This window comes from Talpa europaea, assembly GCF_964194135.1.
Source record: "Talpa europaea genome assembly, chromosome: 1".
In the NCBI taxonomy this organism is placed as follows: Eukaryota; Metazoa; Chordata; class Mammalia; order Eulipotyphla; family Talpidae; genus Talpa; species Talpa europaea.
Genome location: NC_140073.1, coordinates 80,089,326 through 80,217,754, shown reverse-complemented (window position 1 = coordinate 80,217,754; position 128,429 = coordinate 80,089,326). Strand labels below are relative to the sequence as shown.

The window sequence follows — 128,429 nt, the reverse complement described above, 5'->3', positions numbered from 1 at the left end:
AGTAACTGAAATCAGATTATAGATGACTGTTTTCCAGCTACTTTCCATGGTAATACAAAAGCAAAGAGAGTTTTATTTACAAGTTTATGTAAGAATTTATAACCAAGATATGGCACTTTGTGGTTGGCAGCCATGAAAATGAAAACTGATCCATAGTAAATACTTTCAGGAAATTACATGGACTCTAATAACTATTAGCCAAAGTCTTGTATGGTCTATTTAGAGTGGCATACACTATAAAATTGTGTATGCTACTTCAATTAAATTTTTCCTCCTCTCAAAACAAGAATAATTTCTTCAGCAGTACAACCATTTCATAATCTGCAGGATTAAGGAGGCACTATATCTGAAAATACCCTTCCTACAAACATTTAACCTAAAAATAGCTAACATATTGCACTTGCATTTTATTTTTTTCCAAAGAAGACCTTTTGATTAGTGTAATTACCAGACTGAAGCATAATGTTGATTACAGGCAGGAATGGAATACCATTCCTCAGGAAGAATTGGAGCTGATCTTCAACATGAGCTTTTTTTTTTTTTAAGATTTATTTATGTATGCATACAAGAACTGGGTTGTAAGCCAGAGGTGCCAGGGTGAGAGGATTCACCAGAGTGGGGAACAGAACAGGCAGACTGACAGAAATACACTGTTGAGGGGAGCAGCAGGTGAGGCAGGAGAGGTCTGCTGCGCCATATGTGGGTTAGCTCCCTGGTGGTGGATTGACCTCAGGCTACAGCAGTGATAGCACTGAGACATAACCCCTAGGCCACCAGAATTAACTAATAAGAATCATTCAGGGCCTCCCTGTTGGCACAGGGGTTAAAGTTTCTATCAGGCTATCACTAACCACTGAAGCTTGAGTTCGATTCCCAGCCAGGGAGCTAACCCAAATATAGCACAGCAGACTTCTTCTGTCTCACTCATTGCTCCCCTCAGCACTGTATTTCAGTGGATCTGCTTGTTCTGCTCCCCACCCTGTCTCTGAATCCTCTCACCCCCTGCACCTCTGACCTACACCCCAGTTCTTGTATGTATAAAATCATTAAAAATTAAAAAAAAAAGAAATAAGGGCAACTTAAAAAAAAAACAACAACAGAATCATTCGTACCTGTTTCCTTTTGCAGTTGTCACTGAAGAACAAGAAGCCAAAATGAAGTTCAGTTGTGTTGTGACTTCTGACAGGATCAAGAACTGTAAAAGGCATTTCTATGCACCTTCCCATTTTTGCAGGAAGATTATCTCTTCCTCTTTCCAGAGCTGAAACAGAAGTATAATGTTACATCCACATCCATGCAAAAGGATGATGAAGTTCATGTTGTGTGAAGGTACTACAAAGGTCAGCAAATTGGAAAGTGGTCCAGATTTACAGGAAGAAATATGTCATCTACACTGAACAAGTGCAGTAGGAAGAGACTAAGGGCAAAACAGTCAATATGGGTTTTTGCCCCAGCAAAGTGATTATCACTAGGCAGAAAGTGGGCAAAGACCACAAAAATCTCCTTGAATGTATAGCCAAATCTCTCCAAGTTAGCAAGGAAAAGGGCAAATATAAAGAAGAAACAACTGAGATTAATCTTATAAACAGCTTTCGTTGAAAGCTGCTAAAAAGAGGCCTCCCTGGTGATGCAAAGAGTTAAGTCTCAGCACTATGAAGCTATCAGCAGCACTGCAGCACTAGTTCAATCCCTGGCCAGAGAGCTACCCACATGGCGCAGCAGGCCTCTCCTGTCTTGCCCACTTTACCCCTCAGCGGTGTATTTCAGATAATCCACCTGTTCTGCTCTGGTGAATCCCATCTGCCTGCACCTCTGGCCTATACCCCAGCTCTTGTATGCATAAATAAATAAAATTTAAACAAAATAAAAACCTTTAAATAAAAAAACTGTTAAAAAGGTGTTTCTCCCCTGAATCTGCCTGCACTCACTTTAACGTGAGTACTTTCATCCACCATAAAGCTTCATTTCTAACTCAGCTCAAATAAAAAGACAAACTAAACTAGAAAAAATAAAAGGAGCTATCCATAGTCTTTTTCCTTCATTCATCAAATATTTATTGCTCATCTACTTCTTATTAAATGTGCCTGGCATTGATAAGGAGGTGAGGCAGTCCAACAGGGGCCCTACATTTGTGATGGCATAGTCTAAAGAGGAAGCCAGACACTGAATAAATGATTGTGTCACAAAGGGGAAATTCTGTGTTAATTCAGAGTGTGTCATAATGTGATCAAACATGGGTTAGAAAAGGCTTTGCTGAGGGAACATGTCAGGAGAATCCTGTGTTAAGGAGAAGATTATTCCAGACAAAAGAAACAGCAGTTTAAATAAACTTAAATATACTTGTGGGGCTGAAATATGGCCAATGTGTCAGTATCTCTAGTACATTGAAAGGGAAGTGTGGCACAAGTGAGGATGGAAAGATAGGATCGTGTTAAAGATTTTAGACATATCTCTCTATATATATTGTTAAGATTTATTTATTTATGCATACAAGAACTCGGTGTAGGCCAGAGGTGTGGGGGTGAGAGGATTCACCAGAGACAGAGTGGGGAATAGAATAGGCAGATTGACCAAAGTACACTGCTGAGGGGAGCAGCGGGGTTGCTCCCTGGCCCGCCGGGGGAACGAACTAGTGCTGTAGTGGCTGCCGACAGCTTCATAGTGCTGACTTAAACCCTTGCACCACCAGGGAGGCCCTAATATTTTTTACATTTTTAACATGTAACTACACTGCAATTTAAATGAATTGGGCTGGAAGTAGAATGAGTGAATGTGAAGAGGAGGTTAAGAGGCTATTGTTAATTCATAAGGGAGATGGAAATGTGAATAATTTTGATATTTTGGAAGCAGACTGGAAAGATTTTATTGATGGATTTGATAAGGAATCTGAGGAAAGATAAGGCAAGAAGAAATCTTGGGTTTCAGGCAGCTCTACTGTCTATCTATGATTTGCAGGTGCCTCTCTTTTTCTCCTTTTCCTAATAAGCCTATTCTTTTAAAAATATATAGAAAAATGAACTATTGCGTTTGTGTCTTGAGAAATTGGAGGGAAGATGATACTGAGATGGGGAATACTGAAGGAAGAGCTGTTTGTTGTGGAGGGGTACAGGAAGATGAAAGTTCAAAATTAGACACATTTGGAGTGTGGGAGAGACATTAAAGTGTTATTAAATAGGTAGAGATAAATTAAGTTTGGAGCTCAGAAGATAGTTTTTTTTTTTAAGATTTTTTAATTTATTTATACATATAAGAACTGGGGTACAGGCCAGAGGTATGGGGGGGGGGGTGAGAGGATTCACCAGAGACAGAACAGGGAGCAGAACAGGCAGACTGACTGAAATACACTGCTGAGGGGAGCATCGGGCAAGAGAGGAGAGGTCTGCTGCGCCATGTAGGTAGCTCCCTGGCAGGTTGGGGATTGAACTCATGCTGCAGAGGTTGTGGATAGCTTCATAGGGCTGTGCTTAACCTCTTGTGCCACCAGGGAGGCCCTCAGAAAACAGTTGTTACCTAGAGGTAGGGATTTGAGATTTCTCCACGTATAGACTGTGGAAGATGCTATCACAAAGTGTGCAAAGTGATATCTGGCAACAATTATGATTGAGGTCTTAAGACCGCCAACATTTACAGGCTTGAGTAGAATATATAAACTAGTAAAGGAGAATCAGGAATGGTGGTGGTGGGGGGAATGTCATGGAGTGTGTGTGGAGGAAAATGGAAGAATGGGAAGCTGAAATAGCCAAAGGTACAATTTTGTGAGAAACATCTATGTTGAATGCTGCTGCTGGGTAAATAAGAGCTTTAAATATCCAGTTTTTAGCAACAGAGCTGATTACTAGCTTATCATGAGTGGTTTAGTGGCAAGCCAGATGGCAATGAGTTGAAGAGTAAGGGGAGTTATGGGGAGTTGATCAACATGAAGAAGAGGATAAAAAACAAAACAAGACATTAGCTGGACAGGATTTGGGCTGGGAATGACTGAATTTTTAAAAATAGGAGAGATTTGTACACTATTTTGAGGAAAAGGAGCTAATCTGGGAGAGATTGAATACAAAGGAAAAAGGGAGGTCCCCTGAAGATGGAAGGGAATATGAGATATATGGCAAATCCTGGTAGCCCACCTAACAATTATTCTACATGCTACCCTCATCCCCCTAATTATTCCTTGCTGGCAGTTTCCCAACTGAGAGGGGAAACTGCTAGATACTTCATTTTTCAACTTTCCCTTGAACCAGAAGGACTTGTGGCCATGAGACTGGGTAAGGGACTTCTAGGATTAAGTTTTTCCTAATAAAGAGACACATGGAAGAAAGTATAACCCTTCTTTCCTGGATGTGCCTACATGCAGATAAAGCCTGGTACTGCTGCAGCTGTCTTGTGGCCATGAGGAATGACATTGCCAATACTCTGAGCATGGAAGAATGGAATATGGAAAGCACTTATGTCTATAATGACATCACAGAGCTCCTGCACCAACCCCGGGACTACTCAACCTCTATACTTCTTTTCCTGCGAGATAATAACTATCCTTATTGGTTAGACTACTGTAACTGAATATTGTTTCTTATAATCAACACCTTTCTAGACCAGCTGGGATTGGATCCAGAGCACAGACAGACAAAAGAAACACCCTTTCCATTTTAAGAGGAAGAAGAGAGGAAAAATAACTTTGGACATAGATGTTGATAAATTTCAGGCCAAAATGTCAAGGAAGTTTTCATTGGAAGTCTTCACTTTTCCCTATTAAGGAGTACTTATTTGCAAAGAATGAAGAGGGAAGTAGGGAAATTGGCATCTTAAGGTTGGGGGAAAGGTTTGAAGTAATATTGATAACTAGCAAAACATGGTGTGTCAGGCAAGTGCTGAGGACTAGTGAAATTGCTAGCTCTGAATTTGCTCGGTTGTGTTTTTTCAAGTGGTTATTCAATCCCTAGAGTACAGTCCCTAAGAAAGTGGCTTGGATATAGGAAAAACAGTGCATGCTAGACGGTGGAGAAAGAACAAAGGAATGAGGGAATTAAGGAGATTAGCAAGAGTGAGCAATGTGATGGAACATGGGGCTCTAAACTGAATGAGAGGTAAATATGGAAAGGAAACTAAAATACATACATACATACATACATACATACATACATACATGCATGCATGCATATATATATATGGGGGAGAGGCAATGGTCTGAAGAGCAAGGGGGAAGCTGACCAGCAATATGGCGTTATAAAATGCTAAATTTTCTGGGAGGGAAAAAAGGAACAATGGAAATTCCTGATTAAGATTCTTGACTTTTGAAGTCCAGTACTGTAAAATTCAATTAGAACATAGTCCTTTCTCAAATCAACATGCCCTTCTTTCTTTGGTCCTCTAGAGAGAAACATGAGTCTCCTCTTCTTACTCTGTAAGCAAGCAAAGGCTACAATCTTGATTCTTTGTGTTATCTTAAATACTTTTATTTCACTGTAGCAGATTGTGTGGTATCCCACCTAGAGCCCTGCTTCAGAGCCAGGGCACTTTCTCAGCTGCTGGGAGTATTAGTTACTGAAGTCTCAAAGCTGGGTCCTCTGACAGATGTACTCAGCTAAGGACATAAAGGCTTGGATGACTTACCTCATTATGGGTTCTGAAGGAACTCCCATTTCCAGCCAGCCCCCAGGATCATCCTCGGCCTCCATTAGAACTGCATCTCACCAATGTTGTCACTAATGTGGTTCACTCCCTAATAAACCCCCTGCAAACGGTTATCTCTCAGTCTGATTCCATGAACACAAATGAGAAGAATCTTAATCACCTGAGTCCTACAACTGCCTTCTTTGCAGTCCATCCCCCACAATGATGTCATATCCATCTTGCCCCAAATAATTTTTAGCATACAGGTTCTTGCTTAAAAATTTTGCTGGCTCTGGGCCTCCCCTGGTGGCGCAGAGGTTGAGCGCTGGGCTGAGAACCTGCCCACAGCCTCTGCAGTGCCGGTTTGATCCCCGGCCACTGGGTGAGAGTCCCACATGGTGCACAGACCTCTCCTGCCGCCCGCTACTCAGTCAGTCTGCCTGTTCTGTTCCCCACTCTGGCTCTGGTGAGTTCTCTCATCCTCCCGCGCTTCTGACTGTACCAAGTGCTTGTATAAATAAATAAATAAATCTTAAAAAAAATTTTTGCTGCCTCTGCAGGACCTCTCCTGTCTCACCTGCTGCTCCCCTCAGCAGTGTAAATCCACCTGTTCTGCTCTTTACTCTCTTTGGTGAATCCTCTTACATGTACCCCCCAGCACCTCTGCCCTACACCCCAGTTCTTCTATGCATAAATAAATATTTTTTTTTTTAGAGTCTAGAATAGTAGACTAGTTACTTGAGACTACTCTGATGTTCCTAGTCATGCTTAGAAAAGTCACATGCTCTATAAGTTGCCATAGTCCTCCCACTGATAAGCTTCACTCAATAGCAAGTTTATCATCCCTGCTTCACATCTGACTGACATCAGACAAGCATCAAATTGTAGAAACAATGCTGGCTATTTCACTAACCTGCTCAAGATCAGTTTCCCTCTAACAAACTAGAAGACAATTGGTCAGTTGAAACAGCACATCTAGATAGAAAGCAGGTTCTCATGGTCATTTTATCGTGTGACTATTTCATTTTCTCACCTCATTGACACTTCGTTGCTTCACTTGTAAATTTGGATAATAATAGAACCTACCTTTTAGTGTTCTTTTGATGATGAAATAGGGGCTTTTAAAAGTGCTTAGCAAGTGCTGGGCATATAGTAATTAACTGCTTTACAAACATTAGCTATTATTTCTACCTGTTTGCCAAAATCATGCTTAGGAAAAATATATATGTGCCTTTCAGTATTCAAAACATTGACTCAGATAGATCACTTATTCTTTTAATGACTGAATAAATATATTTACTTAGAAAGGTACCGGTAGGTACTGAGGATGTATTAGTAAATAAAAGCATAGTTGTTTTTCCTGTCCTGAAAATTACATGCTGATGGATAGAAAAACTAATTACTGACTAATTGGCCAATTACTCTTATAATTACAATTTTAATTAGTGCTTTGAAGAGAAAATACAGGAAATTATTAGTTATTACTGGCAGAAATGACTTAGTCTGGAAGGCTGAATTAGGGAGCTCGGGAGAATGAGTGGCTACATGAAGCAAGTAGTAGTTAAGGTGAGAAATGAAGTGTGTACAAATGAGCCAGAATTTGGATGGTAGGGTTGGAAGAATATATGTTTCAGGCAGAAAGTAAATTACAGATGGGGGGAAAAATCCTTAAAATTTTGTGACTTAGTACACTTTTGGGTACATACACAAACACCCCCCACCCCACACACAAACACAGTCACACCTATCAATGGAATAGCATTGAGAGTCTAGAAATAAAACCACACATATATAGGCAACTAGTTAATGACAAAAGAGGCAAAAGCATACAATGGAAAAAGTAAAGTTTCTTCAATAATTGTTGCTGGGAAAACTGGATATGTAAAATAATAAAACTAGACTGCTGATCTTACATATACTAAAATCAATATGGATTAAGGACTTGAATAGAGAACATGAAACTATAAAACACACTGAAAAATACATAGTTATAAAGATCTTTGGCACAGGCCAACATTAAGAGAATAAAAGGGCATATAAACAAATGGAACTATATCAAATTGTAAAGTTTCTGCACAGTGAAAGAAAACATTATTAAAACAAAAAGGGAGAATGGGAGAAGAATTTGCAAACCATATTACCAGACAAGGGGTTGACAGCCAAAATGTATAAACCACTCATAAAACAAACAACAAAAAAAACCCATACAACCCAGTTAAAAATGAGCTGAGGATCTAAACAGATATTTCACTAAAGAAGACATGAAAAAGACATGAAAAAAATGCCCTCCACCTCTTATCATTAGAGAAAACGCAAATCAAAACTTCAATGACATTTTACCTCACACAGGTTAGAAAGGCTATTATCAGAGCAGTGACACTCAATTTTGGGATTTTTTAAGAATTATCAGGAAAGAACTCTTCTCCTTCTTTGGGGGGGTTGCTAAAAGAAGAGAATGTAAGCTAAAGATTCGGTGGGGGTCAGCTTTACTCTGATGATACTGCAAAGGCCTTGGATGTAGTCATGCCTGAACTAGTCTTATCAAGTACAGTGAGCCAGTACATTTCCTTGGCTGCTTTAGCCCCTTTGAATTGTATTTTTGTAACTTAAAGCATTAAGTATAATGCCTAACATAAGTACTCAATAAAAGTCAGGTGTTATTTTTATCCCAGCAGATCTAAATAATCAGTTAGGCACTCACTGATGAAGCATGCATGGGGTTTGGATAGATGGAGTGGGAAGGGGCAAAGGAGAAACTGATGGCAAGTATACCAGTTGGAAAGCTACTTAAGTAATCAAGGTATGAATGCTACGGGGTTAAAGGAGAGGGGTGGCAGAATAGAAAGGAATGGGTTAAGAAGTTAAGCGATCATGGCAACACCCATTCATTTAATAAACATTTGCTGAATACCTTTTGTGCTTGGCATCACACTTAACACTTGAGGGACAGAAATGAATGTGACATTCTTGGTTGTTTACTTTATAGCCTCCTTTCTTTGCTAACAAATTTACTTACTGTTGGCCTTCTAATAGTGGCCTTGTCCTTCAAGGGAGCCTTCTGAGTCCCTCCTCACCTCAATGGAGTGAATCTTGATGGCTTTAACCTAGTGGAGTGCTGTCATTCCCCTAGCAAATAATCTCTTTAGGCAGAGACATGTGAAATAATTCTAGTCAAAGGTGAAGGGAAAGCTATTGGGAACTTCTAGGAAAACCATATTGCAGAGATGTTTCAGTTTCTGCTTCTGAATGCTGTCACCTGCAGGTGACATCTAGCATTATGGTAGCTATGAGAGGAACCAGCCCCATAGGACAAACCAACAAGCCCGAGAGATGTAACAAACCAGGGTCCTAGGTGGTACATTTTAATTGCTCTATTAACCAATCCTGGAAGCACCCTACCTTAGGGTTTTCTATTAAGTACAATAATAGATGCGATTATTTGTCATTTTATTTTCCTGTTTATTACAGTTAAAGGCATCCTCATCACCTGATTGATAAAGGGTACCATATGTTCTGTGTCCTTCTATAGATAAGTCACATATTTAATTTATAATTCAATGTCCTGGAATCAACAGTTATAGTGCCATGAAAGTTCCACACAAGGATATGTTGGGAGGCCAGAAGGTTGGTACAGTGGGTAGAATCATCCAGTTTAGGTCTTAAAGCCCTATAGACATGTTTGAAGCATAAAGGGATGAGCCTTCTTTTGCACAAAGACACTGAATAATAGGCATGAGAGTACATGGTATGGTTGAGAAGCAAGAAGGGTATACACCTTATGTTTGAAGAATGTAGCAGAATACACGGGTATGAAATTGAAAGGCAAGTTAGAGTCAACTTATGTGGGATTTGAGGTTGGTTCTATGAAAACAGGAACTATTAAAGGTTTGTTGCTGCACCTCCCCCTGCAGTGACCTTTAGGGCTAATGGCTTTCGTCAAGGTCCCTAGGTCTGGCTGGGCAAGGAACCAGTGTGCAGAGGAGTACAGCAAAGTTCCCTGAAAACATAGATAAGACAGATGTTTATCAAAAGATAAGACCACCAGGAACCACTACAAGAATGCTACTACAAAAAACCTTATCTTGTCTTTCTAGAACTACAAACTTTATTCCCTTATTGGCTTTCTAAACTTCCTTCTTTCTTCTATAAAGGTCATTGCTTGTTAATTAAAAAATCATATAAAATCCTTAACACAAGGCTGACTAAAATGAAACATTACTAAACCCTGTAATAATTAAAATATAGTTTAGGTAAAAAAGTAGTTAGTAAAAAATGCGATTATATAGTTTAAAAACAAAACTAATGGTCTATCTACTTAGGAATGAGGCTAGGTCCAGATGTAAATCACTGCCCTGTAACCCATGAGCAGGCTGATTTCCTTGATATTCATTGTTCCTATGCTTTTAGAAAACCTATATATACTGGTCACAAACGCAAAGAGAATTACACTCAGATTTACACTCTCTCTTGAAGTGTGTCTGTTTGTCATTTCTTTCGCCGACTCCCTGACCACCCTGCGCGTTTCTCTCAACCCTGAGACGGCTTCATTGTCTACTGCTGTGCTGGTCCGCGGCAGTTTGTAAGCAAGAAAGTCCAAACTCTACCTGACAAAAAAGTGATTAAGATTGTTTGGATAATAACATCAAGGACTTGAACTACAGATAATGGTGAGAAGATTCCAAGATCCAAAATCTTGGAACGCAAAATGGAGTCTTAGTAGATAGAAGATAGCAGTAGCACAAACAACAGGAGTCTACTACAGAATATCTGAGCAAGCTTATTTGCTCACACACTCTCAGGAGAGTAAGGCTGAAGTTTTAAATTTCTTGGGCTTGCACACAGACACAACCCAACGAAAACAAGGAATTCTGTGCAGTGCCTGCTTCCTTTCCTTGTGCCTTCCTGATCAAATTCTCCCAGATGTGAATGTGGCTGGTAGTGCCTCAGATCACAAGTCTGGATCGCCAGCATGCAGAGGGGGCAGCTTTTCTGAGCAAAAGAGGTTGGGAATCAAGTCACGGCTGCTATTTTAGGGTAGGACCTGTAATGTGGGAACTTCCCAAACACAGGAAGGGTGTTTAAAAGGTGTTTATGTTTCACAGCTGTCTACCACAAAGGGTTATGTTTTGGTGAGGGTGGGTGATAGGATGGTGTAGACCTTTGATGTGACATTGTAGGGGTCAAGCTATAAAATAAGTATTTATTGGCAAAGCTTGTTTTTTGTTTTCATGTGCGGTGATGCTACTGGTGTGGCAGAGCTGTTACGATTCTCAACTTTTTCTCAGGATATGAATGCAAGTCCCAGCTCTAGTAATATGCTTTTGAGTTACTTTTCAGAATATGGGGGTGGCTTATGCTTTGCCACTCAAAGTATGTTCTGAATACAACAGCACTTGGGAACTTGTTAGAAATGTGTAATTTTAAATCCTACCCCAAATCTACTGAATAAGGATCTTCATCTTTGAAAACCACTCCCTATCCTTGCCCCCTACACTAGCCATTAGGAGACTAAACTAAGTGTCAAGACAGTCAGAGCAGGGTATGTGAATTGTATTTCTCTATCCCAGCTTCCTCCCATCTGACATCACAAAGTAGAACTCCAGACTAGTAAAATGACCAGTGTGGAAGGCAGGATTCTCCTCACCCTCTATTAGACATAGAAGAGTCCACAAATACATGTTAAATAACTAATAGGTGGTTGGGAATACAGCCAGAAGGAGGATAAACAAGATCTCTAATCACATGGAATTTATATTTTATTAATAGAGACAGAAAATAAAAGATATGATAAGAGATGTGCAGAAAAATGAAATAAACTGCTGTAGAAGATAGTGACTGATTCGCTAATAAAAGCCTCTGCTGAAGTGGCAGTTATATGAATGATAAAGGAATGGTTAAGGCAAAGTTTATTCCAGGTAAAAAAGTAAGTGCCAAAGTCCTGGGGTGGCATAAGATCAGAGATATGGGCAGGACTGAATCAACTTCGGTTTGTAAGCCAAGATAAAAACCTAAAGTTTTGCTATTTTAATTGGAAACCACTGAAGGAGTCTGGCAAGGCAATCACATGAGTTGATTATCTTTTACATTATTCTACACAAGAACAAAAGTGGAATCTTGGAAAATGTTGAGGAAGGCCTTTCGGTAGTTAAAGTACAAGGTGGTAACTTGGACCAGAGTAGTGGTAATGGAGATAAAGAGGTGAGCTTCAGGATTTGGTTGGGAGTAGAGTCAATGGGACTTTTTATTATGTATTTGTGTTTGTGATAAATTGTTTCCAAAGATGGCTGCATACATATCTACCATCCTAAATGCCTTTTTGCCACTTCTCTGAAAAGGTGGAGTTTATTTCCTTTGCTGTGGGTAGACCCTATGACTGATCTATTTTAAACAGTAGAATGCAACAAAAGTGACATTCTGGGATTCCAAGACTAGATTTTAAGAGGCATCTAATTATTCAGGCATAAAAAAGGAAATCCTGCCATTTGCAACAACATGCATGAAACTCGAGGGTATTAATGTTAGGTGAAAATCAGAGAAAGACAAATACTGCATGGCAAAATTTAAATGTGGAATTAAAAAAAAACAACTCTGGGGCATCCCCGGTGGCGCAGCGGTTGAGCGCTGGGTTGCGAAGCTGCCCGTGGCCTCTGCGGCGCCGGTTCGATCCCCGGCTGCGCCCCAGCCACCGGAGGAGGGTCCCACATGGTGCGCAGACCTCTCCTGCCGCCCGCTGCTCCCCTCAGCAGTGTACTTCGGTCCTTCTGCCTGCTCTGCTCCCCGCTCTGGCTCTGGTGAATTCTCTCACCCTCCCGCGCTTCTGACTGTACCCAGTGCATGTATAAACAAAAACAAACAAACAAACAAATAAATAAAACATGCCTCTATAAAAAATAAATAAATAAATAAAATAAAACTAAACTTAAAAAAAAAAAAAAAAACCAAACCCAAAAACCAACTCTGAATTTAGAGTAGGTTGATGGTTGCCTGTGGGGGAGGGGGAGGGCAAGGAGAATGGGTAAAGGTAATCAGAGTATAAACTGTTAGTTATAAAATAGGTATGTTCTTTGGCTTAACTGTTGTACAGCATGGTGACTGTAACTCTAGGCTATGCTGCTGGAGACAGGTCAGTGAACAGAGCTGCCTTGGAGGAAGAAATACTTCAGAGTGTCATGTAGAGAACTGAGGCAACATAGCTGAGTCAGTCTCTGGACCCTGCACATCTGAGGCCCCAGACATGTAAGTGAGCCCCAGCTGAGAACACCTTGATGTCAGGTGGACAAGAGTCAAGCCATTTTCTTTGCACCACACCTAAAATCTTAATCTACAGGATTTTTTGTTAAATAGTAAATATAGATGAAAGATGAAACAGTGCTGGACATTTTGCAGGTGCTGAGGGACATTATGTAGCCAATGATTTATGTATTTCAATTCTTTTGCTTCCCCAGCCCCCTGCAAGTAATTAACTTTTATGTTTGTTTGTTTTTTTTTTCCTGATTCACAAGTTCCTGTTTTTTCCCTTACACTCCTGCAATATTCTTATGCTGGTGAAATTAAACTAAAATGAATCCAAGTATAGATACTAAAGAGAAAAATAATAAAGTGTATTATTGCATCTACCTGTTTGTTAGGCTGGTGAAGGTCTATGGGTTGTGTGTGTGAGAGCCTCTGGTTCTCTTTTAGCAGCAAGTCAAAGTCTTTCGGAATTCCAAGCAACCTGGGGGGCCAGCTTTGAATCATGCCAGCAAGTATAGAGCACTTTCAAGCTAATGCCACACTGGGTACTAGTATGTGGACCCTGTGCTCTCTGCCTTTTAAGACTATACATACCACATCTCATGATCCATCTGGCAGGCAATGGACTAGGATTGAGAAGTCTGGCTGCCTTCTCAAAGGCCCTGTAGCTGGCCTTTGTTGAAGTCTCACACTTGCCTTTTTTCTGTTGCTGACAACGTGGATAAGCCAAGTCTCAGCTGCTCTTGACATAGCTGCAAAGGTGCTGGCTGGACTCTTCCTAAGCCACTTTGGTATTATGGGTTCTACTCAGACCTGTTTCCACACTACTCACAGGCGAGGTCATTTCCTGGTGGGATCAGAAAAACATTTTCTTAGCTTGGAGTCAGTTCCCTACTTTGTTTTCAGCTTAGATGAAAAGCTAATTACTTTTATTTATTGTTGGCACCTTGGTGAATACTTTGTGCTCTACATGAAAAAAGATAGACATTAATACATTCATGCCCTTTGTAGTCCAAGGGCTTAAAAAATGTTAAGTCACAGTCTCAGCTTTCTAGTATATGAACAAGTAGAAACAGAAAGTTTTGAAGTGATTGCTATAATTCTCAAAGAAGGGACTGCTGGAGCTGCTAATATCACAATAGGAAAGAATAGTTCATTTTTTGGTGAAAGTATGGCCAGTGCTCTGGGAAAACCCTTAACAGGGAAGATTATTGTCAGGGATATGAGACATTTGAAGCTATCCTTAGAAAGGTTTAAAATCTGGCTCAAACCATATCTTAAATAACTCCAACATGTGCTTACTCCTCCCATTTTTTTTTTAAATAGGTAGAATCTAGAAGATAAAAAACCAACAGGGGGATATAGACTAGGGACTATGTGCATATTTTTGTAATGAGGGCTGTTCGGCAATTTCATTAGTATTTCTATGTGATTGTCAGGCAATGGGGTGATGGTGGCTAAGAGCAGACTTCACAATAGCTTGGCTCTGGTTTCTTACCTTTCCTCCAGGAAGTATTCAACTTCTATAGGTTAAATCAAGGATTTAAAGCAAACAGGTTTACCAGGATTCTTACTGCAGGAATTAAAGAAAACATTCAGAGAATTGAAATAAACCCTGGGACTGTTTTTTTTTTTTTTTTTGTCTCTATTCCCCTGTAAAAAATAATATTCAGTAGGTCTTGGATGTGATTTACAGTCCTCACTCTTTTCCCCCTCTGGGTGAGGCTTTTATTTTTTTTTAAAAAGATTTATTTATACAAGAACTGGGGTACAGGTCAGAGGCGCAGGTGGGGGGTGAGAGAATTCACCAGGGAGAGAGCGGGGAACACCACAGGCAGACAGATCAAAGACACTGCTGAGGGGACCAGTGGGTGAGGCAGGAGAGGTCTGCTGTGCCATGTGGGTTTCTCCCTGGCCAGCTGGGAATCGAACCCATGCTGCAGAGGCTGCGGACTGCTTTACCACATGGCGCTCAACCTGCTGTGCCCTGGGAAGGCCCCGGGGTGAGGCTTTTAAAGGTGACATTGTTCAGAGGCAGCTTCCACTTCTGCTCCCAGGATTCTAATATTCACAATCTCAATATACCAGTCAGTGGGGAAGTCTGCAATTCCCTGGGATCAAGAGGGACCTACCTTGCAAATGCTCTGGACTGAACATCTGTACCACAATCCAATAACACCTGTTGCTCTTCAGTTGCAAGTAAACTCCTAATCTGGACTAGAAGCAAACCAGGCTTCAAGGAAATTGCCGATGGCAGACACCATGCCCTGCCCCTTTGTGTTTCCCAACAGATTGACTCTGCTTGGCTATCAAATGGGTACATCAACACATTGGCTGAGAACACAAATTCTCCCTCTAACTAAATGCAGTGTAAATTTTTAGTTGTCTGACTGTATACTCAAAAATTATCTATAATTGATTGCATGAACTTTATGGAAGCACAAAAGATGACTCCTACCCACAGGCATGACCTCCACAGAGAAAGGGATGCTCTGTAGGACATTTATAAAATGAGTGGTTTGCTGTCTTACATCTTCTATAAGCCTGAAATGTAAATCTTTGAGAGGTTATTAAGTCCTCAATACTGCAAGTCACTTTAAAAGGTATTTTTAATTTACAAAAGACAAAGTAGTTTATATTTGTAAACATTTATTCTTTTGAACTGAAAAAGGCTTGCATCAGCACGCATTGTACAGCCTTGCAAATTACACAGAAAGTGAAAGAAAGGTTCCTTGTTCATATGGGCAATGAATCTTTGATGTCCAGTGATCCGCTGCAAACAATGAAAACAAATCTTAAACCATTTAAGAAGTTTCCAGCACTCATCAAATGCATTTCGCTAGGTGACAAAATATCCACAAGGAGGGGAATACAAATAAGTGGCATTTAGTTATTGGAGGGATACACACACACAAAGTGGAAGTATTTTCTTGCCTAGAATGATGACTATTCCCCTTTGAATCTACGTGGTTTGATTAAGAGGCGTTGAGAACATAATTTATTTTATACTTAATGTTCATAGTACTTGAATGAAAAAGGACAGGACCCTATGACGGAATTCTGTATATTCTGGAAATTATTTCTGTGTTTGGAGATACAGGGGAGGAGTAATCTTATATTTGTGAGCTCTCCTTAGTCACTCCCCATACCCTCAAAAAAACAGTACATGGTTTTGACTTGGTAATTCCACTCCTGCATTCTTTTCTCCCAAATTCTATGTTGGGTTACACTGTGCTGGCTACAAAAAAAGAAATACAGGTTGTAACTAGTTGTAATCATTTTGAAGAATAATTTGCTGTACAATAGAGCTTTGGATCTGATACAAGAATTCAGAAATACAAAACAAAATAACTATAAAAGTTAGGAGGCATTTGAACAGCATTTCCTCAGAAAAAGCTGCCAACTCTGTATCATTCCGATGTGGATTCCTACAGTCATGTGGGGTGAAATATGTATTTCCTCCCTCCCTTTGCTGGATCACTGGCCTGTCTTCAAAAGCTATAACGCCATGACCACACATCCTAGGAGTTTCTATCACATTAACAGAAGCTCCAGATACCAAGCCAATCAAAGATGGGAGAGGACAGGGGAATCAGAAAGATAAAGGATCCAAGATGGCTCTGCTACTGAGAACTTGCCCTTTCCAAAATGTGAAAGTCATAGTGCTTCTTGCTTGTTCTCAGCTTAAACTTGTTAACTGAGTTAATTTGTTTTTTCAATGCATTCTGTGCAGCTGAAATGGAGGGAAATGTGGCTAAGACGGTGTATGTGGAGGCCAAGTCACTGGGTTTAGAGCGGTCAGGGTTGACAGCGTTGTCCCCACTGCCACAGCAGAGGGGGTGACGACGCAGCTGGGGCTGGGACTGGGGGTCCCGAAGCCACCGGATCTTGGCGCCAATTTTAAAGAGTTCCCCAAAAAGCTTCTCGGCTTCCATGCGAGTTATTCCATCTGGTAGTTCAGTAATTTCCAAAACCTTCCCAACAACTAGAATGGAAAAGGTGTAGAATTAATAATCCCTGTTATCAAAAAAGGTGGAAAAAAAGACTGCAGACCCAAATATGACAGGAAATGAAGAGGATTTTCTGAAAACGTTTGATTAAAAAACTTATGATTGTTATGGCCATCTTTTAAATCATTCCTCTTTACCCCTTAAGAGAGGGGTGTAGAGTTAACGGTGTCAAACCTCACTAATAGCTGCACATACAAAATGCAGTATAATATGGTGGCTTCCCTAGATCAGGTGTGTGATCTTGGGCAGTTTTCCTAAACTTCTTATATATATATATATATATATATATATATATATATATATATAAAACACATGTAAATAGTATATAGTACTTGCCCAAACCACTCAAAGATTATAAAGTTCAAGTACATATATGAAAGCACTTTGTCACAGAAAAGTAATACAACTGTTCATTCAGACTCTTTCCATACTTTCTTTTCCAAAGAATACAGAGGCTGAGTTTTATTATGTTGGTTTCAACTCATACCCCCTTTTCCTTTTGATCACTTCACCCCTCCTAAATGTACCTGTACTTTACACCTAACTACACACTCAGATCTGAAATGAAATAGAATTAAGATATGAAAATCCTACATTATAAATGGCACAAATTTCTATGACTTTTTGTGGAACTCTAGGTAGAGTAAAACCTATTTCTGTGGTGTGGTATATTTTTAAAGGCTGTTGAACTGGCCAACAATTCACAATTGCAGAACCCTATCCAGTTGCTTCTCAAGGACACACCTGCTTCTCCTGCACCAAGGTCAGTGGATGCAGCTTTTTTAGCTTGTTTCCTTCCTCGGTTTCCATGTCTGTTGCCAGACTGACCCTGGAAAACCACAGATAAGAAATGAGGTTAATAATGCTGAAACTGTGTTTGTAATGTTTAAACACTTAACACCTAAAATATACTTGCACTTAGCAGAAAAACATAAAATCCCAGCCCTCTGAATTCTGCCTCTATGGCAATGCCATTTCTGTCTCTCACTATGACCCGTCACATGCTGACTGTCTTCATTAAGCAATGATGCCCAAATGCCTGAACTACCACCCATCTTTGTTTTTTAATTTATGCATACAAGAACTGGGGTCTAGGCCACAGGTGCAGGGGGTGAACGGAGTCATCAGAGACAGTGGGGGAGCAGAACAGGATGATTGACTGAAATACATTGCTGAGGGGAGAGGTAGGCGAGACAGGAGAGGTCTGCTGCACTATGTGGGTTAGCTCCCTGGCTGGGGATAGACCTCATGCTGCAGTGGCTAATGATAGCTGGATAATGCAGTGTCTTGAACCCCTACGCCACCAGGGAGGCCCTACCACCCAACTTTAGATAACACTAATGAGTTACTGCTCAGCTTCACTTCCTTGCTCAGCTCCGGATGGGGCTGGTGACAACATTGATAAATCAGTTGGTTAAGGCACATAGCTCTCCCTTGTGCTGCACCAGCAGGTGGACTCAGGGCCCTACACACTCAGCTGCATGAGTCTGATGTTCTGCAAACAAAGACTGGCAGGCTAGACAGCTGGTTTTCATACCTGTTGGGTTGGAATGTGTCCATGCAGAACAGCAGGAGGGTTGTACTGTAGTGGTTGGCCAAGTAGTGGATATCTGGCATCTCCTAAAAGTTAATAAAATCCATTTATACATTTTTCCCTACCGAGTTACAAAGTACTTGCCAGAAATTTCTAAAATGTACAGTTAACAGAAAAGTTGGGGAAACATTTGCAGAATAAAAACGTGTAGTTATTGACATTTAAAACTTTTTTTAAATTTCCCTATTACTTAAATAACTGGCCTTAAAGTCTGAAAAGACTAAAGACTTAGAACAGTGGTTATGAAGGAGGGTAAGTGATAGGAACTTAGATGGGATAGGATGGAGAGAACCTTCTCTGTATACTTAAACATTCCATATGAAATTCATCAAAATAACTGTTCATTTGAGATGCTAAAATCTACATTTTCTGTGATGATTAAAAATGAACACAACTTACATTTTAGGAGAAGGAAAAAACTCTGGACAAATACTAAGTTCTCTATCTCTCCCGATATAATATTAATTGCTATCAGTATATGGATGTACACAATTAGATATTCACACAATTTTAAACAGTTTTCAACAGTGTATATATTTAAATTCTGGTCTCTACATCTGCTCTTAAGCTCTACTTTAATTCTTTTCTTTCACTTTGTTTTTACTAGCATGTTTTCTCATTAAGTAGAAAATATGCTGGGTCTTGTTTTGACTCAAACATAGACATTTTAAAGGTTATACACAATATTTGTTAAAAAAAATATAAAAAATACTCTTTTAGAAACTTCTATAGCAAAAAAAAATAAATAATTTAACCCCAGTTTTCCTCTTTGGTAGAAGAGCAAACCACTCTTTTACTTCTTTTTTTTTACCTTTTTTTTTTCCCTACTCTTACACATTTAAAGACTGTTACTTAAAGTATACATATGGGAAAATCTAAAAAAAAATCATATAAATGTATATAAATGACTGCATAGCAGAACCTGAACAGCAAATAGTAAAGAAAGCCAGCAATACTATCAAGTACATAAAGATTCTAGAATCCTTTCAATCAATCCATATTCCACAAAATAGTATTTAAAAACCACCTTTTGTTCTTTATAGACAAACTCTAGATTAAGACTAAAACTGAAAAAAATAATCCTCTAAAAGAAACTGCTTTCCTATAACATTTTTTACCTGTAAATGCAAGCAAACAATCTAAAAAATTTAAATAGTTTTTATTCTGAGATGAGACTGCACATGTCAAGACACTTTTATTGACCCCAAAGCAATTTCTCAGAGAAATGCTAGAAATTATAATATGGTTAAGGATACTATTTTCTCATTTTTAGTCAGGTACTGTGGCATTACATTGATAATCAACACAGAGATGTGACTCTTAATAAGTTTATATTTATTATTTGAGTTTGCTTAGAATGGCATAGTTCTAAGTGCTATTCATGAGCAAGAATCCTCTTCCCAAATCACTGTGTGAGGATAGTTAAGATGAAGAGACTCCAATTATTTCCTAAAGTCATCAAAAGGAAGGGGTTTTATAAATGCTGATTGCAAAAACCTTGCCCTGGAGAGTAATGTTATGATTTGCTACTTTCTCATTTTATTTTAACCATGTGTTATATTCTCATTTTAACAGTAAATCCCCAAATCAGCACATTCTGTTTGAAGGAGGGTTATGATTAAGTGCTAAGAAAGCATTTAGGAAGCAAGCATCTTTTCCCAATAGCTTCATAATAGAAAGAAGATCACTCCATGGGGTTCTGCTGATGAACATTATGAAGGTGCTTGGGTAGCAAACCCTGGCAGCCCCAGCATATGGGTGCTTTTCTCAGGGACTAGTTCAAGGACAGATATGATACAGTGGTTTAGCACTGAGATGAGAGGTGCAATGCAAAGTCAAAGTGTAGGCCTATGGAGCAATATTTTTTCATATATGAAGATAAGATGGTTATCAGCAGGACTCAAAGGGTCTTCCTTATAGGCTTTGCAATGTGCTACTCTCAGAGCATTCTTATTAAGCCATGTATATCTCAATAGTACTATATTATCACATATTGTCTAATTTTCCTTTTTCCTTTTTTAAATGACAATTCTTTTTATTTTTTTGATTGTTGCGTAGAAGTGTGGTACAGGCCAGAGGGGGGCAGTGAGAGGATTCACCAGAGCACAACAGGTAGATTTACTGAAATACACTATTAAGGGAGTAGTGGGCAAGACAGGAGAGGTCTGCTGTGCCATATGTGGGTTAGCTCCCTAGCCAGGGATCAAACTCAGGCTGTAGCAGTGGTAGCTCTGAGACTTAACTCCTAGGCCACCAAGGAGGCCTGAGTGTTTAATTTTCTAATAACAAGCTTTAGTTTTCTAGATTATTGAAGTAATTAGCATTATAGAAAATCTGGACATACAAAATTAGAAAGGAGAAAATAAAAACCACTCTGGTAATTCTATCATTTCTAACATTTTGGTTTGTATGTTTTTAGTTTTTGTTCTACATATGGGACATTTACATATATGTTGTGCATATTTTACAAATCTTCTATAAATTTGAAGATATAATTAACATAAAATGTACATCTTTAGTGTTGGGTTTGATGAACTCTGACACCTATGAAAGTCCATGCAACAAACACAAAAAGATAATGAACAATTTACACCCCCTGAAAAGTTCCCTCAAGCTTCCTTCTACATCCCATCCCCACCCCTTATTTTTCACATCAGTGATTAGTTTGCCTCTGGTTAGATTTCCTATACTTAGAATCATATATATATTTTTCTATGTTTAATTTTTTGTGTGTGTGTCTTTGAGTTTCACCATGTTGTTAGTGTCAACAGTTAGCTTTGCTCAATTTATTGTTAGTGTTCCATTGCAAGGAACTACTATAATTCCCTTATATAATGTCCAGTTTGGGTTATTATAATAAAATAAGGTTGTTTTAAATGTTCTTGTATAAGTCTGTAAAGATACATTTTCATTTTTCCTGGGTAAATATTAAAGAGTTGTTGGGATGGATGGTAATAACTTGAGACAAAGTTATAAAATCTTTTTCCAAAGTGGTTTTTTTTTATTTTTTCCAAAGCGGTTTCAATCACTTTATACCTCCACACTAATGTGTGAGATATTTTACTTGCTTTGTATCCCTACCAGCACTGGCTGTTGTTAGTCTTTATAATACAAGGCATTCTAGTGGGAACAAAGTGATATTTCATTCAGGAATTTTTAATATTCCTTTCCCTACTGAGTAGACAGTGAGGCTTATTGGACATCTGTATATCTTATATTTTGAAATGTCTGTTAACTCATTTTGAAAACTCACTCACTATCATGTGAATACATGCCCTTGTAATGAGTTTAAAATATGAGTTTTACTTGCAGGCAAATTATAGATCTGAGGCATACAGCAGGGGAGGGGAAGGAGAGGAGTCACAATAAGGGAGGGAAGAGCACAACGGACTATGGTGACGGTTAACGGGTGATGTAGTGGTGGGAGATTTAAGGGGACTACATATGGGTGAAGAAATCAAATATTGTACAAAAATGAACAATGTAAGAAAATAAAATAGTTTAATAAGAAAAAAATTTGAATTTTAGATAGCTGGATTGTATTCCGCATATGAATATACCACTATCTAGTTAAGTCTTACTGATGGACATTTAGATTAGTTTTGAATTTTTTGCTACAGAATAAACTTTTCTGTGCATAAATCACTGTGTGGATTATCTTTAAGGTAAACTCCAGGAAATAAATGAATGGTTTTGTTTCATATTCTTTTATAATCATCTCCTTGTGTGTCTATCCTAACTAGATAAAGGATCAGTGAAGCTGAGAATTTTACCTTACTCATCTTTTGTACATCAGGGCAGAGTATGTCCTCAATACATGTTGGTTGAATAAATTTTTTGAATAACTCTTGATAGATATTACTCTAATATAAAACCCAGAAATTCAGGACCAATACAGAATACCACATATTACTACTTCAGAGGATTGGAGTCTAAGGGTTAGAAGAGATTATATGGTAATAACTGACTGCCTCAGTGAAGGAAAAAATGATAGTATCTTCTAAAAGACAGTAGCACCAAGGTAAATTACATAATGATGGAGAACAGATGTCTTAAAATTCTCTGAGAATGTGACTAGTTTCCCTCACACTTACCTTGCCCAGGGACAAAAGGCCTAGAAAATTGGGACATGATGGAAAGTGGTGGTCCAGAGGGACGTATAGTTTTCAGGGTGGAGAGCTGAGCTGGTGTTGGTGACTGTGCTGGTGAAATAATGGGACTACTGAGTTGAGGGCTGTGCTGTAATTACATCAAGAAAATGGGTCAGCATTTTAGTTAGATTTTTTATAATTTCCTTTGGGACAAAAATTTTTATTCTTTTTGATTACAAATAAGTACTTCTCACTATTGAAATATGTAGTTGTTATTAAAAAAACCTAAAAACAAAAAACCCCAAACAGTATAGCAATAATTTTCAACTCCCAAAGATACACATTGTTAACAGATTATTTCTATGCATATGTATCCATACATCTATCTTTTACAGAACTGTGAATAGACAATATATCCTACTTTTGACTCTTACTTTTGTACCTTGACAGTAATATTGTAGATAATTTTTCATGATAGAATATAAACATCTACACCTTCTTTTTTTCACATTTAACATTTCATTTTTAAAAAATTCATTCTTAAAACAGTTGAAAAAATTCAGTTTTCCCAAATATTAACATTTATTCACATTACTTGTATCTCTTTTCTGAACTATTTGAGAATGAGTTGTTCATTTTATCTGGAGATAGTGTCTATTGCCTAAAAATAAGGACATTACCTTATCTAAATAGCCATAGAATTAGAAAAATGTTAATAACAGATTAACATTATGTAACACATGGAGTTTATTCAAATTTTGCCAACTGCCCCACTATTAGCAATTTTCCTTTATAGCAAACAAAGGAAAAAAAAATTCTCCCCTCATCTATTCCCAATCCAGAATCAAGTGCTGCATTTAATTGTTATATCTCTTTAATCTTCCACATAACCTGTTTTCTAATTAGTCTTCCTAAATTTTCCCAATTATATACATTAAAAATATTTTAATATTTTCATCTGTTTAATTGCAAGTAAGTCATGAGCTACATTATAAGTGACCTTGGTCCTTTTAATTTTGCTATGATTCTGTCACTTGCATTAAACGTATGTTTTCTTTAGTTTATTCCTTTTTTTTTTAACGATTTATTTATTTGTGCATACAAGAACTGGGGTACAGGCCAGAGGCACAGTGGGTGAGTGGATTCACCAGAGACAGAGTGGGGGAAAGAATAGGCAGATTGACTGAAGTACACTGCTGAGGGGAGCAGTGGGCGAGTCAGGAGAGGTCTGCTGCGCCATGTGGGTAGCTTCCTGGCCAGGGATCGAACTCGTGCTGCAGTGACTGCGGATAGCTTCATAGGGTGTATCTTAACCCCTGCGCCACCAGAGAGGCCCTTCTTCTTTTTTTTTTTTGACAAGAGTGTATACTTCCTTCCTTCATCACACAGGAGTGAAATGTTTGGTAATGCTACAGTTGATCAATTGCTTCAAGTGTTGTCTATGTAATATATCCACTTAAAAGTTCCCCATAAACCCTATTCTAGTGTTTTTGGTATCTGTTGGTCATTATTACTTGATGCACAATTTTAATAGGACTCCAAAACGGCGCTTTTTAAAATTCTACCAATGCTTTTACATCTATTAATAGGAGTTGTTCAATGAAGAATGTTCCCTCATCAACTTTCTGGTTCCATTAAAATATAGTTCATATGGGAAAGGTAGGATATCTCCTTAATTTTTTTCTTTGCCCAACTTTACAGCTAAATTAAAAACATTTTGGATATGCAAATCTGGGGTATAATAGTAAATACTGAAAGAAATGATATGGATATAGAGAATGTTCAAACTTATTTACTCATTTATTTGAGAAGATTTCAAATTCAGTGTCAAGCCTCATCTACATCAATTGATGTGATGAAAATATTGCAAATTTGAAAATTATAATAAGCAAAAGAAGCATCTTACCTGAACAATATTTTCTACATTACTAAATTCCACACACTTCTGTCCTCTCTGGTGATCACAGTAATATTTGTTTTGTTTCCATTGTGGGGGCGAGTGAGCGCGAGATTGTGGATTGTTTGGTACATTTAGTTGCATCATCACCATTCCTCCACCAGGTGGCAGAGGTGGCATAGCTGAAAATCAGAATTAAGACAGGATGCTTTAGCAAAGAGGTGGTATCTTATTAAACAATAAGATAATCACAAAAATTTTAATATTAGATATGCAAGCCACATTTAAGCCTTTGTGCTTTTTGCTACAAAAGTGTGCTTAAAATTAGGTTTTATCTGTAAACCTAAACATCTTGCTCATCCTGAAAATACCAGATCTACAGTTACTCAGGAAAGCCAAATTACCTCCTACAAGACCTAAGGCAGTCTAAATAAGTTCTGAATGTTGAAATGAATTAACTTGAAAACAGAAACTAATCTAAATAAATGAAGAAAAACTTTGAAAAATTAACATCACACATAAATTTTGACAAAGAGAAAAAAGTCATTTTTTTGGGTGAATCAATCTGATATAGTAGAAAAATTTGTGACTGTGGCAATTAGAAAGCAATTTTAGTAGCTTGAAATGTCCTGTGACATTGGGAAATTTCATTTAACCTCTTTTGTTTCCTTATCTGAAAAAGGAGGCTAAAAAGACCTCTGTGGCAGACTTAAAGAGTCTTGCTGATCAAAAGTATATAAAAACATGGCACAGAGGGTGGCCATGAGGTGGCACAGAGGGTTGAGCAATGTGCTGTGGAGCTGTCCACAGCCTCTGCAGCGCAAGTTCGATTCCCGGCTGGCCAGGGAGAATCCCACATGGCACGGCAAACCTCTCCTGCCTTGCCCGCTGCTCCCCTCAGCAGTGTCTTCAGTCTGTCTGCCTGTTCTGTTCCCTGCTCACTCTGGTGAATCTTCTCACCATCCCATGCCTCTGGCCTGTACCCCAGCTCTTGTATAAAAGTAAATAAATCTTTAAAAAAAAGCATATAAAGTCATTTGCTAATTATACAATAAACTTTTTTTAATCTATTTTCTTATCTGATTTATTTCTCTTGTGTACTGCAGAACAAGTAGTATTAGGCATGTACTTTGCCACCCATTTCTGTATAAAGAAAGGTAGGACACTATGCTCTGCCTTCCAAAGCCACACTCATTCTGCGGCAACTAAGGAGAGGTTTTAGTTTTCTAGAAATAGAACTAACTTGATTGGCTAGTAAACTAGAGAAGGACAAGCATCTTTGGTATTTCAAAGTTCCTTTAGTCACAGCAGCCTATACTACTACTCATTTATTTGATAATCACTTATTGTTTGTTTCTCAGATATTACATGTCAAAAATCATTACAATATGGTGTTATGATAAAGAATTATATAAAAAAACTTTGGAAGTAGAGAAAAAAGCAACAAACTGTTTTAAGGACTGGGGAAGACTTTTTAAAAAGAGGTGATTTTTGAGTCTAACTGTAAAGATGAGCAGGATTTTGGCACACAGGATGGTGGGTAGGCATTAGGAAGCACAAGGACAAATCTCTGGCATGAAAAAGCATAGTGTACTCTGTAAACAAAGTTCTATGACTTGAACACAGAAGTATAAATAACAGAAACAAGAGGCTTGTTTGCTAGGTTAGATGAATTTGTTTCATTATAATAAATTTTGAAATTTCAGGATTTTTTTGTGTGATGGGGAAGAGGAAAGTTGGATATGGAGGAAATATGAAGTAAAACACTTAAAAAATTACTGCAATAAAATGTAAAAAGAAGTGACCAAAAGTAGCAGCAGTGGGGAGGGAAAGAAGCTATTAGATTTGTGAAAATGACAATGGTATGAACCTCAAAGGGAAACACAGAAAATTTGTAACTTTTTACTTTCTATATATTTTGGTTCCTATCCATTAGGTGAAATAAGGGATGTAGAAGAGGGACAAATAAGAAGGCTAATGTGTCCTTGATACATAACAGGGATATATAGTAGGCAAATGGCTACATGGTCTTGATTTAGCAAAAATTAAGATTTGGGAGGCGCTGGCAAAGAACAGTAGTTGAAGCCTAGAAGGTAGCTAGATAACCAAGGAAGAGCTTGAAGAATAATGAGAGAATGTTTAAGAAAGGATCCCAGAGAATATTCATATGTATAAGGCAGGAAAGGAAGGACAACCTGAGGAGGAGAAAGAGTAGTATGTTAGCAATAGCAGCAGAAAATGAAGAAACAAAGGTGAACATGCTAACGCCATGATTTTGTATAGCACCATAAGCATCCTAGCACACAACAAGCTTAAAACCTTCTTCTAAAAATGCCTCAGAAACTTATTTTTCATTACCTTTTTAAAATTATCTACCCATACCTGTACACTGGTGGCTTTGGAGCTGTTGGGAACTGCATGGTGAAGTAGTTCGAGGAAACTGTACTTGTTCTGGTCCTGGATGTTGCAAGTAACCTACTGATGAGCTATGGGGGAAAAAGTCAAAACAACATGAAAACATAGTACAATGAGATGGAATGATTATAAAGATTCTCTGAATATGTAAGTTCTACAAATTAATTGGAAGTTTTCAAATAGCAGTAAAAATCAAATCTAACTCTTTCCTCTATATTATAAATACTTTATTGCACAAAAATCACTTCATGTTTATGGCAGTAACACTTTGTTTTTTAAACCAGCCAAAAACAACTCCCAATTCCACTACTTCCCATTTTCCAATTTATTCTATTTATGAGTTCTGTGTTGTTTAAAACAGCTTTCTAGTATTATTTAATTTGCCTTCTGAAAGAATTACAACACAGTGGAAAAAACTATAGAGTTAGCTTTTATTTTTTTTTTAAAGAGTTATTTATTTATGCATACAAGAGCTGGGGTGTAGGCCAGAGGTGCAGGGGGCAAGAGGATTCCCCAGAGATAGAGCGGGGAGCAGGACAGGTGGACTGACTGAAATACACTGCTGAGGGGAGCAGGGTATGAGACAGGAGAGGTCTGCTGTACCATGTGGGTCAGCAACCTGGTAGGGGATCGAACTCAAGGCCCTAGAGTTATCTTTTAAATAGCACTCTTACTTTAAAATACAATTATTTATATAATACACTAGAAAGAAAGTTTTGTTGTCATATCAAAAGTTTCTCCTTTGAAAGGCAGGATAGAAATAGAAGGGGACTTTTAAAAGTAAAACACCACAGCTAATTCCTGAAGAAGTTCTTATTTTAAACTTGAACAGGAAAATAAAACACTAATGTCATGAACTCAATTAAGGTCATTCTCAACAAAAATCAATCTTCCCACATATACCAAGCGTTCTGTCATAATTTTGTAGGAGCTACCACTTCTCAGAGTATGATACAGTCAGTTAAATTGGTGCAAAATGCCACGACAGGATACATGAAGACTGACATATTACATGATGAGACAGACAAGTTTCTAATGGATTTTCTATAATGTTCATGTTATTCCTACAAGGTTACATAATTCACAGGTAGAAATTTTCAATTCCTCCTGTCACTTATTTTCTTATTCTTATTGTTTCAGAATCAAAGTCACAATGAAAAAAAATTAGATACATTATATATTATTATTTCTTAATAATAATATATTTATTTTTGCAAAGAGGAACAGGGTGTAGGAGATGGGTGCAGGGAAAGGGGGGTTGAGAGGATTCACCAGAGACAGAGTGGGGAGCAGAACAGGTAGATTTACTGAAATACACTGCTAAGAGGAGCAGTGGGCAAGACAGGAGAGGTCGCTGCACTATATGTGGGCTAGCTCCCTGGCTGGCGATTGAACTCAGGCCATAGCTGTGATAGCACTGAGACTTAACCCCTAAGTATACCACAAAGTATGAGTGGAAATTAATGCCTGGTAGTGAAATATACTCACTAGATATTGTTGTAAATTCATGTGGTTTTCATTGCTATCTATTTTAATCGCTTATGGCATTTAATACTTGACCCATGGATAAAGGATGTTGAACACAACTTGGGTTTGAGTTCAAATTCCACTTTTTACTTTATGAGTGTTAAAATATTATCTAGACTTTTCTCTACAACAAATGTGATTAATCCATGTCTTATGAAACATGGATATAATTCTAAGTACAAATAGTCAAATGCAAAAGTCTACCAATTTGTTAGTAACTACAGAGTCAAAATATGCCACTATTTTTAAAACATGAATACAATGAAAATGGGTCAGTTCCCATTGGGATTACAGATTAAGGGGAGTTTCTGTCAAAATGTTCCAAGGACTTAAAACAGTAATATTCATTGACTTATTAATTTACCTCTAAGAGCTCTATGCCAAGGAAGAAATATTGTTCATAAGATGGCTCAGTAAAGTGGAAAAAAAAAGGTATGACCTAAATGTTCTATAGTGTGCTAAATAAATTATAACAGTCATAAAATTGAATAATAGAACCATTAAAGTAATATTTACAAAGAAATTATTTTACATTGTGTAATTTTGAAACACCACTAAAATTCATCTTAAAAAAATTTTTTTTTAAGATTTATTTATTCATGCATACAAGAACCAAGTACAGGCCAGATGTGCGGAAGGGTGAGAGGATTCACCACAGACAGAGAGGGGAACAGAACAGGCAGACTGACTGAAATACACTGCTGAGGGGAGCAGCAGGTGAGTCAGGAGAGGTCTGCTGTGCCATGTGGATATATCCCCGGCCAGCTGGGATTGAATTCGCACTGCAGAGGATGCGGACAGCTTCATACAGCAGAAGATTACTATAACCAGATGACATGACTGAAGATTTCTGATGGTAGATTGAGACTGTCAGTTGAAATTAAACCTCTGATACATTTAAAATCTTAAGTTTTCAGTCCCTTTTCATAGGCTATTTATAGTTTTACACATATATAAAATTGTGTGTGTGTGTGTGTGTGTATAAAGTTATGAAATGTATGCATATGTGACTTTTGGGAAATTACCACAGGGTATACACATGTTTAATACCAAGAGAAATGTTCAGTTTTTCCCAGGGTTTTATTTACTGCACAGAGCTTTAATTTCTATTTTGCTGGAATTATTTTTAGACATTTACTTTTCCTCAAGTATTTTAAAATTAAAATTTCATCTCTTCAATAGGTTTAAAAATCAATCAATCTTTGTTAAATGTCCTGTGGTATATTTTTCCTTAAAAATACTTTTGTTTTTAAAGATTTGTTTTACAGCTTTCTCTTCACTTTAAATAAAATTTTTAGGAAAGACCAAGATTCTTTTCACAGCATTACTTAGCTAACTCAATAAATAATGAAAAATAAGCTACATAAAATGTATAATTTGGTATTTTGACATAGAGGTATACCACCAGCCCCCAAAGTTGCCCCATTCCTTTTGTAATCACGTCTACCTTGCCTCCCAATCATAGTTTCTCTGCCATTTCCCCTGAAATCACTACCATTCTACCCAGGGTTAATACTCATTTGCTTTGTCACTAGTATTAGGTTGCATTTTCTAGAATTTTATATAAATGGAATCATACAGTATACATATTTTTGTCTGGCTTTTCTTCACTCAGGATAATTTTAAGATTAATCCATGTCATTTTGTGTATCAATATTGCTTAGTGTACTGCCAAGGAATACGCCATTGATGAATATGAAGTCTGGTGTGATTTTTCATTGTCTATATGTAATGTGTCTTTTTTTCTCTAACTACATTTACAATGTTCTCTTTGTAACTTTCAGGTTTCTTTAGTTTGGAATTTGCTGAACTTTCTGGATGTACATCCAATTTTGAAAAATTTCAGTCATCAGTTTATTCAAGTATTTGTTTTCTTTTTCCCTCATTTTTTAAGATTTATTTATTTATGCATATAAGAGCGGGGGCACAGGCCAGGGTTGCAGGGGGTGAGAGGATTCACCAGAGACAAAGCGAGGAACAGAACAGGCAGACTGAAATACACTGCTGAGGGGAATAGCAGGCAAGCCAGGAGAGGTCTGCTGTGCCATGTGGGTTGCTCCCTGGCTGGCTGGGGATCGAACTCGTGCTGCAGAAGCTCCAGATTGCTGTGTGGATTGCTTCATAGTGCGGTGCTCAACCCCTTATGCCACCAGGGAGGCCCTTTACCCCTCATTTTTGAGGATGGCAATTACATGTATTAGGCCCCCTGAAGTGCACAAATGCTTTTCTCATTTTTTTTTCTTTCCCCCTCTTTAAAGTGGCATTGTTTCATAGTCAGTTTTAATGGATAGATTTTTCTTATTGTCTTACTCATTGCATATTTGGCTGTTTTTTTTAAGATTTATTTATTTATGAATACAAGAACTGGGGCACAGGCCAGAGATGCAGGGGGTAAGAGGATTCACCAGAGACAGAGCAGGGAACAGAACAGGCAGACTGACAAAATACACTGTTGAGGGGAGCAGCGGGGGAGACAGGAGAGGTCTGCTGCGCCATGTGGGTAGCTCTCTGGCTGGCCGGGGATCAAACTGGTGATGATGCAATGGCTGCAGGATAGCTTCATAGGTTGTGTCTTAACCCCTTGTGCCATCAGGGAGGCCCATATTTGGCATTTTTTTTAAAATAAGAAGTTTTTTTTTTTTTAAGATTTATTTATTTTATTTATACAATCACTGGGTACAGTCAGAAGCATGGGAGGGTGAGAGAATTCACCAGAGCCAGAGCAGGGAGCAGAAGAGACAGACTGACGAAGTACACTGCTGAAGGGAGCAGCGGGTGCGGCAGGAGATGTCTGGGCGCCATGTGGGACCCTTGCCAGCTGCCATGTGGGACCCTCGCCAGCCGGCCGGGGGTCAAACCAGCGTTACAGAGGCTACAGGCAGCTTTGCAGCCCAGTGCTCAACTGCTGCGCCACTGGGGAGCCCCCATATTTGGCAATTTTTTATTGGATGCCAGGAAGTGCAAATTTAACCTTTTGAGTATTGGATATTTGTATTTAAAAACAACATTTTTGAGTTCTGTCCTAGGCATCAGTTACCTGGAAAAAATTTAATCCCATTGGGTGTTGCTTTATTTATGGAGAACCAGAACAGCTTTAATTCAGGGCTAATTCCCTTGCCCCCCTAATGAGACAGTACACTTTCAATTCTTCTATTCAATGTCTCATACATTGATGAGGCTTTGGTGCTCTGGCTGACAGCAATACATTCCTGTCCTTATGTGAGCTCCAGGGATTGCCTTTCCTGTTCTCTGAGTGATCTTTTCCTGGTCTTGAGTAGTTTCTACATATACTGGTAACAATCAGCAACCAACTAAAACTCAAAAAGGTTCTTCAGTAGGGCCTCCCCGGTGGCGCAGTGGGTTGAGCACAGCACTGTGAAGCTGTCCGCAGCCTCTGCAGCGTGGGTTTGACTTCTGGCTGGCCAGGGAGATACCCACATGGTGCAGCATACCTCTCCTGCTTCGCCTGCTGCTCCCCTCAGCAGTGTTTTCTATCCCTCTGCCTGTTCTGGTCCCCACTCTGTCTCTGGTGAATCCTCTCACTCTCCTGCACCTCTGGCCTGTACCCCAATTCTTGTATAAATAAATCTTTTTTTTTTATAAAAAGGTTCCTCAGTAGCTCTCTAGAGCTTTGTCGTTATAGCTCTCTTTTCAATATTTTGCCCATTTTGGCTTCCTAATTTCATCTCTTTAATACACAGAGAGGCTCTCCTTGGGTTCACACCCCCTGACTTTGGCCGGGAAACCCTCTATGGCATCCAGTTGGAGCAATCACATGACTCACTTTGCTCTCTCAGGGTTTACTGTCCACCGTTGTCTAATGAAAACTGCTGTTTGATGTATTTTTTTTCTGATTTTTAAGTTAAGATAGGAAAATAAATCCAGTCCCTATTACTGTATCTTGGATGAAAACAGAAGTCAGGAGGATGTAGGTTTTTAAGTTTCTCTTCTCAACATGCTTCATATTGTCCCCAAGACAAAATAAAGATACAGAAATCAGCACAGTCCCAAGTCACAGAAGTTGTTCACAAAACAAAATACACAGGATATGCCAGAGGGGCACTTCTAACACAAACCTCTTCTACATTCTAAATTTGGCCTATCTCAGAGGATTGATTGTTGATCCGGGTTGCATATAGCCTGGAGAAAAATCCAATAAAATGGCAAGACTTTAACAATCTTGGGCTGTGAAGAAAATCACTGTGGAATTTCAGAAACAGTTTAGAAAAGCCTAAAATTTGAAAAAGAAAGCAGTAAAAATCTAACAAACAATATAAAAGTCAGCAGAAAAGATGAAGAGAATTACTTCTCTCTTTTTAAGCAATATATTTTGTTATCTAAATTACTCCTTCATGAAATTCTCTTGTATCTTACAAAAATTTTTTTTAAATTAAATAATCTTTACCTTTTACTATAAGACTTCATGAACTATATATAAAATTATTATTTCCTCCTTAGAGCATTTTAATTTATTATATTCCATCTATAAAGTTAAAAATGACCTCTTCTCGTAATATCCAATTTTTCCTCTTCTTTAGTAGTCTACATTTCCCCAGTAACATTTGACTGTTAAATCTTTAAAATCTCCTTTATATGTTGGTTTCCATATCCCTTTTGCACTTAGTAACCATCTAGTACAGGAGATGGCAAAATACGACCACTGGGCCAAATAAGCACACTGCCTGCCTTTGAATGACCTGAAATCTAAGAACAGTTTATTATATTTAAATACTTGTATAATCTGATGGGAGAGAACACTAACTTTGAACTCCAAATAAATGAAGTATTACCCTGCACTCAATGAATTCATTCTCATTAGCAGACATGCATTTAAAAAAAAACAAACAGGGGCTTCCCCGGTGGCGCAGCGGTTGAGCTCTGGGTTGCGAAGCTGCCCACAGCCTCTGCGGCGCCAGTTCGATCCCCAGCTGCTCCCCAGCCACCGGAGGAGGATCCCACATGGCGTGCAGACCGCTCCTGCCGCCCGCTGCTCCCCTCAGCAGTGTACTTCTGTCCTTCTGCCTGCTCTGCTCCCTGCTCTGGCTCTGGTGAATTCTCTCACCCTTCCGCGCTTCTGACTGTACCCAGTGCATGTATAAACAAACAAACAAACAAACAAACAAACAAATAAATAAAACATGCCTCTATTTAAAAAAAAAAACAAAAAAAACCAAACAAACAAAATAAAAAAAACAAAACACAAGAACTGTGCTCAGTTGATAAAAATATTTTGAATTTTTTCAATATTTTTGGAATTTTGTTTTCTTTCTTGTTGTATATATAGTTAACATAATATATTCACAATTTTATATCTTGGCCTATAAATCCTAAAATATTTCCTGTTTGGTCTGTTACAAAAGTGTTTGTTGACTCCAGATCTGGTAGAAGTATTTTGAAGCAGATGAATCCAAATTACAATCACACTAATCTCCAACCCTAAACAACTCTACTGTTGCTAGTGGGACATTTCCCATTAAGATATCTCAAATTTCTCTTTAATCCTCATTTATAGTATAACCCAATATTCACTTCTTAGTTGCAAGTGCCTCCCAGATTTATCCCTTTCCTAGTGATATCACTACAGTTGAGGATCTTGCCACTTCATTCTTTTTTTCTATAGAATTATTTATTTTTTGTGCATACAAGAGCTGAGGTGTAAGCCAGAGGTTCAGGGGGTGAGAGGATCCACTAGAGATAATGGGGAGCAGAACAGGCAGATCCATTGAAATACACTGCTGAGGGGAGCAGCAGAAGAGACAGGAGAGGTCTGCTGTACCATGTGGGTTAGCTCCCTGCCTGGGGATTGAACTTGAGCTGCAGTGGCTGCAGATAGCTTCATAGGGCTGCATCTGAGCCCCCTGCCACTTCTTTCTTATGACATTCTTCTGCCTGTGGTCTCTGACCAATCAAAACTTCTAATGACTACTTTGTTAAAATGTAAACTGGATTACATTAATCTCATACTTAATAAGCCTCAATTGCTTGTTACTAAGATTCTAATTTTTTGTAAAGATTTATTTATTTATGCACACAAGAGCTGGAGTAGAGGCCAGAGGGGGGTGTGTGTGTGTGTGTGTGTGTGTGTGATAGAGAGAGAGAGAGAGAGAGAGAGAGAGAGAGAGAGAGAGAGAGGATTCACCAGAGACAGAGAGAGCGAGAGCGAGAGCGAGAGACAGAGAGAGCGAGAGCGAGAGCGAGAGAATTTACCAGAGACAGAGCGGGGAACAGAACAGGCAGACTGATTGGAAATACACTGCTGAGGGGAGCAGTGGGCGAGTCAGGAGAGGTCTGCTGTGCCACATGGGTTGCTCTCTGGCCAGCCGGGGGATTGAACTCATGCTGCAGTGGCTATGGACAGCTTCATAGGTTGCGTCTTAACCCCTTGCGCCACCAGGGAAGCCCCATTATTAAGATTTTAAATTATAAATTTCTCAGCCAGATCACTTATTCAAACTGACTTTTCTCTATTCCAACCTAAAAAGAAAAATTCAGATACTCAGTAGAAATATATTCAGGCATAATGTTCAGTGCAGAAGTTGCAGAATAAAGCATTCATAAATAATTTCACACATGCAAAAAAAAAATTCAGTGACAAAAAAAATTCCTATTCTATCTCAAAAAACAAAAATACTAACTTTTCCTTCAGAACCACAAGGCTTTCACCTACTGCTATTTCAGTGTTAGAAAGACCCCCAAACTATAAGCAGTGATTATTTTGATGAAGAATAATTACTTTGCAGAAAGGGCAATGGTAAGGCAGACTTTTATTTTTAAAAAAGATTTATTTTTATTTATTTGTGCATACAAGAACTGGGGTGTAGGTCAGAGGTGCAGGGGGTGAGATATTCATCAGAGACAGAGTTGGGAGGAGAACAGGCAGATCTACTGAAATACACCACTGAGGGGAGCAGTGGGCAAGACAGGAGGGGTCCGCTGAGCCATGTGGGTTAGCTCCCTAGCTGGGGATCGAACTCATGTGCAGTGGCTGGTGATAGCTTGACAGCACTGAGACTTTAACCCCTGTGCCACCAGGGAGGCCCCCAAACTTTTAAAAATTTACTTCATGTGCTTTTATATAGTTTCATTTTTAAACTAGAATTTATGCAATTTAAAAGCAAAGAAAATACAATGTTTAAAACATGATTCCTAAAGAAGTTCACATATTATACGTGCTCTGAAAAATGACTTGACTGAAGCACACTAATATTTGAACAATTGCTGTCTGATGAGATTGTAGCTGATTTGCATTTTTACATTTTTATGTTTGGAAATACTTTATATTTTCAAACTTTCTACAATGACTATATATCATAGGTATAACTACAACACCATAACAAGCTAAAGAGAGGGAAGACTGTTTTGATAGATAAAATAGAGATGTAGGAGAAATATTTGGGTATTTTTCAACAACAGAAACTCACTGAGAGACTGAGGAATAGCCATATCTAAAATCAAATTGCTTGTGTATAAAGTGAAGAGCTTTTTGTATGAAGTATCACCTCTTTCCCATTCTTTTGTTAACACATCTCTTTTTATTTCCTGTATTCTTTAAAGGTAATTATCTAAACAATATTTTAGTCTAAAATATTACTATTATTCCTTGTTTCTCTTGACTTCACAAAAAAAGAAATAGCTATAGCACCATTCTCCTTTCCCACCAGAGATTGTTTCTGTCAATAAAACTTAATTTACTCATGAGTTCTGCTGATATATTACTACAAAAAACAGCAAACGGCTATTATATACAGAGAAGATAAAATGAATGTTTTGAAAAGACAATGCTTTACAACTAAAAGTTTTCTTAGATATTAACTTGCTTTTTAATATCAATAGAAGTGAGACTTGACCAAAAGATATGGTTCAGGGCCTCCCTGGTGGCGCAAGGGGTTATACACAGCACTATGAAGCTATGGGCAGCCACTGCAGCCTGAGTTTGATCCCCGGCCATGTCAGCTAACCCATATGGTACAGCAGACCTTTCCTGTCTACCCTGTTGCTCCCCTCAGCAGTGTAATTCAGTCATTCTGCCTGTTCTGCTACCTACTCTGTCTCTGGTGAATCCTCTCACCTTCTCTTCCTCCCCCACACTGACTTACCCTAACTCTTATATACATAAATAAAATAAATCTTAAAAAAAAAAAAAGAAATGGTTCAGATTAAGGCTTTAGTTCCAAAAAATATTTCAAAGGATGGCTGAGGCAGCCAAAGAACTGAAAATGAAAAACTAGAAATTTAGAAGAAATGGATCCAAGACAGGTTCCAGAAGTAGAACAAAGAGGACATTAGAGGAATATTAGGATACAAAAATGAGCAAAGATCAGACTGGGGAGGAAAAAGGGAAAAGACTTAAAAGTAGCTTTTCTTTTTCATTATTTTATAAAGATTCTGTGAAGCAGTTTTTAGACAGTCCTGAAAAGTAAAGGTTACGGTCTTCTCAAGTTTTGCTCGCTGCACGTTTAGCCCTTTGAGATTACACATCAAAGACAAAGGTATAGTCTCCTTTTGAGTTTCTCAAGATAAAAATGGAAAATGAAAGACAAAGTAGGAGGAAAAAGCCACCAAAATGAGAACATTTTAGAGATATTCTCTAACCTAGATTGCTACTTTTGAAAACTCTGTAGGGATGAAATTTTCTCTTCATACAAAAAACAGAAAAATCCCATGGTTAGTTGTAAAATTAGTCTTTCTGATCAGTATATGGTTTGCTGAAAGTGACATGGCACATGACTTGTATGAGGTTATGCTAAATCTTCATAGCACACATAACAACACAAACCAATCCAAATACAAAGTTGTCTCAGTGATAACTGAAAGGCTGAGATGAAATTGAAAAAAAAAAAAGCACCAAAAAAAATCCCAAAACATTCAAATTCTACTTTTCTGCTTAAAGAGGCTCTGCAAGAAAATGAGGTTGCTAAGCAACTCAAACTGAGGAAGCTATTCTCAAAAACAATGTCTCAGTGATTTTATAGACATCTTATTTCTTTTTACAATCTGGTAATGGAAAGATCATTATAGTCTATTTAGTAAAAACATAATAATGTTCAGATAGGATTCTGTAGTTTAAAGTCTTTGAACACACTTTCCATCTAACAAATTGAGATTTGTTATACTTGTTGGTGTGGAGCAATTTATGTTTTTATCTTAGGACACTGGGTCTTGGACGAAAACTTACTAATATTAGGTAACAAACAGATATTATGATTTCCATGTAAAATATTAAATATTATGGCTACATGTGTACAGCTGAAGTCCAGGGATAAAAACAAGACTAGAGGGCTGGCAAGGGTAGGTCAGTGGGTTTTAATTCTTGTTGCCCCAAACATCAAATGGAGGCTTTAAAAAATGGTGCTCAGGCTTAAGATGAGGCTCAGACAATGAAATGAGAATTCAAGAAGACCAGATGTTATGATCAGTATTTCAAAAGATCCTGTAAGTCATTCTAACACACTGACAAGGTTAAGAATTACTGGTAGATGATGTTAGTAAGGTAGGGTGCCAGAAATCAGAAAGTAAGAATTCAGGTCTTCAAGTTAAATGCGATGGTTAACTTTTCCTGTTTTCAGTATCTGTGTAAAATAAAAATCACATATTTTTATCCATTTCTGAAGGACACTGTGAAGACAAATGAAGTTATAGAAATTTAAAAATTGGACAAAAAATAATTTGGAAAGGGTAGTTTTGATGGCATTCTAAGCTTTCTGTAATAAAAAGTGTTCCAGTAGCAACGAAACTGAAGGTCAAGAAAATGCTGGTAATGCAGGTAGGGCTCAAACTATAATGCTAAGATTAAAGATGATAATGTGGCTAGCAAAACTCCTATCTAGACATATTCTGTTCCTTACTACCCTTAACTTATCCCTTCCTTATATCCATTTTGCACAAATATCTGTTTCTTAGGCATAAAATTAGTTTCCCATAGAAACTGTAGCTCTAGGGCCTCCTTGGTCGAGCAGTGGTTAAAGTGTCAGCACTATCAAATTATCATCATCCACTGTGGCAAGAGTTGGATCCCATCTGATGCAGCAGACCTCTCCTGTCTCTCCCACTGCTCCCCTGAGCAGTGTATTTCAGTAGATCCACCTGTTCTGTTCCCCACTCTGTCTCTGGTGAATCCTCTCATCCCCCACAACTCTACCCTACACCCCAGTTCTTTTTTTAAAATACATTTTTTAAAAATGTATTTATTTATGTATACAAGAACAGAGGAAATATAGGGTTAAGTTACGATGTGCCTTTAGTCAAAATATTTTTGTCAACTGATCAATACAAATTTGTTTTTATGTATGCTTCTATTTAAAGACACCTTATTTGGTATATATTTCTTATAACTAATTACATGTGGTATTTCTTCATAATAAAAGTTTGAGGATGGTTTACATTTTCTTGAGCTAGAGGAACTTGACCATAAATACTTTTGGCATTCAATCTCCTAATATGCTGTTTCTTTTTATTAGTTGTCAGCCCACTAATCCACAAACTCAGCTGCTTTCTGCTCTTTTCCCATAGCTTCATCACATATTTTAAATATTATTTTTGCACTTTCTGGAGTGCTATATTATTGATTCATTAACATTTATTTGATGGTCAGCAGCAATAGATCTCATGCCTGAACACACATATTTATGCTTTAAGACACTTTACAGCTATTTAGCTCAAGAACACTTGATAGAATGGGCCTCCCTGGTGGCACAGCGGGTTGAGACCTGCGCTGTGAAGCTGTCCGCAGCCTCTACAGTGCGGGTTCGATTCCCAGCCAGCCAGGGAGAAAACCACATGGTGTGGCAGACCTCTCCTGCCTCGCCCGCTGCTCCCCTCAGCAGTGTCTACGGTCTGTCTGCCTGTTCTGCTCCCCACTCTCTCTGGTGAATTCTCTCACCCTCCTGCACCTCTGACCTGTACCCCAGTTCTTGTATAAATAAATAAATAAATAAATCTTTAAAAAAAAAAAAAAAGAACACTTGTCAGAACTTCAGCACTATGTTTGCGGGTCATTTTAGCAGTGAAATCACCAAGAGGGGAAAAAAAGTGCAAATATTATAGCACTGAATAGACTGAAGAGAACATTTGTTCGTAGTATGAGAGCTAAAATAAGGAAACAGAATGTCAACTTGTTTGACCTCAGTTGGTCTATGTCCAGTGATTCAAATATTTTCCTATTCTACACATGGCTGTACATGACTTAGAAAGCACTGCAAATATTTATTTTGGGATCACAAATAAATTTTAGCAAATAGGCACATTAGCAAAAACATATCCACAATGAGGGTTAATTGTATATATATTCCTTTATATAAATAACCCTGAAGAGATAATGCAATGCACTTTATTTCTCAGTTTATCTTAATAAATATACATTTCAAATAAACAGATACATTTTCATAAACCCACAAAAGGGAGTATCTTTTAAGAAGTACTGGTTTGGCGCATCAGAAAAGATCAAAGATACAGATTCTGGTTACCCAGAAAGGACAAGTAATTAAGAAAAGAAGAAGTAATAATAAAGAAATTTACATCTTACTATATTTAGTCTATTTGGGAATAACACCCAACTTGAAAATATTTGCTGATATAAGGACAAATAAGTGATATCACAGCTTCTTTCAGCTTTCTTTTTTTTGCTTTTTGGGGAAGGGTCTAATCACCACAAAACAGAGTTCAGAACCAGGTTAGCATCAAAGATACTTGACCTATTAATGTTTAACTATTTTCAGTGTATTATATACATAACAATAAGGCAAGTGTATATTTTAGAGTAATTTCCATATACAAAGTCCTATACATATAATTCCTCTTACCAATCCTGTGAGGTATTTTACCTTATTAAAAATGAGAAAACCAGGTACAAAAAGACTAAGCAACTTACCTAAAGTCATAAAGACTTTAAGTCACTTTTTATTGTATTCCCAAACCCATATTCTTTCAAATCACATCATGCCACCAATAACAAATGCTTAATGGCTCCAGATTGAGTTATCTAAAAAAGTAGTTAATTTAGAATATTTCATGCCTCAATATCAGGTCAGTAAGATCTATGAAGAAGAACCTCAAGGAACATGGATATAACTGGGCTTCTGAGTAAATGGCAGAGAACTGATCCATCAGGCATGCAGGTGTAAGTACAGTACAGTAAAACAAACAAATATAAGATGGTAGAAAAAAATCTACTTCAGCTGTAATACAATATTTGAACGGACCAAATTTTCTTACTATTATTTCACACATGATATGGCCATAACAGAAGAACCAAAGAAACCCCCAGTTGTAGACATTTTAAATTTAAAAATACTCATAATTCTACTTCCTGTGTCTGTGTGCTAATCAATTCCACTCATGTTTCCGTACTCACATCTATGTTGGTATATAATTAGGTACAAGGAGAAAGGTAAGGAAGGATACAAATGAGGATAGTAACATGGGTTATTCAGCATGTGTGCATGTAGGAAATGATCCAGGCAGAAGTGGTGGAGAGAGAGAAGGCAGTTTTAGTAACAACAAAAAAATGCTTGTATGACATGCTCCCATTTATGTAAAATTATGCTTGCAAAGAAATTAGAAAAATACACACATAAATCTCCAAACTATAATGTTCTAGACTAATATTTACTAATTTGATATTCATGATAAATTTTAAGGGAAAATATGTAAGATCATACCTATTCATTAGAATCTGAGAACCGACATGCTTGTATTTATTTATGTATATGTTTATATGGGCAAAAGGCTAATGCACACTAATTCTAATGAAAGAATACATACTAGGTCATTAACAGTGGTGACTAGGAGGTGGGGGCAGAGTGGGACAACATAATTTGCTTTCCTTTTTTACATTTTGCATTGATGGTTTCGTATGAATCAACAAGCATGTTTACTTTATAATAGAATTAAAAATGAGTTATAGGAACAAAGCAAAATTAAGACCACTAATATGTTATATAAGTAATAATTACATAGGTGCACAAACACACATGTGTAAGTTAGTCTTCCTTTTGACATTAAAGAAGTATATTCAGTATTAATTTACTAAGCTTTTACTGTGGGCCAGGACTGGTCTAGGGTCATACAAATCACCGCTATACATGTAAATACACTGAAATATGTAAGATAAAATATATAATTTATACATGCTAGTAAATCTAGATTAATGAAGGCATAGTCTCTATATATAATCTTTTAGATAGTAATTCAACAATCTGATTAATAATAAAGTTGTCTAAGTTGGAATATTATGGCAAATAAAAAAAAATCCAGAATCAGAAATACAATTTTCTGTTATATTTTAGAAAATACATTAGCGACTTACAAATGTGTTTTCACCCAAAGGGTGACATTAATTAATTCTGATTATGACTTGACTTTCTACTAAATAATGAGTCCAAAAGGTACCAGGATACAAACTGGACAGGGCACACACTCCTACTTTGTGTATAACCAATCTATTCCTCATGTTAGTAATCTGTAGTTAGAATAAATCAATACCAGTTTGCTAAATGATAACTAATTATTACTGTCAATTTATAGATAGGCTATTTCAGTTTATCTACCTTATCTAGGTCACAGTCCTAAATTATGAGTTATTCCAAAGAATTTTTCTCGATTCAAGTTGGAGTCTGTGGGGAATTTCACTTATCTTTTAATTGCCATTTTTCCAAGCTGAACTTCAGGCCAAGGCTAGCTCTGTATTTTCCTAACAAAAGGAGACCCAGAAGGGGCCTCACTGGTGGTGCAAAGGGTTAGGCTTCAGCACTATGAAGCTATTTGCAAATATTGCAGCACTAGTTCGATTCCAGGCTAGGAAGGTGACTCACGTGGCGCAGCAGATCTCTCTTATCTCACCCTCAAAAGTGTATTGCAATCTGCCTGTTCTGTTCCCCACTCTGTCTCTGGTGAATCCTCTCACCACCGCCCCCAACATGCTGGCCTGTACTCTAGTTCTTGTAAACATAAATGAATCTTTAGGAAAAAAAAAAAGTAGTCCCAGAGATTAGGAATATGTATGGTACTTTCTAAACCATAGTCATCAGCATTTACTCGACAACTTTTGGATTTTGCCATCATACTTAAAATGAGGTGGAATGTAATGGGCATTCAGAATTGTACCCTTACTTCTCAACATACTCTCAGAGCCAGTTTTCTCAGAAGTCAAGCAGAACTTGTTTCAAGTAATTAATGAATATAACAACATGGGAAAGTTTTTAAATCTAAGGACATGTTACATAGGTTCTTAGTCTTGATCTCTGTTCTTCACAAAAGCTCCTCTGCCCAGGATGAAGGCCTACACAAGTAACTTAGATAACATGCATCTTTTGGTCTCAAGTGAGTTCCTGGACTACGTAACATCTATTTCTCTTAGCTTCTGCTATATACAGGAATGGTTATTTTGGTAATCTTCCCTCAGATAAATAAGACTACATTTTGCTCAAAAAGCAGATAATTCAGCAATTCTCACACTATCTACTTCACCTGTTTCAGACAGAATTCTGACTCTAACAATTCAGAATCTGACCTGGCATTATATAGACCACAAATTTACATAAAAGAGGCTCAGATTGAGAGTGTTTTCCCCTATTTATAGAACATAAATTCATATAAAAATTGGGAAATTTAGCGCAGTATACATTTCTATATTCACTATGTAGTACTACTCCCTCAAAAGAGCTGGAACTTACAATAATAAGAAACTGCAATACAACCAACTTATTTAAAAAGCCTAGACCTCTTCAATCAGGGACCCAGCCATTGGCAGTCACACAGCAGAAAAGCGAAAGGAAATACGTGAATTCTTCTGGGGATTGAGTATGGTTGTGACAACAAAGTAAAACGAGAACCAAGCCCCCATTTTCCCAAGCAGATTCAATAAAGCAAACATGTCAGCACTTCTTCAGCTTTAAATATCACTTAAAACCAAACCAGGATGACAACCTCTTATCAGTAATTGTAACTTAAGACCTGTCTTAAAAAGAGCAGAGGCCCCTCCAGCAAACTTACAAAGATGTCATGAGAATAAATGAAAGATTGTAGTACATTTGAAAAATGGATGAGATGTACCCAATTACTATTATTAATTTAACACTTTAGGCTTACCAAAGAAGTTTCTGCTCTTAAAAAGTTAAAGCAGCTAATAGAATACTTTTTATCTTTGGTTAACAGAGGTACAATCATTTGCTTCACTTAAATGGTTCCCTCCATTTACTGATAACAATGAGTTTCCCAGAGCCTGAAAAATTTCAGCAAGATGTTTTTCTGTATTAAACAAATGCTCTAAACTCCAAAGTCTATGGACAACTATAATACCATTTAGGCACATTGGAGACTGGCCCAATTTTATGCACAAGGGAGAAGATTAGACTCTCCTTAGTTTTGCAAAGGAATGCTTTGCTTATTATACTTATTTGTTAAAATATACATTAAAAAATAGAAAGTATCATCGTTTTCCTATTTTATCCTCCGGTACTGCCTTGTAGGCAACTTTAATATTAACAACAGATTATAATCTTGGTAAAAGATAAGAAGCCATAGAATTAGCTTTCTCAGACATACTCACCTTAAATTATTTTGCTGGCCTGGTGGAATGACACTATAATAAACTGGCATTCCTGCTGTGGGCATAGATCCTTGATTAGACTGATTGGGGAACATAAGAGGTTGTTGATAAGTTTGATGGGCAATTCCTTGAGAACCTTGAGGCAGTGAAACCTAAAAATTGAAAGAGAATTTAAAGGGAAAAAGGTTCTTTAAAACCTTGAGAATGCTAGTATCTCCAGCCTTTATAAACTCTTCAAGTATGAGCAGTTAGAAATAAGCTAAAATTGCATTATTATAGTGCTGCATATGTCACAGCACTACATTCTTTTTTCTTTTTCTCAGCTAAATATTGTTTGTTTGTTTGTTTTTGCTAATATTTATTTACAGTAGGCTAGTTGCATTAGACTATTTAAATAACATGACTCATGGCCCTCAGTAAAAAGTTATTTTAAAAAAGAAACTGTTTCCAAATATGAATGACTTCTTGACATTAAAGGAGTAATATATTTTCCCTAAGAAGAAATCACTTAGGGTACTTAGGGTACCAGTGAGATACAATGGATCAGAAAGAGTGAACTTTTGGGCTTAAGATGTCTACACGTGCTACTGGCTCCCTCTCTTTATTATCTATGTGACACTGAGTAAATCACTTCATTATTCTATTGACCTGACATCATAGGAGAGGTACTAACTCCACTGTGTTTTCTGTTTACAGGATCCAGGCACAGTAGACATTTGGTGAATAGTGGATCTTCCAAACTCTTTTCTACATTATCTACACTGAAACTGTAATGGATTCCTCAATTCTCTATTTCAATTCTCTAATTTCTAGTTTCATAGAAACCACACAGGCCTAATGGAATCTTCATGTACAAGTGCAATATTAGAGTTGGGTTTTTTATGGTAATTTCAGTATATAAAGCCAACATAAAAGTTTTTGATGATTATGATGATGATATCAGCAACAGTAGTAGCAATGATAACAGCAACAATGATAATAATGAAAGTTAACATTATTGGGTACTTTACACGTTGGGTTCTGTTCTAAGAACTTTCTGTGTATCAAGATTTCCTAACAACTCTCAGAAGGTACTTTTATCATTCCTATTTTATAGATAAACTGAAGATGAGTAACTTGCCCAAGACTGTACAGGTACTAAATAGGAAAGTGTCAGGATTTGAAACCTATGCCCTCTGGCTCTAGAGCCCCAATTCTTCTGCCACTTTATTATTCTGTATAATAGGGCTCTCTGATTTATATATCAATGACTAATTTCCAGGTCTTCACAATATAACATGTTTCTGGAATACAACTATTTCTTTAATAATAGTGATTTCTTAATAACTTTCCCTTTGACTCACTTATTGCAACGAGAAAGTTATTGATTTGATTTAGCCAATTGTATAATACAATATATTTCAGTATTTTTGTCTGTGGAAGCAGTGAAACATTCTGAGATTGTAATTTCTGACTGTATCTAAAATAATATATATGCAAGGTTGGTCTAGGGGGAAAAAAAAACATTAAGTACAAAGAAGAGAAGAAACAGTCCTTGACATTATATAGCCACAAAATACACTCTACTAAGGACAAATGATTTTTCTGGCTTATCTTTTACATAACAGCTTATCACCACCCACATTATGTACTAAATGTAATGTAGCAAAAGTATAAAATGGGTTGACATTCATCGCTTGTCAGAACAACACTTCTCATAGTCATTTACCCAGTATTACATGAAAACATGAGAAAATAACTTAAGACTTGTAAAAAAAGCATGCTATAGAAATTAAAGTAACTGTTTTATTTGCTCTACAACATTTTTAATATCTAGTTCCATTAAAAAAATCAAACAATAAAACTACATTATTAGTTAGAATTTATTTAAAAATAATTTCTCACGAGACTGAGTCTTTAAGGGTCAAGAGTAGATCTTACTTATATATAATGCCTGGGCATCTAACAGATACTTAAGGTACTGGATCAGGCAGCATGACCAGAATACTTGAGGAGGGAGAGTTAGCTTTCTCAGACAGATCCTGTCTAATATCTAGTTATGGAGGGATCAAGGAATGGGCAGTATGATGTGCTTAGGCCCAAACAGGAAGGTAAGGAGTAAAAAAAGCATGGGGGATATTGAGAGAAAACAAAGATGCAAAATGTAGTTTCAAGAATGTGTTTCTTTTTTTCTTGGCTGTTTTCTGTTATCAAGGGGCTTCAAAACTAGACATATTCTTAGTATTCAAGAATACTTGACAATTCCACATTTTACATTTCATTTTTAATTTTCTGAAGTCACAAATGGAATATGTTAGTACCTGCTCACATACTTTAGCACCCCTAAAATGTCCTCTTTATGAATTTATGCCCATACTTGTCTTTAGAGCTAGTTAAAGGTTTGTATTTTTCAGAAAGATTTCTATATTAACTCCCTAACCTGTTAATGACTGATCCTTTCAGTTACTGGTGGGTAGACCATTACCAATTTGTTTACATGTGTTTCAATAAAATACAAGCAACATTTATCTCACAAAACAGTATTTTTACCTTGTTGGGATGAATGAAAATGATTTTTGGATTCCCTAACATAATACTTAGCTATGAAAAACCACAAGTCTAATAAAACAAACCCATTTGCAAGTTATTCCCAAAAGATAACGATCAAACAAATTTCTGAAATGTACCATTTTATACTAAAGATATCACACTTATTTATTACATGATAGGCATTTCTACTTTAAAACTAAATTGTAATCCATGATAAAGCATTCTTTTGGGATTAAGGAGGAGGGAATATCACTTCCAGCACTGGAAATTGCACATTCTTTATTCTATAAACACCGATTTATCACCTGTACTCTAACTCACTATTTCAAATACCTATCTCCACTTCTATTTTCCCCTCTCATTACACTCTTCCCTCCTTTCTAAGGAGTTGAAGAATAGAATAAGATACTTGTTTATATACTTATATACAGATGGAAATATAGACACTCTCAGATAACATCTACTTGCCAATATCAATATGGTTCAGGTATTTTTTCCTGAAAATTATATGAATAATAAAGCAATAAAATGAGGGTAAAACAAAGCTGCTGTGACTAATAAAGTTAGTCACATAACACGTTATGTATTACAAAAACATTTTTCCTACAGTAAAAGAAAAAGGTGTGTTGTAGATATCTATACATTTTATTCAAAATCACCTCTACCAAAGTAGGTAAGATTAAAAACATACCTGATAGGATGGCACTGAAGGATAGGGGATCACCACTCCCTGGATCTGATTTCCAATGCTGTTGGGTTGGCCACCAACCAGGCTCTGACTCTGAGGTTGCTGAACTCCAACTATTCCTTGGTAGTTTTGCTGCTGGTTGGGCATAACTTGATAACCTGTAATGGTATACTGAGTTAAATACTGCTTTGAATTTAATTTATTTTACCTAAGGAGATGTTTCTGTATTTTAAGCAAGCACTTTAAATCCTAAAATGACAGTTTTGTTTAAAACAGCAAAATTCAAAAATCCTTGGAGAGCTAGTATTTAAAAGGTTTACAGTTCAGTTAACACAAGTCAGGTACATTATTTTTGCCTTTTAAAAACACATTCAAATAAAATTTGTATATAAATGTGTCTTTTGCAGTTCAGGTAACTGGTAAGGTCACAGACTTGGTTTATACGAGAATAGACAATCCTACTCATGGTCTATTTAAATGTATTATGACATTAAGTTTCTGGGAATGAGGACAAGCTATATAACATGTGGGGTCCAGTGCAGAGGGAACATGCAGGGCCTATTATTTAAAAATAAGTGAGAATTTTTGATTTGGTAATAGTAAAAGATTACATCAAGCACTGGGCCTTGTATAACTTCCAGAGGTTCCATGCCCATTAAGATGGCCCTTCTAGAGACTCCCTCCTCTCCAAAGGAGGAAGGGGGAGGGGCTTTTATAGAATGGCTGCATGTTTAAAAAAATAAAACAAAGTATTAATCCTTACACTAGGAATGTACCAAGGGCTCAATGAAAATGCAGCTAATTTAACACTTTTAAAGGTTATTTCCTTAATGTATTAAGGTCATTTGACAAAGAAATAAATCCTTAAAGAGCTAAGTAATCTGCCTGAGGTCACAAATGAAACACTTAAGTGAAAGCCCCTCCCTAAGCTGAAAGCACTGTTGGTAAATTTAAGCAGACTGTTAAGAGTATAAATTTATTTTTACTAAGTAAACTTATCAATAGTTATTAAGGATCCACATAATAAGCTTTGAGTAGTGAATATGAACTCTATTTTGTCTCCTCCCTAAGAGTATTCCTTGAGCTAAAGGAAGTAGCTCAAGACTTAAGTAAACTATTAGAAGCTACCACAAATCTTTTTTAAGAAGCCAGATAAAAACAATTAACTATCCAGATTCAGGGTAAATGAAGTTTCAATAAGGATGAACCAAACTATAGCACTATCTATACAAGTTTCTACAACCAAAAGGTCAATGAAATGATTCCTCTGACCACATCATAAATCTATTTTGCTCTCTTATAAATGTCAGAAATCATTTCCAGCCTTATTAATCCTTAAAGTAACAGAAGCCATAAAGATCCCATGTCGGTATTGATTGTTGATAGTAGCAACACTGTAGTTACTTGGAAGCCTCTGCTCAAGGACTAAATTAAATCTAGTATTAATTAACTGTCTTTACAGACAAAGTTTATTTGGAACTAAACAACATATTAACAACAAAGTGAAAATATAATGAATTCTTTAACAATGAAGGATTTAGTAAAATTATGCTATGTCTAAGGCAACAGTGTTTTTATGGTCATGTCTCACATGACTTCTCAACAGTCTAACTTTGTACAAAAAAATACATTTCCTTCATTATTTATAATAAAGAGACTGATGTTGTTTCCTAGACTTTCTCCCAATGAATTTTTCTGTGAACATTTAAACTTATAGGTAAGTAAACAAAGAGAATAAACTTCTTTCTTACTCTTTAGCCTAACAATTAACATTCAATCCCTTTTTCAGTCTATCAAATGACAAATATTTCAAATCTATTTCTAAAATTCCAAAATGTGTATGCTGACATTTTCCACCCCTAAGAAAATAAAGGGTAGGCATAGAAATGGTATGTGAATAAGACCTTTTAAGGTGATGGAAATGATACACACACATGCACACACAAGCATACTCTATAGCATTAGAATGTTTTTTAATGAATTTATTTATACCTTCATTCATTCATTTAAATGAGGTAACATTAGGATCCTCCCTATTAGGTATTGCCACTGTAGTAGTATCAGAATTTGAGTTCAGCTCTTCTTACATTTGTATTGAAAGTAATTTTTTACACTGGACTTGTCACAACTGCAGTCCATTAAATTGAAAAAGAGAAACGTGGATACCTGGCAGAACTCACTGTACTATAAAATCTGACTCAAAAGAGTTTGAAGTAGTCACATCCTTTAAAAACCTTCAAGTGTTTTTCATATTGCTTGTGTTTGTACTTCATTCAAAATATACTGAAGGCTACAGTGGCCTTGAAATAAAACTTTGGGAGGGGAAAAAAAAGAGTCAACTTATGTATAAATGTGGGTCTGATTTGTTCATTTAAATTACTAAATTTTGGATATCAACTTTGTATGTCACTTGCCTAAGATTCTCTCCTACGAATAAAAAGTCTGACTCAGAGAGTTTCAATAAGTAGCGACAGACTGTATGTCGTAGTAGTCTCATGTAGGCTCACTTGGACACAACCTCATGGAATCTGCACCAGTAAATTTCTAATAGTATTTTAGATTCCTTACTGTTGCCTAATTTCCATTAACAACCATGTCTATTAAAAAGTTTATATAGCTATATATGCATGTATCAATGCAAACATTATATACATTGAGAATTTAACAACATAACATGTACTCTAAAAATCTGACTCTCACCTCTTGCACCCAGTCAACTGTTACAGAGGGTAGTGAAAAGGACATTGCAAGCTCAAAATGTGTATGGTAGGTGATAAAAAGATGAGTAAAATATGGTTTCAATTTTGAAATTAGGTGTCCTTAGTTATGATACCACATCAAAACAGCAATGTAAGAGGGAGAAATCAATCCTGATGTAACAGTGACATTGTGCTTGGACTTAAAAAGGAAAGAACATTCTAGGAAAAGGTCAAAGTCTTGAAAAGGTGAAAAAGGAATTCCATGTTTGAGGAATAGGGAATAGCCAGGAGTGGATGGATATTGCTGGGAAAATGAAGGTACAACAGTATGGTGGAGAACCGGAGGTTTTATAAGCAGAAGAGTGGTAAGAACTAACAGGAAGTTCTAGATTTTAAAGACAATGAAAGAAAAATGACTAACAGTGGTCTTCATTCAGAAGTAGCATAAATAAACTGGGAACATACTCTTAAATACAGTGTAACTACTAAAATTAAGAATGTCAAGAACTTCAAAAAGTGTTCCCTAAAGAAACTCCCATACAAATCTTTGCATAATTTTGTTCATATTATTACTGTACATCTCTTAAAAATCTATAGGTAATATGAAACTGTTCTTTTTAAATTATTATCTCATGATTTAGCTATGTTTTAAAAAATCTGATAAGGTGTGTTTCAGGGTAAGGTTGGAAACTTTAACATCCTCCTATTTGAAAAAACAACAAACTCATATCAGCTATCATACAGCTTAGTCGAAAAGTAGACACTCACTCAATACTTATGTTTATTGAGTAACAGGGAAAAAACATATTCTTAACAGGCTGAAATAAAATAATATATGTATCTACAAAAAAACAGAAGCTGTTTATGTGCTGACAGGCTGATCAGGAATGGTCAGTTTCTTGTTTCATACTTTTAGTAAATAGCTTCTAATAGTAAAGTTGAACTAGTTTTAAGGCAACGAGTTTATAATAAAGTGAAACACATTTAATTGCCTTTTCACTGAAATGAAATGTAATTCCATAAGTACAAGTCATCTCAGTCTGGAATTACTGGGTCACTCATTGAGTTTCTCCAAAAAAATTCATAGCAGCTGAACCACAGATTTCATATAATTAACCTCAACATGCTTACTTGATAAGGAAGAACATATAACAGTTTTAGTTTATATCTCTGATGTAAACCTTGAAATGATGTTTTTTTTTTTTAAAGGAGAACTCTTGTTTTTTTGTTTGTTTATTTATTTATTTATTTATTTATTTATTTATTTATTTATTTATTTATTTATTTATTTATTTATTTATTTATTTATTTATTTATTTATACATACAAGCACTGGGTATAGTCAGAAGCGTGGGAGGGTTGAGAGAATTCACCAGAGCCAGAGCGGGGAGCAGAGCAGGCAGAAGGACCGAAGTATACTGCTGAGGGGAGCAGCAGGCGGCAGGAGAGGTCTGCGCGCCATGTGGGACCCTCCTCCGGTGGCCTGGGAGCAGCTGGGGATCAAACCGGCGCTGCAGAGGCTGCGGACAGCTTCGCAACCCAGCGCTCAACCGCTGAGCCACCAGGGAGGCCCTGAAATAATAGTTTTATTTGGGCATTTCTGAAAAAATACTGGACAATAAAAACACCTTGAAAAAAGCTGTATTTGATTATAAGATAAGCTTTCATGGCAAAAAAATTTTTCAAAGTAGAAATAAATGAAAAAGTCACTATGGAAAAAATAATTTGTATAACATTTAGATAAGCCTCATTTATATATTATATCTATGGTTAGTTTTCTATCAATAAATAGGATGCATATATAAAATTTATAGAAGTAGGGTCATATGACACATACTATTTCAAAACCTTTTTCCTTGTAATGTTTCCATAGCTTATCAACAGGGCTTTTTAAAAAAGCTATAGGAAGGAAATATTTTCTTACAGTACATTTAGACTTCAAGTTAAACAATCAAAGAATGAGAAAAGACCTCAACTGATTCAAATTTTCTACTGCACTTGAAGGAAGGAGTCAGGTGTCAAGAAGGTAACAAAACAAATTATGTATTTCAGTTTTCTGTGTCGACTTCGGAATTTAACCTCACCACAAATTTAGTCCAAAATTCCCATGCCTTTCCATTTAGAATACTACAGAATTAACATTTCTTGGATGGCATCACAATTTAATACTCATAGCTAACATTTATATAACGTTCACTAAGTTTCAGGTAGTGTTCTGAGCACTTTAATTAGGCTAGCTCATTTACTGCTCACAGTCTTATGAAGTAGGTACCATTATCAGCCCCATTTTCTATATAAAGAAACAAAAATACAGAGAGGTTCATACTTTGTCCAAGGTCACCAGCTATTAAGTGTTGTAGCTGGGATTTGTACATAGCAATCTGATTCTAAACTTTACTTTTCTCAGAGACAAGTGTTGAAGTAGAGAATATTATAGAAATACTGCTCAAATAAGCACAACACTAAACACCCGACTCCATTTTCTGAGAATTCTGGTTAATGAAGACTGATTTTTTTGAAAGATTTATTTATTTTTTGCATACAAGAACTGAGGTGTAAGCCAAGGTGTGTGTGTTGGGGGGGTGAGAGGATTCACCAAAGAGAGTGGGAGGAGAACAGAGAGATCTATGGAAATACACTGCTGAGGGGAGCAGCAGGCGAGGTAGGAGAGGTCTGCTGAGCCATGTGGGTTGCTCCCTGGCCAGGTGGGGATCAAACTCATGCTGCAGTGGCTGGCAATAGCTTGATAGCACTGTCTTTAACCCTGAGCAAGCAGGGAGGCCCTAATGAAGACTTACTATAGTTTAACACACCTAAGTCTCAAGATAAAAATTTAATTATAGACAGAGGACAATTATAAATAGTCTATCAACCAGAAAACCCTTCCTCATTTGAAGAGTATTTGTGAGTATAAGCATTGTTATCCAAAACAGAAATCAGAATGAAGAGTTGTTAAACCTTTTGTCCAAATAGCAGCCACATGAACTTTGGGGGTTAAAAAAGAACAGGAAAAGGAGGGACTGGGGTCAAAATAAGGGAGTTGTAATCGTATGGGGAATATAAAAATAAAATTTAAATTAAAAAAAAAAAAAGACCAGGAGTCAAAGAGTTTGAATATGATCAGTCTGTAATGCCTCCTTACTAGGAGGGACTCTCCTTCACTTATTCTGCACACTACTCCCAAGATGCACGGTTTGTGACCTCTGTATATCAAGGTTATACTTTCTTGCCTTATTACACTTAGATTTCACATATAAATAAAAACAATTGAGAAAGATGAGAAAGCTCAAATGATGACGGTATTTTAAGTTCCATGTACCTTAGTCTGTTAACATTTCCATGTCAATCTTCAATGTTTCCCAAAAGCGTTACTATTTTGCCTCAAAGGCTACCTTTGCTAAAAATATAGATAGTGTGCGATATCCCATACAACACTACAGATTTTTCTAGCAGAATTTTCACGAATTTGGTTCTCTTCTCCACAAAGTTAGGTTGCTTTGTCAAGAAGTCAGACTTTAGCCAGTGGGGCAGTACCAGCTTAAATCTGAACACCTTGTTGTATTCAAGGGACATGTTCTGCATCCTGAATTAAGTCTTGAAGTTGTGAAGCGATGCTGCTTTTCTACACAGTGAGGAGCTTTATATTCATATTTACATTTAAGATAGGATAACCCACTAGATTTGATCCACACTGGGCAGGAGGCTGTCGGGCCTGAATAATCTTTCTAAGGATGTAATAGCTGAAAAGAATATCATTTAACATTTGATATTCTATATGACCGGTAAGCCAGGAGGGCAGTTCTGTGGGCATTTGGAGAGGTACCCTGAACTGTTTTTCCAGAAGTCACCACGAGATAGTTCATCATTCATTCCAATAATTACTACAAACAAAAAAGCAACCCAGTAACTGTTTAAAAAGTATGTGAATTTAGGGCAGGTTATTAAAAGTTGTAAAAAGATTATTCAAATGAGGTAAGATCATGGGATCTATGTCGGCTAGAGTCACATATAATCAAAAGGAAAACTGGAACTAATTCAGTCGGGAAACACTAAAAATGAATTAAAAAATCCACAATATCATTCTACTAATGAAATAAAAAAATTACTATTATCTATGTAAGACCAAATCATTAATAAAATAAATTTAGTAATAAAATAAATGATCATCTAATTACAGACTGGAGTCACTCTATTTACAATTGTTTAATGATAATATTTACATCATAAAGAACTGTTCAAATTGATCATAAATTATGTGACCAAACTGTGCTTGAACAAAGGAATTTCAGGCAACTGAGCATCAACTGTTATAGTTACAAGAGAAATAGCACTATGGTTTAGGTTCATTATCTAATTATTCAGACAAAAGATGGGGAGGGACATAGTTTTGATAGTTTCAAAGATATGAAGACTGCCAAGTGTGAAAAAGATCCAATGATCTGGAAAAGAGTGAAAAGGTTGAAGATTAGGAAGAATAAAGTAGATTCTTAGTGAATGAAAAGTACCATTATGCTATAAGAAGAGTATCTGCAGTATTGTGACAGTATCACCTACTTTGTTACCACCTAAATTATTGCTTCTTTGATAAAAAGTGTATTTGAATAAAATTGTTTTCCTATATCTGGATTGAACCTGGAAGTTAGAGAAAAACAGGATATATTTTATAGAAGTTTGTGTCAATATTGTGGGAAAGCATTTATTTTGTAAAGCAAGCAATACCAATATAAGTTATAATAAGCATGATTTCATTAATGATGTTATCTAACACTGCCATTCTCCTTTGTTTAAGGGACTGCACTGTGGCAGTATTTTCCCATTTCTCCCGGCATTTTCAGAGAAAAGCACAATCAACTCTGCAAGCTGAAAGAACTAGGACAATATAAATTGATGGCTCATGCACTTCCCTAAAGGGCTCCATGGATTATTCTATTTTTAACTGCTTTTACCTCAACAGAGAAGAGAGCAAGGAGGAAATTCAGTGCTCAGCAGAAAAGTATTACACAGGCTTTAATAGGCTAGTCTTATTTTATATAGGTGACCTGAACTAGCATTTGTGTTAAAGAAAAGCATTCTTAATAATATGGATAAGATATAACCAGGAAGCTAAAAAAAATTGACGAACTTAGAATAGTCATAAACCTAAGTTATTTCATTTAATTATTAAAATTTTTCAAGGCTGAACTTGTACAGTAGATGAATGTTTGGGTAGAAATTTTTTTGGGGTGAGCTATTTTGTTAACTCCAAATTTATTTGTTACTATGTATGTATAAGGCAATTTAGAAGACCTGTTTTCAAATCGTTAAACTTTGCTATGATTTCTATCTGCAGGAAAGGTTTCTTTATCAAGCTCCTTATGCGTAATATGCTTTCCAGAACTCAAGATGCAAATTTTATGATAAAAGGGTTAGGATAAATTAATTTCAAGTTTGAAATCCTGAGCTTGTTTTTATGTATGTTGCACTATATTCATAAGTTCAACTAAGAAGAGCCCTGTAAGATAACTTGGCAGGAAACAAAGTTGGCAGTACACCTTCACTATTCTTTCTCCTCTATCACCCTCTGCATTCCTACTTCTGTGGCTGAAATAAACAAATACAAACAGAAAAACAATTTTAATAAAAATAGCCACACAGGTTACAGTGCATAGCTATTTTAAAGATGATCCTATGGAACAGTCTATACAACTCAAGGAAATCTATGGGTACTTACCAGATACATTTGGCTCCAGATTTCAGTGGCGGCAGGTTAATGAAGAAGGGAAAAGGGAAATAGGTGGATTTGTAGGTATTACAATGTCTGAATCTGTGTTGGTCACACAATACTAAGAAATGCTCACAGATAAAAAAAAACAAAAAACAAGGATAGTCAGGGCCACCAGTTAGTAATATAATACAAAATTTCTATTACTCGGGTCAAAAGTTGCCAGTCAAGAAATTACTTTGGGCCTACAGACTCCACTTGATCCCTACTTGACATAGCTAAAATCTCATCAATTTTACACTTCCTCTGCTTATTCAATAGGGCCATTTTGTCCTTGTTTGCTTTTTCCCCTTCTTACTTTTAAATTTGCCCCTTGTAATGCTATCAACATTATGTACACCTTATAGTTAGTTTAATCTAAAATGTTCCTCCTAAAGTGTGGTTCATCAGGATCCTACTATAGTCTGCTGGTAACAAAGTTTAATCAGTTTGGAATCATACTGGTTCTAAGCTATTTGGAAAGCTAAGACTGAATATATGTTAATATTTTTGGAATTTATAAGCTTCGCTGCAAAATAAAATATTTAGTTTTACAGAATCATTTTGCTTCTGACATGCACACAATGTCAGTTTGGAAAAAAAAAAACGGAATGATTTCTTTTAGGTCTTAGATCCATTGCATGGCTTAAAGCATAATAATGTTCCTACGAAGATATGTAACAATAGTCAGAGATGTGCTTGACTTCCACTAATGAGTCTGGCATGCTTAGGACATTAAACTTTTATGAAAAGCTCCAAACCCAACTGAATCTGCCATCCAAATCTGCTCTGAATAAGAAATAAAATAATAGCTTTCATAAACTTTTAGAAATAAGTTATATTAAGGTTGTCATTTAAATTCAAATTCCTACTTCTGAGTATGATGCATGATTAAAAGGCATTACAGTTGTTAGTGAAAAATATAAGCAAATGTTAACACTTTAATATAGCATTAAAAAAAAAAAAAAAGGCAGTGGAAATCTGATTAAAAAGAAGCCAGGAAGCAGCTGAAAAAGAGACCGGTTCACTGTGAGAAATGTAAACCTCTCAGACAGTGCTACGGCCCCGAATCCAACAGCTCAGGAACAAGGCCAATTATTGCAAAATATTAAACATATGTGGTGAAGCTGCAAACTTTTCAAAAGAATCATATAAATGAAAGCAGCTATATAGGAAAGAGCCGGGGCTTGAACCTAAAACCTTTGCTATAATTTCTACCTGCAGGAAAGGTTTCTTTATCAAGCTCCTTATGTGTAATATACTTGATAGAACTCAAGATGCAAATTTTATGATAAAAGGGTTAGGATAAATCAATCTTTCTGCAAATGAACAGATCTTTTTGAAATAGTTACTTGTATGACTTTTATTGTTGAAAGTCACTAAGTTATTGTGAACCAATTTTCCAAAATTCCACCTTTCTGAACTAAAAATGACTCACATGAGATAGACACACAGAATTATGGAATTTTAGAGTACAGAGAGGCTTCAACAGACAACACAGTAAAACTCCCTTTCTTTGCAAAATGGAATACATATCTAATATCAGCTAAAAATTAGTGAGGGATGTTGGGATTCTGATTCCTAGTTTGTCTTCTTTCGCATTACAGAATACATTGTTTGAAAAGCCTTGTATGGTCTGCATTTCTTCTGCTTCTGTTGACATGAACTGATTCAACTTTGTTTTGAATGACCATGGCAATTTCAAGTTCATAATAAGATTTGAATATTCATTTTCCAGCAGTGACATTAATACTGCTTTCAATTCAGTTCCCTAAGAGATGGGAGGTCTATTGTCAAGGAGATCAGCAATGATTATGGTCCTCTGGTATACATGTATTTGGAAGATCAAAGCATTTTTATCCTTGAGATACTTCCCCAACCTTCTCCTTGTATAATAGAAAATCCTGTATTTCTATAGTATCTTACCTTTCCTTGTCTAAGAAGAGTACTTGATTCAATTGGGTTTGTCAAGTAAGGGCAAACTAACTTACTTTAAATTCACATAAAAACATTCAAAATATATTTATTTGTGCCTCAGTGGAAATTATCCAAAACCTACCAATGCTTTCTTTATTTGGATGAATAACTGTTTCCACCATTAACAAAAGAAAATAATATGCTCCTTGACGATAAGGTGACTAAATGTTTAACAAACAGAAATGTAAGGAATGTGGCTAATTATTTCTAATTTTTATCAGATTGGGATGGTAGGACATAAAGGCATATTCGGACTAAAATCAAAACTGAAATTGAGAAAGTACAATGTTTATGTAAAAAATGTAAATTACTGAGACAAAATTGCTATACATCTGTGAAAAAAAATCAAACAAAAAATTGTCCATCCCCTTTTCCAGTGTATTCTACTTTTCTATTAGGACACATACAAACATAAATGCACATTTTGGGGAAGATATAACAACTGAAAAAAACCCAGTAGCTAACTATAATTAACTATAAAAGTTTTTTGAATTAACTTTTTTCTCACTCCAATTCTTACTAATTCAATAGAAAGATTCAGTGTAATTACCACCACAATAGTACTGTAGCTGCCAGTCTTCTTTAAAGGGAAACTTTCTATTATACTTAGCAGCATAACAGTATCTTTCCCTTGAAGATAAGGATGTTTTGAGGATTTGTCAAAGGATAAGGATTTTATTTTTTCAACTGAATGAGACTAAAGTTGTAAAGTTAAAAATATAGTGTTGTAAGTTAAAAATGAGACTAAAGTTGTAAGTTAAAAATAACTAAAATGTCAGTTTAAACAAATGTTTAAACTCCTGAAAGACATATTCTCTTTCCTGTACTGATCTAGCCAGATGCAATCTGACTTACTGAGCATTTCCTTTCTTCTCACCATAACAAGCATTAGGAAAATAATCCATTAATTAAAATATCATCAATAATAAACATATGATATCTATTGAGCAGGTATTTTTGTTTTCCATTTGTGGGAATATTTTTTGCAGGGAGGCATTTGTACAAATATACTGGTACAATTTGTGATTAAAAGTTTTAATTTTGAAAAAAAAAAAAAGTTTTAATTTTGTATATAATTTGACCCTGGAGAGGAACAAAAATTTAGCCATGGGAAAGAACTAATAAGTTCACACAAATACAAAGGACCTTTGCTGCCTCACTAATGAACTACGTTAATTAGTTATACGAAAGGTATTTGAATGGGGAGAGTGAAGGTAAATCTGCTTTTTTATTATCATGATATTTGCTATAATGTGCACTATAATTTTGGAATAAAAAAACCATAACAAGAAAAACAAAAAACAAAATAATACAAAAAGCCAGTCACTGAGACCCAGAAAAATGCAGAGGATAATTTTTATTGGAATAAAATAAGATATTTAAAGCTAATGAGCAGTGTCAATACTGATATTACCGAGTATTAAAAAACACCTATTGATGGTTTTTGAAATTAGAGTATATACTAGTTTACATCACTTGCAGTATTATTAAACTTCAGGAAAACCTAACTGAAGAGTCATATTTAAGACAGAGGACAAATTTTAAGTTGGTTAAAATGACCGTTGTCAATACTCAACATAGTTTGGAAGAACATTTGTCACACACACAATAGGGCCAGCAACACACAGAAAGGGAAGAGCCTACTAAGTACAAACAACTCCTAAGAGCAACAGATTAAGGACCTGGAAGTTCCCCTGCAGGGGTGGTAAATTAGAATTCAATCTGGTAAAGGAAGTCAAAATAATCAACAAAGACTGCACAAGTGAGAAGAACCAAGATCACTTCTCATCAGACTGCCGAGTAAATATATTTTTATCCTGAAATTGCAGCAACCCTTAAGAGTTCCACATAGTATCAAGAGCAAGAGATTGCCTACATGAAGGTGGAGGGTTATATGGCCTCATGAGTCATGCTGAAAAAGTCTGAGAGCCTCTGACAATTGCTACAAGCTAAAACGGCTCCAAAGAAACCAATATAAACTATTACTTTAATGCCTAGAGTCATGAAAGTCTGAAAAAGTACCTTATTAAACATCTGGGACAGAAGTACACATCTATGTGGGAAGCATAGAGAGAAATGAGTTCAGTAAAATTAGTAAGAGTTTTTTTAATACAAATTACAGTTGCTTTCATTGAGTGCTCGGGGAAATTTGAAAAGGGCCAAAAAATTTGAGTTTTGATATATTTGATATGCCCAGTATTAGATTGTACTTGGTTCAATACACAACCAGCAAATTGAAAAACAAAACAGAAAAGATATGTAAGATCATTATTTCTTTTGAATGCATTCCTACTGAAACTAAGATATCAAAATACTCAGAGTTGTCTAAAGTTATTTTGGTCTTGGTTTTTGGTGAGCTGTTCAGGTCATTTTCATTTGCCTTGTTTCTCTATTGCTTATTACTATACCTGGGTTTATCAGGCTCTAAAGAAGGCTGCAATTGTAATCGCAATGAGAACCAGGAAGCTGTTCACCACACTAATACACTGGCCTAAGAGAACCCTCTCATAACTTCTAGTCCTTTAGTGTGGAAACCTGAAACTGGTTATTTTCTGGAGGATGCTAAAACTTGCCCACTCTTTTAATTTCATTGGTTTGCATATGTATGCTTGCACATTCAAGATACTAAATATCTTCACGGAAAGAAAGAAAACAGGATTAGAAAAAAGCAGTTGTTCACAGCTAAGAATTCACGATCTCAGAAATACTACTCACCTGTCTGCTGTGTAGGCTGTGGCAGTGGTTGGTTTAGATGTGAATTGTAATGGACAGAATGGACTGGGCGATACTGAGGTTGACTGGAGTGATAGTGGCCTGGAGCACAATAACAGGCTGGCATCTAGGATAAATATTAAGGAAAAAATCCATTTTACTTACAATAGAAATTTTCTTCTGTAAGGAATATCCAAATGTAATTAATAATAATACTTTCCAACACCAATCATTTGAAAACCAATTTTCTGAGGTTTAAATTTAACTGAAAAGAGCTTACAACCATGTGCTACTCATAACAAAAGATATCAACCAATGTGCCCATCAATAGGATTTAGTAATTCTAATTTTTTAGCTGTATTTGTTCCAGATTTTTGTTTTACAAAAATCAAACACTATTAAAAAGCTGAAGGTTCAAACCAACATTCCTTTTTTCTATATTCGACAGAAAAACTACTATCCTATCATTGGTATATATCACTTCTATGAATATTTTTAAACCTCTAAGATACAAAGATAGTTATATTTATATGTTATCCACATGTTACTCTATATATAACTTTACGCAACATATTTATAACTTTACACAACTTATTTCAATAAAGTGTTATAGAAACATTGTTGAAACATGTACCACTAACTCATTTAATTTAAATGCTGAATAGCAGTCACAGTGTAAATAAACCAATTTATCCATTCTCACACTAACACAGAGTTGTACTGATTCCATTCTTTAATTTGTCTCATGTTTTTAGTGCCAGTACAAGTTTGGTCAAAAAATGTGAGTAAGATTAGTATGATTTATTTTTCTTTCCAGAGCTATATATATATATATATATAGATAGATATATCTATATCTATATCTTAGCTGTGAATTCCTTTTAAAGAAACTTAATAGAATGGACATCATCAACATGGCAGCAAAGGGACGCAAGGACCTTGTTCTCCCATAAAAAATCTGGTGGGGAGAAATAACGGCAAATAACGGTCTAGTTCCTGGCGGGCTAGACAAACTTGGCGACACTGGTGATTCACCCAGATGCAGAGGAAATTTGGAAAGACAGGGGAAGGGAAGAGAGAAAATCATTGGAACTCTTCTCCCCTCCCCCATCCATAAAGCTAGCCCACTTCCTCTAGAAGAAAGGGAGGAAAAGCTTGGAGACAACGATGCCCGGAGAATTCCGTGCCATCTGAGAAGTCCGCACAGTGACGGGTGTGCAAAAGGGGCCTCAGCACAGACCCTTTGCTGTGATATGGAGACCAGCAGGACCATTTAATGGGACACATTTACCAGCGGAAGGACATCAGAGGCTGCAGGAGCCCCATCAGCCACCCAACTACATTAAGGGCCCCAGAAAGAGTGTTGATCCTCCCACAATCACAGATGCAGTTCACTCTCTGCCCTTTTGTGCTTTTTTTTTTAATCCTCCCTGGGAAGACTATCCTACTCAGCCCTACCCAGCCGAGGGCTGGGTAAAACAGCAATGACTAGCTCACAGAGAGCCATCACAACCTGATAAACAATTCTCCCCCCATCTATTTTGTGTTTGTTTGTTTACTGGCCAGGTGGTTGTTACTCCTTTCTGTCTTTCCTTTTTCTGTTTTCTGATTCTTCTATTTTTCTTCTTTTTCCCTTTTAACATTACCATCACTACTTTCCCTTCTTTCTGTTACATTCCCTCCTCTTTCCTCTTCCCCCAATCTAGCTCCTTTTTTCTTTTCTCATCTTTGTTCTCTTAATATTTCCGTATCATCCTCCTCTTTCGTCTTATCCCTTCTCTCTCTTTTGATCCGGTATTTGTCTGAGACATGCCTAGAGGGACCTAGCAGTTCAACAGAGAAATACATCCCACCCAGCCTGCAGACACCTCCCAGAGTATGGAGGTGCAGTGCTCCACACAAGACTCTTGAATACCACAGGAGGAGATGTGGGATCACACCCTACACAGTGGGGGTAGGAAAAGCAGGGGCTTCTGGAGCAAAGCACAGCTCAGAACAACATCTACCATAATAGAAGAGTGTCTGGTTATGTACCCAGGTGGGAACTGCAGGAACCCCTCCCCCCCAACTCCCAAGTCCGGTAGCCCCCAACACCCTAAAGAGTGACGGGAACTACCACCTGCTTACAGCAGGGGTACAAATAAAGAGAGAGGAGAGGAAACAACAAGAGCCCTCACCTCTATCCACTAGCCACAGCGGCTCAGACACCCGGCAGACACATCCACATATCAGCATGAGAAATCAGAAGTCATGCCCACCAGTACCAGCGGTACAGGGGCACTACAAACAGAGCAAAGCCAAAGGCTAACAATGGGAAGAAAGAAAAATACAAATGACCAAGCAGGCCCTTCTGGGAACAATACACCACAGAGAGAAGGTCAACCTCCAGAACCTGATACTATGGACATGGAAGAACATCTCCTAACAAAAAATTCAAAAAGACCATAATGAAAACAATTAAAGAGTTAAGAGAAAATGCATACAGAGATAAGAACATAGTCAATGAACTGAGGAAGAAAGTGAAGGACCTGGAGGATATCCAGAGATTAGTGGAGGAGCTCAAGAATTCTGGGAAAAGCCATGATAACAGAGCAGAGGAATGGAAGAACGAATCAGTACTCTTGAAGATACAGACATAAAAAGAACAAAAAAAGAAAAGGTAAAAGTACAAGGGAGAAAGAATGAATACTTCAAGAACTATCTGACACCACGAGGAAAGGAAATATAAGAGTTATAGTAATCCCAGACAAAGGAACTGAGAAACTATTCAAGGAGATAATCAAAGAGAACTTTCCAAGCACGAAGAAGGAAATGAAAATAGACATACAGGAATCTAAAAAAAAAAACACAAAACCACCACAATGAAAGGAAAACTACAGCAAGACACATGATAGTAATGTTTTCAAAGGTGCAAGACAAAGTAAAAAAATAATGAAAGTGACAAGGGAGGAGAAACAGATAACCTATAAAGGAAAACCAATCAGGCTGACATCCGACTTCTCCAAAGAAGCATTCCAGGCAAGAAGTGAATGGAGTGACATATTTAACAAACTCCCAAGCCAACAAATGCAAACCAAGAATACTCTACCCTGCAAAGCTCTCCTTCCTCTATGAAGGGAAAAAAACCTCCCAACAAAATAAAACCTCCAGAAATTCATTACTACTAAACCCCGCTCCCCAAAATATTACAAGAAACCCTAAAGCCAAAATCAACAAAGGAATGAAAGAAAGAACAGAATCAGGTAAGAAATGAAATCACAAAAAGGCAAACAAATGGCAAATATGGCTGTCAGTGTATAATATTAATTCTAAATGTAAATGGACTAAACTCATCAATAAAAAGACAGAGTAGCAGGCTGGATTGAAAAACAGAACCCAACCTTTTGCTGTCTACAGGAAACACATTCAACTACAAAAGATAAAATAGAGTAAAAATAAAAGGATGGAAAACAATCCTACAAGCAAATGGGCCAAAAAGGAAGGCAGGAACAGCTATCCTTACATCAGATAAAATAGACTTCAAACTAAAAGAGGTAAAAAGAGACATAAACGGACACCATATTATGACTAAGGGGACACTATATCAAGAAGACATAACACTTACCAACATAGACTCACCAAATAAAGGAGCACAAAAATGTATCAGACAATTATTATCATCTCTGAAAACACACATTAGAGAAAATACATACATAGTAGACTTCAACACCCCTCTCCTCACCAATGGATAAGATCAATGAGACAAAAAACTGGCAAGGACACAAGAGCTCTAAATAAGGACCAAGACCTGATGGGCTTAACAGACATCTTTGGGGATGTCTGTTAAAAAAATCTGAGTACACAATTTTCTCAAATGAACATGGATCATTCTCCAGGATCGATCACTGGGGCACAAGACAAATATCAACAGATACACTAAGACCAAAATCATATCAACTATCTTCTCTGACCATAAAGGCATCAAACTAGAAATAAATTATGAAAAGATCAATGAGGTGATCAAAGAAGAAATTGAAAACTACCTTGAGATGAATGATAATGAGTACACAACGCTCCAGAATGTATGGGACACAGCGAAAGCATTTATAAGAGGAAAATATACAGCAATACAGGCTAACACAAGAAATAAGAAAAGAACTCAAAGAAACAACCTACCTACCTTACCACCCTAAAGAACTAGAAAAACCTATTAAAAAAAAAAAAAACTGGAAAAAGAACAACAAAAAAACCCCCAAAAGTCAGCAGAAGAAAGGAAGTAATAAAAATCAAAGCAAAAATAAATGAAATAGATGTTAAATAAACAATTCAAAAGATCAATGAAACCAAAAGCTGGTTCTTTGAAAAAATAGACGAAATAGACAAACCTCAAGCCAAGCTCACCAAACCACCCCCCCCAAACAACAACAAAAAAAGCCACAACAGGAAAAAGCACAAATAAATAAGATCATAAACGAAAGAAGAGAAATTACAACAGACACAGCAAAAATCAAAAGAATAATCAGGGCTTACTATGAATACTTATATGCAAACAAGTTCAACAATCTAGAAAAGATGGACAAATTCCTAGAATTACACAATCATCTAAAGCTAGATTAAGAAGAAACAGAACATCTAAACAGACCAATTACAAGCAGTGAAATTGAAACAGTAACCAAAACTCTCCCCAAATACAAAAGCCCAGGACCAGACAGCTTCAAAAATGAATTCTACCAAACATTCAAAAATGAACTAGTGCCTATCCTACACAAACACTTTCAAAAAATCGAGAAAGAAGGAATAATATCAAATACGTTCTATGAAGCCAAAATTACACTAATATGAAAACAAAACAAAGGCAACACAAAAAAAGAAAACTATAGGCCAATCTCTCTAATGGAAACCGATGCAAAAATCCTCAATAAAATCCTTGCCAACAGAATCCAACAATGTATCAAAAGGATAATAAACCACGACCAAGTGGGATTTATTCTAGCGGCACAAGGATGGTTGAACCTCTGAATCAATTAATCCAACACATCAACAAAAAGAAAAATAAAAACCATATGATCATATCAATAGATGCTGAGAAACCATTTGACAAAGTTCAACATCCATTTATGATGAAGACCCTTGAAATTCTCGGGATAGAAGGGACATGTGTTAACATGGTAAAAGCTATATATGACAAACCCACAGCGAATACTATTCTCAACGCTGAAAAGCTGAAAACCTTTCCTTTAAGATCAGGAACAAGACAAGGATGTCTACTCTCGCCACTGCTTTTCAGTATAATACTGGAAGTCCTAGCCAGAACAATAAGGCAAGAGAAAGACATACAAGGAATTCAGATAAGGAAAGAATAAGTAAAAATATTTTTTACTCTTGCAGTAAAAGTATTTTTTACTTTTTTACTATTTGCAGACGATATGATCATATACAATGAAAACCATAAAAACTCCAAAAAAACTAATCAACATAGCCAGTTTAGTAAAGCAGCAGGATACAAAATGAACACACAAAATTTAGCAGCCTTTCTATATGCAAATAATCAATCTGTAGGTGAAATTAAGAAAACCATCCCATTTACAATTGAAACAAAAAAAATCAAATACCTAGGAATAAAATTATCAAGGAGGTTAGTGAGCTATATAAAGAAAATTATAAAACACTGTTACAAGAAATAGAAGACACAAAGAAATGGAAAGACAGCCCCTGCTCATGAATTAAAAGAATGAACATTATCAAAATGGTCATCTTACCAAGAGCAATTTACAAACTCAACGTAATCCCCATGAAAATCTCAATGACATTCTTCAAAGAAATAGAAAAAATATTGATGAAATTCATATGGAGCCACAAAAACCACAAATGGCCACAACTATCCTGACTAAAAAAGAAAGAGTGGAGCTATCACACTCCCAGGCTTTAAACTATACGAAAGCCATAATAATTTTAACAGTATGGTACTGGAACAAAAAAAAAAAAAAAAAAAAAAGACATGCAGACCAATGAAACTGAATAGAAAGTCCAGAAATAAAGCCACACATATATGGACAATAAATCTTTGACAAAGGAGCAAAGAATATGCAATGGAACAAGGATGGTTTGTTCAATAAATGGTGCTGGGAAAACTGGACCACCACATGTGAAAGAATGAAACTAGACTACATTCTCACACCATGCACAAAAATTAATGTCAAATGGATAAAACAATTGGACATAAGACCTGAAACCATAAAATATATATAAGAAAATATAGGTAAACTATTACATGACATATATCTCAGTAACATCTTTAAAGACTCATCCCCCAAAGCAAATAAAGTCAAGGAAAAGACAAACACCTGGGATTACATCAAACTAAAAAGTTTCTGTACAGAAAAAGAGAGACTAGTCAAAACAAAGAGACATTCTACTGATTGGGAGAAAAATTTTGCACTCCATAAAACTGATAGGGGACTGAATGCAAAGATCTACAAAGACCTCACACAATTCAACAAAAACAAAGTAAGCAATCCAGTCAAAAAATGGGAAGAGGAGCTAAAAAGATACTTCTCCGAAGAGGAAAAGCAAATGGTCAACAAGTATATGGAAAACTGTTCAGCATCCCTTATAATCAGAGAAATGAAAATCAAAACCACAATGAGATACCACCTTACACCAGTGAGAATGGCACATATTAAAAACACAGGAAACAACAAATGTTGGCGAGGATGTGGAGAAAAAGGAACTCTCCTGCACTGCTGAAGGGAATGTAAACTGGTCCAACCACTATGGAAAGCTGTGTGGAGGAGGTCCCTGAAACTACTAAAGTGGAGCTACCATATGACCCTACAATTCCACTCCTTGGAATCTACTCAAAGGACACAAAAACATTAATTCAAAAGGATATCTGTACCCCTCTGTTTACTGCAGCACTATTTACAATAGGTAAGCTATGGAAACAACCTAAATGCCCAAAAATAGATGACTGGACCGAGAAGATGTGGAATATATACACAATGGAATATTATTTAGCTATCAAAAAAAAAGATAAACTCATGCCATTTGCAGCAACATGGATGGAGCTAGACAGGATTATGCTCAGTGAAATAAGTCAGAAGGAAAAAAGAAAAATATTGGATGGTTTCACTTATAGGAGGAATACAGGGGAACTAAATAAGGGATCAGGGGAAAAATAAATAACAACAACAAAAATATTAACAGGAAACTATAAATCAGAGACATTCTGCAGGGAAGGAGAGGGGTCAAAACGGGAAGAAAGAGCACAAGGGATTATGGCGATGGTGCACAGGTGAGTTATTGGTAGGAATTCTACTGAGACTATACCTGAGAGGAGAAAGCAAACACTGTATTACAATGAACAATGATGTAAAATATGTATAAATAAAAAAATAATATGAAAAAATTAAAAGAAGTGAGAAGGGAGCAAATTAAAAACAAAATAAAAAGAAGAAAATAATAATAAAAGCAGGAATAGTTCAAATAGAAAACTATGAAAAATTAATGAAACCATTAAGTAGGTGTTGTAAGACTATCAATAGAATTGATATATCTCTAGCACACCTAAAGATACTTACTGTAAGAATAATAAGGGGAAACTGTGAAGAATTTTATGCAAGTAAATTTGACAAGATAAATGAAATTGATACACTACCAAATCTGATCCCCCCCAAAAATGTGGAAATAACTCTATTTCTACTAAGAAATTTAATTGTAATTTAAATATCTTCCCCACAGGGCATCCCTGGTGGCGCAGTGGTTGAACGCTGGGCTGCGAAGCTGCCCGCAGCCTCTGCAGTGCCGATTTGATCCCCAGCCACCAGCGAGGGTCCCACATGGCGTGCAGATCTCTCCTGCTGCGCCTGCTGCTCCCCTCAGCAGTGTACTTTGTCAGTCTGCCTGTTCTGTTCCAAGGTCTGTCTCTGGTGAATTCGCTCACTCTCCCATGCTTCTGACTGTACCCAGTGCTTGTATAAATAAACAAATAAATCTTTAAAACAAACAAAAATAAATAAATAAAAATCTTCCCCACAAAGAAACTCCAGTTCCAAATGAATTCTAGCCAATATTTAAAAAATAACATCAATCCCACACAGATTCTTTCAGAAAATAAAGGAAATAAGTCCTGTTGAGGATGGTACTACTCTATCACTACAACCCCACAAGACATTCTAAGCTAACAATAGGCCAATATTTTAAAATGAACATACATGTGCAAATCCTTAAGAAAATACTAGTATTGAATCCAGCAATATATAAAACATTGTATCATGGACAAGTGGGGTATGTTTCAGAAATGTTTAGTTTGACTTTCAAATGTGTGCCAATATAATATACTGTACCAATCAAATAAAAGGGAAAAACATCACATGATCATTTCAAAAGATGCAGAAAAAAACATTTCCCAAGATTTAATACCAATGCATGTTAAAGACTCTCAGAAAAATAGGAAGAGAACTTATTTAAACTGATGGAAGGCATGTACAAAAAAATTATAGTAAATAATGAAAGACTGAAACGTTTCCTCTAAGCATGGAAACAAAGACCATGCACTTTCATAAGTTTAACACATGGATTCTATGAATTTTACTCCCTCTTGTTGAGTTGTGAATGTATTCAACATTGGATCCTGGTTAGTGCATGCAATAAAGCAAAAAAAAAAAAAAAAAAAAAAGAAAAAGAAAAAAAGAAATAGAAGGCATACAATTGGAAAGAAGAATACAAGTAGAAATGAATCTTCTCTGTAGGAAATCCAAAGTCACCTACAAAACAGTACTAGGATAACTGAATTTAGAAAGTTCACAGGATGCAAGTTCAATACAAAAAATATCAACTTTATTTCTAATACCTACTAGCAGTTAATAGAAAATGAAATTTAAAAATAATCTCATGTAGAAGCATTTAAAGCTTTAAATACTTAGGGATATATTTAACAAAACATGCATAATTCTTGTATAATGAAAATTATAAATTACTGCTGAGAAAAATTAAGGAAAATCTCAGTAAATAGAAAATAACATGTTTCTGCACTAGCAGATTCAATGTTCTTTTATAAGTAAAGATTTATTTTTATTTATTTATGCATATAAGAATTGGGGTGTAGGCCAGAGTTGCAGGGGGTGAGAATATTCAGAGACAGAGTGGGGAGCAGAAAAGGCGGAATGCTAAGGGGAGGCAAGACAGCAGGCAAGACAGGAGAGGTCTGCTGTGCCATGTGTGCATCAGCTTTCTCACTGGGAATTGAACTCATGGCTCAGTGGCTGGTGATAGCTTGATTGCACTGAGACTTTAACCCCTGCACTACTAGGGAAGCCCAAGATCCAATATGTTTTTTTTTAAAGTCTTAATTTTTAATTGTTAATTTTCCTCTCTGTTGCTGGTTTACATTTTTTTAAATGGCTTTATATTTATTTTTTTAAATTTTATTTTTATATTCCCCATACAATTGCAACCCCCTTATTTTTAAGCTGCAATATTCTTAAGCTGTTAATTCTCCCCAAACTGATGCATCTTCTTGAAATTCATCATTTTATTTTTATAGTGCATTTACCTTATGGTGTTTTCCTTAAGCTAAAAAAACCAAAAGAAATCCCGCAGAGTCAGAAAGAAACTCAGATGTCACACAGTTAACCTTCAAACTGAAGTTGAAGTGTCTACCTTTCCTGTGTTTATTTATCATACACCTGAAAATCTCCAGAGGAGGGAAGATGACAAACAAGCTATGTTTACACATTTTCATAAATGCTATCCATGCAAAACTGGAAAAAGAAGAGCTCTCTAAGGTTAAAAGTGATCTTATAGGAGAGGCTTCATTGGAAAAGAAAGATGAAAAACTGACGTACCTGTGGCGAGGGCTGCTGAATATATCCCTGCTGCTGGAGCACAGACGGATTTATAGGATGACCAGAGACAGAATAGCCAGTGGTAGGGACTGGCTGCCCAGTTGGCAGAGGGGGGGGAGGAGGTGGAGGAGGTGGTGGTGGAGCTGCTGTCACGATATAACCAGATTGTTGTGGGGACTGAAGAACAACAGTGGACTGGAACATAGTGGCATGAGGGTCAGAGCCATCTGCAGATGGTTGGCGGGCAAGACTCATGTGACTAAACTGAGATCCAAGGTTGTCCTGCAAAAAAAGGAGAAGTCAGAAATCAGTAAGTCTTTCTTACACAGACCAAATTTAGCAAAGAAAATCGATTCATTTAGTTTGAGTAGCAGATATTATGGAAAATGTCTATAACAAATATGACTTAACAAAGAACAATTAAAAGAAAATTCCAACATTAAGGCAGAAATGTTACAATGCTGTCATTACAAATTACTTATAAAATATATATAAAATGGAAATGTTTGGCATGCAGAAAAGATTTAGGGTATAACAACATTTCACATTAAAAAATGAAAAGATATTTAAATTAAGACTAAAAGGCACATTACAAACTAGAAGTGAAACTGAACATTTTCATATTATTATTTATTATTAATTAATATTTCCTGAAAGGACTTATGAGACACTAACTAGCAAGGCATAGTACTAACTACTCTTCACTTTAAATGCCCCCTCTTCCCTGACACTAGCCTCAGGCTCTATGCATCTCTGTATTTCCTATTACATCTATCAATCTGCATCTCTGTATTTCCTATTACATCTATCAATCTAATATATTAGCAGAACTAAATGAAAAATATAAAATCCATCCACTTCTGTCTTCTCTCTAATCTCTCAATAATAATTTGCCTATAAATTTTATTCCTCCCTACTGTTTTCTTCATAAAAACAGATGTTAAGACAAATGTAATGAAATAACAGTTTTTTACTGCTCTTGCTACTTGGTGAGCAAGCAACACTGCTCAGCCAAGATAGCATGATCATCATGCCATTTGACGTAAAACATTTCTGAATCAACAGCATAAGGGATAAATTCTGAAAAGTTTTGATAATATCATACCAATGGCACATATTGGTAACATATGCCACCTTTAGTTGAGAGGAAAATTTAAAGTTACTTAAAAATTATAGCAATTGAGTTGTCAAAGTTGACAAGTAAGCAATTTCTATAGTATGCTGGTTTTTGCAAGGAAATTAAAGCTAAGAATAGACTGAAAAAGGAGAACTGGAATTAATGATTAAAAAACATGGTCTTATTCTTCCCAAATGGTTGGTCTGACTTACTCTACATTATGAGCCTAATTCAATGAATAGTTCCAAAAGGGAAAAATTTACCTAGCAGTTGTAGTTACAAAATAATACAGTTACAAAATAATTCAGGAGAGGTCTGCTGTGCCACAGGGGGGTTAGCTCCCTGGCTGGGGATAGAACTCAGGCCTTTGTGGTGATAACGGTGAGCCTTCACCTGTATGCCACCAGGAAGACCCCAGAAAGTCATTTTCTTATTCCAATGTCTGCCAATTTTCAAAATGTTTTTGAGGCTTTTATGATATTTTGAAAAATCTTTTTAACCTTAACCTTCTCAATGTTGAAAAAAGTTCATTTTTACAGAGTAAAAGTGATGTTTAAAAAATAACTCAAAGCCAATGCTAGAAAATAAGATAGCCCCCAGTTCAAAGCAAAAAATCCCAAATGAAACAAGTTTCTAAAATGTGTCACATGGTTTTAAGTACTAACTTGTAATTTAAAAATGTGATGGCCATATATTGTGAAAAATAACTCTATCACTGGTAAAGTACGTAGGCTGTTAGTGAGACCCATTTTATGGGAAAGAAATTAATATTTACTGAATGCCTACAGTATGAGGCAGGTACTTTACATTGTTTCATATACTCACATTGTAGTCATGCATCTGAGCTCTCATGGAGAGGTATAACTTGGAGCACACAATGGAATAAAGGAGATACCATCACTTTGCAGTCACAATTTAGCTATCCAGAGATTTTCTTTAGGAAAATACTTTAGGAGGATGTCCACTATACTTATAAGCTCCAATTCACCCACCCTAATAACTAGTACTGAGTCTCATGAATTTATGGCATTGGGAAGAAAATAGAAAATCTAAACCCAGAAGAAAGCCTTGATCCCAGAAGCTCACAGACCTCAATGAGAAAGTAAGTAAAATATCTTAGGACTAGAGTAATCAACCTGAAAAGTAGTTCATTATAAAAAGCAGGAAAATATTAGGGTTTAAACAATCATTATACTAGGCAATATAACCTATTTTAAGGAAAAGAATAGCTTACTTTTAATACAGGTTAGAAATACTTTCTCTCTATATATATATGTATCTATACATACACACACACACACACATATATATATATGGCTTAAAAAATAAAAAAAATCTTATCAAATTAATCACATTCACAAGCATTCATCACATAGCCAGCCACAAAAACAATGCAGGAGGTGAAGAGAGATAAAGTACCACGGAGTATTGCTGGGTGGGTGAGACTGGCAGGAGCGGGGATGGGTAAGGGGCTGTAGAGTACTGAACAGGCTGTGAGGAGGACTGCAGAGGACGAACAGGCTAAAGAATAACAGGTTGACAAACATTGTTAATGTCAGAAAACAATGTTAGAAGAATTGTATAAAACAGAAAGTATACTTTCTTTTTGACAAATGAAGCTTAAACTACATTTATAAAGTCATCTTGAAAACAACAAAACAATACTAAATAAAGAAACTCAAATAAAAATTCTGAGAACATACCTGTTTAAATTTAATATATAATTTAATAATTTCATAAAACATTTATTAGATTTATTGAAACACATAATTTAGACATTCTGAGTCTTATTATCTAAGCAATCCCTCTGGTTAAGGCAGAAAAAGCAAGGTTACTTATTCCTATTTCCTAGTTTAATGAAGATGCTGCTCTATTTTATATATATAACACCAAATAATAAAAGAAAAACATTCATTCTTATAACCTAAACAGTAATAACTTACATAACATCTATGTCAATTACCCTCTCTATTTGATAAAGCATGGCTAGATACTCTATTGGAACCCAACTGTCTAAATTTTAGCAACCTTTAAAGAAAAATACACTGTGGGTACCATTAAGAACACCAGTCTAAAGAATCACACACACACACACACACACACACACAGAGGTTTACGCACACATATTTTTATGTAAGATAAATAATTTTTTTTGTTAACTCAAAATTTTTATTAAGAGAACATGTTAGGAGTTGAGAAACTAGTCACCTGAAATTTTTTTTTGCTAATGAAATACTCCATTTTAGGGGAAAAAAAAAATTGTTTCATGGGGCAAACACGAAACAGGTGTTTTAAAAAAAAGAAAAATGTTAAATCTTAGGGAATACAGTTGGTCTTCTATAGGCTAAAACTGGGAACTGAATTAGTTCCCCAATCTTACATAGTTTATTATAAAGGGGATAATGTATATTGATACATATTGGTTTAAAGATAGCATATTCCTCTTTATAGATGGCAATCAGACTAAGATAAGTTAACTGATCTGTTAACAGTGATGTAAGCACTAAGAGAGCATTGGAAGAGTCCAGGTAACTTTACCTGATGAAAATTCTTACTTTGGTTAAAATGTAGATAAGTGAATCTTCCTCTAGGCAAAATTTCCAAAGAAAGTACTTTAAAAACGCAAAATTAATTGAGTAAGATTATCCAGGGAATAATCTAACTAAGGAGAAAATTCTTACAAGTAAATATATATTGATTAGCTGCATTTAGCACAAAAGTAACACAATAGTTTCTAAAAAACAAACAGGCTTAGATTAGTTCTGAATTCACAAGAATTAAAAACATTTAAGTTGAAAGTTCTACAGAGTAGCCAGCCATGGTTCCTCACAAACTTTCTAGGTAGAAATTAGCAAAGTTTCCTAACAAATGACAACACACGTCATACTAAAAAAAGGTGCAGTAGGGCCTCCCCAGTGGCGCAGTGGTTGAGCGCTGGGTTGCCCGCAGCCTCTGCGGCACCGGTTCGATCCCCAGCTGCTCCCTGGCCACCGAGGAGGGTCCCACATGGCGCGCAGATCTCTCCTGCCGCCCACTGCTCCCCTCAGCAGTGTACTTCGGTCCTTCTGCCTGCTCTGCTCCCCGCTCTGGCTCTGGTGAATCCTCTCACCCTCCCGCGCTTCTGACTGTACCCAGTGCTTGTATTGAAAAAAAAAAAAAAAAAAGGTACAGTAGCTTTAGAACTTTCATGTACAAGTTATTCAAACATGTTATTAAGTCAGATAGTCATTAACACATAACTTTCTTCCAGAGAACCTGATACACAAAGTAAATGTCAGATGAAATAAAAGCCTTTGTCTTCTTGGAGATAAAAGAAAGAGTACTATGCACCCAGGATAAGTTAATGTCTCCTACAATGTGAAGTGGTAATAAGAAAAATGTGGGCTGATCAAAGTGAAATTATGACACTAACTTTAGACAAGAAAAGTCTTAGCATTTCCTCATCCTACTTAAATTGCATCTGGCCACAAAATAACATCCTCCTAAAAAGACTAGTTTCAAGTAATGTAGCCTACTAAAGGCTTTGGAAATCACAGCATTATTTTGGTTGCTTATATGAAATTTAATGGACAACTTATGTAGAGTATACAAAAGGTGGTTACTGAATATCTTTGCTCATCAGTTCCCTATATTTTTTATCTGATGAAGAATTACCGGAAACACCTGAGGCAATGCCAGGAAAATCAGCCATAGATTTTGATGAATACCTTAAGATTTTAAATTACAGTCCAACAAGTCTATTTCTAAACTAAGCTGCCTACACCTTCATTTAGGATTGACTATTATACTAAATAATATAAAACTATTTCTAACAGAAAATACTCCAAAATATATATCCTTAAAGAAATTGTTAAGACTTTTGAAGCAGACTGGACCAAGGTGAATAAAGCCAGGGAGGATGTTTTATATATACTCCATCTTAGGTAACTGAGTATATAAATTCAAATGGGATTAGAAAGTAGACATCGGAGTCTTTGGAAATAGGAAATTTCCTCTACATATATGATTTCATTTGTATGTTCTTACAAGTGCATCAAAAACCTAAAAGTTTTCCTACTTTAGATAAACTGCTTTGCTCAGTGTTAGGAGTCTTAACTGCCAGGGGTACAAATATTTTTATGACTTCCACAATATTTGATAATTTTCTTAAACGTCTCACACATTCTTCACCCCTGAAATACCAGTGATACAATTCATGAGGAAAAGTAATACATTTCTCCAGTAACAGTTTTTTACCCTTCTTTCACAAGAACTTATTTTGCATGTTCTTACTAGTAGAATATTTAGTCTTATAGGATAAAGGAGGTATAACCAATTATATACAGTTTTTGATATGTTATATAACCTTTAAAAGTAGAATGAAAGTGTTTACTGGTATCATCGTTTTTCAAGGATGAGTAACACATCTACCGGGGAAAAGATTGATGTTAAAAATGTAAGTGAAACTCTAAATATTTAAGCAAATTCAAAATATTATGAAGAATGCTTTTGGGAATTTTAACTTAATGTTTTTGTCTCTACCTTTTAAAGGATAGATGGGATAAAGGGTACCTTGTAGCAGTTGAGCAACCAAACTCAGTTTCTCCTAATCACTTGATTTGTTGAATCTTAAAAACAAGTAACTTTGCTCACTAATAGTAAGTGACCTTATTTTTTTTAACTGCTCTTGTTCATTTCTTCCTGTTGTGAACTGGGGATAAAATACTCATCACACAAGCTGTTGAGATACAAAATTCTCTTCTTTCCAATAAATACTCTATCTTAGTTGAAAAACCCTTGAAATTAACCTCTCTTACTAGGGTAGTGAGTGGGACATCCCTGGTGAAAAATACTAATGTTTAAGAGATACTTACTTGGACTATCCCAATTAAAATAGTGAATTTAGCCCCCCAAATGCAAAGGCAGGTGAAGTTAGCATTATGTAATCACAGAAATGTGCACCTGTGAGAAAATGTGATTAGCTGCTTGTTGTTGAGGTGGTGGGGGTGGCAGAGGTGGTTGAGGAGGTCCAGGCACTTGGGTTCTAACTGGTTGTTGAGTCATAGGAGGATTATACACAACTGGACTCCCATCTGGGTTTATGAAGGGTTGACCTGAAAAATCAAAAAAAAAAAAAAAATTACAAGAAAGATTGAAAATAGGTCTACTGACAATTTACAAGGCGTTTACAATTCTTATTCACAATTCCAAAAGCTTCAAGTTTTTGAAAACCAAAAGATTTTCTTAGCTTGGAAGTAAAGTCTTAGCTAACATGAGGCTATTCGTAGTGCTTTTTTTCTCACTTAGGAATTAAGTATTCAAAAGTTTTGTGACAGTGTTTTACTACATGGATGCTGTTCTAGAACCTACTTATTTTATAGTCATAGATTTTCTGAAAAACTGTGTATTTTAAAACTCATCTTGCTCAAGGAATTCAGTTACAGGACTGTGGTCCTGTAATGCTATAATATTGATACATTTCCGTTTAAGAACAAATGCTTGACTTTGGAACAAAGAAAAAATTAATTTTTAAAAAATAAAAAAGAGACTTATTTATGCATACAAGAGCTGGGGTGCGGGCCAGAGGTGCAGGGGGTAACAGGATTCACCAGAGAAAGAGGGGGGAGCAGAACTGGTGGACTGACTGAAATACACTGCTGAGGGGAGCAGTGGGCGAGACAGGAGAGGTGCTACAGTAGCTGCGGGTTGCTTCATAGTGCTAACGCTTAACCCCTTGCACTACCAGGGAGGCCCCCACAATGGAAAAATTAATAAGCAGTTTCTATTAGGTGGTGCAAATATCTAATTTATAGGCCACAGTCTATGTATTTAATAAAATTAAAATTGGATAAAAATTTAAGTGGTTGACAGCTGCAAATTTCAAATTATGGGTTTAACAGCTATGTCCTTGTAACTCCTTATAACTCCATGTCCTTAGAAGTTGTCAAAACAACAAAAAAATAAATTCTGTTCAATTCTAATGAGCATTATTCAAAGGTTACAAATAAAACTAGAGAAACTCAGTATTAATTTTGAGTCTCATTCTTACTACTTACTAATAACTACGATGAGGGAGATGGTATTTTAAGTAGCTAAGTAAAATAAAGTATTATTTTCTCTACACATACATTCTAAACAATTTTTCCTTATAAAAAGTATTATTTTTATTTTGGGGAAATAACCAACAAATAGAGATCATAAAAATATAAAACACCCATAATCTCAATAATCCATAAATCTCCCCAAATGTTAACATTCTGGGTACCTTCCTCCAGATTTTTTTTTAATGTACATATAGATAGATTCAAAATAAAGATCATGCAAAATAAACCACAGATGATAACATCCATTTAGAATGGGAAGAATACAGAAGTCAATGTGACAAAATATGAATGAATAAAAGTTTCTTAAATTGCTTTCAAAACATCATTTCTTTCAGGGTTAATTTTATTTTCATTTTTGAAAAAACTATGACATATAATAAAATGATATTTGGGAGAGTAGAATGCATTGTTGCACTGCTATCAAGTGGGGAAAGACCTCTAAAATCAAAATTTTTTTAAAGATTTATTTTATTTATACAAGAACTGGGGTACAGGCCAGATGCGCAGGAGGGTGAGAGGATTCACCAGAGACAGAGAGGGGAACAGAACAGGTAGAATGACGAAATACACTGCTGAGGGGAGCAGCGGGTGAGACAGGAGAGGTCTACTCGCCATGTGGGTTGCTCCAAGGCCGCGGGGATTGAACCGGCACTGCAGAGGCTGCGGACAGCTTCACAGCGTTGCGCTCAACCGCCTGCGCCACCAAGGAGGCCCCAAAATCAAACTTTATCAGTATCCTAGTAACTTATGTGATGTGTATAGGTAACTAAAAACAAGTCATGCTGTTTATTTCTTGATTGCGAAATGATTTTTAAGTAAAAAAAGCAGAGAAGATTTGGGTAAAAATACTTTATAAAGCAGCTTTAGAACTGCCAGAAAAAAAGCTGGATGTGCATTGAAATGCTGGATGTGCTGAACATTTTTGAAATGTTCTCAAAAAGCAAACAGATCACTTTGGCTAATACATTTAAATTAAGAAATCAATTCATTTGCATTTCCTACTCATTTGAATCTTTCATGTTACCAAAAACATACTATGTGATTTGAAAGAAAACAGGAAATAGTAAAATAATAAATCATGTTATATCCTGGTTCAGAAAAACATGGAGTTTAGTAATAGAAAAGACCTGAGAGATGACTGCTTCTAAGCAAAAGCTAAATCTGAAGAGTTAATTATTTATGGTAATTCAATTCTTATAATAGAAAAAAAAAATTCAACACTTGAAGTTTAAAAAAGAGATGCAAGTGAAACCTGAAGGTAGTGAGCTTCAAACAATGATTTTCTCTATGAAAAACAAAGAAAAGGCTCAGGAACACTCAGATACTCTTACCTGTATTTATCTTATTACCCAGCCACTACACCATCAGCTAAGTCTGTGAATACTTATGGAGGTTATCAAATGATTTAAGATTGTTTTCATTATCTTACCAACTGATTAGGCAATGTTACACCAAGACTACTTGTGATCTTCTAAAACATTATAGTTTTTCTGGTTATTTTTGCCAATATACATAATCAAATGTATGATGTTTAGAGTTTTATAATCTCTTTGAAGTCAGTCTTCTTATTTGTAAATGAGAATTTTTGTCTAACAGGGTTAATGTATTTAAGGCACTCAACACAGTATATGACATAGTTAATTGCTAAGTGTAATTATTACTGAATTGCAAAGAATATGTGCTGTCAATGCTAAATGACAATTATATACATTTTTTTAGATGCATGAGTTATCCTTTACCTTTTACTCAGAAAACAATTATTGTATTCAGAAGAGCATTTTCAATAGGTTTGTTCTACTTCATTATACAATAAATGAAAGTTGTATACTTTCTCCTTCTTCAGGAAATGCATACTATTTTTTTCAGGATAAAACTGTTTAATCAATAAAGTTCCTTCAAATCTGGTTGTCTCATTTCTAGGAAATAAACTGTTTTATAATTATAGTTAGGCCATTATTTGACCTAAAAGATGATGTCACAAGGGGAAAATTACTTTCTGCTATAAATGTCTTTTTAACATTTTTAAAATCTTTTTATTAAAGTTCCAATTAACCACAAAAAATACAAAGCTGACAACACATACACAGTACAGACAATACATCTAATAAACATTTTTAAACTTCCAAATAATCCCTAATATCTCAATGGAAACAAACAGCTTTTTCTAGATACCAACCTGTTTGTGGGTTGATCAGAATACTGCCAGGTGGTATGCCTGCCGCTTCCAAGGGAAGCAAAAAGAAGCTAGTGCTAGGAGATGCGACTTGCCCATTTAGGCCACCATCAAAGGAAAGAGAACTATGAGTGCTGACTGTTGGATAGACGACAGGTGCGCCATGAGAAGACTGGCTGAGAGCTGTACCTGGGAGAGGCTGCTGGATGTGAGAAAGAGAGCCCGTAGATGACCCTACACTACCAGAAGACTCTGAACCTAGGGGAGGAGTAATGAAAAATATGGATTTTTTAAACCTCATATAAAAACGCAGGTTTTAAGTACGTAACAATAAAACTCATATTGCATAACATGCAATTACCACAAAAAGCATCAAGCTGTTTTTGATTTACCATATAATTAATTTTGTTTCCCTTCCCCATATGAACAAGTTTAACACAGCAAATTGATCACATAAGTGTTAAAAGAAGTCACAGCCAAAGCATGCAACTTATGCAAATTGATAATAACTCCAGCCAGAGACATTCACAAAAAGCACGTTACTCACATCCCCCAAAAGACAAACTTTATACATTTTACCTTTTAGATTAACACCTAGAAACATACAGATTAAAACCTTCCCCCCAGGAAAAAGAATTTAGCACAGCAAGATGTCTGATAACTCTAATATCAGAAACCCCTTATCTATAAGAACATAGAAAGATTGAGCAATACAGGAAATAACAAATATAATAAATTCTCTATCAAGAGAAACAATAGTCAAGTTTCAGTGCAGAATTTCATTTCAGTTCATAATCATACTATCTTCTGATTTGTAATGTCAACTTTCAATTTATCAGGGACAAAGATAGCATGAAAAAATATTCCATGTACTTACATTAGTATCAGCTTAAATTTTTGTCACTTTATTTAATAAACTTGGTAATTTATTTTTAAACTGCTTTCATGTCTGTAATCTATCTCATTTTCTATTAAATAGAGTCTGAAAATGTCACTTTCAATATATTTGTTAAAGTACAAAATGAGAAAATGAAAGAAAATAAGATTTTTAATAATGTATATAATTAGTTAGGCTTCTTTGTAATAGAGTTTGCTCTGGGACTGAAAATTAATCCTCTATGAATGAAATAAATATGTGACACTACAGCCTGCTTTCTAAAAGCAACTTCTATTTTAAGTGGTGCCAAGCAGTACTACTGACAAAAACTATATAAAAATAATTTTTCTTAATAAAAGAAGAGTTAAATAATATTTCTTCTCATCTCTGCAGATAATGAAGGTTACAGATAGTACATGTTCTTAAAACATTTTCATTTGGCCAGTGTGTCTAAAATAACTCTCATGACACGAGTAGTTTTTCTGTTACAAAGACTAAGTGGCCATTTTATAAATAAATACATCCGTGGTACATGTGCAGAGGTCTTATATTCATAATATTAACCTATCTTCAACAATATATTATTATATACGCTAAGATATTTTTAACACCCACATAAGTTAAAAAGTTAACAAATACAATTTATAAGCTTTAACAATTTCAAGCACTGACTACAATCAGGAATTAAAAAATAAGAGGTCACCTTCAAATATATACCTCTCTTTTCAATTGTTTTCTGTAGAATAGCACATATCTATAGCAAGACAGAGAGTAATTTCTGCTGACTTCCATGCTTATTTGGGGGTAAAAATGAAAATCTATAAGGATCTTAAAAGAAATGTGAGCTTCTTTAGTACTGAAGACAGTGAAAGTGAAAAGAAGTGTTATGAGTCTATGTACTCTAAAAGCAAAGAAGTTAGAATGTTATTGATCTTTCCACTCTCTCATTCATAATAATTACACTGAATATTTTTCTTTAGTCTTAAAATTTCTCAGAAACTTCTCAGCAATTTTATTCATTGTTTGGCAAATAAGACTTTGTCATGAAAACTGCAACCAACAATTTATACTGTTAGCTTAAAATGCAATCAATGACAAATAACCCTAGGTGAGGAACTGTGCCTTCTAACTATAAATAAGCAATGAAGAATTTTCAACTAGCTCAGGTACTCAAATAAGAAATGACATTACATGGAACCCAACCTGACTACCTAAGTTTATGTCACAACAGAGAATTTATATCTTAATTGATGTTTGTAGGTATCTCACACGGAGAATGAATCATAAATGTCAATAAATATATAATCTCTTAAGTACTCTGGAGGTACTTGATGTATTGTTGGTTTTATTTTACAAAATTTATATTTTAGGATATTTACAGAAGCCTTATGATAAATAAAGAGCTAAGAACATTATGGAAACCAATGTTCTGACTGAAGAATTCTAGACAGATATTGATACCTGTTTTTGAAAGCCTGCCTATGCTTTTGCTGCTTCCAGAACTATCACCTCTTGTCAGGACTGATATTCCACTGAAACTGCTGGCTTTGGTTACAGCAGGCTTGAAGTTTCGAAGAGAGCTGTCTGAATCAGTGCTGCTCCAGGGCCGTGGTTCAGAGTACTTCAGCTCGTTCTCAGTGCTGCTTTGATGGCTATTTGTTGATCTCCCTGAAGCATCTTTATTAACTCTGTAATTTAGGAATAAAACTTTGAAAAACTAATATCAAAAAAATGGAAAGAATAAAGAAAAAAATACTTTTTAAGTTTTCAATGCTGCATGAAAACATGCTTCCAATACCTAAATATCTGGCGCCTCTGCTGGGTACTACTAGCATCCTCATCTTGAATTCTGTTGGCATTTTAATAAGACATTTTAATTTTTATTAGTATCAGTCAGATAGCTGCCAAAACAAATGTTAAAAATTCTCTTACCTTTTGTCAATAATATAATTCTCTTGGGAACACAGGGACTAGAAAGAAAGAATAGATATGAAAAGGTGAGTTTATGTAAATGTATAATGCCATCATAAATCAATGATGACAACAAGAATCATATGTAATAGTATTTAAAAAGTATCCCCATAATAAAAATCCAAAGTGGTGATAAGAGTACATAAATAAATGATAATGGAATTTTTATTTTTGCCTTAGAGACACTAGGCTTACTTTCAACAAATACATATTTTGAAGCTATTTATTTTTGCTGTACGAATTACTCTGTAATACAGACATTCTCCTTCAAACAAGTGAAGCCATATTCATTAATATATAGTTAAGGGCCTCCCCTGGTGGCACAGCAGTTGAGTGCTGGGTTGAGAGGCTGCCCACAGCCTCTGCAGTGCCAGTTCGATCCCTGGCCACTGGCAAGGGTCCCACAAAAAAAAAAAGAAAAATATATATATATATATAGTTAAGGTACACACTATATATATATATATATATATATATATATATATAGTTAAGGTACACACTTCATTCAATCAACAAATATTTTATCACATGTGCTTTGACTGTGGAGACAGTAAATAAGCCAGTGATGCCCCAATACAATTTATGGACAAACTGCTCCTAGTGTTATTACCCTAGCTTAGTCAACATTTTTTTTGTGTGTGTTTGTACTATTATAAAGATCTTTCACCTAGCTATCAGTTTTTGCTTTTTTCATCCATTTTAAGCAACAGAAGCCATAGCAATCTCTCAAAATTGTCAATTTGATCATGCCTCTTCCCTCCTTAAACTCCTTGATGTTGTAGTACAGAAATCAGCAAACTGCGCCCTATCACCAAAATAGGTGATAAAATAAAATTTACTGAAATACAGTTATACCCATTTACTTACAAGCCAGCTTTCATATTAACAAAGTCGATTTGCATTGTTGCAATAAAGGTTTGTATGGCTTGAAAAGTCTAAAATACTTAATCTGGTCCTTCACAGAAAAAGTTTGCTGACCCACCCTCTAGTTAAAAGCCCCAGCATCTTAACTAGCTATCAATTCATCAGATTCCTGCTTATTTCTACAACCTAACTTTCCTTATTTTCTTTGTCACCTAGGCTATAATTCAGCTGTTAAAATCTTTCAACTCCTCAAGTGTCAAGTTCTCGATTGTTTCTGGGTTTCTGCAAATAATGAGCCTCTAATTAAACAATTCACTCTTTTAGGTCTTCTCTTGGGAAACTAACTCTCCCTTTTGCTCCCAATTTTGGTTTATAGCACTTTCTCTACTGTGTCACCTATTTTACCTTCATGTCTCTTTATAAAGCATACAGCATAATGTCATTATTGAAACAAGTTACTTTTCAAGGGAAGTCCATTATTGACAACATAATTTTGCAGACAATAATCAATGCTCTATGACTCTTTAAGTCTGTTAGGTCTGGAAGGAAACAAAAAATAATACAAACTATATACTCAGTACCCTATATGCTCAGTTCTGTATACTACTACTGTAGTCTATCTCCTTGCAACTTTTACAAAATGTATGTAACTTCTATAGTGTAGCACTACTTCTAAAAGGTGACTTTATATGTAACAAACCTGGTCAGAAATGTGTGATCAACAGAGTAAGGGAAAAGCGAGCCCTTACAATGCAATTAGCAGTAAGTCTTAAATATAAGGTAGTACATACATCTTGGGAAAATATTCGGTCTCTAGCTCTCTGGTACTCTTCCTCTCTTTCTTCAATAGATTTGCTTCTTCTGTCATCTTTCAAACGTATTCTCATCTAAAGAAAAGAGAACAATTAATTCCTGAGAAATGATATGCTGGTATAAGTCATGCGCCTATAAAAGTGCTCAAGTTGTCTTAGAGTACCTGGTTATCATCTTTGTCAAAGCTAGAGTTATCTCTCTTGAGAATATATCGTTTCTGAAAATCTTCACCTTTATCATCCTTAATATGTTCATTAAATTTCTGATCAGGTCTAAAAAACAAACAAAACAAAGACTGATAAAAAATACAAAATATTTACAGAAAATTAAGTACCCCATGTTATGATTTAGAGGCCATATCAACTATAGTGTGAGCTCTATAATCCAACTGCTTGAATTCAGACATTCAACTTTTGAGTATAGAAATGAAGCATCCAGAAGGGAAAGGGTTTGGGAGAGGAGTAAGAGCAATGAGGGAAGGAAGCACAGTGGACCATGGTTAGACTATGGGTGATCTAGTGGTGGGTGTACTCTGGTGGCCATATCTAATGTGGGGACCTTAATGTTACGTCAATTAAACAAAAATTTATAAAAACAATCTTCAGCTTTATCTCTTTAGTTCCTTTAGGACTTGCAAAAGTTACATCACCTTTCCATTTCCTAGTTTTTTCATTTGCAAATGGAAATTAGAGTGTACCAAATTCATAGGGTTGTTCTGAAGCTGAAATGAATAGATGAATAGAAATTAAACATTAACCACTTAAAACAGTTGTTATTATAAATACTGAGAAACCTGAGGTTCAAATGGCTTTAGCATCTGTCCAAGGTCAAAAGGCAAGCGCATAACTATACCAACTATACCAGAATTGGAGCCAGGTCTAGCAAAAAGCAAAGCCTGTGCATTCTCTTTGCAATGTACCTCTAAATCTAAGTGAAAATTTTGGTGTGTTCAATAGTTGAAAACAATCTAATATTTTGTGATTGAATTAACCAAAACTTAAGAGAGTTCTTCAAAATGCAATGAAGTTGCCACAAATTCTTAATTACAGTAGGGTACATTTTTTTTTATTAAATTTATTTATTTATGAATACAAGAGCTGGGGTACAGGCCAGAGATGCGGGGGGTGAGAGGATTCAACAGAGACAGAGTGGGGAACAGAACAGACAGACTGAAACACACTGCTGAAGGGAGCAGTGGGCAAGACAGGAGGTCTGCTTCGCCATGTGGGCTGCTCCCTGGCCGGTCGGGGATCCAAATCCTGTTGCAGAGGCTGCGGAATGCTTCATAGTGCGGTGCTTAACCCCTTGCGCCACCAGGGAGGCCCCCACATCTTTTTTTTTTTTAACATTAATTTAAATAGGTTGGAGAAGAGAAATTCTTTTTTGGAGATTGAATTTGTAACCTAAAGTTATGATTATAAAATCATAATAATGTATTTTATATTGGTCTTTCCTCTATGGAAGGAGCAAGTTCCACTGAGATCCAGAAGACAGACATAAGGCTGTGGTCTGTGGAAAAGAACAATTACAAAATTTCACTTCCCAAAACACATTCTTTTTTTTTTTTTTAAAAAAGATTTATTTTTATTCATTTATGCATACAAGAAGTAGGGGGTAGGCCAAAGGTTCAGGGGAGTGAAAGGAGAGACAGTGGGGAACAGAACAGGTGGATCCACTGAGATACACTGCTGAGGGGAGCAGAGGGTGAGAGAAGGTGAAGTCTGCTGTGTGATGTGGACTATCTACCTGGCTGGGGATAGAACCCATGCCATAGTGGCTGGTGACAGCTTGAAAGCGCTGAGACTTTAACCCCAGTGCCACCAGCGAGGTCTCCAAAACACATTCTTAGCTTTAACAAATTAATTCATTTAATGCTCTTATGACTTAACTATCCTGTTGTAAAACTGGAATTATTCTTTTCAAATACATGATAAAAATATTTATATTATAAATGTAAGAAAATCTAGTTGGACCCCTAGATTTTTTTACATACAGTATATGTAATCATGTATTTGTGAGTATCTTAAATTTCTTTTTTTAAAAAGATTTATTTATTTATTTATTTATGCAAGAACTGGGGTACAGGCCAGACGCACAGGAGGGTGAGAGGATTCACCAGAGACAGAGCAGGGAACAGAACAGGCAGACTGACTGAAACACACTGCTGAGGGGAGCAGCGGGGGAGACAGGAGAGGTCTGCTGCGCCATGTGGGACCCTCACTGGCCGGCCAGGATGGAACCAGCGCTGCAGAGGCTGCAGACAGCTTCATAGCTCTGCGCTAAACCGTCTGCGCCACCAGGGGAGGCCCAATACCTTAAATTTCTAAACAAAATAAATCTTAGAAACATTTCAGCAAACTAAGGCCATCATTTCATTATACACTTCTGAATCTGTTTTAAACTACTAAATTTTTTAAAAGTACTATTTTTGCCTCCTGCCAAATTATACAAAAGATTTAAAAGTGAGAGTGAAGTAAGATAAAGAAATCTCTATTTTTAAAATATACAGAAAACAGGCATATATAGAAAGGAAAAATAGAGTTTAGTTTCATTATCAGGGTCTCCCTGGTGGTGCAGCGGGTTGAGCGCCACGCTGTGAAGCTGTCTGCAGCCTCTGCAGTGCAGGTTCAATTCCAGCCTGCCAGGGAGAAACCCACATGGCTCAGTGGACCTCTCCTGCCTCGCCCGCAGCTTCCCTCGCAGTGTCTTTGGTCCATCTGCCTGTTCTGTTCCCCGCTCTGTCTTTGGTGAATTCTCTCACCCTCCCGCGCCCCTGACCTGTATCCCAGTTCTTGTATAAATAAATAAATCTTTAAAAAAAAAGTTTTATAATCAAACTGATGAGGAAAAGAATGCTTTCATTAGAATTCTAAATCTCTCTTTAGTTCTGACAATGACAGTGTATTGTTTCTGTTACATGAGTGCCTTGCTTGCTTATATCAACTATTTCTGTAGCTGTTCTAAGTTACTTAATGTTTGGGTAAGAGACTTATTCCAAAGTGAACTTTAAGATTTAACTAAGGGCCTGGGAACTTTTCTAAGAGCAGCTGGCTTCCCACACCAAATAGCATTGGCAGGCATTTCAGCTAACCTTAAGACTGTCTTACCTCTTTCTTTTATAGATGCCTGAATTTACTGCCCTGTTATCGCCAACTTCCCGCTCCAATGAGACAACCCAGTGGACACAGAGTTGTTGACATCCACACCACTGGTTCAAGGCTGGAGCGGGTAATCTGCCTATGAGGAAAAGGTAAGTTTGTTTTTATTCAATGTGGAGAAGATCTCTAAGGTTTTCTCATTTACAAACTTCATTCTAGTTCAGAAGATATAAAATGATACAGTGTAACTTCAATGACCTGAAATGCTTAATTATGCTATACCTAAATTTTTGATTACCTTGATAAAGAAAACCCTAGAATTTTCTGACATCATTTATAGCATTCAAATAACTGAGGTTACACTGTATTGAAAACCTTAGAGAGTCACCAGTCGAAATGTTAGTCAAAATGCCTGCTAATGTATATGTGCTTGGGTATCCAGCAGCTCTGAGTAATGTTGAAAGGTACTGGTTAAATGAAATGAGGTTCTATTTACCTTTAGTCCAGTTCTTATTTTATGATTACCACCCTACTTTAGCCATGACAAAACTAACTGGGGAAAGCTTTACAGAGGATGATATTTTTAAAAAATTAAGGGACAGGCAGATAAAAAATTAAATCAGATTTATATTATTAGGTAAACTTTAATCCCTAAAAACAGACAGGATCATTTAAAAATAATATCCATCTTCAGTAATTTAATTGCAGTTGTAGGAACAATCATTTAAAAATACTAGGTTCCAGCAATATAGCTATGAAAGAAAACCAATTTAGTTGCAGCAAACAATATGGCAGCTAAATGGTAAAAAGTCATTATACACAGAAGGGACATAAATAAGTTGAAAACAACCATGTAAAGTGAATGATTCACAAAGCTGCATGGCATTGGAACAAGAACAGACACACGGACCAATGGAATTGAATAGAAAATTCAGAAATAAACCCACGGATTTATGGTCAACTAATCTTTGACAAAGGAGCAAAGAATATGCATTGGAGCAAAGAAAGTCTGTTCAATAAATGGTGCTGGGAAAACTGGGTCGCTACATGCAAAAGAATGAAGCTTGACTACTACCTCACACCATGCACAAAAACCAACTCAAAATGGATTAAAGAACTAGACATAAGAACTGAAACCATAAAATACATAGAAGGAAATATAGGCGAAACACTACATGATATGCACATTAAAGACATCTTTACAGACACGTCACCCAAAGCAGTGATAGTGAAGGCAAAGATAAACAGCTGGGACTACATCAAATTATAGAGCTTCTGCACAGCAAAAGACACAATAACAAAACCAAAGAGAAACCCCACCGACTGGGAGAACATTTTTGCACACAACACTAATGATAAAGGACTGATCACAAAAATCTACAAAGAGCTGATGAGACTCAACAAAAACAAAGAAAATGATCCAGTCAAAAAATGGGCACAAGAGCTAAAAAGAAACTTCTCTGAAGAGGAAATGCAAATGGCCAACAGGCATATGAAAAAATGTTCAACATCACTTGTAATCAGGGAAATGCAAATCAAAACTACCATGAGATACCATCTCACACCAGTGAGAATGGCACATATTAAAAAAACTAGCAACAACAAATGTTGGCGAGGTTGTGGAGAAAAAGGAACTCTCCTGCACTGTTGGTGGGAGTGCAAACTGGTCCAACCACTATGGAGAGCTGTGTGGAGATTTCTGGACCTACTAAACATAGAGCTTCCATATGATCCAGCAATTCCACTCCTAGGTATTTACCCAAAGGACACAGAAACATCAATTCCAAAGAGCATCTGCATCCCTATGTTTATAGCAACACTATTTACAATAGCTAAGCTTTGGAAACAACCCAAATGCCCAAAAATAGATGACTGGATCAAGAAGATGTGGTACATATACACCATGGAATGTTACTCAGCATTCAAAAAAGATAAACACATGCAATTTGCAGCAACATGGGTGGCGCTGGAAGGGATCATGCTCAGCGAAATAAGCCAGAAAGAAAAAGAAAAATACTGGATGGTCTCACTCATAGCAGGAATCTAAAAAACTTAAATAAGGGACCAGGAAAAAGAATAACTATAAGAAAGAAAATATCAAAATCAACCAACAACTATGAACCAGAGACACTCTATGGGGGGCAGGGGGGGCGGGGAAAGGAGGGATTGGGGTCAAAATAAGGGAATTGTAATTGTATGGGGAATATAAAAATAAAATTTAAATAAAAAAAATAAAGTGAATGATTCATAGATAAGAACCTGAGAGGTCTGACTTCAGGAAAGGCAAAAAAATAAGGAACTGAAAAAGTATTATTATGGCATCTGAAGTTGACTGCTGTTCATTACCATACATCCACTGCAATATTCAGATATGAAATGGATTATAGAAAATTCTTTTAATAAGCATACAGCAATGTATAAATTTTAGATTAACTAGCCACTTTAGGATTAGCTTTAAAGATAGGTATATGAGGTTACAGTTTTAGGTGTCAATGCACTTGTACCTTTTGCTCCCAAATATCAGCAATGACTATTTCACTAACATTATAAAGTTATTACTCTTGAGTAAAAAATATACAATGGAACAAAAAAGTTTGTTCAATAAATGGTGCTGGGAAAACTGGACTACTACTTGCAAAAAAAATAAAGCTAGACTACTACCTCACACCATGCACAAAAACCAACTCAAAATGGATTAAAGAACTCGATATAAGACCTGAAACTATAAAATACGGAGAAGGAAAAACAGGCGAAAACACTACATGACATACACCTCAATAACATCTTTAAAGACCCATCACCCAAAGCAAAGAAAGTGAAGAAAAGGATAAACAAATGTGGCTACATCAAATTAAAGAGCTTCTGTACAGCAAAAGACATTAACCAAAACAAAAAGACATCCCACTGCTTGGGAGAAAAATCTTTGCTGTGTGCATACTAATGTATTTTGTATTGTATTTTGTATACAAAGTATACACATACTTTGTATTGTGTATACTAATGATAAGGGACTGATCACAAAGATCTACAAAGAGCTGATGAAACTCAACAAAAGTAAACCCAGTCAAATAATGGGCAGAAGAGCTAAAAAGACACTTCTCCAAAGAGGAAATGCAAATGGCCAACAGGCATAAGAAAAAAATGTTCAACATCACTTGTAATCAGGGAAATGCAAATCAAAACACAATGAGATACCACCTTACACCAGTGAGAATAGCATATATCAAAAAAACCAGCAACAACAAATGTTGGTGAAGATGTTGAGAAAAAGGAACTCTCCTACACTGTTGGTGAGAATGTAAACTGGTCCAACCACTATGGAGATGTGTGGAGCTTCCTCAAACTGCTAAAAATGGAGCTTCTAGAGGATCCAGCAATTCCACTCCTAGGTATCTACCCAAAGGACACAAAAACATTAATTCAAAAGGACACCTGCATCCCTGTTTACTACAGCACTATTTACAATAGGTAAGCTATGGAAACAACCCAAATGATCAAAAATAGATGACTGGATCAAGAAGATGTGGTATATATACACAATGGAATATTACTCAGCAACCAAAAAAGATAAACTCATGCGTTTCACAGCTACATAGATGGAGCTGGAAGGGATGCTCAGTGAAATAAGGCAGAAGGAAAAAAGAAAAATACCAAATGGTTTCACTTATAGGAGAAATGTAGAGGATCCAAATAAGGGATCGGGGAGAAAAAGTAATTATAATAAAGTGAAAATCAAAATAAACAAGCAACTATAAACCAGAGATATAGTACGGGAGAGGGGGAGAGGGAAGAGTAGGATCAAAACGGGTGTGGAAAGAGCACAAAGGATTATAGTGATGGTACATGGGTGAAATGGTGATGGGAATTTCACAGGGACTATAACCCAGATGAGAAAGGATATGTTATAACAAAAATGAAGAACAATGTAAAAAAATATAAAAATAAAATAAAGTTACCACTTTTTCAAGCAAAAAGCTTCTCTGAATCCCTACAAAATTTTTCTCAGTAAATTATACAAAGCAAAGAAATTTGAATAAGCACAATGCTATATTAACTAATAGTCCTATCTTCTTGAGATTTGAGGGAAAAGAAGAAAAACAGAGGTAGAAAGGATAAACAGATAAAACACTAATTAAATGTGAGGATGTCAAAATCTGTTTTTTTTTTTTTTTTACAGGAATTTACCTCAGTTGGTCATAGCTATGTAATTAATTAAATATCCACAGAGAATGTTATCAAGCACTGCGGAGGTTTGACCTCTGAGGTTTGCTTTTTTAAATCAGTAACCACTCACCTGCCTTATCTGTATCTAGTGAGCTAAGTATAGTTTTGGTCATTTTGCATATGGTTATAATAAAGCTTCATCAGGCTACTAAATCATGAGGAAAACCTTAGATGATAGGTACTGTAGAAAGACAAAAGTATCATTACACACATATATAACATGTACATATATTTGACACTTACATTCTTGTATTGCTAGTTTTGTTTACTATGACAGACTTCCCACTCTGGTCAACATTGTGGTCTAGTCCAAAGTAAGCGGCAACTCTGTGTAATAGCATCCTATGGTAAGATGTCATTGGGGGGAATTTTTTACGTGGAGACCTAGAGGTAGAAGGAAAGTCAATTTAGTAAGTTAAGGAGAACTGCGATGACAATTTATTTTCTTGTTAAATGTCAGGACTTACTCATTATTACCAATGAAATCTAAAATTTCTTGTTCCAATTTCAACAGCATCATTCTGTCCCTGAAACAAAATATGAAGACTCTTATATGTAAAACTTACACTGAAATAATCATCAATGTTGACTTAATATGGCTAATTTTTTTCTAAAAACTGTACACAGAAGAATATCATAAGCTTGATGCTAGAATACTTATATGCTTTCTAAAAAGGCATTATTTAAAAGGATGACTTTTCTTAGCTTAATTGTTATTATGAAAAAATTCACATATACAAAAATGTAGTTAACAGTCTAATGAACTTCAATTTAGTCATTACCCAACTTCAACAATTATTAATGTGGTAATTCCTAAGGTATATTTTGATCTGCTAAATATTAGTATGAGTCTGTTCAGCAAATACATGGACCAAAAAACATACTAGTCTTTACTTCCTTACTCAATAAAGCTGAGCGTTGGCAGCAAAACAGACATCTTTAGTTAGACTCATGGTTTTGTTATAACACTGAACTCTATAGAAACAGTATTCTGCAGAACATGCAACGCCGCTAAGAGGACTACTCCTAAGGGGATTCAATGCTACCTGTAGAGGAAACTATGGCAGAGAAACACGAAATGCATGACCAACTCAAACTCAGAAGGAGGGCTTTTCAAATCATTTTGTAAATATGTAATTTTAAGGCTTTGGGAATTTTTCTCATAAAAATCAAAATGAAATAAAAGTCTCCAACATGTGAAATAAACAAGGACTCGACGGGATAGCTGCATGTGTTCCTTTATGCCACAAGAATTCTACTTAGTGAACATAGGCTGTAACAAATTAATGGTACCACTCCCCAAAGGACCTCTATACTCACACACCAAGAACATGGCTCAAGAGAATAATATTGTGTTCACTGTAAATTTCATGTGTATGTGAGAAAAAAAATTCAGAGAACTAGAAATGATTCGATTCTGTCCCCAAAATTTTATATATCAATAAAACTAGGTCAAGTTAATTTTCTCTTCCAAATAAACACCATACAGTTGATCCCTCTCAAATTCTAACTGAGACAGTGTACCCTGCTTAAGTGCTTGAAGACTGCACATCAGCCCTGAGGTGTGATCCGTCCCATTCATTGTAAAGTAAGTCTCATAAAACTGAGTAATATCTGATGATACCTTGTTTTACATTAGTTGAAAAATCAACAAAAAACACATCTCCCTGGTGATTTCAAATCAAATGCTAAAAATAGGATAACACATCAACACAAATTCTCAACATTCAATTTTGCCCTCAAAACTTACTCTCCTTTAGTATTCTTCAGCTTGGTAAGTGGCACTACGTTCCACCCAGCATACTATACTGGAAGCATTTAAGCTCATCACAGACCTTATTCTAATCCTCCTGTTTAGTTCACTAATATAGTAATTTTCCCTCTATTGCCATTACCACCCCAGAATGAAACAATCAGGATCTTTGGTTTGACCACAAAAATAGGATACTGTCCCTCTGTATCTTCCCTTGTTCCCTAATTCATTCTACATGGAGCAAACATAATGATTTTATAAACACATGTATAACCACACATTATTGTCTTGGTTAAATATTTATCACAACTTTCCCACTGCTCTTAGCTTGGATTAAAAGTTCATAATACGGACTACAAAGCATGATGATCTAGTCTTCAACTACCTTGTTAGTCTCACCTCCTGCCCCTTAGTCACAAAAACTCATCATCATGTCTTATTAATAAAAGTGTCAAGCTCTTTCTCAGGTTTCTTTAACTTGTTGTCTTTGCTTACAACAACCTTATATTCTTTATTAATATCATAATTATCATTATATACTTATTTGGACTACACAGAGGAACTCAATAAATGTATCTGCATGGTGTAATTTACTTTATTCAGAAGGTCTTTTCATATTATTTTACCTTCAGTTTTGGGGGGAAGATGGGAAATTTTAACTTTATAAAGTCTCCCCCCTAAAAAAATCATTAAGACCCTTTTTTAATCTAACCTATTAGGGTCAGTTTTCAGTAATCATCCTGGTATATTTACCACAGTTATTGTAGGAAAAATAATGTAATCTGAGTCGTGCAACTTTCTTCATGTTCATGATACACTATTTAAATTGGTTTTCTGTGTTTGAGCTCAACAGAAGGTATAAGATAAGTGAAATATTCTTCAGTGACTGTATTGCCACTGAAAATAAATTTCTATTGTCCCATGAAGGAAAACAAAATTAAATAATTTTACTAGACACTGATACAACGTGTGATTTTTTTCCCCTTTCTTTTGTAAGTAGATCTATGGATTGTTGAGAATTTTATTATTTGAACCACTTACTGTTTAAACTTAGTTCACCTGCTTAGTTTACTGAACTTTTAGTTACTAAAATATAGAGGTTGTTAGAAAAATTAGCAGGCAACATTCTAAGCTCTTTTTGCCATATAAGCTTCTTTATTTAGGATTCAGTAGTACCATAGCATCTATGAAATCCACTATATTCTTGAGATTTACACTTCCTTCCTTTGTATTCACTATAAATTAGTGCAAGTGTTCACATTTTTAAATATGTAATCAAGGTTAGATATTTTGGTAATTAAGTAAAAAAAAAAATCCTTTATAGAAGCAATACATATAGGACTCAAATGAGGAGATCCACAAGTTACTTTTCCTAAGGCATAAAGTTTAGAAAGTGAACCAAAACCATTTAAAAATAGGCACACTCTTTAAAACTGCTATCATACAATCTTTTTAAATAAACCAATGCATGCCATTTATTATTAAATAAATACAAAAAAGTGGTCAGAAAACTATTACCTGCAGTTAAAATGAAGGGGCAACAATTAGAGTTATCAGTGCTCTAGTTAGTGTACCAGAAATAACTTTAGAGAAAGTATGCAGCTGGTGTATCAGTGGCAAATAAAAAAGCAGAAAACAATAATGCTTCCATTTGACCATCCCCTTCCAATGTTCTATATAATCGTTGGTCAAATTTCTGCATCAGATAAGAAATACAATGATTTAAACACTGCTTTCAAAAAAAGTCATTTAGAAATTATTTCAAATACAGAACAATTACATGATGTTTCCTTTAGAACAAATTACTTCTAAAATTTCCATTCTTAGGATTAATCCATGGGGTTGCTTTCTTCCTGTATTATTATAGAACTACACAGAGAATTTATACAAAATGGGTTAAAAAATCAACACAAAAATGGTATAAATTCACGTCTGAGTTTTCTCTCTTTCAAAAACACCTTCAAGCTTCTAGGTTCTACTTCTGTAACGATATGTGTAGTGTCTGGAAATATTGCAACAAAAATTCCTGAAAATTTATTATTTAACATTGAAGTTGAATATTTGCTGGACTAAGATAAACATTCAATAATCAAGAAAAAACTTGAAATGAAAGGTTGAATAAATTTTATTTTTTAAAATAAAAAATTCTTAGTATCACAAAGAATAAATATGCTCAGCATTATCTGGACTAATTCTGTAACCAATATTCACTCTTAAAAGTGTTAGCAGAAATTTGCCATACTTAATTACTAATTCTATTTTGTGTATATCTGTCAATTAATTGTATGCTTCACTGAGAGAATACTGAACTGATAATTAAGCAATTATTATTTCCTCGCAAAATTTAACATTAGTTTCAACTTTCTAATCCACACTGGCATTAGTAATAACTTATATATTAGTAATTACATGAATTAGTACCCATATATTTATTCAAATGAAAACACATCCAGGAATAAAATACTGATACATGGCAAAACATGGAGGAACCTTGAAAATAAGCTAAGTTAATGAAGCAAGTCACAAAAGACTACACGTATCCATTTCATATGAGACCACTCATTTAATTTCATTCATATGAGATGTCCAAAACATGGAAATCCGTAGAGACATAAAACAGATCAGGGTTTAAGGCATAGTGGAGTAATAACTAAATGGAATGTAGTTTCTTCCTTGCCAGTGAAAAAATTCTAATATTACATGCAGAGATGGTTGTACTTATCTGTGAGTATACTAAAAGTCATTAAATTGTACTCTTTGAAATGCAGATGCAAGTAACTTAACCCTTTGCATTTATAGAGGAAAACAGAAAACTGCAAAACAGAAAAATAATTTTCAATGCTAAAAATAGATTCCTAATCTTTGTACTCACTGATATCTCTCTTATAGCTTCAGAGAAAGGAAAAGTTATTCCTGTCTAGGATATCATATTGTTTTACTCAAACTAGCTGTCTATTTTCTACCTCTTCTTTATTGCTTGGCTCACCTTCCCCAAATGAAATGACTTGTTAAAAACAACAACTCCTCAGTTTCTCAAGTGAATAAGCCGTTGTTGTTACTTGTGTTTTCATCTTTCTCTGTTATTTTATCTTCCTTGAAACTGTATCCCCTTGACGGACTTCAAAGGCAATGTGCTCATGATTCTTCTGTCATCTGTAGGATACAATCTCTTCCTTTTCATCTACCATTCATATACTGTCTCCATGGAATTTTGTCCTTGACATTTATTTTACATCTGTGGGCAAACCCAGTCATAGCAAACTTCATAGCCATTGATGACTCCTGAATATTATAACTGCAGTTGGGTTCATTTATTTGAAAATCAGTCTTAATTGTAGAAAGTCCTCATCTCCTGGCTCTACATTAGGTATCTCAAACTATACTTATTTAGAACAGAACATGTCCCATTCCATTTGGGCTGATCTACTGTTTATTATTTTCTCTGTTAATATCACTGGCTGTCAGTCTAGCCAGAAACTTAGTAGTAATTAAGTTCTATTCTATCACACCATTACCTTTCCATATTCAAATGATCACCAAGTCCTGCAATGGTACTTCTTAAATATCTTTCAAATATTTCTTTTCTCTCTATTCTTTTCTATTTCTCTTGTTTACACTCCTTGCTTATGGTCTTAGCCCTTCATTGCCAAAGTAAGCTTTCTAAAAGGCAAATCTGATTCTGGCATACTCTGTTGATTTTTTTTTTTTAATTACTCCTCAACTTAGCATGCCATATTCAGTACTTCTCAAATGGTAAATGACTGGCATTTTAAGTAAAGCTATTTTTCATTGTTCATTGCTATCTTACAGATCTTTATAACATTCCTGACTTTCCAGTCATTTCTCACACTGACTGGGACTCACCAAGCTATAGTGATGGTATTATCCCATTTTGAACACAATTGGATATGATCTGTATTCGTATCTCATTCCATCACTTTCTAGAATTACTTCCCACATACTTTCCTGCCTGAATCAGGGTGTAAAATCTTGTCTCTCTATGGAGATACCACATCCTCTCTCATACTACTGTGCCTTGGCACTGTTTCTATTCAAATGCCTTTCCCATGTTTCCATATATGGACAGCTTCTATTTATAGGACTCTGAATTCAAGATTCGGCTCAAGGATTATCTCTTAATTAAAGACTTCCTACACCTGGGCCTCCCTGGAGGCGCAAGGGGTTAAGTACCACACTATGAAGCAATCTACCCCTCTGCAGCGGGGTTCGATCCCCGGCTGGCCAGGAAGCAATCCACATGGTACAGCAGACCTCTCCTGTCTTGCCTGCTGCTCTCCTCAGCAGTGTACTTCGGCCAATCTGCCTGTTCTGTTCCCCACTCTGTCTCTGGTGAATCTTCTCACCCCTCGCATTTCTGGCCTGTACCCCATCTCTTGTATGCATAAATAAATAAAATCTTAAAAAAAAAAAAGACTTACTATACCCTTCCAAAGAAAGATTAGGGCCCTTCTCTTGTGTTTTCATAGCATCTTGAAAAGTCTTTTTTATAATATTTATGTTATGTATTATGTGTTTTTTTCTAGTAGAGATGGTAGCTATTTTAGGGTCAGATATTATAACTTACTCATCTTTATAGCTACAAAGTTTAACATAAAGCTTGGCACATGATAGATGCTCAATATATGTCTGGTCCATGAACTTATAATTCATCATTCTATTAGGACCACTGAGGAACAAATTCGAACTGAAAAAACCAAAAACGAAAGTCAAGCAAAGTTAACTATCTTCTTTACTCCATATGTATATTCCTTTAGTCCCTATTACAAGAACTCAACTTTTCATTTTCATTTTAGTGGTTCTCCTTTTGGGTTTATATTAAATGTCAAATAGAAAAGCAATATGGTATTAAGTATAATGTATTCTGAATGAAAATAGAGGTTATCTTGAAGTATATCATAAGAGTCAGTGAAGGTCTAGATGTTCATGTTTTTTTTTCCATGTGCACATAGCCAAAATACTGTTTTATTCTTATTTCAGTGTATTTTAAATAACTACTACTCTGGGAAGCTAATATCTAGAGGGGATTTTCCCCTTGGAGTTGTTTACCCCATGAAGTGTTGGTCAGATTGTTTTGATGTAAATTTTTTGTGGGGACAAAGCTTCAAAGGGGTTGGTCGATGCCTACCAAAAGTTAAAACTGGGCCTCCCTGGTGGCGCAAGGGGTTAAGCACTGCACTATGAAGCAATCCACAGCCTCTGCAGTGCTCCTCTCAGCAGTGTATTTCAGTCAGTCTGCCTGTTCTGTTCTCCACTTTGTCTCTGGTGGATCCTTTCACGCCCCCACCCCGCATCTCTGACCTGTACCCCAGCTCTTATATGCAAAAATAAATAAATCTTTAAAAAATAAAAGTTAAAAATCTATTTATCTAGTACCTGGCAAAATGAAGGATTTCACAAATATTTAAAGTAGTGACTCATATACGAACCTCAAAAAAAAATACCTTTGGCTTGAAGGTTTATAAATTGAACAAGAAGGAACAAAAATTTTGCATTTAATTAAGTTCAAAATTCATAAATGAATATACTATTTTCCTATTTGGTTGTGAACATTATTGGAACTATACATTTTTCCTTCTTTTTCATGATTAATGATTACTCCTCTATCTCAATTAAGGGTCAAAATATCTTGGTAATTCTTATTTCCCAAAATTCCTAGAATAGGAACTATTTTTATATAATGGTGACATGCATAATGCGAAAAGATATTTATACATGTGCATAGAGTAGACCAACAACATCTTAGCCCTAAAAAACTAAAATGTTTCTGGTGTACTTCAAATATTGCAATCTTATAACTCAGTAATGAAAACATGTATAGCAAAATTATGGTACTCTAGAAGAAATGTAAACCTTATAAATTTAGTTTTTACCTGGGATTGTTTTTTAATGTATTTACTAAAAATTCATGTAGATCTATGCCAGTTGAATCAGTGTATTCTTGACTGGAATCTAAAAAAACAACAACACAAAAACCCAGTATAAAGTTGTTTGAAAACAAATCCCTTTAACTTTTATACATGATGCATATCTTAAATAAAACGAGATGCCCCACAATGGAAAAAAAAAGTGACAAAGTAGGAAAAGGGAATTCTGATGACCTCAATCACAATTTTTCCACTCCCAAATAATGAGCATGGCATGGGTTATATAAATGCATGTACGTGCAGATACTAAAAAAATTTCTCGTACACATGCCAGTTTAATTTACTCAGAATTCTGTAAAGATTTTATATATCTATATGTTCATTACAACCCTCATGTTAAAAAATGCCTGTTTAAGCATATATTCATATTTACAATCCTCATGTTCAGAAACACCTCCATAAGAATTACAAGTTAGTTAAGACTATGAACGGAGGCAATAATTTGGAGATAGACAGGAATTTTACTTCTGAAAAAATATTTATTTAGGTAAGTTTGAAGTCTTATCTCCAAAGGCTTGCTTTCAAAATATTTTTTAACATATTCATGTTTATTTCTTTAATGTAAAATTTTTATGTTGTTTATACTTTTATACTGATCAACAGAACTTAAGCTTATTGACTTTCATTGCTAGATGACTATGAAGTCCCTAAAATTTTATTAAGAAAGATAAACATTCTTGGTTTCCAAGAATATTCTTACTGGATACCGAATATTTTGGCCACACCTCTGTGTATCATAAGGAATTGAAGATTAATAACATTTTGAATGGAATCAGAATTCAAATTACAGTGATTCCATTATTTCAACATGAGGGACAGAATAAGTGATGAAGAGAGTTATCTTCCTCAGTGACTCTGGCATGTGTTGGTGGTTTTTTGGCTGAAACATCTCACTGATGTTCAGAACTGTGTTACCCATTTTGTCCAGATGAGCCAATAATAATCATTCCTCCAGTCTATTCTACATCACTTTTAAGATAGATATATTATATATAATTACTTGAGGAGAAAAGGATAAGATTGATAGTGAAATTAAAATTTTGTTTAAAAAAGTAAGTGCAAACCTCTTGATAGCATTTTTCGGGGCAACTTATCACTGGCTTTTTCTTTTTCTGCTTCATCTTTTGAGGGCTTCTCCTCTTTTTCAAATGATTGTGTTAACTGGACTTGAATTTTCTCCTGTTGGAAGAAAAAAATCAGCTATTAAATGAAAATACAAAGCAATTCATTTCAATACTACACACATTTATAACTTTTGAGAAACACAAAACTGTAAGTCAGAAAAAAGACAGATTTCTATTTCATCCAATTGCATTACTAAAACTAGACTAAAACTGATATATTTTTATCACTTATCAAAGCTTTAATAGAAAATGTTAAAATTAATGTTTTTGAGTTGAACATACAAATTGAAACATATCTTCAATTATTTTAGAGGCAATAAATAGAGTCTACAGTAGTTTAAATGAACCTAACTGTAAAACCCCTGCAGGATCAGAACCAAGATTTTCTTGATCTTTTTGGATGCCGTGGCCAAGCAAATGCATAATTATCAGTAGTCATAATGATAGGAACCTATGAGTGTCAAGTCAATACTTAATAAAAAAATGCTTTAATATCTATTTAACCACTATAATCCATTGATAGATAATCAATGGATAGTTGAAATCCACTGACATTCCTTCAATCTCTTGCCAAGTAAATATAAAATTTTCCAAAAAGTACACCTTCCCAAAACATAATTCATATAACATTATTTCTTATTTGAGATTTATATATCACTGTTCCTACTTCAGTTATCACAAAGTTCCTTTAAAAGTTTCAAGTAAAATATGTTATATTTAATTTTAAAGTTCCCATATTCTGTAAAACAGAAAAGGAAAACTAATTTCACTTTTCATTTTAAAAATAGTCTCACTACAAGCAACTTCAGAAAGCAAAGGAATTATTGGAAATTTACTCATATAGCCTAAAAAAGTAAAAATCATGTAGCTATATTCAGACAAAGATATAAAGAGTGGCAGAATAACTAGCACATCATTTCTACTAAAGATGTAGCCTATTTGTAGACTAATTGATACTGTTGTTATTTAGTGACAAAAACCAGCAACAGGACAATTAGCTTCTCTGGGTGATAGCTGGTGATGGTAGTAGGTGCATTAGTCTGTTTCAAAGGAAATATAAATTTCAGGATTCCTAAACTTGCAGCCATCAGGATTTCTACTAAACCCCCCGCCCCTTTTTTCAAAGTATTATTTGGCAGAATTTCAGATCAAATATATATTTTTCTACAGGATTGTGATTATTATTTTCATCTTCTTTCAATTCTCCTTCCAGTCCACCTCAGTTCAAATTTATGTTCAAAATATAGAGCAAAAGCTACCCATTGTCAATTTTCACTAAAATGAAGAACATGTGCTTTATGCCCAGTCTTGCTTACCAAACTAAAGTATTGACATTAATAAAGTTTATACATTCATCAACCAGTAGTTAATTTTTCTTTTTTTTTTTAAGATTTATTTATTTATGTATACAAGAACTGGGGTACAGGCCAGAGGTGTGGGGGGTGAGAGGATTCACCAGAGACAGAGTGGGGAACAGAACAAGCAGATTGACCGAAACAAACTGCCGAGGGGAGCAGCGGGTGAGTCAGGAGAGGTCTGCTGTGCCATGTGGCCAGCTCCCTGGCCGGGGATCGAACTCGCACTGCAGTGGCTACAGACAGCTTCATTGGCTGCATCTTAACCCCTTGCGCCACCAGGGAGGCCCAGTAGTTACTTTTTTCTCCTTGTAACTTGCTTCCTAATCAACTTTCTTCATAACCATAAAATACATATTTAATATGGTGGCATTACCTAATGAGGGAATCCAAATATCACATCCATTAAAAAAAAAAAAAAACAAAAAACAAATAAAAAGAACCCCAGAACTGTATTTCAGAAATAGAGTATTTAAAAGTTTTTCCAGCTTATACTTTCTATTCTTATTACTCAAAGATAATCTATGTACTCAAGATTGGATGAAAAGATTTCAATTTAGACCTCTACTAAAAGGCACTTCCAATGACCTTAAGATTTCATTTCTAAATTGTCCCTTCAAAGACATTTATTTTAATCATACATATGAAGCTATTTTAATAAGATAAACTGTAGTATAAAATCAGTAGGTTCAAAATATCGAGGGCCTTGTTTTTAGTAACAAATGAGACATATTTTAAGTGCTGCTTTATATTCTGACTATAAATAATTATAATGACAGCAACACCTCCATAGGCAGCTGTAATTCCTTTACTTTTCACTCTGTCATTGACAAGTTATTGAGGACACTTCCCTCTCATAAGACACAAGTGATATCTTGCTTTTAATTGCCTTTCAACCTTCTCAATAATGAATTTATTCCAGATTAATTTTGAACTAAGCATTATTGGTTAGAAAGTACTTCTATCAACAAAGATTAGACATTAGCACATTTCATGAAATGTAATTTATTTTCCAATTTTCATTCAGGTAAAATTTAGTTAACTCAAAGCTTGGAAGAAAAAAGCCCATACATTTCTAAAAGAGAGGGTAATAATTGGTTATTATCCAAAAAGAAAAAAAAATATTGCCCAAGATAAATTGAGAAAGAATGTATAAAGTAGAATAACTAAATTCTAGCATCGCTACCTTATCCATTACTCATATAATGCAGTTTTTTGAACTGTAAATACAAAAATTATCTGATCAATAACATATATTAAGGTATAACATATACTTGGCATTTTTTACTCATGTAACTTTTCACTATATGAATTTATGCAATACTCTAAGAATTTTCCCAGATAAACTGAAATGTCCTGAATAAAGTCAAAGATAATGTTGCAGTTTCTCTTTAAAAGCATATACTTTTTATTTATTTATTTTTTTAAGGATTTATTTATTTATGCATGCAAGAACTGAGGTACTGGCCGGAGGTGCGGAGGGTGAGAGGATTCACCAGAGACAGAATGGGGAACAGAATAGGCAGACTGACTGAAACACACTGCTGAGGGGAGCAGTGGGCAAGACAGGAGAGGTCTGCTGTGCCATGCATGTAGCTCCCTGGCCGGCAGGGGATTGAACTTGTGCTGCAGAGGCTGTGGATAGCTTCACAGTGCTGTTCTTAACCCCTTGCGCCATCAGGGAGGCTCCCCCAAAAAGCATATACTGTTTAAAAAATAAACAAAACAGAGGCTAAAAGTTCTGAGGGACCAACCCCCCCCCCCCAAAGTGAATACATATATCTCATTGTCTGTGACATTTTTGGGACTCATTGTTTTTATTACCAACTGTCAGTAAACAAAGGTATACATTTTTTGCCATGTTATGCAAAACCTTACACAATTTGATATTAATCAGACTTTCATTCCTATACTTTTATTGATATTTTATTAATAGTATTACATCCTTTATAAATTTCACATTCCAGCTGATATGGCTTCTTTTCAGGACATGTATTTATATTCCTAGCTTTACCTGTTTGCTTACTCTGGATAACTTTCCACCATAAATTCCATTTCTAAGATCATTGTAAATAAAATCCTCTATTAATGAACATTTAAGAGAGTCTAATATTTTGCTACCACAAACAAGCTGCTGTCTTGTGTTTTTGTGCAAAAAAATTGGAAATATACACATATATACTCATATTGGGGGAAAGTATGCCCTTTTCTAGGTTAACAGTTTTATGACTGCCTGATCTTTCTAATTTTGTTAGTTTCACTGGCCTAAGTATTTCGTGGAGCTATGATGATATAACACTTCAGTCAACACACATCAATTTAAAGCAAATTACACAGCCTGCTGTTCAACCTTGAATAGGTATATTCTTTAACTTAAAAAAGAACATTTAAAAATTGTTATTTCAAAAACCCACTTCGCTGAATCTATTTTAGCTTATTGTAATGCTTCAGTCTTATCTCCAAGCCAAAGGTTAACAGTTGAAAATGTTCTCCAGACAATAGGTCTTAGTAAAATACTTTGACTGTGATTCTATTTTTACTAGAAAATGTTATCTTATAACTAAAAATATATCTATTTTATAGAACAAATACACAAAGGTATCTTGTACATGTAGTTAAATTTTACATGAAAATAAGAAATAAATTTTGACCTTATGTTCCTGACACTTGGATAATTTTCAAAGGAAACAGATTTTAAAGTATTTTTTCTTGAGAACAAATTATTCACTTTAGAAACCTCCATTTCCTTGCATTTGGAAACACAGAAGGATAGTAAACAACAGAGCATATTCTAAATATGTGACAACTATGTTTAGTATCTATAGTAGGCTTTTGAAGGTATGATCTTTGACATTATGAGAAAACGTTAATTTTTGCTTGAATTAACAAATGTACAATTGGTATTTACTGCATGTGCAAGGGAGACAGGGAGGGGGAAAGGGGTACAACCAGTTATGGCTTCTATTTTTCTTTTTTCAATCGTGGCTTCTTAGATAGCCACAGTTGGCTCAATTCTTTGGAAACTAATTGTTAGTTTACAAGGAAATTTTAGGTTGTTCTTAAAAAGTAGAACAACTTATAGCTAAAGTTACCAAGCTGAGAAATATTGGTAGAGGGTTCAAAAATACTTATGTATAATGTCTAAATGAAACAGAAGACAAAGTAGCTGAGATTAACAAGAAAAATAGTAAATAGCACTATGAAGACCACAAATGGCAATCTGAACCATTTGTTGAATCTCAGTTGTTGTGTATTTTACAAGCATAGAATACGAAGTATCAGACATTTTAGGTAACTATTAGAACCTAGCAAACACGAAATTCGATTCACCATGCACTTAGATTGAGTACAGTAATATATCAGCCCAAGTCTTGAGTATTTTCCTTTTCACAGCAGTGCTTGACAAATTTCTAAAATTCAAAATCAAAGGGGCAAATTTCATTACATTTACATCCACTGGAAGTACTTAACATTTTATAAATTTTCAATAAGTTATAACTTCTTCAAAGCCTCATTCCCAGTTAATGATGTGATCACTAAGTTTTCCCAGAGAGAAACCATTGCACTAAACCTTGGGTTGAAGTAACAAGGTTTTCCCAACTTTTCATGTGTATTGTGTGTGATACTATCAAATTAGTTTAACCGAGTACAAAGAAAATAAACACATAATAACACATGCACATAAAATGTCTACTTAATTTGATGAAAAAAATATGTCCAGACAGCAGGTCATTCCACCATGGCTTTAAATAACAATATTTTTGTTTTGCCTTTTTTTTTTTTTTTTTTACCTGGTTCTCCTGTGTTATCTCTGTTGTAGGGGGTGGTGGAGATTCTTCACACACTGCAAGGCTCCGAACTAGCTTTAACTTTGAGCTTGACTAAAGAAAAGTATTTAAAATTAGCACTACATTTCACAAATGTAGGGCATATCCAAGAGTTTCCTGGGATTTCTTTAGTTTCTTTATAAATAATCTCTGCTACACATAAAGTAGGTGAAATGTAAAAGTTAAGTAGTTCATTAAACAGCACTAAAACCTTTTGTAAAGAGGAAAAGCAAATAATGCAGTTTTGAAAATTATAGTGACAGCAAGAATGGGAATAATTCCAACTTCAAAACACAAAAATGGTGAGAAAAGTTTTCTCTATAGATAAAGATCCACTAAAGATATAAAAGCAATGCACAAAAGCGACTAGGCAAGACAAAAATCTCAAATTAAACAAAATAAGCTTTCTGCCCCAAACAAAGTATGACAAAACTAAACTGAAAGCAGCCATATGTGAAAACAAGGATTCATCAAGCATGGAGGAAGGCCCTTGGCATGCCAGCACAAAATATTTACAATACCTTAGACCTTTTTCCTGTCTGTCCAAATGACTGCAATGGCCGCTGAATATACAACAAGAAAGATTTATATTACATTTCATACTGAAACAGAAAGTTTGCTTCTTATCACAATCCTACATCACAGAGAAACCAACTACACAAAATAGGGTAAATGAAGAAATCAAAGTTGGTTTCAAGTGAAAAATATTGATTCTTCCCATAAACAAACTTGGAGAAAACGCTAATAAAAGTCTTTTGTGGGTTGCATTTTAAGTGAGCAAAAGGCCGCAATTTCTGTGTTAATTGAGCTAAATGAAACTTAAAAAGTTCTTAGAGAGTAACAAAACAAAATATGTCCTTCAGAATTTTCTAACATATTACACTTCAGTCAAGGTAAGGGGTAATAAACTTCAGGGATTTTAAGTAGTTGTACTGAGAGAAATTCCAAACTCACTAAGGGTAATGTTTCAAATTAACATTGTGTCAGAGTAGAACCAACCATCTACTGATCCTTTTTAGCACTGTATGAAGTACTCCACCAGCTTATCAGCTGACGAAATTCTATTGCCTGGTCCAGTGCGGTAATGAAACAGACATGAAGATACAAGAGTTCCAGTATGCATATTCAGCATGACTGTCAGATCACCAATCATGTGACTGGGAAACATGTTAGGGCAGCTAGCTCTAGTTTATGATACCAGCAGCTGGTCTTGGAAACTTACTGAAGTGCCTGCTAACCACAGCAAAATAGGTTTTGAAAACACTTTGCTTCCTTCCACCTTCTTCCAATCTCTTTCTCTAACCCCAACCACAAACAGTACAAGGTCCAGGTATCAGTTATAATGCCAGTTTGGTACCAAACAAAATGTTCTTAATAGCCTGATTAGTGAGATTCACATACAGAAAGTAGTCACCATTTCATTCTAACATGCAGAAAGGCTTTCCTTGTAGAACCAACAGAAATGAGACTCTATAGCATCAGTTGTGTCCTGTCCCCCAAATTTTCCCCAACATTACATGTATGGGATTTTGACCCCGGATTACCCTTACCATAAATCAGCAGTAACAAGAGAAAAACCAAAGAAAAATGGTTTTCTGTTTACTTTAGAGAAGGAAATTGTTAGAGTGAAAAGGATGTCCCAAAGCTATTTCCATATAGGCTTTGTGGACTCCACCCCCACCCCAGGTCAAAGCCAAAGACACTGGGAACTCCAAATCCCATCACCACCAAAGGGAAGGTGGCTGGGACCTGAGGGTGGGGTTAAGCAGCCAGGTGGATAGAAAAGGCAGACACGTGGGCTTTGGAGGACCCCATTTTGGGCTCTCCACCAGCTCGCAGCGTCCGGCCAGCTCTGAGAGTGACTTTGGGTTTCCAGGTCGTCGGATCGGGTAGAACGCATTAAAGACTTTATTTCCCTATTTTCTCCCTGAGTTGTACATTTTCCTTATTTCCTTTCCTCTTGTAAATAAACCTTTTATTAACCTTTTTGTGTGTGTCTGTAGTAGAGTATTCATAAGTCCCTTTAAAGTGCGCGGGTGAGGACCCACAGCCAGGAACCCGTTTAATATCGGGGTTGCTCTATAACACAATGACACATACAAGCATGCATATGCACATGGCAGCACTGCCTGAGAGCTTCTATCTTCTGGGTCTATTTACATTCCTTAATGTTTAAGAAGATTTCTAACTTTCTGTAACTGACATTAAAAATAGAAGGAAGAAATGTGATACAACATAAAGGACTTACAGGAAAAAGGTGGGAGAAAATCAATAGATGAATACTAGCAAATTGCACATGACTAAAGGAGTTGTAAGGCAACAGAAGGAAAAGAATTTGCGATTTAGTCTCGTCCTCTGCTTTAATTCCTCACAATTCTAAGTATCAGGATACAAAATTTTCCATTAAGATATTTTAAAATAAAGGAGATGATTAACTGGCAAATATAGCTGTATTCACATGCAGAAGAGTTGGGTTTAAAATTCTGGTTTTACTTCTCATTAGCAGGTGACCTTGATTTCAGTTTACTTTCATCTGTATAAAAGTTTATACTATTTTGTACGATTCTCAAGTTTCTTGACTAGGTTCAATTAAAGGGTAAATAAAAAAAAAAATGGGTTCCTCAGATGGATTACATCTGCCCAAAGAATGAAGAGTAAGTTCATATTATTAAATGATTTTGACAAGAAGTTCTCAACAGTAGCCCTCTCAACATTTTGAACTGGACAAGCAGCATTTTGGGGTTCTCATAAAAAAGGTTGGGGGCAAATTATATGATCAAAAATCAGGCAGAAGATCTGAATAGACACTTCTCCAAAAAGACCTACAAATGGCTAACAGGGATGGGGAAAGGTCTCTTCTTATTAAGGAAATGTAAATCAAAACAATGAGGTATTACTTCACATCAGTGAAAGTGGCTATTATCCAAAAGACAAGAAAAAAACAATTGTGTGCAGACAATAGGTGAGAAGAGAATCCTTTCACACTGTAAACTGTACCAATGAAAACTGATAGTCACTAAGAAAAACAGTAGTTTCCTTAAAAAATTAAAAATAGAAATGCCATATAATTTGATTATCCCACTTCTGGGTACCTACCCGAAGATTACAAAAACACTAATTTGAAGAGATACATGCACCCCCCATGTTCATCAAAACTTTACTTAAATAACAGCCAGGAGCTAGAAACAACCTAACAAGTCCATTTACAAATGATGGGATAAAGAAGTTTGGTATACATGCACTCAGCCACTAAAAAAAAAAAAAAAAAAAAAGAGATGAAATCCTTCTATTTGCAAACATGGACGGACCAAAAAGGCATAATGTTCAGTGGAGGAACTCAGAAAGACAAATGCTGAATTTCACTCATACATGGAATGGAAAGAAACATAACAAACAAATGAAGCAAATAAGAAAAATGAACTTTTAGACTCTTAAGACCAAATCAGTAGTTACAAATAGGGATGGGGTAAGGGACTGTAGGTAAACTTGGTAAAAGGGGTAAACTGTATGGTAAAGGATGGAATTAGAGTTTTTAGTGGTGAGCATAATGCACTCTACACAGATATTAATATATAATAATGCACATCTAATACTGAATGCTATAAACCCATGTTAATTCAACATTAATTTAAAAAATGGTTTTTAAAAACTAAGTACTATATAAATATAATAGGTTATTACAGATCAGGAATCTAGCATGTCAGAAGACATTTGCTACTTTTGCTCAATAGACATGAGATGTAACTTAAAAAAATCTATAAAATGGGGATATTGTATGCTGTCCATAATAACTAAAATTTTTATAGACTTACACATGCGTTAAGTCTTGGTTTTAGTTCATAAGGAACTTTCTAAGAAGATGAAGAAAGAGTAAAAAGAAAAGGCACAGAGAGGTAACATTACTGCAATGTGACTTCATGTTCTAAGTTTCTGTTTTATACCTGACACTGTCCTAGGCACTGGAGCTAAAAGATGAAGACAGTTCCTGAATTCAAAAGCCTCTCAGTCCAGGATCAGATATTAAATACTTAAACAGAATCCAAGAACTTTGGAGTCTTAGTTCACTGCACTTTTATATCACACCTATAAAAAAAGACATTGTTGTGAATCAAACATTATTTGTAGAAATAATTGCAAAGATAGTCTCTCAACATTCCCAGCCAAGTTAGTTGACCTTAAGATACAAAGATAATTCAGCTGGGTCTGATTCAATCAGTTGAGCCCTTTAAAGTTGAGAGTTTTCTTCTATTGGGAGCAGGAAAAAACGCCAGACTCAAAGGGTGAGAAGGACCTGATAAACCCCTGATGGTCTTCAAGATAGAGGGACCTTGGGAGAAGGAATGCAGGAAGTTTCTAAGAGTAAAGTGTGGCTCTAAGCTGACAGTGAGCCAGGAAATAAGGACCTTAAACCCAGGTGCAAGGAACAGAATTCTGCCAGCAAATGAATGAGCCTGGAAGCAAATTCTTCACCAGTCTTTACGTAAAGGCCAAATCTGGAAAACACCTTTGATTTTGGCCTTGTAAAGCTAAAGAGAGAAATCAACTGAACCTACTCTAACTTCTACAAAACTGAGTTAATAACTGGGTTGTGTTTTAAGCCTTTAAGTCTGTGGCAATATGTTATGTGGCAACAAAACCAATACAGTATTATAAAAGCAAACTATTAAGTGCTAAAGTGGTATTCTTCAATAAAAATCACTTATTACTTCATTTCAAACAGCAAAGGATAGAAAACAGAAGATAACATAAATCGGAAACACACAAGTACACATAATAAAGCAGAGGAACCAAGTTGTTCAGCAGTGAACAGTCTTTGTTTTATATTTTTGGTATCAATATTTCAGCCATATTTGACTTTAAGCAGGAACATAACTATTTTAAAACTTAAAATCAATTTAACTGATTTAAAACTTTAAATCAATTAAAGGCAGTTTTGGCTTTAAGTAGGAACATAACTTTTAAAACTTGAATTTTGTTATTTAAAACATGCTTTTCACATTTCCCCACCATAATTGTTACTGTGAAAAAATACACATGAAAGTTACCATCTTAATCACTGTTAAGTGAACAATTCAATAACATTACACATAAAGCGGTGTAACCATCACCATCCCTATCCCCACAACTGTAACTCTCGTCATCTTGTAAAACTAAAACTCTGTGTTCATGAAACAGTAACTCCCCATTCTGCCCCCATCCTCTTCACCTAACCCCTTCACCCAAACCCTGGCAGCCACCATTTTACGGTGTATGATTTTTAAATACTCTAAAAATACCTCTAATAAGTGGAGTGATATAGTATAGTCTTTTTGTGTTTCACACTTCACACAGCATAATGACCTCACACATGTAGCATACTGCAGAATTTCTTCCCATTCTACTGCTGAATAACCTTTTATTGAATATATACAGCACATTTTGCCAAGTTTTTCATGAATCAATGGATGCATCTGAATTTATTCTACATTTTGGCGACTATGAATATTGCGGCTATGAACATAATAGGTGGACAAATATCTCTTCAAGATCCTATTTCCAACTTTTTGGGTAAATACCCATAAGTGGTACTGCTGGGTAATGAGGTAATTCTGTTTTTAATCCTTTGAGGAACCACCATACTGCTTTCCACAGTGGCTGTATAAGATTTTGATTTCCTACCAAGAGTACACAGTGTTCCAATTTCTCCTGTGTAATGTCATGTTTAGAAAGAATCATTGCCAATCCAAAGTTGTAAAGCTTTGTTTCTGTTTTCTTCTAAGAGTTTTATATTTTAGTTCTTATATGGTTAGGTCTTTGATCCATTTTGTGTTAATTTTGGTAAATGGTGGTTGGTAAGGGTCTAAACTCCAATATTTTGCATTTTCCAGTATTCTCAGCACCATTTGTTGAAATAAGAGTTTATATGCACTTGGCACCCTTGTCAAAAATCATCTTACTATGTATGTAAGGGTTTATTTCTGGTTTTTCTACATTATTCTGTGTGTCTTATCTTTATATCGGGACCACATAAAGCTGTACTCTAGTACAGTAGCCTCAGATTAAGTTTTGATATTGAGAAATATTAGTTCTCCAGTTTTACTCTTTTTTAAGATTGTTTTGCCTATTCTGGGTGCCCTAAAACTCCCAATGAATTTCAGAACGGGCTTTTCTATTTCTGAAAAACATGCCATCTGGATTTTGACAGGCATTGCATTGACTCTGTAGATTATTTTGGGTAGTATTGACATTTTAACAACATTAAGTGTTCCAATAATGAACATAGGGTGTGTTTTCATTCAGCTATGTCATCCTCAATTTCTTTTACAATGTTTATTGTCGTTTTCATTGTACAAGTCTTTCACCTCCCAGATAAAGGTATTTCCTAAGCATTTTAGTATCTTTTTGATGTGACTGTAAATTCAACTGATTTTTGTGTGTTGACTTTAAGTTCTGCTATTTTACCTTTTTTAGCAAAATGCAATCATTCTGACATTTTTTGATGGAATTCTCAGCATTTTCTAAATTAAAGGTCACATCATCTGTAAATGAGATAACTTATTTCTTCCTTTCTAATTAGGATGTCTTTTAAAATTTTCTTGCCTAACTGCTTGGGTAGAATTTCCAATACTGTGTTAACAGTGTGAAAGCAGGCATCCTGGGCTTGGTTTATATCTTAAAGGAAATGCTTCCAGTCTTTCACCATTGAGTGTGATATTCAATGTGGGTTTTTAATGATATGTGGCTATTATCTAATAGTTTCCCATTCTTTTTACCATAAAAAATGTTTTTACCATAAAAGGGCACTGAGTTGTGTGAAATGCTTTTTCTGCAACAAGTGATCTGATCAAGTGAATCACCTCCCCTTAATTTCTCTTATTATGATATACCAAATTGACTGATTTTCATCCTTTGGATCATGTTTGCATTCCAGGAATAAACTGCGCTTGATCAAGCTGCATAGTTGTTTTATTTGTTTTGCTCATATATTTTTTTTTTTGAGGACTTTTGCATCAGTGTTTCAAAAGAATATTGACTTGTAGTTTTCTTATAGTGTGTTTGTCTGGCTTTGGTACTAGGGCAATGGTACCACATAGAATGAAATGGGAGTTCTTTATTTAATATTTTGGAAAAATTTGAGAAAGACTGGTAATTACTTCTTTAAAAGTTTGGTACAATTCTCCTTTGAAGCGACCAGATTCAGGGCTTTTTTTTTTTTATTGAGAAATTTTTGATTACTGTTTCTATTTCCTTACTACTTACAAGTACACTTATATTTTTAATTTCTTTTTTAGGAATTTGTCCATTTAATCTAGATTATTCAATTTGTTGGTACACAATCTTTCATAGTACTCTCTTATCTTTTGTAGAATTGGTAAGTAATATCCCCACTTTCATTAATTTTAGTGATTTGAATATTCCTTTTTTTTGTTTAAATCTATCTAGCTAAAGGTTTGTCAAACTTGCTGATCCTCAAAGAACCAACTTTGGTTTCACTGAATTTCCTAACAGAATTTTGTTGTCACAGTGAAAAGTTAGTAGTCCGTATAAGAGACTGTTACTATTCTAGGAAGAGGTACATTAAATAAGAATTCGAATGTTTGGGGCAAAGTATGCAATCTATAATAAAACATTGTTTGATACTGTAGTTACTAGACAGGAATTAACCAGTAACTAGGCACAGAATATTAAACACCTTTAATAGAATTTCAGTCTGAAACTGATAATACATTATCAGAGCTAATAAGTACTTGCTTGGAGAAATATTGAGGTTCAATAATAAATAGTTGAGTAATATTACAATGAATCTATCTAGACTGCTTTCTAATTTATTGTGTAGATCAATTTTAAGGTTAAAGAAAAATAACCACAGCTGATGATTTTAGTACTTTTATCCAATGTTTTAAACAAAACTTCTTTATATGTTTTATTAATAAGGAATTTGACATCCATTAACCTCACTGTTGAAAAAAAGCAATGGATTGTTTTTTGCCCCTTCCTTGCTTGATGTGCCCTCCCATCCCTATTTGAAGAAATATAGTGGAATTAACTTGGGGAATACAAGATGTGAGGGTGTCATCTGATTACAGAAACTGAGTATATTACTAAACATCCACTTCAACTTATTGTGTGTATGGAAAAAAACACATGTGCAATACATACACATGTATATGTATCAAAAACTGTTCATGCTCTTCAGTACATAAGGTTAGTTATTAACAAAAACCAGTTGTCTTATTTATTCCACAAGAACATTATCAATACAATTTGAAGTGCTATCCTGTCCAACAGTTGTGCTGAATAGTGTGTGGTAGCTGGAAAGTTACCATGCAAAAACACTTTGCATAATTATTCATGACTATAAAAAATTTGGAGTAAATCCATGACAATTATATGAGAAGGTAAATAACTTCGTGACATCAATGCCCACAAATTACTTGAATTATTGGTAACATATTTTAAAGAAATTCTTAAGAAAATAATCCTAAAATTTCTGTAAAAGATTATAGTTCAAAACAAAACTTTGATTAAAAAATACAACTAACATTTAAAGAGTAAAGTCAGTCACACAAGCAGTATTATTTATAAAGTAAATGGTCAAGGAGCTCTATGAGATGATTTCTGCTTGGAACCATCAAACATGTAATGTCTAATGTCTGCTGATCTCTCTCTAGTCTGCTAAAATTATTTTTTATGGAAATGGTATCCATTTCTTCATTGTATTAAAAAAGCTGTCACATCCCTTCACTTAAAAATGACCTCTTCTAAATAAAATACTAAGGGGATGGTCAGGAAATTAAGACTTGGTAATGGATGAAAGAGGTACGGTTCTTTAGGAAAACATTTCTATTTCCTAAGTCACTTTAAATATTACTCTGCTAAAGCAAGATGACAGACGTTAGTTATATTCATAGTAGCAGACTTTCAGAATGGTAGAGAGGAAAATAGAGACTATGTTGGTATATTAAACATTCTTAACAAAAAACCTACATTAAGTAGCACATACATGTAAATCTGAGTAAAAATAACAGTTGCTATTTAAAATGAAACCTGTAGGTAGTATCGAAGTGGTACCAAAGAAAGCTGAAGTATTTAGTGGCATGCTAGAAAAAAGGTATTTAATAATAGGTAACTTCATATTAAGTTAAAAAATAACTTTATATAAATAAACCTGATTTTTAAACAATATACTCTATTCCTTGTTCATACTCAAAAGCAATTTGTTTAATATTATATTATGTGAAAACACAGGAAAAAACTTTATTAGTTTATCTATTTATACTACTGAAATCTCTTCTGTTTTTCTGACTATAAATTCCTTGCCAGACATTTTACATGGACCTCAAAAAGCTCTATGCAGTCTAAATATTCCCACTTAGAGTAAGTTCTTAATAAGCATTTGAATAAAAAATGAATATAGTATTCAATGGAATTAAGATGAGTTCTCATATTCTCTTTGTTCTTCCTCCTCCTTAGCCTTTAGAGTCACCACACTATATGGAATATGTTAGACATCATGTCCATTTTTGCTTATGACAGTATTTCCTTGACACAGAGTAGGTTTTCAATAACTGTTTTGATAATTATGTAATTTTCCTGTGGAACCATGCCATAATCAATAGTGGTCATCAGAATTTTCTTCTGTTTATTGCCAAGGGCAATACCATCGATGTGGAAGGAAATGCAATGTCCCAGATTAATCACTTATTGACAAATATGACTCACAACAGTAAATGTTAGGTATAGATAAGAAACTAAAAGGAAACTGCTTACTATTTCATCAAGAATGCAATGAAATTTTAGCAGATTTTCCCTCTGATTCAATCAGGATACCTGGAGGCTGACACCACTGAATGTATTGATTATAGGCATGGCAATTTTTTTTTTGTCTTAAAAAGTGGCATTTTTAAAAACGACTATGAGAAAATGCTGTTCCTCTCAATTTCTTAATCATCACTTATTTTTTTTAATTAATTTTTTTTTATAGAGGCATGTTTTATTTATTAATTTATTTGTTCGTTTTGTTTATACATGCACTGGGTACAGTCAGAAGCGCGGGAGGGTGAGAGAATTCACCAGAGCTAGAGCGGGGAGCAGAGCAGGCAGAAGGACCGAAGTACACTGCTGAGGGGAGCAGCAGGAGGCAGGAGAGATCTGTGCGCCATGTGGGACCCTCCTCTGGTGGCCGGGGAGCAGCCGGGGATCGAACCGGTGCCGCAAGGCCGCGGGCAGCTTCACAACCCAGCGCTCAACTGCTGCGCCACTGGGGAGGCCCCACTTGATTATTCTTAATCAGTGGAGCCTAAATTTTTTTTTCTTTCTTATCGTTATATAGGAGTAGCTATCATTTTCTCACACATTTTGGGCACATAATAGGGAATAAAGTTTTTGATCAAATGAAGGAATAAAAATAACATTTAAAGGAGAATTCTTTATTAAAAACAATAAAGGTATAACTCTAGGCATGTATCCCTCAAGGTAATTAGGTTATAGAGAGAATGACAGAATTTTTTCTTCAAAAACAGAATTCTTTATTCATAGGGCAAAACTAAAACAAGTATAAAAAACTATGTTTTAAGATAACTTTCTGTGTGCTACATTAAAGGTCTTTCCTACTGAGAGGTGGGGTCTAATTACCCTTCCTTAGAAGTGGGTTGGTTTTACTGAATTATACCATGAAAGAAGACAGTGGAAATGATATTCTGGGACTTCTGAGTGAAGAGAACTTGCAATTTTGCATGTTTCTTTAAACATTCTGTATGGTACCCCCCGAGTCATCAAATAAAAAGACTATCAGCTCCGGCCGGGCCCACCATGCTGGAGTGGCTATGGGTAGTGCTCTCAGTTCAGGCTGAGCTTACATTCCAGTGATTTCCACCAAGGTGCCAGTTAAGTCAGAGAAACAATTTTGGGCCTTCTAGGCCAGCTTGTCATTCAGCACAGAACCTCTTTTGATACTCTGTAGAACAGAAAATACACTCAGCCAAGCCCTTGGTCCTTTTCTTGACTCACAAATCAAGATGTTTTAAAATTGTTAGCCTTTTGTTTTACAATAATTTATTACACAGTAACAGGTAACTGTAATACCTGGGGATGAACACTAGCACCACTTGAAATAATTTTTAACTATCTTGAATTTATTAACCAATTTATCAATTTCCATCTATGCCTAGAATTAAAAAGCCTTCTTGGTGGTAATTATTTCTAAATCATCATATATGTATAGTATCAAAAGCTTCAATTGACTTTTTTCCTCAAATAACTTCTCAGTTATGGTTGACTGACTTACCTCTAGGGCTATTTTTGCAAATAGAACTCTATCTAATATCTCTATTCTTCTTCTCTAAGAGCATCTGGAATTCTCAAAACAATGTAAGAGGCTGAGTGGAACAAAAAAATAGAAAGCAAACTGAAGATTTATATTGGCCACATAGAAATAAAAATAATTATGACACAAACAAGTCAAAAGCTAGACTCAACAAGTCATTCAGCTCAGAATCCAGCTGGTAAGTATGACCCAAAGGGTCAACTTACCCTGTTAGTATTCTGAAAGTGAGATCTGTATTAAGGATATACTTATATATGGAATATTTAGTATTTGTAGTCAGAGAAAAAATCCTTTTACCTGCAAATCAATATTATTGTCAATACAACGTTCATTCTTCTCTGCCAAAATCTTCCCATAGTTTTCTGATTTGATAAGATTTTCAACTCTGGTTGTATCTTTCACTTCTGTGTCCAAATCCTTCATTGTTTCAGTTTCATTTTTTGCAGTAACAGTATCAGACATCCTCATTAGCAAAGGTTATTTTAGAATTCTACAAGGAAGTTGAAGCCTAAGTAATTAAAAAAAGAAATTCAGTTTGAGATATTTCTTACATTTAGTTACTACATAATACTTTTATGTTCCAGAAATGTAGTGTATATGTACATACATATGTATGTACACACACACACACACACACACACACAGCAGAATTCCTGCTTTCAAACAGTATACAGTTTAATGGCTGACATGTTTAAATGAAAAGAAAATCATAATACAGTGACATAAGAGCTATAGTAAGGCAAGGTGATTTTGATGCATGTATTACTTTGGGCAATGAAGAAATGAATCGTCATCAGTCAAGATGGAAGGTAATGGTCGCAGAGTTATATATACATAGATATTAGATTTATTTTTCTCTATAGAGGTATTACCAATATCATCCTGTGTGAAAAATATTTTCCTATAGCTTTCATCTGGATTCCTAAAATTCTAAATTTCCCTGGAATTCTGAAAGGAAATAATTTGGGGGGAAAAGAAAAGCAGTATTTTGTATAGAACACAATCTTGACTCTGCATTGTCTGTTCAGCATTATGAATCAAGTATTGAAAACTCTCCTGATTTATGTGATTTCGTGCCAAATGACAGGTATTACCAGATGCTCTAGTATATGGACTGCATAGGAAATCAAATATATAATACATTCAATATATTTCATATTTTAGTGAGTTTAAGAAAATACTGGGAACTTTACACAGGATATTAAATAAAAATGTTTCAGAGACATTAGGGCATGTGAGAAATGTGTGCTTATTTTTTTTTCACTAGCTGTATTGAGATAGAGTTGTCATGGGCTAATGTGTAAATTTAAGATGTATAATGTGAAGAGCTGAAACATTTATATATTGCTAAAAGATTATTAAGACTAGTTAACAAGGTGAAGCAGACCTCTCCTGTCTCACCTGCTGCTCCCCTCAGCAGTGTATTTCAGTCAGTCTGCCTGTTCTGTCCCCACTCTGTCTCTGTTGAATCCTCTCACCCTCCCGTATATCTGGTCTGTACCCTGGTTCTTTTATAAATAAAAAAATCTTTAAAAAAAAAGACTAGTTAACATATCCACCACCTCACATAATTCTACTTTTTTGGTGGTGAGAAGAACAATTTATTTCAAAATGCACAAAGAAATTAAGCCAAATTCATGGCTATATAGATAGACATAGATGAAAACAAGTATGATAAAATGTTAATGACAGAATCTAGGGATAATTATATGGCTTTTCACTGTAAAACTCAACTTTTCTATAATACTGAAAATTTCATAATAAAATATCAAGGAGGAAAAATAAGTAGAACCTGTCTTGTCTACACTGATCTAGAAAAGTGAAGAGTTCTTTCCTTGAAATCCATAAATACATTTGAAAAGTTAAAAAGAATTCAAAGAAATAGATTCTGAACTCATAGGTAGACTATCTTGCATAAAAAACATGTCTTTCTTAACTATATTCTATACCAAAGTTAATTGATTTATTCTCAAAACAATAAGGTTACCAAGGAGGGAACTCCTTAAAATTCTTTGCCTGTTGATTTTTATATTTAACATTTTGAAACAAAAAGGGACACGTTTGTCTCAAGTGACAAGAAAGATTACCTGATATGTTCTATGGATTTGGGATTGTGGTGTCCCACAAAAATAAAATAAAATAATCCAAGGTTCTTTTTCACAGTTGTCAGCCAGGATGTTAATTGTATTGAACCATTTGGAATCTGGCAGGAGGAGTCCCATGTCCTTGTCACCACTGTAGATTCCTGGACTGAAATGGACTGTCTTGGAACAAATATATCATACCTTTCAGAGGCCTAAAATCAGAACAAAATAAAACATTTTAACACAACAGCCAAGGAAAATGGAAAAAGACAGTAATTCAGAAATTAAAAATATTATTGTTGGGGGTCTCCCTAGTGGTGCAAGGGGTTAAGCGTCAGCACACTGAAACAATCCACAGCTACTGTTATAGGACAGGGAGAGGGGTAGCCCAAACCCTGCAGACCTGCCTATTCTAAATGGGTTCTGCCATCCGCCGCATCAACACAAAACATATGAGACTTTAATGGGAAGGAACTTTAATAAAACTAGGAAACAATACAGGTAAGGCAAAGAGTCTAATTTCTAAATCAAGAACCCAAAGTTATCCATCCCCTCGTGGGTAAAACTCCATCCAAATGGGACTGGCCCAGAGAAAGGCCCCAAAGCCTGCCACAAGTCTAAAGCATCTTCCAGTGGGGACCCACAGAAAAGGGTCAGAAACAACCAGACAAGCCCGGAAGGAAAAGAGCAAAATCAACATCAAGATAAAAGCTGCCATGGTCACCTCCCCATGGGTCTCACCCACATCTGTGTCACCTAGTCCATGACCAAAAGACAAGTGCAGTTTCTTCACATGTCTCTAGGCTCCACGCGCCTCCTCCAGGTCTCCTGGCTCCATCCTGCTTCCTTCCTCAGTCTCTTCTGCCGCTTCTCTTCTTCCTGCTCAGCTCCACCCTCCCTTGGGTGGGGCAGGGAACCTCCCCCTTTCCTGGGGACCACCCTGTTACACTACTGCAGCATGAGTTTGATCCCAGGCCAGGGAGATACCCACATGGCACAGCAGACCTCTCCTGTCTCCCCCGCTGCTCCCCTTAGCAGTGTATTTCAGTCAGTCTGCCTGTTCTGCTCCCCACTCTGTCTCTGGTGAATCATCTCACCACCACTCACCCCCACACCTCTGGCCTACACCCCAGCTCTTGCATGGGTAAATAAAAATAAATCTTAAAAAAATACTATTTTTGGTGATTTTGTATCTTCTCATCCTGAACAAGAGTCAGAACACTTATTTACAACTAATTCTGTCATACTTTAGCATTAAAAGTCACTAAAACCTCTTACAGAGTTGATCAGTAAAGGGAGAAGGGAGAAGCAAGGGAACTGAAACATAACGAGAACCTAATAAGTAGCTAGTGCTGTGAGATTTTTTTCATTCTACAGAAAAGAGGAAAAAAGTTTTGCCAAATATCACAACCAGGAACACCTGAATCTAAGAACTATGATTTTTAATATTTTTTCCCCCAGAGTTACAACTCTGAGCTAAGAGACTCTAGAGTTTTAAAAAATACAAAGAACAAAAGGTTATCATAAGCCATTTAACATCTTCAAAGAAACCCACATTGTCTGTTAAAAGCAAATCTCTATAAAGAGTAAAAGGACTAAATTTAGAGACATGTGAAAGATGAATGCCAGTGTCAATTTCATTTCATATATTTTTGGTACAAGCGAATACATCTCAGCAAGTAACTAAAAATCCTATATATCAGTAGCTCTTCCATCTTCCACTGACAATTTTGTTTTCAATAAACAGAATAATACAGCTTTAAGGTGAAACAACTAAGCTTAAGATTTAAGCACAGAGAGATACATTACTAATACTGCTGAGCATATAATTTATAATTACACTAATTCTCCAAAATCTATTTTGACAGAATTATGCTCAGTGTAAATATTCAATCCTGAAATTTTACTCTATGATTTTGTTTATATAAGTTCCTTGAAATGAAAAAATTATAGAAATGGAGCACAGGTTAATGGTTGCCAGGGGTTAAGGAGAGGGTGCAGTCAGGTAGGTAAGGAAGGAGGTGTGTCTTTAAAAAGGCAACACAAGGGGCTTTTGAAGTGCTGAAAAGTTCTGCATCATGACTATCAATAGCAATATCAATATTCTGGTTGTGATACTGTACTATAGTTTCAGAAGATGTTACCAGTGAGGGAAACTGAGTAAAGAATATGAGGGATCTGTATATTATTTTCTTTACAATGTCATGTGAGCCTGCAATGACCATAAGACAAAAAGTTTAATTTTTAAAAAAGTAAAACACTATTTTGAAATATAATCACTTAGAACCTGAGAAAACTTTTAGCTTTCATATCTGAATTTCATTATGTTGGAATTGAAGAATAAGGAATACAAGGAATATAAGGAATAAAAGGAATATAAGGACTAAAAGGCAAGAAGGCATCATTAAAAAAATCACAATGTCATTTCAATCTGACCAAGGTTGCTGGGTGACTAAATCAAATGACTGGAATGCTTTTTGTTTTTTAAGTCCTACCAAAACAATACTTAAGTATAATCTCCCTCATTTTTAACTTTAACTTGGAAAAAACTGTAGACACAAGATGGCAGTACTTACTAAGTAGCCAAATTTTTTGTGTTCGCTGTAAAGTGACTTTGTGATTTAATCATGAATCCTCTAAATCTGAAATTCTAAAAAAGCAAGGTTGCAAGTCATTTAAGAAATGCCTAATGCACTAAGGCAATAGCTACAAGGGGTAATTAGGACACAAGGTACTAAGGAACCCAAGGACCCTTAGAAACCAACTAGTCCAAACTAAGGATTTACCATGCAAGTTATTAGTACCCAGAGGTCAAATAAGTTGTCCAAAGTCAAGTACCAAATATGCATAATTAATGAATGTTTATATACCACACCACTTGACAAAAGATTAAATAGACAAATGGTTCTGAACCAAAATAATCAGTTATTTCTGGGGAAGAAGCCAATGGTCCAACAGAAACCTCAAGTGCAGGAGCATTAGACCTGAGTTTAAATCCCAGCTCTGCTAAATTATGACTTTGGTAAATAATCTCTTTGAGTCACAGTTTTTTGATCTGTAATGTGTGGGAAAGAATAGTTAGCTCATTTATTTCTTGTGAGGACTGAATGTTTTAAATGTAAAGCACCCAACACAGCCTTTCTCACAGAGCAAGCACTCCAAAAATAGTAGCTCTCTTCTAATGACTAAATGTTAGAGGCCAGCAGTTGGCGTAGGCTGAGTTTACTTTGTCCTGGCAGCATTCCATGTTACAGATAGACAGGAGATCTACTCTCGGTGTGGTTTGCATACCCCACCTCTTCTTATGCATTTACTTTACAATGCTCAATAGAAGAGAAGGAACACTGGAGGCTATGTGGATATATGTATATATGGGATGGGGGATAGGGTAACAGCTTCAAAGAATTCTCATATTGAGCTTTCTAATTTAACATTAAAAATTCACAAAGATTTTGCATTCTTTTCTGAAATACTAATGTGTTTGTTCTAAATAAAAATTACCCTCCTCCCTCTCCCGCCCCCCAGAAATTCTTCATGTAAGAGATGTTCTAGCTTTTTGGTACTCACTAAAAACCAAACAAAAACCAACCTTTTCATCACGGCACAAAGTCTACACTTCTGTTACCTAAGGTTGTGTGGTCACTGAGTGTCAAATATAGGAAGTGACAGATAGACAAGGCACATCATGTCTCTGCCACAATATTTAGGAATCAATTAAATGCACAACTCTAATATAATCAACAGTTTTACTGTAAGTGAATGTGATTAACATTAATTTAGTTACAGAAAGATAAGAGTTAAAAATGAAACAAGTGTTGGCATTTATTAAGTACATATATTTGAGCATCGAGTTACTAATATTTAAAAATTGAATTTTTCAGCATCAGTTCCGCCTAAAGGTAATGGATATATGTGCCCAAAAACATACTTAACCTTGAAAAAACATTCTCCCAATCACAAACATGTTTATCAGGGAAAATCAGATTCAACTGCATATAATTTCTGTGTTACCAGATAGTGAATGAAAGAAAAATGCACGTAGGTATATAAAATAACATTTTCAGAAGCATATGCACAAAAGGTTGACACTTATATGACGCCATAAACAAAAAGAAACTAATGATAAAATTAAAGATTATAAGCCATAAAGTAAAACTCTAGAAGTACTAAGGAGCCTCCCTGGTGGCACAAGGGGTTAAGATGCAACCTATGAAGCTATCTGCAGCCACTGCAGCATGAGTTCAAGCCCCAGCAAGATACCCACATGGCACAGCAGACCTCTCCTGACTTGCCCACTGCTCCCCTCAGCAGTGTTTTTCAGTCAATCTACCTGTTGCGTTCCCCACTCTGTCTCTGGTGAAGCCTCTCACTCCCCCCCCACACCTCTTGCCTGTACCCCATTCTTGCATGCATAAATAAATCTTAAAAAAAAATAAAAGTACTAAGAAGTACTTTTATATTGGGGGTAGAAGGTGAGAGCCCCAAGAATGACATAAAAATCTAGAAACCATCAAAGGAAAGTAAAAAAAAACTTACAACAAAGATTTAAAATTTGGATATAAGAGATTAAAAGATAAATTGCATAATAAAAAATATTTCTAATACAAAAGGGTCAAAATCTCTAAAGTACAGGTCTTATCAACCAAGTGGGAGAAAGCGCCTCCCTGGTGGAGCAGGTGGTTGAGCGCAGCACTGTGAAGCTGTCCGCAGCCTCTGCAGCGCAGGTTTGATTTCCAGCCAGCAGGGAGATACCAACGTGGTGCAGCAGACCTTTCCTGTCTCGCCTGCTGATCCCCTCAGCAGTGTATTTCAGTCAGTCTGCCTGTTCTGTTCCCCGCTCTGTCTCTGGTGAATTCTCTCACCCTCCTGTATACCTGGCCTGTACCCTGGTTCTTATCTGAATGAATAAATCTTAAAAAAAAAAAAATCAAGTGAGAAATGGGGAAATATCAGGAATAGGCAATTTACAAATGAAATTTATATTCCTACCACCAAAATCTAATGCTAATATATACCTTATCCTGGGTCAGGTACTCCTCTAATATCCTTTATGATTAATTCATTTAAAGTTCATTTATTCATTTAAAGTTAACAATTCTATTTCTACCCCAATTTTACAGATTAGGAAATTAAGGCACAGAGAAGTTAAGTGGTATGTCCAAGGTCATACAACTAGAAAGTGTGGCTGAGGCAGACAGATGCTCCAGTCTAGGGGTCCTAGTTTGAGCAAAAGCAGAAGCTAAAGAAGTGTTGTCATCAGAGAACCAAAGCAGCAGAGAAGTGGGAGACACTTCTAACAGTCCAGGTGACTAAGTCCAGCACAGAATTTCTAGTGAATATGGTATCCTGAAGACTGATGATGTTGAGAGCTCTAGGAGACAGAATCTTTGGAACATGAGCAAATTTATAGTAAGCACCCCAAAAGTGACAGTGGGCCCAAGAAGGATAAAACTGGAAGAGCATGAAAGGGCTGTTCATGAGCTTATGGGGATCCTAGGAAAACTTGATATTCTGAAGGTATGTTGATATTGGCAAGAGATGATGCAATAAAGCCAGGGCCATTACAATAATTCTGTATCTGAAGGCCTCATTAATTGCCTTCTAATATAGTGATAGTGAGGACAAAATGTATTTTGCCGAAATTCTGAAGTTATCATAGCTTAGGGTTATACTGGGTGCTCCCTATGTATATGTTAAATGCAGGAATGGAATAAATAAATCAGGTTATCATAAGATCTCTTGACACAGAGTAAAATCTCTTTAAAAAACTTAGAAATAGAACAATTATTGATGAAATTCATATGGAATCACAAAAAACCCCGAATAGCCAAAGCTCTCCTGAAAAAAAAAGAAGGGAATGGAGGCATCACACTCCCAGACTTCAAACTCTACTACAAAGCCATAATCATCAAAACTGCATGGTATTGGAACAAGAACAGACATACAGACCAATGGAATCGAATAGAAAATCCAGAAATAAACCCACAGATTTATGGTCAACTAATCTTTGACAAAGGAGCAAAGAATATGCATTGGAGCAAAGAAAGTTTGTTCAATAAATGGTGCTGGGAAAACTGGGTCGCTACATGCAAAAGAATGAAGCTTGACCACTACCTCACACCATATACAAAAATCAACTCAAAATGGATTAAAGAACTAGACATAAGACCTGAAACCATAAAATACATAGAAGGAAATATAGGCGAAACACTACGTGATTTGCATATCAAAGACATCTTTACAGACACATCACCCAAAGCAGTGATAGTGAAGGCAAAGATCAACAGTTGGGACTACATCAAATTAAAGAGCTTCTGCACAGCAAAAGAGACAATAACAAAAACAAAGAGAAACCCCACCAACTGGGAGAACATTTTTGCACACAACACTAATGATAAAGGACTGATCACAAAAATCTGCAAAGAGCTGATGAGACTCAACAACAACAAAGAAAATAATCCAGTCAAAAAATGGACAGAGGAACTAAAAAGAAACTTCTCTGAAGAGGAAATGCGAATGGCCAACAGGCATATGAAAAAATGTTCAACATCACTTGCAATCAGGGAAATGCAAATCAAAACTACCATGAGATACCATCTTACACCAGTGAGAATGGCACATATTAAAAAAACTAGCAACAACAAATGTTGGCGAGGTTGTGGAGAAAAAGGAACTCTCCTGCACTGTTGGTGGGAGTGCAAACTGGTCCAACCACTATGGAGAGCTGTGTGGAGATTTCTGGACCTACTAAACATAGAGCTTCCACAGGATCCAGCAATTCCACTCCTAGGTATTTACCCAAAGAACACAGAAACATCAATTCCAAAGAACACCTGCACCCCTATGTTTATAGCAGCACTGTTTACAATAGCTAAGCTTTGGAAACAGCCCAAATGCCCAAAAATAGATGACTGGATCAAGAAGATGTGGTACATATATACCATGGAATATTACTCAGCATTCAAAAAAGATAAACACATGCAATTTGCAGCAACATGGATGACGCTGGAAGGGATCATGCTCAGTGAAATAAGCCAAAAAGAAAAAGAAAAATACCGGATGGTCTCACTCATAGCAGGGATCTAGAAAACTTAAATAAGGGACCAGGAAAATGAATAACTGTAAGAAAGTGAAAATCAAAATCAACAAAAACTATGAACCAGAGGCACTTTTTGGGGGGTGGGGGGCGGGAGGGGAGGGATTGGGGTCAGAATGGGGGGATTGCAATTGTATGGGGAATATAAAAATAAAATTTATTAATTAAAAAAAAAAAAAACTAAATGGAGAATAAAATACTTAGTATTACCATCTGATCATGCCTTGGGAAATAAAGAACATTCAAGGGTTTAGATTCCTGGAAACTGAGCATAGATAATGAGGATATGAGGGACGAGCTTAAGATAATGGGCATGTAAGAAGAGAATATAGATTTTTGTTCCATATTGGGTTTGAATTGATTGTAATTCATTCTTTAAATAGTATATTATCTAATTAGAGATGCTTTTAAGCTATGGAACTGGCTAGAGGGAGAAACATCTATTTGTTCAGTCTCAGCCTCAGAGTTTTATCTTGTAAGTAAGAATGAGAAAACTAAATTACTTCCCAAATAGAAAACACCAAGGACACCATCTAGAGTTACAGAATAAGATATTGTGGAGTAAAGAATTTGGCTGGCCCTTGTCTCTGGTTTCTGGGAGTAGCTTCTATATCAATGGAGTGATATGAGTGTCTTTGTGATTGCTGCTGGGCCCAGATAGTTTATGCTAAAGAGCGAACTCCAGCAGAACATTCATGGTTTTTACTAATGAGATGACTCAAGGTGGGGGTAAGCTGGTGTCTGAAGTTACTGCAGATAACAACCTTTTGCATAGTCTAGTCCATACATTCTTTACTAACATAATTTGTGCTCGGTTAATTTATAGTTTATACTTACAAATAAAGTGATCACCATTATAGCATAGTCCTAGTTATTTTATCCAGCCATTCCTAATGCCATCAATTTGTAAGCACATGCTTTACACAGACTGTGTAAAAATTTTTCAATCTTTATGCTCTTTTACCTAGATTCTGATGTCCCTTTACTCCTTCAAAACTCTATTTCATTTGATTATTTTTGTACTACTAATTTAATGAATTTATTTGTATGTATCTTTTACCCATGACTTGTATTTCTTTCTTATTGTAGGAACATAGTTCTTTGAGGGCTTTAAAAGCATAAAGCTCTTGTCTTCAAAAAGTCTTAGCCAAAGCCATGCTGGGTTCCTATCTATGCAAAGGTTCTTTAATGGTTTGATGCATTTCATGAACATACAAAACTTTATAGTCTCCAACATCTGAACCAGTGTATCTAACACAACCCATTTCATTCTTATGCCAAAAATCAAAATTTCCTTCATGGGATGATAATTTAAGTTATAATTGGCAGACATTTTGATTTGTAACTACTGATGTGCCACCCTTCACTTCTTTCTAACTACATCTTTCCAACTACATCCTTTCTCACAAAGAATCACAATCTTCTCTCAAGAAAGAACCTAACAATTATAGCCAGGGAGGGCAGAGGAGGCTCAAAAATGTTTTATTTCTTCTTTCAGTCAAAGAGCATTTCGTGGTCAGTAAAAATAGCTTAAGAACAGCCTGATGTAGAACAGGTGTGTCATTCAGTCCCTGTTATCTACCTTCGCAGTCTATAGAATGTGTATTACATTGCAAATATTATTATATTTTTAAAGCGCTGCTGCTAAGCTTGCGTGAAAACTGCTGAGAACCTCTCATGGTCTCTAGGTCTTCACACTACATGCTGTATTTGTAGAATTAGCAGATGTAATTTCTCTTCAAACACCTAAGGTTCTGCTCAACCTAATCGGCTCAAAGTCCTATGGCTTTGCATACAATGAGTAAATTCAAGCCTAATACATTCAGATTTGATTTTTAATGGCTGTCGCTCATGATTTCCTACCTGCCGCTACCATATCAAACTGTTTTAGTAGTTACTGACACTTAATTATATATATATATATATTTGTTTGTTTGTTTGTTTTCTTTACAATTGTGTCTATGGAGCTCAATAGGGGCATATAGTCCTCAAGTTTTGTTGTCATTCATTTTCTACATGTTGAAAGAATTGTCTTTGCTAGTACTTTGAAAAAACTGAGATAACAGAACATTCTGCTATCTCTCTCTCTCTGGTGGTCATGTGTTATAGTCTCACATCAGATGTGCACGGTAATCAGTCACTGCATATGTTCAAACTACTTGAAAAAAAATGACATGTGATTTTCGTGGATGTGCTTGCTGTTGAAGAAATTACATACCCTCCTAGGCATTTGAAAATAAAGGAAAAAGATGTCACATCAACATAGATTGAATGATGATTTCTAGACACCGTTGAGCAGTAATTTTAAATTATTTTTCGAACAAGAAAGGATCACTCCTGAGAGCCTTAGAACCAAGGATCTATTTTGCTAAACCCACAGACATTTTTGCATGTCTCTGTGGTCCTCCAAAAGTCTGTGAATCCTTATTAGTAATTCTTGTTTTATATTATATGTATGTTTTCTATCTTATAGACACACATATAATACCTATGTACATACATTTTTTTGCTTACATGAACTTGTTCTGCTCAAATGAGAAGGTGGGGAAGGGTAGAGAGCAATTAATTGGGTTTCAGATTTTTCTCTAGTTACTAAAAAGTAACTTGAGGAACTTAGCCTAAAAAAATAAAATTAT

General features: G+C 35.7%; 1 protein-coding gene and 1 pseudogene across 5 annotated transcripts; one reads left to right on the top strand and one right to left on the bottom strand.

Moving 5' to 3' along the window:
* The first annotated feature begins 809 nt into the window (after positions 1-809).
* On the top strand, positions 810-1,599 carry LOC311184803 (large ribosomal subunit protein uL24-like; annotated as a pseudogene). The gene has a single exon. The product of its transcript is annotated as a large ribosomal subunit protein uL24-like (transcript).
* A 14,861-nt stretch (positions 1,600-16,460) lies between these two features.
* Positions 16,461-118,835, bottom strand: R3HDM1 (R3H domain containing 1; the record flags this gene model as incomplete). 4 transcript variants are annotated; one of them, XM_084244936.1, is made up of 25 exons in its annotated part: positions 16,461-16,822; positions 17,592-17,676; positions 18,385-18,467; positions 22,536-22,680; positions 24,439-24,611; positions 26,812-26,915; positions 43,916-44,067; positions 47,136-47,290; positions 60,264-60,387; positions 70,085-70,366; positions 72,621-72,722; positions 76,143-76,294; positions 79,461-79,715; positions 81,796-82,022; positions 82,133-82,183; positions 82,267-82,304; positions 83,961-84,056; positions 84,146-84,254; positions 91,548-91,688; positions 91,772-91,831; positions 98,949-99,027; positions 100,067-100,181; positions 105,273-105,362; positions 105,830-105,871; positions 116,911-117,081. In XM_084244936.1, 25 exons carry the CDS (start codon positions 117,079-117,081, stop codon positions 16,461-16,463), a joined length of 3,393 nt encoding a protein of 1,130 aa, XP_084101062.1. The 4 variants fall into 4 exon arrangements, with proteins under 4 accessions (XP_084101062.1, XP_084101063.1, XP_084101064.1 ...); XM_084244937.1 differs by lacking the exon at positions 72,621-72,722; XM_084244938.1 differs by lacking the exons at positions 72,621-72,722; positions 105,273-105,362; positions 105,830-105,871; positions 116,911-117,081 and adding an exon at positions 118,701-118,835.
* Between the last annotated feature and the right edge of the window lie 9,594 nt (positions 118,836-128,429).